This window comes from Hypanus sabinus, chromosome 6, assembly GCF_030144855.1.
Source record: "Hypanus sabinus isolate sHypSab1 chromosome 6, sHypSab1.hap1, whole genome shotgun sequence".
NCBI lineage: Eukaryota > Metazoa > Chordata > Chondrichthyes > Myliobatiformes > Dasyatidae > Hypanus > Hypanus sabinus.
In genome coordinates this window covers 109,841,771-109,985,949 of record NC_082711.1, presented here as the reverse complement: position 1 = coordinate 109,985,949, position 144,179 = coordinate 109,841,771, and the positions used below count along the sequence as shown (strand labels likewise).

General features: G+C 45.1%; 1 protein-coding gene across 2 annotated transcripts; it reads left to right on the top strand.

The window, feature by feature from the left end:
- The first annotated feature begins 43,504 nt into the window (after positions 1-43,504).
- Positions 43,505-92,801, top strand: LOC132395746 (ligand-dependent nuclear receptor-interacting factor 1-like). 2 transcript variants are annotated; one of them, XM_059972718.1, is made up of 6 exons: positions 43,517-43,709; positions 43,823-44,190; positions 69,525-71,094; positions 78,607-78,903; positions 84,556-85,053; positions 92,053-92,801. In XM_059972718.1, the coding sequence occupies exons 2-6, from the start codon at positions 44,132-44,134 to the stop codon at positions 92,482-92,484; spliced, it is 2,856 nt and encodes a 951-aa protein (XP_059828701.1). In that variant the 5' UTR covers positions 43,517-43,709; positions 43,823-44,131; the 3' UTR covers positions 92,485-92,801. The 2 variants fall into 2 exon arrangements, with proteins under 2 accessions (XP_059828702.1, XP_059828701.1); XM_059972719.1 differs by lacking the exon at positions 84,556-85,053 and having other exon boundaries at positions 43,505-43,709.
- Positions 92,802-144,179: the final 51,378 nt, after the last annotated feature.

The window sequence follows — 144,179 nt, the reverse complement described above, 5'->3', positions numbered from 1 at the left end:
ACCCGAGAGGTGGTAGGATTAGGAGACTGACCTCCCTCTTCTGGACGGCCCTTGGAGTTTCCTGACATATCTGGATAGCTAAGTCAATTATTTTATCGAGGATCTTCAGCGGTTCACGGACCGCGAATTCGTCTTTGAGCTTTTCATTCGGTCCACGGTAGAACATAGCAACCACTCTCAAGTCCCAGTGTCCGGAACACGATGTACTCGGCCACACTGCACGACCCTGGACGCTTACGGATAAGTCCGCCAGCCGACCCCCTCGTTCCAATGGTCGAATATTTCGGAGCATCTCTCTTCCACAGTGCCGGGGCTCATGCCACAGCCTTCCCGACCGGGGGAAGATCATGTATGCTACGTTCAGTGGGAGACGCTTGAAAGGCAGCAGCTCGAAGACCAGGGACCATTGGGTTAGGAACCCATGACAAGACTCGGTGTTCCCAAGAAAGCACTCGGGATTGGCCAGGTTGGGTGACCTTTCGACTGATGTTCCTGACTGCCTGGCTCCGTGGCTCTCTGGAAGGACACGACTAGTTCTTACAGCATCTCTTCGTGCCGACCGACTGTCATATCTTGCAATGCCAGAGCTGACTGAAAGTCGAATCCTGCTTGATCCGGGAATGGTTCGGCGGTATTGTCTGTCACGCTGCATCGTCTGACCCAAGCGCAGGATCATACAGAGAAGGGTTACACAAATCTGAAAATTTTAATAAGAAAAGAGTAGAATTTACAAAACCAATGGCAACTCGGAATAACCCAGCCAGAGCTTTACTAAGCAAGGATCAGGGTGACCGACACCCTGAAGGATTAGCACTGCCCCTTTAAATAATCTCCAGAGCACGAAAGAATGCGTGCCCAGCTAATTAAAATCTCAGACTCGAAACAAGCTTACAAGTAACCATTCTGATAAGAGCCAAAAGACCAAGGATAGTTAATTGGGCACGTGCAAAGGCTCGTGGAGAATTAATTGGCAGTTTCAAGGACAATTGCAACTTTAGTGTAAACTGGAGACGACCTAACCACGAAATAACCCGAAGCGCAACTACACGTAATTATAATGATCTGTAATACAAAATTCAGAGCAAAGCTCAGAGCAATTAGAAGACTTTACCATCGTCCCGAGGTTGTGGCAAACGGCTCTTAATGGTGATTTTGTTGCGTCCTCTGGAGTCGAAGCACGGACACTCCCATTTTTGTTTGAGACGAAGGAGAATCCTGAACCGGCTGAGGATCAGGATGGCCGAATAAAGCCGAGCTGTAACGCTTCGGCGATGTAGTCGTTCATGGCTTGGATCTCCGGAGGGGTAAGGGAGAACAGACGACCTTAGGGAGTGGTGGAGGAGGTCATATGGGCTGTGAGGTGGCAGAGTGCTGGCGTCCATTTGACTGAAGGCGATAGCTCAGTCGTGCCATTCCTGAGTGTTCAATCCATCGGGTGTCTGTAATGCGACATCCCGGGGCTGGTTGATTTCTCGGTCCTGTCCATCTGCCAATTCACGTTTGAACTATTAATTAGACCGTAAGACATAGGAACAGAATTAGGCTGTTCAGCTCATCGAGGTTGCTCCGCCAATCTGTCCTGGCTGATCTCGGATCTCACTCAACCCCATATACCGTCCCTCTCAGCATATCCATTGATGCCCTGACCGATCAGGAAACTATCAACTTCCGCCTTGTATACCCACGGACTTGGTTTCCACCGCAGTCTGTGGCAGAGCATTCCACAACATTCTCTCGCTAAAAATATCTTCCTTTCCTCTGTTCTAGAAGGTCGCACCTCAATTTTGAAACTATGACCTCTAGTTCTGAATACTCTCAGCGTAGGAAACATTCCCCCCACCCACTTTATCGGCATTCTTCTAAATTGAAGTGATCATGGACCCAAGGCTGCCAAACGCACCTCATATGTTAACCTCTTCATTCCTGAAATCATCTTCGTGAACATCTTTGGAGTCTTGCACGAGGATTCCTAAGTCCCTCTGCACCTCTGATGTTTCAACCTTCTCCCCATTTATATAATAGTCCGCACTACTGTTCCTTTTACCAAAATGCATGATCGTACATTTCCCAACACTGTACTCCATTTGCTACTTTTTTGCCCATTCTTCCAATTTGTCTCAGTCCTGCTGCAATCGCATTGCTTCCTCAGTATGACATATCTGTCCACCTACCTTCATATCACCCGCAAACGTTGCCACAACACCATCAATTCCATTATCCAGTAGTTACAGGCAGCCATCCAGAAAAAAAGGCCCCCTTTACTCCCAGTCGCTGCCTCCTGCTTGTCAGCCATTCCTCTATGAATAACATTATCTTTCCTGTAACCCCCCCCCCCCCAGGAGTTTTAAGCAGCCTCACGAGTGGCACCTTATCAAATGCCTTCTGAAAATCCGAGTCCATGACATCCACTGCCTCTCTGTTGACCACCCTGCTTGTTAGTTCCTCGAATAACTCTAATAAATTTGTCAGGCAACATTTCCCTTGAAAGAAACAATGCTGAATTTGACTTTTTTCGTCATTAGTCTCCAAGTACTAACGGAAACCTTATCCTTAATAAGAGACTGCGACTTTCCCAGCCACTGTGGTTAGGCTAAATGGCCTATAATTTCATTTATTTTACTTTCCTCCCTTCGTAAAGAGTGAATGACCTTTGAAATCTTCCAGTCCTTCGGTACCATGCCCGAATCAAGTGATTCTTGCAAGATCATGACCAATTCATCTGTTCTTTCTTCAGTAACATCTCAGGACTCTAGAATATCGTCCATCTGGCCCAGATGACTTATTCACCTTAAGACCTCTGAGTTTGCCTAGCAGTATATCCTTTGTAATAGCAATGGTACTCACTTCTGCTCTCTGACTCTCACGAACCTCTCGCACACTGCTAGTATCTTCCACAGGAAAGACTGATGCAAGGTACTTAACTCACCACAGCATTGTCAGTCGACCAATATCAACTATCGCCTCCGATTTACTCTTTACATAACTGAAAAAAACTTTTAGTATCCTGCTTTATATTATTGGCTAGTTTGCCCTCATATTTCATCTTTTCCCTTCTTCTTGATATTTAGTTACCTTTTGTCGGATTTTAAAAGCTTTCCTGTCATCCAACTTCCAGCTCCCCCTTTCCTTGGCTTTAATGCAGTCCATAATTTCCGTTGTCAGCCACGGTTGCCTACCCCTGCCATTTGAGAACTTCCGTGGGACATATCTACCCCGCACCTTGTGAACTATTCCCAGAAACTTCAGCCATCTCTGCTTTTCCGTCACCCCGTAAGTATCCTCCCCCAATCCACTCATTAAGCCCAATAAAAAAAAGCCATGCATCCTGCTCAGTGTATGCGGTCGGAAAACATACTACATCATCCAAAGTTTGGTAAATCCGGATTTGCTTTTTCGAAATTTTTTGAGATTAATTGGTTCTTATTACAATCCTAAATCATCGGTTATTTTGCGACGCTTTAGTTTCGACACGCGTATTCAATTAGAAAATCAGTCAGTACGTTTGTTGCTGAATTAAGAAAACGGACTACGCTTTGTGATTTTGGAGCTGTTCGAGAAGATATAATACGCAATCTCTTGGTCGTCGGCATGCGTGGTTTGCGTTCAACGTCGCCTATTGGCACAATCAGAGCTCAAGATAAAGAATACAGTTTTGTTGTAACAGTGCAAAGTACAAGGAGAGACGACGTCCCCATCACCTGCAACTGCATCAGATTATATTGGGATAACAATGCGTCCCTAGCTGAGAAATAAAGGAATTATACTCCGGATTTCCGATATTATCATTGCGGTGAATTTCTCCTGAAGCTTACTGTCTGTCGGCACCGGCATTCTGGCTGTTATGCTTGCCAAACGAAAGGACACTTGGCAAGAGTTGCCGATCTGAGTCTCCATTCAAACCAGTATGTTCCACAGCAGCAGTGCATGCGGTTACGGAACCGGAGGCGTTCGTAATGCACTCAGATGGTCTCGGGCTTGTTCCGCCTATACGGATTGTTTTAAAGGTGAACCCAAGACCCATTCCCTTTGAACTTGCCCTGTTATTCTGTGCAGTGAAAAGACATGGGTAGATAGGTTTGGCTCTGACTCTTTAAGGCACTTACCATTACAGACTGAAGACTGAAACGCGGGAGCAGTTACAGTTGCTTGGTTGAGATGGGGTTGTTATTGAGCATGAACGTCGATATCTACCAGTGCATATAACCAAAGAAAAAACAATGAATTTACTCGGACGCAAGTGCCTGTCCAAGGTGTGTATCACATGTCAGCCGAGAGCATACTGTGGCGGTATAAACATCTTTTCAACAATGCTGGTGAAGGTAAGCTCAAAGGTTCCGAAATACGTCTTCTAGAATCAGGTACAGTCAAAGCAAAGCTCTTGGATGCAAGTTCCCTGCCACGGAACCTGTGCGATCCCTATCTTGCGATGGGAGTCACGAGCAATGGGAGCGGAACAATGTGTGGAGATTACAAGCTGACTGTGAATTCATACCTACACACCGAGACATATCCGATTCCAAAGATACATCTCCGCAACCGTCATTAAACTTGTCCTCGCACATGTTGTACCAACAGCTGGAGCTAGAACAGTTTAAGACCCTCACAGCTATTACAACGCACAAAGGCTTGTTCTGGGAAGGCTCCAGTTCGGTGTAAATTTGTACTGCGATGCCCTCCCGTATGGTGTTAGTGGCGTGCTGACCCAGATGGATACTGACGGTGATTAAAAAGCCTGCCGCTTTCGCATCACGCACCCTTAACCCGGCCGAACGCAACTATGCACTGTTTGTCAAGGAAGCACTGGCGGTTGTTTTGAGGGTCATGCGTTTTCACCATTACCTGCACGGCCAATGCTTCGAGATTCATACGGACAACAAGCCATTGCGGGGTTGCTTGGTGAGAGCAAGGCCGTGCCGCAGATAGCATCACCAAGGCTGTAACAGTGGGCCCTACAACTGTCAACTCACTGTACACGATATCTCACGCTCCCGGTAGAAACAATTACACTACAGAAGTCTTTAGCCGTCCACCGTTACGTGAATGTCCACGTGACTCAGGACTTCCAGAGGAACTGGTGCTACTGATGGACTGGGCCAACGCATCTTCGATCATTGCTTCTCAGGTAAAGGAAGAAACTGCGCAACGTGTAACATTGGCACAAGTAAAACGGTGGGTAGACGATGCGTGGCCAACTAGTGTTTCCGAAACTATGCCAGACGTCAGAACGAGCTTAGCATCTACGACGTTCGCCTACTGGGAAGAAGTCGTGTTGTAATATCTAGACGATTACAGTACCCTGTCCTGGAAGAATTACGTTGTACGTATGAAGGCGTAGTCCGGAACTACTTTCGGTGGCTGAAGATTGATGAGCATTGTTAGGGCATGCAAACCATGCCAGCAGTCTCGACATTTAAACGCTCCCGTACCAATGGCTCCATGGCACTGGTCCTCTAAACCCTAGTGAGGGCCACACGCTGTCGGTAGAGGTCGCCGCGTATTCTGAATGGATCGAGGCCAAAGCGATGACGACTTCGACCAGCCAGATGCCGATAAACACTTTGCGCACACTATTTTGTGGTGGATGAAAGGAGAAATAGTGGTGAAAGAGAGCCAACAAGTTACTTCAGCACTGGAGGATGGTACTGTATGCCGCCGGCATCCAGTTCGCGGCGGGAAACGGCCAAGTTCCAGAACGAGCTAGTGAACAAGATGGGTTAGCCCCGCAACTTATCGCAGTCGAATCCCCAGTTCAGAGCCCTGAATCCAGACCAACACGCGATCCTGGGGGGTTCTGGATTGTACCGATCAGAACGGACCAGAAAAACCGGTGGGATATGATCAAGCTGGTTTGGCGTAAATCCTAACAGATGGAGAGATATTCGATCCACCGTGTAACTGGTTATTGGCCTGTCATGTGACGTCAGGGGATTGGTTGATTTCGCAGTCTTGTCCATTCATTATTTCCGACTGAGTACAAGTGGATTGTCACCTTGTCGTGGTGGAGAAGCTTGTGTGGTCCTGAGATTCCGAGAGCAATGCCGTCTGGAGCTATGCTCCTGGTAGGGTCACCCATGGCGGTAAGGTCGAGGGTGAGGTCCCTGACAAAGAACAATCCAACCAAGACCTCAACGGTGGAACAGGCGGACCAAGTTACTTCAAACTCAATGGATGAAGGCTGCATCAAATCCATCAGCTCCAGTCGTCATTGGAATCAGTTGGTTGATTTGTGAAGTATCGTGTGCTTCTTGGAGTGCAACATCAAGTACACATTAAACAAATACACGCATAGGCGTCTTCGCTCTGTGGTAACAGAACGAAGACCATCATCCTGGGCCTCGAGGGATAGCCACGACAAGACAAGCAGACTTATTTGGGTGCACCAGACATGATTAAGGTTCTTTAATTATAACCCTGGGGGAATTTGTTGAGGTCGGGGGCGTACCCCGTCTCCACAGATTTCTGGGGTGGTCAGTGTCAATTGAGGTTGCAGGCAGGTGGGTTTCCAACGCAGCAGCGAACTGGACGAACAGGTAACGAGGGCCGTGTGTGGAGAACCCGGCATAACCCAAGGTGAGAGAAGTGTTGGTCGAGTCAATGAGGAGGAATTGGATGGATTCGCACTGCTCTCCGTGCTCCTGAGCACGGGCCCTGTGCGCTCTCTAGCCATCCCAGACTCCGTCAATGCCGAACGGATGTAGAACGGGTGAGAGATGGGCTCTGTAGGAAGTACCAGCTGCATACACAGAGTCCAGTCCAGAACGTTGTCTGCGGATCCGTCAGAGCCGTCTGAGCATGGAGAAGGACAGAGGAAATGAGCTGGGTTATGGTGCTGGAACCAGGTGGGGGGAGCTTAACAAGTAGTACCCTCTCTACCTTGTGGCGCCGTTTTCCAGGACGCAATGGGCATTTGATGTCTGGGTGATCAGCGGCACTGAAATAGGCGCATAAGTTGTTTCTCCACGCACGCTCAGGTCCTTGGGTGGTTAAGGAAGCTCTCCCTGCTTGCATGGGTTTGTTCTGGAGACCTGCAGCCCAAAATGGATCTGGGACAGGGACTGGGGTTCTGGCTCATGATATCAGAGGGCTAGAGTGACAAGTTCTGCGAGGTCGGTGGGCACTGGGTAGACAGCTCGGCCAAGCCCTCGGAGAGGCCGTGACAGTAATGGAGCAGCAGCACTCCGCCACGAGGGTCCTGCAGTCCTACACTCTGAGACGTCCCGCAGGTAAGGAGTCCGATCCGCTGCCTCCTCCCATTTCCCGGTCGGTCGCATCTTATCGGCGAATTCCTCGTAGCCCAAGTGTCCCAGTTCGCGGCGGCCCAGGTCGGAGCTCGTCCAGTCAGAAGAGAGATGACGAAGGCAATTTTGCCTCGGTCCGTAGAAGACAATCGAGGCTGGAGTTCCGAGTGTAAGACGCACTGAGACAGATGGTTGCGGCATCGGTTTGGGGATCTCGAAGCGTCTGGTCACGGGAATCCGGAGCACTAAGGGAGGACGTGACTGACGCGGAGTTGCTGTATCGAAACGGACAGTGGCGAGCAGAAAGTCAATGGTTTGCTGATGCTTCTGGCTCCTGTGCTCCTGCCGACGGACGACTACCTTTAGAAGGGCGTATTCTGCTGGGTCAATCGTTGGTTTCCCCCGTTCTGTCAGGAAATGACCCAAAAGCAGAGCAGCGGAGACGGTTTAGCAATAAACATTTACTAATCAACTGCAAAATAATAAGCCAGGATTGGGCCTGCATTTAACTTGTTGCCTTGTCGTTTTCAGAACAGATACTGAACACGACAAGGCAACAAGTTAAATGAAGGCCAAACCTACTGCTTGAGGCTGGCTGGTTCAATGGGTGAACTGTGGAGGAGAGTTTGGTTTAAACAGGTTGCAGGTGATGAGTTGGAAACGAGTGGGAGATGACTCACGTTAGCTGGGTGGGGAATGGCTGGTCCTGAAACCATAATCTCAAAATCTACTCCATCTAGGCCTTTCAATGAGATGAGATGTTTCCATGAGATCCCGCCTCATTCTTCTGAACTCCAGAGAGTAAAGGCTCAAAGCCATAAAATGGCTTCATCTAGCTAACTATCTGTCTGCCCGCCTGTCTATTTACCTATCTAAATGTCTATCTATCTAATATATATCTATCCATATCTTTCTGTCTTTGCATGTCTATCTATCTGTATCAGAATCAGACTTTAATCGCCAAGTACCTGTGCACATACAAGGAATTTACTTCCGGCAGATGCTGTCTCTCTGCTCATAACAATAATAATGATAAATATAAATGACAATATAGATTATACATGCAAGTAGTGCAATCCAAGTAATAGTTAGCCGACAGTTAACTGTTCATCAAAGTGACCGCAGTAGGGAAAAACCTTCTCCAGTGGCTATTAGTCTTAGTCTGGAGGGATCTGAAGCGCCTACCAGACAGGAGCAGTTCAAACAGTCCGTGCGCAGGATGGAAGGGGTCCTTTATGATGTTCCCCGTCCTCTTCTTCAACCTGGAAGAGTACAGGTCCACAATAGAGGGCAGGGAGGCTCCAATAATGCGTTCGGCAGTCCTCACTGTGCGCTGTAGTCTGGTTCTATCCTGCTTATATATAAAATCTATTTATCATTGCCAGAAGCATAGATAAGGTAAATAATCTCTGTTTTCCGTGGTATGCTGCCACTCTAAGGACAGCCGGGCACGAATGTCACCCCCGAGAGCGGCAGACAATCGGCTTGAGATGAGAGCTCGACTGCCCGCTGTCTGGATCGCTTAATGCACATCCTGGCCAGGCACACGGGCAAGCCAACCAGGAGATCCCCGGAGAGTCACATCCCCTCTCTACTCGACATATCAGAAGCGCGGGGTTGGAGATCAGTCATTCTTTAAAGGAGCAGCCCCTTCAGATACTCAAACAGGGGCTGCAACTTCTCGCATTCCATCTAAACATTGACTCCTCCCACACACAAGAAGGGCGGATGGATGGAGCGTCAGTAAACAGGCCCAAAAATCGGTTGCGCGGGACTGCCCAAAGTAACACCTTACACCCACGACAGAGAAAGGATACCTACATAAGGAAACTTCACTGGGGTCCTCCCCCACCGTCGGATGGTAAAACAAACCGGCACCACGTGTCCGGGCGGCAGTCGCGGCACGGAAGTGTAAAGTGTGCAGGAGACGCCTTGGCCGGTCGCAAAATGGCTCGATAGACATTCTCACAAGGCGAATCTCCTCCAGATTATTAATGTACATAGCAAACAACACTGGACCCGAGGCCAATCCCCGTGGCATACCGCTGGTCACAGGTCTCTAATCTGACAAGCAACCTTTAACTACTACCATCTCTCCTATCATGAAGCCGATTTTGTATTCAGGTTTCTAACTAGTTCTGCTTCCCATGTGTTGGAGACTTCTGAAGCAGGCTTCCCACGCGGAATCCTCTCAAAGGCCTTGCTGAAATCCCTATAGGTAACATCTAGTACACTACCCTCCATAACCCACTTGTCCAACTTCAACGTGATTTCTCACAGGGAAAAGAAAGAAAGAAAGAAAGAAAGAAAGAAAGAAAGAAAGAAAGAAAGAAAGAAAGAAAGAAAGAAAGAAAGAAAGAAAGAAAGAAAGAAAGAAAGAAAGAAAGAAAGAAAGAAAGAAAGAAAGAAAGAAAGAAAGAAGGAAGGAAGGAAGGAAAGAAAGAAAGAAAGAAAGAAAGAAAGAAAGAAAGAAAGAAAGAAAGAAAGAAAGAAAGAAAAGCTTTATTTGTCATGTGTACAGCTAAACATACAGTGAAAGCGTCGTTTGCGTCAAATCAAATCCGCGAGGATACGCCGGGGGCCGCCACGGCGAGCATGTCCGTACTCACTCTGACCCGTACGTCTTAGGAATGTGGGTTCGCGCACCTGCAGGAAACGTACGCGGTCACGGAGCGGGGTGATTAACTCCTTAGCCTCCGACCGCAGCAGGGATCCGAACCCCGATCGGGCACTGCAGAGCGTTGCGCTAATCGTTACGTCACCGTGCCAGCTCCAAAGCTTTGCTGACTATCCCTAGTCAGCCCTTGACTTTTCAAATACAAATAAATCCTTCTAACTCCACATAATTCCTTCTAATAACTTTGCCACCAGCGATGTAAGGCTCACCAGTCTGTTGTTCATTTATCCCTGCTATCTTCCTTAATTAAATAAAGACACTGCGTTAGCTACCCACCAGTTTTCCAGTACCTAACCTGTGGCTAAAGAGGAAATCAGTGAAAAAAGCTGTCAAGGTCATAGCGAACTCCTAATTTGTTTTCCATACTATCTTAGGATACATCTGGCCAGACCCTGAGAATGTGTCCAACTGTAGGCATTTCAAGATCTCCAGTAGCAGCTCCTACAGGATGTTGATATGTTCCGGGATTATGTATCCCGTCAGCTCACTGGCTTGTCAGTGAATTGTGGGCATGCTACGCTGGCGCCGGAAATGTGGCGCCTCTTTCGAACTGCCCGGCAGTCCGGCAGCCTTACATCGTTGGTTCTTTACAGAACCGATTGGACGCACAAAGACACTTTTCCTAGTATGTTTTCCCCAACTCGTTGAAATTTGCGTCCTTGGGTCACCGATGACCCCTCGCTTAAGCCCCATTCTCCTACGTTCCTTTCATTATCTAAGGCTTTCTAGATCACGAAGGTGATAGGCGGAGGCGTCAAAAGACTTCTGACACTATTTCCAATATTCCTTCCCCCGTCTGCCGACCAACACCCACTTCCTTCGATCCAACTGTCGCCTGGTGGTACATTTCCTTCTAGCTACACAGGAGAGGCAACTGAAAACTCCAGAATAAAATAAAACAAAACAAAGTTCAGGAAGGGATAAGAATTTAACCACAGACACTGTGCTGTCATTAAAGAGCGTCCAGATGAGGTTTACGAGAGTGATCTCTGGACGAAAGGGTTAACGTATAAGCACTGTTCGCTGGCTCCAGATCTGTACTCGCTCAGGTTTAGAAGAATGGGGGGGGGGGGTGGTTCTCAATATTTCGAATATTGAAGCAGAGGCTGCTAGGTACTGAACTAATAAGGCCATCAAAACTTGTGAGGGGAAGACAGGAGAATGGGGTTGAAGGGGAAAAGGAAATGACGCCAGCAGACAACGTTTCCATGAGCGATAGTCTCCAGATGGTCCACTGTTCTTTTCACTTCTTTCACGCCTTCTCTTTCTTTTAAATGTGGTCCTGGTAGTGTTGGATCCTGTGATCACCAGTGTGTTTTCGGGCCGATTGAGCGATCTCCTGGACGCAAAGAAGCCTAGAAACGGGACGCGCCCCCACGAACAACTCCAGTTCTCGCCGATCTCGCTGATGAAAGCGTCAAGGAAGATTGGAGCATGGAAGGGATTGCGAAAGGTGAGCTAGTGTTCCTCGCCGTCTATCAGCCTCTCGCTCGTTGCTGCAGGAGGAAGTTCCCTGCGAATGAGGGTCTCGCTCGCTGCTCCCGAAGACAAGGCCTCTGTCTTCATCGATGCTGTTCGAGGATGGTACAGAAGGTCTGACCCTCCGGTGGATGGGTTAGACCAATGAATACTGGGCAGAACTGAACAGGGATTATTTAATTTGCTCTGTTAGCGCTCGCGGCGCGTTTCAGACACCCATCAGTACAAAAACTAATCTGTCTGAGTATGTCTTCTTTGAACGTACCCCTTCTCAACAAGTACATGTCTTGTACTAGACGTTATGATGCTGGGAGAAAGATACCAGTTGTCTCATTTATCTATGCCTGTCATAAATTTATAGACCTCGATTAGATATCCCCTCGGGTTCCGCCGCTCCACTGAAACCAATCTAACTTTATTTAACCTATCCTAATGGCATATGACCTATAATCCAGGCAGCATCTTCGTCCACCTCTTCTGCACCCCTCCGAAAGCATAAACCCATAAGTCATTGGAACAACATCACGCCATTCTGCCGATCGAGTCTGCTTCCCAATCATAGCTGATTTATTATCTCTCTGTTCAATTCTCCTGCCTTCTCCCCATACTCATTGACGCGCTTACTGATCAGGAACTTAATGAGCCTCCGTTTTAAATATCTCCAATGCCGTGCTCCCACAGCCGACTGTGGCAATTGTTACGGGAACACGAGCTTCGCTTACCGTGGGCATCACTTTAAACGCTTGGACGAGGCGGGAGTATAACGTCATTACAACAAAATGCGGACAAACTCCTGGGACATTCCAGAGAGCGAGGGAGAGAGCGGGAGAGAGCGAGGAAGAAAGAAAGAGGGAGGGAGAGAGAGAGAGAGAGTGAGAGAGAGCTAAGACTTCGGACTGCAAGCAGGAGCTCGCTACAGTATTGGATGAGGTTTGATCACAAAGGATTGGGTGAATGAGCGGCACGCAGTGCATATTGGATATGTGACTGTCACTTCTTATGATCCATACGTGGATTTTTTGGAGTATTCTGTGGCGACCACTTTCATTAACCCTTACATGGATTCACGTGTGTTATGTGGTGACCACTTGTGCTAAGGAATATTCCGTAACTGTCACCTTTGTGATGTTTGTACGTGGATTTCGGAGTACAACTCGTTGGCTGAGATCTTCTGTGACGGTTACCTTGTTTTCCCAGCGTGGAACCTGTGGAATTCTTCGTGATCGCCTCCTCGTTGCATTTTAATGTGGATTTACAAGTTTCTGCTCTCACCTATTCTGTGGATTACTGGAACTTTCTAGCTTGCCATCTGAAACCTTTAAGAACTGTTTCAAAGCTTGACAGTTTGGGAGACACAAGTACATAACACCGTTAACTTCTGTTTAGAAGAATAGTTTGTTTAATCTTCTTTATCTTGAGTAGATATTAGTAAATATAGTTGTTTAACATTAAACCCTGATTCTGTTTGTGGTTTATTGCTGCTGGCACATAACATAAAATTGGGGGCTCGTTCGGGATTTTGAACAAATTGGAGCTTATTGATTGATCGATTATCGATTTCATTGATTAGTTCCCTTTTTGATTGACTTGTGTTTGAAAAGCAGCAGCAACGGATATTAATAAATTCCTGGCATCGCCAACCTCAGAGGAATTACAGAAAGCCAAAAAAGGAGTTGTTGGTCATTGCTAGTTAAAACTTGTTACGGTAAAGCTGGCTATGAAAAAGGCAGAGATTCAAAGGAGAATAGTTGTGCACTATGTAATTGAAGGTGTATTTACAACCGAGGTGTTAGTATTGCTTCCTGAAAGTAAACCAGATAACCCTGAGCTCTAGTTATGGCTGGAACAACCAAAGTTAGAGAGTTTAAAAGGTGCGTCCATATAAAAACATATTTAGATGAGAAGGATGCTGCAACTTTGCAAGAATCTGCTAAGTTAGCAGATGAGGTTGCTCTAACCCACAAGTCTAAGCTTGTCCCAAGTAAGACCTTCCAAAAGAATAGCATGGATGGTTAGGGTAAACCAGAAATCAAATCTGGGTTGAGTGACAAAGGTAAGAATGAAGGGAAGCAGTTAAAGGAGAAACCTTCTGGTCCTACCTGTCACTATTATAAGAAACCTGGTTATGTTATGGCTAATTCTTTCCTCCTGAAGAAGAAGAAGGAAAAGGAGGCAGTACCAGATGCCTGTATTCAGTGTTTTGAAACACTGGTTAACCCACAGGGTTCCGGATATTCTGATGAAGCTCTGTCAAACGCTGAGACGTCGGACCTAGTTAGGAAAGAATTCGTTCCTTTTATGTCAGAGGGATTTGTTTCAGTGAATGAAGGGTCACCCCAGGTGCCAATGAAAATTCTTCGAGATACTGGGGCTTCTCAGTCACTCTTGTTAGACAATGTTCTAGAGTTTAGTGATGAGACTGACACTGGTGAAGTAAATCTGATTCAAGCCATTGGGGGCGACATTGTTTCTGTGCCTCTGCACAACATAATTTTGAAGTCAGAGTTCGTTACAGGACCAGTTAAAATAAGACTACGGCCCAATTTACCGGTAAAAGATGTTTCTTTGTTGTTAGGGAATGGTCTAGCCGGTGTCAGAGTTGTCCCTGCAGTGCAGTTGACGACTAAGCCAATCACTGATGACCCAAAGATAGATTCTAATGTTTTTCCATCCTGCGCCGTAACTCGAGCTATGGCTAAGAAGCTTGCCTGTGCAGAACGGTTCTGCTACCCACGATAGCCCAAATCAGGACTCTGGTTTTGATGACCTGTCAGTGACTTTCCTTCCTTCACTGTTGGACCAGGATCCTTGTATTAGGTCTGACTATAAAAATTTGTCCTTGTCCAGGAAGGAGTTTATAGCGGAACAGACTAGAGACCCTGAGATTGTTGCATTGAGAGATAGCGCTCTCTCAGGTGATGAGATTGAGATGGTGCCAGTTGGGTACTATTTCAAGGATGGAGTGTTAATGAGTAAGTGGAGACCACCTGATATTCCTGCAAGTCAGGAATGGGCAATTGTTCACCAGGTTGTAGTTCCTAAAGTCTATAGGAATGAGATTTTATTCTTGGCCCATAGTATGCCCTTGAGCGGCCATCTTGGTGTGAATAGAACTGTGGACAATGTTTTGAAACAATTCTTCTGGCCTGGTTTGAAGAAAGATGTTGGGACATTTTGCCGGACGTGTCACACTTGTCAGGTCGTGGGTAAATCTATTCAGGTCACCCCCGTGGCCTCACTGCAGTCCATTCCTGCATTTGGTGAACCCTTTTCTAAAGTTATTGTGGATTGTGTTGCCCCATTGCCAAAGACTAGAGCTGGCCATCAGTATTTGTTAACAATGATGTGTACAGCATTTAGATTTCCAGAAGCAATACCTCTCAGGAGTATCAAAGCTCCAACTGTGTCGAAGGCTCTCATAATTTTTTTTACCTTATTTGGTTTGCCTAAAGAAATCCAGTCCGATCAAGGGAAGTAATTTTATGTCAGGGTTATTTCAGCAGGTAGTTTATGAACTGGGCGCCAAACAGATTACCATCCAGAATCCCAAGGGGCCTTAGAAAGATTCCACTCTACCCTCAAAACCAAGATTAGGACATTCTGTATTGAAAGTGAGAAAGATTGGGATGAGGGACTTCACTTGCTTTTATTTGCAGTAAGAGAATCTGTGCAAGAGTCCCTAGGGGTTAGCCCCCTTGAGATTCTATTTGGACACCAGCTCCGAGGTCCTTCGGAATTGTTAAGAGAGCAGTGGATTAACAATGACCTGCATATAAATTTGTTGGACTATGTTTTAAAATTGAAAGGTAAATTGAAAAGGGTTTGCAACCTGGCAAGGGAAAATTTTAAATCTGCTCAGAGAAAAATAAAAACCTGGTATAATAAGAAAGGAAGAATTAGATCATTTAAGCCAGGAGATACTTGTTCTTTTCCCTGTGCAAACAAATCCTCTGCAGGCGAGGTTCCACAGTCTCTGTGAAATTATGTCTCAAGTCAATGATGTGTATTATGTAGTGAAAATAACAGATAGAAAAAGGCCAACGCAGTTTTGTCAAGTAAACATGCTTAAGCCGTATCAGGAAAAGGAGGCTGCAGCTGTGGCAGTTGTTGTAAATAAAGACGGGCCTGAGCTCTCTGGAAATTTATTGATTGAACCTTATGAGGCCCATTTTAAACCAAACATTATTCCGGCCAGATTGACAAATTCGACTATTTTGGAAAGTCTTGATGAGAACCTGGCTCAGTTACAGCCACAGCAGCGGCAGCAGATGAAGAAGTTGATCATGAAATTTCAGGATTTGTTCCCTGATGCTCCGAAAAGAACAACAGTAGCCTCACATGATGTAGATGTTGATTATGCCAAACCTATAAAACAACACCTGTATCAAATGAATATTGAAAAATGTCGACTTGCTGATCAAGAATTTGAGTATATGTTCGAAAATGGTATTGTTAGGCATTCTACTTCAAATTGGAGCTCATCTTGTGTTATGGTACCTAAACCAGACGGTAGTATCAGGTTTTGCACTGATTACAGAAGAAATGCTATAACAAAGACAGATGCTTACCCAATCCCTAGAGTGGATGACTGTGTAGACAATGTTGGAAAAGCAAACTTTCTCACAAAACTCGATCTTTTAAAAGGGTATTGGTGTGTTCCATTAACGGATGGAGATAGAGAAATTTCTGCATTTGTAACGCCTTCTGGTTTGTATGACTATAATGTTCTGCTATTTGGAATGATTAATGCTCCAGGAACATTTCAGAGAATGATTAATTCTGTAATTCAAGGGTTAGAACACACAGATGCCTATGTTGATTATTTGATTATTAGGTCACAGAGAATGACACCTGGGAAGCCACATATCTCTGCAGTGGAAAGGCTGTTTGACAGGCTCTCAAAGGCCATTCTTACAGTTAACTTAGCTAAGAGCGAGTTTGGCCATGCCACTGTGACCTATCTTGGGTATGGTATAGGTCAAGGCAGGTTGGCTCCTGTTCAGGCAAAAGTTCGGGCAATTTATGAGTTCCCATTCCAACTGGTAAAAAGGCTTTTAGAAGAATCTTGGGAATGGTCAGATATTATTGCAAGATCTGTATTGAAATTGCCCTCCCATTGACAGACATCTTAAAGAAGGGTGAAAACTTTGTTTGGATCGAGCCTTGCCAGGAGGCATTTGTTAAATTGAAGGCCATCTTATGTCACCACCCTGTGCTCAGGTCACCTGACTTTGCAAAGTCTCTAGCTGTGGATGCCAGTGACGAAGTTGCAGGAGCAATGTTACTACAAAGGGAGAACTATGATGATATTGACCATCCTGTGGCTTACTTTTCAAAGAAATTCAATGAGCATCAAAGAGATTATTCCACCATAGAAAATGAATTATTGTCACTTATTTTGGCTTTGCAGCATTTTCATGTTTATGTTTGCACAGATCAGAAACCACTTGTTTTTACAGATCATAATCCACTGGTGTTTTACAGTAAGCTGAAAAACAAAAATAGAAGGCTGTTGAATTGGAGTTTGATTTTGCAGGAGTACGATCTCATGATAACTCTCATTAAAGGCAGGGATAATATAATTGCCGGCTGTCTTTCCAGATGTTAAGCTGGGGTGGAATTTACTATTTGTATACGCTCCTGCAATATGCTGTATTAGTCTGTAGTGTGTTATATGGTAATTGTATATGTATTGTTTCACATACTGTAGTTTGTAGTTAAAATTTTGCTCTGACAGATTAAAATTTTACCTTCTTGGAGGGAGGTGTTACGTGACCACGGGCTTCGTTTACTGTGGGCGTCACTTTAAACACCTGGAGGAGGTGGGAGTATGACGTCAGTATAACAAAATGCGAACAGACTGCTGGGACATTCAGTAGGGAGAGAGAGAGAGAGAGAGAGAGAGAGAGAGAGAGAGAGAGAGAGAGAGAGAGAGAGAGAGAGAGAGAGAGAGAGAGAGAGAGAGAGTTAAGACTTCGGACTGCGAGCAGGAGCTCGCTACAGTAATGGGTGAAGTTTGATACTTTCCCATGCCCAAATGATTGGGTGAATGAGCGGCACGCAGTGCATGTTGGATATGTGACTGTCACTTCTTATGATCCATACCTGGATTTTTGGAGTATTCTGCGGTGACCACCTTACATGGATTCGGGTGGGTTATGTGGTGACCGCTTGTGCTAAGGAATATTCCGTGACTGTCACCTTGTGATGTCTGTTCGTGGATTTCGGAGTACAACTCGTTGGCTGAGATCTTCTGTGACAGTTACCTTGTTTTCCAGCGTGGAACCTGTGGAATTCTTCGTGATCGCCTCCTCGTTGCATTTTAATGTAGATTTACAAGTTTCTCCTCTCACCTATTCCGTGGATTACTGGAACGTTCTAGCTTGGCATCTTAAACCTTTAAGAACTGTTCCTAAACTTGACAGTTCGGGAGCCACAAACGCATAACACTGTTAGCTTCTGTTTAGAAGAGTAGTTTGTTTAATCATCTGTATTCTGAGTAGAATCTAATAGATATAGTTGTTTAACATTAAACCCTGACTCAGTTTATGGTCTATTGCTGCTGGCACATAACACAATGAATTCCAGCACCCTCTGGCTAACGATATTCCTCCACCATTCTGTTCCAAGGAAAGGATGCTGCTTTCCTGCGATGAAGCTTCGTATAGATATGCATTTTGTACGATTTTCTATTCAATGGCATTGGTGTTTCCATACCAGGCTATGATGCAGTTGGTCAATATAGTCCCTACCACGCATCTCTAGAAGTTTGTCAAAGTTTTGGATGTCATGCAAACTTCTAAGAAGTAAAGGCGCTGCCTTGATTTTTTGTAACAGATCCTCCAAAATAATAACATCGGGAAATTTAAAGTTGCTGTCCCTCTCCACTTCGGATCCTCTGATGACGACGAGCACGTGGAACTCTAGTTTTATCCTCCTGAAGTCGATAATGAGCTCGTTGGTCGTTCTGACATCGAGTAAGAGGTTGACATTATGCACCACATCGCCAGATTTTAAGTATCCATCCTGTACGCTGATTCGTCCTCAGATAATGGTGGACCCAAATGTTGGATCCTGCTTTCCTGTAACAACGCTCCGTGTAGATGTGCTCAACGGTGGTTGGGGGGGGGGGCGTGGCTTGAGGCTTACCCGTGATGGACTGGGCCGTATCCACTACGTTTTGTAAGCTTTTCCGTTCAAGTGCATAACTCTTTCCATGCCAGGTCGTGATGCTACCAGATAATACACTCTCCAACACACATCTATAGAAGTTTCGCAAAGTTTTAGATGCCAAAGCAAATCTTCACAAACTTCTAAGGAAGAAGTTGATGCGCTGTGCTTTCTCCGTAATGGCAGCTACGTCCTGAACCCAGGACCCAGAAATTATAACACTGAGCAATTTAAAGTTGCTGACATTGTCTAAGTCTTTTTCCCCGATCAGAACTGGCTCACGGACTTCCGACTTCCTCCTAAAGTCAATATCAGCTCCTTTGTGCCGCTAACATTGCCTGACAGGTTGTTGTCATGGCATCATTTAACCAGACGTTTAATCGCCCTCCTATGTGCTGATTCGTCACCACCTTTGGCGAAAACAACGGTATCGCCAGCAAACTTAAATATGGCATTAGAGGTATGATTAGCCTCATAGTGATGTATAAAGCGAGCAGAGCAGGGGGCGAAAACGTAGCCTTGTGATGCCGAGGTGCTGATGAAGATCGTGAAGGAGATGTTGTTGCCAATCCGAACTTACTGGGGCCTGCAAGTGTGAAAATCGAGAATCCATTTGCAGAAGGAGGTATTGAGGCCGAGGTATTGGAGCTTATCGATTACTTTTGAGGGGTTGATAGTGTTGATTGCCGAACAGCAGTGGATAAAGGTGGGTACTCCTTTGCTGGCCATGTTTCAGGGTTGATTGAAGAGCCAACGTCATCCCATCTGCTGTTGACCTGTTGTGACGGTAGGCAAACTGAAGAGAATCCAAGTCGTTTTTGAGGTAGGAGTTGATAACTTCATCGCTAAACTCTCAAAGTGGAGGTAAGTGTGTCTGCAATATAGTCATTGAAGCAGGCTACCGCGTTCTCCTTAGGGACCTTCTTGAAGAAGCCTTCCTGAGGCGGGTGGGTAACTCCGGATGCCGAAGCAAGTGGTTAAAGATATCGTTGAAGCCTACAGCCAATTGGTCAGCACAGGTCTTCACTATTTTGCCAGGCATCCCGTCTAGGCTGAATGCTTTTCGTGGGTTCACCCTCCTGAAGACCGCTTGCAGAGTGGCCACAGAGAATGAAATCACAGGGTCATTGGGGGCTGTGGGAGTTCGTGATGGTTCCTCCATGTTTTGACATCAAAGCGACCACAGAAGCCACTCACCTCACCCAGAAGCGGAGCCCTGCTGTCGCTTCTGTCGATTGATTTAGCTTTATCATTCAAGCCCTGCCACAACTGCCGAGCATCCTTCGTTAATTCAGGTTTACTTCGGAATTGACACTTCGTGCGTGAGATGGTTTTCCGGAGATTGTACCTGAACCTTTTGCAGCTTTCTCGGCCAACAGGCTTGAATGCCTCTGATCTGGTCTCAGTAGATTGCGGGTCTCATGGTTCATCCAGGGCTTCTAGTTGGGAAAGAATCTGAATACTGTTGTTGTGGCCTGACTAGATTTCTATAGAGCGGCAACGTAACATCCCGACTCTACAGCTTAATGACTCGCAGAGTAAGTGCAAGGATGCCGTACGTAGTTCTTCCTGTACTTTACCCATACATCAGTAAACATAAAATAGAGAACATTTAAAGACTTTTTAACCTACAGCTTTATTTGTAAATTGTAACGTTAATACCGAGGTGTCCCAGCTGAGAAATCATTAGGCCACGTTTCTAGTCAGTGTGCTGACCGTATGCAGGAAAGAAGAACGGAGGCCTTGGTCCCAGATTAGCCATGGAAAGACTGCAGCCGTCGCAACTGGCTGGATAGCGTAAGGTTTGCATCATTGTTTACTTCCAAGGAGAAGCTAGTCGTAAGTGCCGTACGAAAACGAAAACTATGGAAGGGTTAGTTACTACTTCCGTTAATTGAAAATTCAAAGTAAATGTTTTAACAAAGCATTAATATGTCACTGTATACTCCCTTGAGATTCAGTTTCTTCCGGACATTCACAATAAGTGTAAGAAACAACGAAAGACCGCACCCAACAGGACGGACAAACAACCAATGTGGAAAAGACAGCAAACTGGGAAAACTTTTTAAAAAAGTGTTAAAAGGGAATAATAAATAAAAAGCTAGATAGATAAATAAGTAAACAAACAGATAGATAAATGAATCAATGAATGCATGAATAAGGAAATAATATAAAGAACATGAGATGAAGTATCCTCGAAAGTGATTCCAGAGGTTGTGGAAACAGTTCGGTAACGGGGTGAGAGAAGTCGAGTGAAGTTATCCCCTTTGGTTCATGAGCCTGATGGTTGAGGGGTAATAACTGTTACTGAACCTGATGATGTGGGTCCTGATACCCCTGTACCTTCTTTCTAGTAGCTCAGCTAGAGGAGAGCAAGGTCTGGTTAGTGGGGGTCCTTGACGATGGATGCTGCTTATCTCTGACAGCGCTTCGTGTAGAGCTGCACAATGGTAGGGAGTGTATTTGGAGAGACGGGGGAGCTGGCTTTAGGCTTTAGTCGAGATGGAATGGGCCGTATCCACTACCTTTTGTAGGCTTTTCCCTTGAAAGGTGTTGTTGTTTCCATACCAGGTCATGATGCAACCGGTTATTATACTCTCCATCAGATATCTGTTGAAATTTGGCAAAGTTTTAGATTCATGCTGTATGTTCGCAAACTTAGCTTGTAAATTGTAACGTTAATGCTGAGGTGTCCCAGCTGAGATATCATTAGGCCGTGTTTCTAGTCAGTGTGCTGACCGTTTGCAGGGAGGAAGAACAGAGGCCTTGGTCCTGGATGTCCAAGAAATTGAAGTCTCTGCTGTGCTCTCGTCATGATAGCACTTACATTCTGGACCTGGGTCGTCTGAAATGATAACACCAACGAATTTAAAATTGCTGATCCTCTCCACCTCTGTTTCCCCATTGAGATCTGGCTCTTAGAACTCCAGATTTCCTCCTGCTGAGGTCGAGAACCAGTGCTTCTTGTCTGGCTACCATTGAGTGAGAGGTTGTTGGTTTGGCAATCTCCCTCCTGAATGCTGATTCGTCACTACCTTTGACGAAATCAATGCTGCCATCAGCAAACTTAAGTAGGGCATTGGAGCTGCGTTTAGTCTCACAATGATAGGTGTAAAGCGAGTGGAGCAAGAGGCTGAGAACACAGGCTTGTAATTGCACCTGTGCTGCAGAAGATTGTGAAGGAGATGTCTTTGCTAATCCGAAATGACTGGGATCTGTAAACGAGGAGATTGAGAAGCCAGACGAAAAAGGAGGTATTGAGGCCTAGGTCTTGGAGATTATCTATTAGTTTTGAGGAGATAATAATATTGATGGCCAAGTTGTAGTGGATAAAAAAAAGCATCCTGATGTACACATCTTCGCTGTCCAGATGGTCCGCTGTTGAGTGAAGAGCATCTGCTATGGACCTGTTATGATGGTAGGCAATTTGAAGTGAATCCAAGTCAGTTCTGATGTCGGATTTGATAGTTTGATTGCCAACCTCTCAAAACACTTTATCACAGTGGATGTAAGTGCTACTGGATGATAGTCAATGAAGCAGGTCACCACGTCCTTCTTAGGCACTAGTATAATTGAAGCCTGCTTCAATCAGGTGGTCACATCAGACAGCCGAAGTGGGAGGTTAAAGATATTGGCGAATACTCCAGAGGTTGATCAGCACAACTCTATAGTACTTAGCTAAGCACCTGATGCTTTTTGTGGGTTCACCCTCCTGAACTCACAGGGTCATCGGGGGCTGTGGGTGGGAAAGACTCTGAATGATTTTGTTGTGGCCTGACTAGAGATTTATAGAGCTGAAACATAACATCCCGACTCTTCAGCTTAATGACTCGCAGAGTAAGTGCAAGGATGCCGTACGCAGTTCTTCCTGTACTTTACCCATACATCAGTAAACATAAAATGGAGAACATTTAACGATTTTTTAAGCTGCATCTTCATTTGTAAATTGTAACGTTAATACCGAGGTGTCCCAGCTGAGAAATCATTAGGCCACGTTTCTAGTCAGTGTGCTGACCGTATGCAGGAAGGAAGAACGGAGGCCTTGGTCCCAGATTAGCCACGAAAAGACTGCAGCCGTCGCAACTGGCTGGATAGCGTAAGGTTTGCATCATTGTTTACTTCCAAGGAGAAGCTAGTCGTAAGTGCCGTACGAAAACGAAAACTATGGAAGGGTTAGTTACTACTTCCGTTAATTGAAAATTCAAAGTAAGTGTTTTAACAAAGCATGTATATGTCACTGTATACTCCCTTGAGATTCAGTTTCTTCCGGACATTCACAATAAGTGTAAGAAACACAATAGAGTCAACCAAAGACCGCATCCAACAGGACGGACAAACAAACAATGTGGAAAAGACAGCAGACTGGACAAATATACAAAGAAAGGAAAGAAAAGAAAATTGGTAATATAATAATAATAACAAATTAATAAATAAGCAATAAATTGAGAGAACATGAGGTGCAGAATCCTTGAAAGTGAGTCTGTAGTTTGTGAGAACAGTTCAATGAAGGGGTGAGTGGTTTCACCCTGATTTAAGATGACTGTTCCTGAACCTGGTGGTGTGGGTCCTTTCTTTCTGATGGCAGGAGCGAGATGAGTGCAAGGCCTAGGTGGTGAGGGCCCTTGATGATGGATGCTGCTTTCCTGTGACAGCTCTGCATGTAGCTGTGCTCAATAGTGGGGGCGGGGGAGTCAGGGCTCCAGGCTTTACCCATGATGGACTGGGCTGAATCCACTAATTTTGGAGGCTTTTCCGTTCAAGAGCATTGTAGTTTCCATACCATGTTGTGAAGCTACTGGATAACATACTCTCCACCATACATATATGGAAGTTTGAAATAACATGCAGAAACTCGGCAAACTTTAAGGAAGTCGAGAAGCTGCTGTGTTTTCCTCGTCATGGTATCTATGTGCTGAACGCGGGACACATCATCTGAAATGATAACACCTGGGAAGTTAATGCTGCTTTCCCGATCAGGACTGGCTCATGATCCCCTTTTTCCTCCTCCTGAAGTCAATCATCAGCTTCTTTGCTTTGCTCATGTTGGGTGGGTGGTGGTTGTTGTAGCACCATTCAGCCAACTTTTCAATCTGCCTCCTACATGTTGATTTGTCACCATCTTTGAAGACAACTGTGGTGTAGTTAGCAAACTTAAATAGGGCATAGGAACTGTGCTTAGCCTCACAGTGACAAGTATAAAACTAGTAGAGCAGGAACCTCAGCTGAAGGTGGTAGGGTGGGTCCTGGGGCTCCGGTATCTTCTTTCTGATAGTAGCAGAGAGGAGAGAACAAGGCCTGCAAGGTTGGAGCTCCAGATAATGGGTGCTGCTTTCCTGCAATAGTGCTTTGCATAGACGTGCTCAATGGTGGGTTGCCAGGCACCCGGTCTAGGCTGAATGATTTTCTTTTCCATTCGCCCTTCTGAAGGCTGCTCGCCCATCAGCCTCAAAGTCTTAAAGCACAGTGTAATCGTGAAGGTTCCTCCAATATTTGACGGTCAAAATGTACATAAAAGACTTTGAGCTCATTTGCAAGCTTAACCTTGTTGTCACTTAGGTCACTTGATTACACTTTGTAGGAGGTCACAGTCTTCAATCCCTGCAACAGTTATTGAACATGCTTCAATGATTCAAGTTTGGCCTGAATGACTACACCAGGGTCATTACTGACTTTATTAAAGCAGCTGTAGATGAGAGGGTCCCTCCAAAATCATTCAGGGTTTTCCTCAATCAGAAGCCCTGGTCGAACAATGAAACCCGGAACCTGCTGAGAGCCAGATCAGAAGCATTCAAGTCTGGAGAATAAGAGTGCTACAAGGGGCCCAGGTATGTCTCTGGAAAGCCCCCTCTCTGGCGAAGTGGGGCTCTGGACTAGACTGGAATCAACAAGGAATGCTCGACAGCTGTGGCAGGGTTTGAATGCTTTAACCTCCTACAAGGAGGACAGCAGAGCTTCGCGTCCATATGAGCCCAATGTCTTCTATGCTCGCTTTGACCATCAGAGCAGGGAGGAACCGTCGCACACCCTCAATCCTCCCAAAGATCATTTGGTCTCAGTATCTGAAGGTGACATGGGGGCTGCTTTCAAGAGAGTGAATCCAAAGAAAGCGTCCAGTCCGGACGGAGTACCTGGTCGAGTACTGATGACCTATGCTGGTGCATTCACGGATATCTTCAACCTCGCGCTCCGACAGTGTGTGGTACCCTCCTGCTTCACACAGGCTTTAATCAGACTGGTGCCTTAGAAGAGCATGTGTCGCCCAGTAGCACTCACATCCACAGCGATGAAGTGTTTTGAGAGATTGGTGTTGAAGTATAACCACTCCTGCCTGAGTGGCGACTTTGATGCACTCCAATTCGCCTACGGAAGCAACACGTCTACAGGAGATGGTATCTCGTTGGCTGTTCACACAACCCTAGAACATCTGGACAGCAAAGATGCATTCATCAGGATGCTCTCTATCAACTACAGCTCGGCATTTAACACCATCATCCCCTCAAAACTAATCAGTAAACTCCAAGACCTGGGCCTCAATACCCCTTTATGCAATTGGATCCTGGATTCCCTTACTTGTACACCCCAGTCAGTTTGGATTGGCAAGAGCATCTTCTCCACAATGTCCATCAACACAGGAGCACACCAGTGATGTGTAGTTAGCCCCTGCTCTACTCACTTTACACCTATGACTGTCTGGCTATATGCAACTCCAACACCACATACAAGTTTGCTGATGACCCCACTGTTGTGGGATGTATCAAAATGGGTGAATCACTATATAGGAAGGAGACTGAACACTTGGCTGAGTGATGTAATAACAACAACCTCTCACTCAATGTCAGCAAGACCAAGGAACTGACTGTAGACTTCAGGAGAGAGAAACCAAAGGTTATGAGCCAATAATCATCAGAGGATCAGAGGTGGAGAGGGTCAGTAACTTTAAATTCCTGGGTTTCACTATCTCAAAGAACAGTCCTCTGATAACGATAACAGTCTCATCTTATATATATTATTGCGAAGCAAGACAGCACCTTTACTTCCTCATGAATCTGTGGAGGTTCGGGATGTCATCGAAAACCTTGGCAAACTTTTATGGTGGAATGTATGCTGACTGGCCGCATTACGGACTAGTATTGGAACACCAATGTCCTTCAAAAGGGACTGGATTCGGCCGAGTGCATCACGTGCAAAACCCTCCCAACCATTGAGCTCATCTACATGAAACATTGCCGTAGAAAAGCAACAGCCATCACCAAATATCCTCCCCACCCAGACCAGGCTCTCTTCTCACTAACAGGAGACAATCTTCTGGTGCTAGAAATCCGAGCAACTCACACAAAATGCTAAAGGAACTCAGCAGACCAGGCAGCATCTATGGAAAAAGTACTGTCGACGTTTCGGGCCGAGACCCTTCGGCAGGACTGGAGAAAATAAAGCTGAGGGGTAGATTTGAAAGGAGCAGGGACGGGAAAGAGAAACGCCAGGTGGAACTGGGAGGGGAGGGATGAAGCAAAGAGCTAGGAATTTGATTGGTGAATTTCTCACTGCTATTTCAGGTAGGATGCGGAAACTGTAGAAAGGGTGCAGAGGAGATTTACAAGGACGTTGCCTGGATTGGGGAGCATGCCTTATGACAATAGGTTGAGTGAACTCGGCCTTTTCTCCTTGGAGCGACGGAGGATGAGAGGTGACCTGATAGAGGTGTATAAGATGATGAGAGGAATTGTCATGAGGATAGTCAGAGGCTTTTTCCCAGGGTTGAAATGGCTAGTACGTGAGGGTACAGTTTTAAGCTGCTCAGAAGTAGGTACAGAGGAGATGTCAGGGGTAAGTTTTTAACTCAGAGAGTGGTGAATGCATGGAATGGGCTGCCGGCAACGGTGGTGGAGGCGGATACGATAGGGACTTTTCAGAGACTGCTAGACAGGTACATGGAGCTTAGAAAAATAGAGGGCTATGGGTAACCCTACGTAATTTCTAAAGAAAGTACATATTCTGCACAATATTGTGAATGAAGGGCCTGTATTGTGCTGTGGGTTTCCTATGTTTCTACGGGTGCCTCAGGACTCGCACCGACAGGTTCAAGAACAGTTACTACCCCTCTTGAAGAAGAGGGGATAGCTACACTCATTTAAAGACTGTTATAGTTTATTTCATGCTGTTATTTATTACTATTTATTTATATCTGCATTTGCACAGTTTGTGTACATATTACCGTTCCTAATGATTACAGTTTATAGTTACTATTCTATACATTTGTTAAGTATGCCCACAGAAGAAGTATCTCAAGGTTGTACGTGTGGGCACGTTTGTACCCTGATAATAAATTTTACTTGGAATTTTGAGGTTTGGTATGGAATTGGCAATTCGCACGTGAGATGGTTTTCTGGAGGTTGTACCTGGACCTTCCGTACTTAACCTCATCGCCCGACCTGAACAGCGCTGCCCTGGCCCCTGTGACCTCATTTCACGGTCTCTACAACTCATATTTCAAGTCCTGTTTATTTACAATTTATTCATTACTATTCGCTTTTTTATTTGCACAATTTGCATTCTTCTGCAGATTGGTTAATTCTCCGTCTTGCTGTGTTGTGAATGTTTGCAAGAGGATGAATCAGAGTAGTATATGGTGATATATTCGCACTTTGATAATTAATTTAATTTGAACTTTGAAAAATGAAACAGGGATGTAACCAGAACACGAAAATAAGAAAGCTGATTAGAAATCGGCCCATCGGCCCCTTGAGCCTGGTCAGTATGAGCACCTTTGATCCTCTCTTGGGTTCCACATCAATTCCTTGCGCACTCTCCATAGCCCTGGAATTCCTCGTCGTTCAAACGTGGTGCTCCAAAGGGCCAGCGATCACCGATCACAGTTCGATCTTCTCGTTCGTCTGTTAGGAGTTTGTGGATTTCCTCCGAGTGTTCCGGTTTCCTCCCGTGCACGGGTTGAGTTGTGGGTATGCTATGTTGGTGCCGGTAGCGTGGCGACGCTTAAGGGCTGTCCCTAGCACTATCCTCGCTGATTTGATCTGAGGCAAAATGACGCATTTCATGTCAATGTGACAAAAAATGTTGATGTTAATTAAATCTCTTGTTTAATTTCTAGCTTTAGTTCCACAGATTCTGGCTCAGTTTCTTCCTCTGAGTGTCTACCAACTGATCGCTATTGTTTCTTGGGGTAGAGGATTCCAAACATCCACATCGCTTCTATAGAAGAATTTTCTCCGCTTGGATTCCCTTAGTTCTAAATATCCTCACTAAATAACCCCCTTCTGGTACCCGCTCCTTTCAAACCCCTCCCCATGAATATTACTTCTTTCTTCCAACCACCGATGTGTACAGGCCCAAGCTGAAAACTGAAGGACGGCACCTGCTCGCGAGCCTTATCTACCTTCAATATTCACCCGATCAATTGAAACTCTTTTCTGATTTAAAAAAAGGTTCTGTGTCTCTGTGAGCCTTTACCCACAAGTCTGTTTTGATTTACTGGAATTAGTCCTCACCAGGTAGTAGGGTGTGGAAATCAGAAATATCTAACTGGTATTTATCAGCAATATCGAACAGCCCTAACCAGGAGACGTGTAGAAAACACTGCAACAGAATATAAATGCTGAAAATTTGAAAGAGAAAAAAATATTGGAACGTCCTGGAAGCTCCCAACACTCGGAAAAGCCGAGTTATCACGGACACTGAAAACCGCTCAGTCTGAACTCCCGGACGGCTCCATTCACGGTGGGAAGATGGTGTACAGAATTTCGTCTCCCAGTGCAATCCATAAGACCATAAGATACAGAAGCAGAAGTTGGCCATTCGGCCCATCGAGTCTGTTCCGCCATTCAATCGTGGACTGGTCCAATTTTTCCAGTCATCCCCACTCCCCTGCTTTCACTCCATACTCTTTGATGCCCTTGCTAATCAAGAACCTATCTGTCTCTGCCTGAAATATACCCAATGACTTGGTCTCCACAGCCACTCGGGGCAACAAATTCCACAGATCTACCCCACTCTGACTAAAGTAATTTCTCTGCATCTCTGTTCTAAAAGGACGTCCTTCAATCCTGAAGTCGCGCCCTCTTGTCCTGGACTCCCCTACCATGGGAAATAACTGTGCTATATCTAATCTGTTCAGGCCTTTTAACATTCGGAATGTTTCAATGAGATCCCCCCTCATTCTCCTGAACGCCAGGTAATAAAGACGTTCCTCATACGGTAACCCTTTCATTCCTGGGATCATTCTCGTGAATCTTCTCTGAACACTCTCCAATGTCAGTGTATCCTTTCTAAAATAAGGAGCCCAAAACTGCACACAATACCCCAAGTGTGGTCCCACGAGTGCCTTATAGAACTTCTACCTCTAGAAATGAATGCCAACATTGCATTCGCCTTCTTCAACACCGAATCAACCTAGAGGTTAACCTTCAGGGTATCTTGCACAAGAACTCCCAAGTGACTTTACATCTCTGCATTTTGAATTCTCTCCCCATCTAAATAATAGTCTGCCCGTTTACTTCTATCACCAAAGTGCATGACCATACACTTTCCAACATTGTATTTCATTTGTCACTTCTTTGCCCTTCCTTTAAACTATCTAAGTCTCTCTGCAAGCTCTCTATTTTCTCAACACTACACGCTCCTCCACCTATCTTTGTATCATCGGCAAATCTGGCCATAAATGTATTAATCCCATAGTCCAAGTCATTGATATATATTGTAAAAAGCAGCAGTCCCAACACCGACCGCTGTGGAACTCCACTGGTAACCGGCAGCCAACCAGAATAGGATCGCTTTATTCCCACTCTCTGTTTTCTGCCGATCAGCCAAAGCTCCACCCATGCTAGTAACTTCCCTGTAATTCCATGGGCTCTTATCTTGCTAAACAGCCTCAAGTGCGGCACCTTGTCAAAGGCCTTCTGAAAATCCAAGTACACAAGGTCTACAGGATCTCCTTTGTCTACCCTGGTTGTAATTTCCTCAAAAAATTGCAGTAGGCTTGTCAGGTAGGATCTTCCTTTCAGGAAACCATTCAATTAACAATTGCATTAACAATTGACTCCTACATCTTCCCAACCACTGAGGTCAGGCTAACTGGTCTATAATTTCCTTTCTGTTGCCTTCCTCCTTTCTTAAAGAGTGGAATAATATTTGCAATTTTCCAGTCATCTGGCATTATGCCAGAGTCCAATGATTTTTGAAAGATCATTACTAATGCCGCCACAATCGCTGTCTGTTTCAGAACTCTAGGGTGTCAGTTCATCTGGTCCGGGTGACATGTACTTTTAGGTCTTTCAGCTTTTTGAGCACCTTCTCCCTTGTAATGGTAACTACACTCGCTTCTCTTCCCTCACACCCTTCAACGTCTGACGCACTGCTAGTGTCCTCCACTGTGAAGACTGATGCAAAACTCTCAATTATTTCACCCGCCTTGTCCCCTGTTATTATTTTTCTGGGGTCCTGTAATGGACCTGTCCGCTACTTCATCCTCCGCCCGATCCACGCTTTCTATCACCCGTTCTTTGACATTCTCGTGTCCTGCAAAAAAGATCGACCGATTAGAGACCACGGAACCTGCAGGCCCGGAGGTCTCCAGACCGCGATCTCTGCTACCGACCTCAACAGCTCTAACGAACCAGAGCAGATTCAAAACCCCGACTCTATCGCCACCAATGAGGGTTCCAACGGACACCTCCAAAGTGCCAATTGCGCAACTTCCAACTCTGACTCCAGCCTTGACCTCCAGGCCGATCTTCACGCTCTGCCGCAGGGACCCCCTCTCTCCTTCTTGCACCCCCACTTCCCGTTTCTACTTCCTACCTAAGATTCACAAACCCGCTTGTCCATTGTTTCAGCTTGTACTTGCCCCTCTGAAATCATGTTAGCACACTTCGACTCTGTATTATCCCCCCAAGTTTAGCCCCTTCCTACCTACATCCGTGACACTTCACACGCTCTAGATCTTTTCAATGATTTCAAGTTCCCTGGCCCCCACCATCTTACTTTTATTGTGGACGTACATCTCCTGTACACCTTCATCCCCCACCAGCAAGGCCCCAAAGCTCTCCATTACTTTCTGGACACCAGACCTAACCAGTTTCTATCCACCACTATTCTCCTCCGCCCAGCAGAACTTGTGTCCTTACTCTAAATAATTTCTCCTTTGGCCCGTCCCATTTCCTTCAAACAAAAGGTGCAGCTAACTGCACTCGCATGGGTCCCAGCTATGGCTGTCCTTTCGTCGGCCACGTGGGACAGTCTATGTTCCAAGCCTACACTGGTAACCGTCCCCCATTTTCCTACTCTACATCGATGACTGCTTTGGCGCTGCTTCCTGCACCCGTGCACAACTCTTCGACCTCATCCACTTTGCCTCCAACTGCCACCGTCCTCAAGTTTACCTGGACCATTTCCGGTACCTCAGTCTCCTTCTCGGTCTCTCTGTCTCTATCTCTGGAGACGGCTTAACTACTGGTGTCTATTGTAAACCCACAGACTCTCACAGCTACCTGGACTATGCCTCTTCCCACTCTGTTACTTGTAAAAACGCCGCCCCTTCTCTCAATTCTTCCGTCTCTGCCGCATCTGCTCTCAGGATGAGGCTTTTCATGCTGGAACGAGAGTAGTCCTCCTTTTTCAAAGAAAGGGGTTTCCCTTCCTCCACCATCCATGCTGCCCTCTATCACATCTCTTCCATTTCACGCACTCCGGCTCTCACGCCATCTTCTCGCCATCCTCCCAAGGATAGGGTTCCTCCTGTCCTCGACTACCACCCCATTTCTCGCATGTCGCCGGCGGTTATTTAAAAAGGGAAGTTCGAGGACGTTTGTCCATCGCACGTGGCCTATCAGCGGCGTCAACAGAGCTCTACGAACTAAATAAAGGTACAGAAGGGATAAGCGGTGCAGCCATTGACGGCAGTTGGTCAGTGGCGAGAGTAGAAGCAACAGGATTTGGTCCAAAAGAGGCTTCGGCTAGGAAGAGGCGTCTGCTCTGTGTAAAGCGTCTAAGATTTCCTTTTTGATATTTTCTCCTCTCTTACTATACCATTTAAATGGCTGTTGTGTGCTCTTCGCGCCGGGTGATAGAGAATTGGACACGTACCACGCGCCAGTGAGAGTAGAAACAGGATTACTTGGCAGATAAATGCGTGTCTGAGAAGCTGGTGCAGGAGACAGAGCTTCAAGTTTTTGGATCATTAGGATCTCTTTTGCGGGAGGTGTGACATGTTCAAAAGTGAAGGGTCGCATCTGAACCTGAGGGGGAGGTTTGTTAGTTGTGGGGAAGATTTAAACTAATTTGGCGGGGGGTGGGAACCGGAGGAGACTCAGGGTAGAACGGTTGGTAAAAAAGTAAAGATAGTATTCAGTCAGATTCTCAGGAAGGGCAGGCAGCTGATGAAACTCAATTGCAGCCAAAAGGCCGAGTATCAACTCATTAGGGGTGCAGAATTAGAAAGAATGTGAAATACGGTACTCAAGGTGTTACATCTGAATGTGCGTAGTATGAGCAATAGGGTGGATGATCTTGCTGCATTACTACATAGTGCCAGGTATGATGTTGTGCCCGTCACTGAATCGTGACTGAAGGATGGTTCTAGTTGAGAGCTGAATGTCCAAGGTTGCATTTTGTATTGGAGAGATAGGAAGGTAGGCAGAGGGGGTGGTGTGGCTCTACTGGTAACGAATGGAATCAAATCAGTAGAAAGATGTGACATAGGATTGGAAGATATTGTGGGTTGAGTTAAAAAACTGCAAAGTTAAAAGGGCCCCGATGGCAGTTATATACAGGCCTTCCAACAGAGGCTGGGAGGTGGACCACAGGCTGCAACAGGAAATAGAAAAGGCGAGTCAAAAGGGCAATGTTATGGTAGTCATGGGAGGTTTTAACATGCAGGTCGATTGGGAAAATTAGGTTGGTAATGGATCTCAAGTGAGTGAGTTTGTTGAATGCCTCCGAGATGGCTTGTTACAGCAGTTTGTCAATCAGCCTACGAGAGGGTTTGCTATACTGGATTCAGTGTTATGTAATGAACCAGAGGTGATTAGGGAGCAGAAGGTAATGGAACCATTAGGAACCAGTGATCACAATATGATTGTGTTCAACTTGAAATTTGATAGGGACAAAGTAAAATCTGATGCAGCAGTATTTTAGTGGAGTAAGGGAAATTATGAGAGAGGAATTGGCCATAGTAATATGGAAGGAGCTTCTGGTAGGGATGTCAGTAGAGAAGTAATGGTGTGCGTTTCTGGGAACAATGAGAAAGATGCAGGACATGTATTTTCCCAAAATGAGTAAGTACTCTAAAATAGTACAACCGTGGCTGACAAAGGAAGTTAAAGCTATTGTAAAATCAAAAGAAAGGGTTTACAACAAACCAAAAACTAGTGGGTAGATATAGAATTGGGAATTTATTAAAATCCTACAGAGAGTAACTAAAAATATCTAGAAGGGAAAGGATGAAATATGAAAGCAAACTAGTAACAATATCAAAGTGGATAGTAAAAGTTTCTTTCCAAGTATTTTAAAAATAAAAGAGAGACAAGAGTGGATATAGGACCGCTAGAAAACGAGACAGGAGAAATAATAACGGGGGACAGGGAGATGGATGATGAACTAAACGAAAATTTTGCGTCAGTCTTCACCGTGGAGGACATTAGCGGTATGCCTGAAGTTGTATGTATGTGATGGAAGAGCAGTGTGTGCAGTTACTGTTACAAGAGAGAAGGTGCTCAAAAAGCTGAAAGACCTAAAGTGACATAAGTCATCCGGACCAAAGGAACTGCACCCTATGGTTCTGAAAGAGGCAACGTTAGAAATTGTGGTGGCATTAGAAATGATCTTTCGACAATCATTGTACTCTGACATGGTGCCAAAGGACTGGAAAATTGCAAATGACACGCCACTCTTTAAGAAAGAAGGAAGGCAGCAGAAAGGAAATTATAGACCTGAGTATTTGGGAAGATGTTACAGTCAATTGTTGAGGTGATAGACAATAGACAATAGGTGCAGAAATACACCATTCGGCCCTTCGAGCCTGACCGCCATTCTGAGATCATGGCTGATCATCTACTATCAATATCCGGTTCCTGCCTTGTCCCTATATCTCTTGATTCCCTATCCATAAGATACCTATCTAGCTCCTTCTTGAAAGCATCCAGAGAATTGGCCTCCACTGCCTTCTGGGGCAGTGCATTCCACACCCCCACAACTCTCTGGGAGAAGAAGTTTTTCCTTAACTCTGTCCTAAATGACCTACCCCTTATTCTTAAACCATGCCCTCTGGTACTGGACTCTCCCAGCATCTGGAACATATTTCCTACCTCTAACTTGTCCAATCCCTTAATAATCTTATATGTTGCAATCAGATCCCCTCTCAATCTCCTCAATTCCAGCGTGTACAAGCCCAGTCTCTCTAACCTCTCTGCGTATGATAGTCCGGACATCCCAGGAATTAACCTTGTGAATCTACACTGCACTTCCTCTACAGCCAGGATGTCCTTCCTTAACCCTGGAGACCAAAACTGTATGGAATACTCCAGGTGTGGTCTCACCAGGGCCCTGTACAAATGCAAGAGGATTTCCTTGCTCTTGTACTCAATTCCCTTTGTAATAAAGGCCAACATTCCATTAGCCTTCTTCACAGCCTGCTGCACTTGTTCATTCACCTTCAGTAACTGATGAACAAGGACTCCTAGATCTCTTTGTATTTCTCCCTTACCTAACTCTACACCGTTCAGATATTAATCTGCCTTCCTGTTCTTACTCCCAAAGTGGATAGCCTCACACTTATTCACATTAAACGTCATATTCCTGCCCACTCACCCAGCCTATCCAAGTCACCCTGAATTCTCCTAACATCCTCATCACATGTCACACTGCCACCCAGCTTAGTGTCATCAGCAAACTTGCTGATGTTATTCTCAATGCCTTCATCTAAATCGTTGATGTAAATCGTAAATAGCTGTGGTCCCAATACCGAGCCCTGTGGCACCCCACTAGTCACCACCTGCCATTCCGAGAAACACCCATTCACCGTTACCCTTTGCTTTCTATCTGCCAAACAGTTTTCTATCCATGTCAATATCTTCCCCCCAATGCCATGAGCTCTGATTTTACCCACCAATCTCCTATGTGGACCTTATCAAATGCCTTCTGAAAATCGAGGTACACTACATCCACAGGATCTCCCTTGTCTAACTTCCCGGTTACATCCTCGAAAAACTCCAATAGATTAGTCAAGCATGATTTGCCCATGGTAAATCCATGCTGGCTCGGCCCAATCCTATCACTGCTATCTAGATATGCCACTATTTCATCTTTAATAATGGACTCTAGCATCTTCCCAACTACGGACGTTAGGGAGACAGGACGATAGTTCTCTGTTTTCTCCCTCCCTCCTTTCTTAAAAAGTGAGATAACATTAGCCATTCTCCAATCCTCAGGAACTGATCCTGAATCTAAGGAACATTGGAAAATGATTACTAATGCATCCGCAATTTCCAGAGCCACCTCCTTTGGTACCCTAGGATGCAGACCATTTGGACCTGGGGATTTATTAGCCTTCAGTCCCATCAGTCCACTCATCACCGTTTCTTTCCTAATGTCAATGTGTTTCATTCCCTCTGTTACCCTATGTCCTTGGCCCATTCATACAGCTGGTAGATTGCTTGTGTCTTCCCTAGTGAAGACAGATCTAAAGTACTTATTAAATTCTTCTGCCATTTCTCTGTTTCCCATAACAATTTTACCCAATTCATTCTTCAAGGGCCCAACATTATTCTTAACTATCTTCTTTCTCTTCACATACCTAACAAGCTTTTGCTATTCTCCTTTATATTCCTGGCTAGCTTGCGTTCGTACCTCATTTTTTTCTCCCCGTATTGCCTTTTAGTTAAGTTCTGTTGTTCCTTAAAAATTTCCCAATCATCTGTCCTCCCACTCACCTTAGCTCTGTCATACTTCTTTTTTTTAATGCTATGCAATCTCTGACTTCCTTTGTCAACCACTGTGGCCCCTTTCCCCCCCTTTGAATCCTTCCTTCTCTGGGGGATGAACTGATTTTGCACCTTGTGCATTATTCCCAAGAATACCTGCCATTGCTGTTCCACTGTCTTTTCTGCTAGGATATCCGTCCAGTCAACTTTGGCCAGCTCCTCCCTCATGGCTCCATAGTCTCCTTTGTTCAACTGCAACAATGACACCTCCGATCTGCCCTTATCCTTCTCAAATTGCAGATAAAAACTTATCATATTATGGTCACTACCTCCTAATGGCCCCTTTACTTCAAGATTGCTTATCAAATCCTGTTCATTACACAACACTAAATCCAGAATAGTCTTGTCCCTGGACGGCTCTGGTACAAGCTGTTCCAAGAATGCATCCCATAGGCACTCTACAAACTCCCTATCCTGGTGTCCAGCACCAACCTGATTCTCCCAGTTCACCTGCATGTTGAAATCCCCCGTAACTACTGCGACATTACCTTTGCCACATGCCAATGTTAACTCCCTATTCAACTTGCACCCAGTATCCATGCTACTGTTTGGGGACCTGTAGATGACACCCATTCGGTTCTTTTTGCCCTTACTGTTCCTCAGTTCTATCCACACAGACTCTAATTCTCCTGATCCTATGTCCCCCTTTGCAAAGGACTGAATCTCATTCCAAACCAACAGGGCCACCCCACCCCCTCTGCCCACATTTCTGTCCCTACGATAGCATGTATACCCTTGTACATTCATTTTCCGGGTCTGATCTCCCTGCAGCCATGTCTCCGTTATCCCAACAACATCATAGTTACCCATTTGCACCTGAGCTTCAAGCTCATCCGCCTTATTTCTGACACTTTGTGCATTCTGATACAGAATTTTTGTCCCATTTCTCCTCTCTCTGTTTAAATCGCTGCCTATTGTGCTTAACCCAGCTCCCCGAACTCCCATCGGGCTATAAACCCCTTGAATTTTGTTGTCCTTCCTAAATTTACTTATTCTTTCTCCACATTTAACTCCATTTTCCGTCAGACTATCCCTCTGTACATGTGTCCTCCTTATCACTTGTTCCACCTCACCTTTCTGTACTACACACTTAATATTCTGGAACCGTGTGATGGAGTACTTGGTGACACAGGAAAAGATGATACAAAGACAGTATGGTTTCCTTCAGGAAAATTACTGTCTGACGAGCCTACTGGAATTCTTCGACAAGATTGCAAGTAAGATAGATAAGGGGGATGAAGTGGATGTTATACATTTGGTCTTTCAGAAGGCCTTTTCAGAAGACCCCTCACGAGCGGCTATTTTCTTTTCCCAGGAAGTCTGCCACACATGAGGCTGTTTACCAAGTTAAGAGCCCATGGTATTACAGGAAAGTTACTAACATGGTTAGAGCATTGGCTGATTGGTAGGAGGCAACGAGTGGGAATAAAAGGATCTTTTTCTGGTTGGCTGCCAGTGACTAGTGGTGTTCTGCAGGGGTCAGTGCTGGGACCACTTCTTTTTCTACTGTATATCAATGATTTAGATGATGGAATAGATGGCTTTGTTGCCAAGTTTGCAGGTAGTGTTGAGGAAACCGGTAGGATGCAGAAGGACGTAGACAAATTAGGAGAATGGGCAAGAAAGTGGCAAATGAAATCCAATGTTGTAAAATGCATGGTCATGCAATTTGGTAGTAGAAATAAATGTGCAGACTATTTTCTGAAAGGGGTGAAAATACCAGAAATCTGAGATGCAGCGGGATTTGACAGTGCTTGTGCAGAACACAAAGTACACTGCAGATGCTGTAGTCAAATCAAGACATACAAACAAGCTGTATGAACTCAGCAGGTCCGGCAGCATCCGTTGAAAGAAGCAGTCAACATTTCGGGCCGAGACCCTTCGTCAGGACTAAAGAAGGAGGGGGAAGGGGCCCTATAAAGAAGGTGGGGGAGGGTGGGATGTGCCAGGTGAAAAACCGATCAGCGGAAAGATCAAGGGGTGGGGGAGGGGAAGCAGGGAGGGGATAGGCAGGAAAGATGAAGAAGAAATGTAAGGGGAAAGCACTATGGGTAGTAGAAGAAGGCAGAGTCATGAGAGATTTGGCTTTGGAGGAGGTTCACAGGGATGATTCCAGGAATGAAAGGGTTATCATATGAGGAACATTTGATGGCTCTGGGTCTGTATTCGCTGGAATTCAGAAGGATGAAGGGGGATCTCATTGAAACCTTTCGATTTTTGAAAAGCCTAGACGGAGTGGATATAGAAAGGACGTTTAGAACAACTGTGGGACAATTTTAGAACAAGACGGAAGAGACGGTGGATAGAGAGGCATCCTTTCAAAACAGAGAGGAGGAGAACTTTCTTTAGCTAAAGGGTGGTGAATTTGTGGAATTTCTTGCCACATGCAGCTGTGGAGGCCAGGTCGTTGGGTTATTTAAAGCAGAGATTGATAGGTTCTTGATTGGACATGGCATCAGGGATATTGGGGAAGATGCCGGGCACTGGGGTTGAGGAGGAGATTAAAAAAAGGATCAGCCAGATTTGAATGGCGGAGCCGACTCGATGGGCCTAATTATCTCCTATGTCTGTTCTGCATATTTGCTGCCTGGCATGCTGAGTTCCGCCAGCATTTTGTGTGCGTTGCTCAAATATATAAAGCGGAGTTTCATAGGTTTTTGATTTGTAAGGCTGCCAAAGTTTACGGGGAAAAGGCAGCAGAATTGGGTTGACAGAGAAATTAAATCAACAATGACCGAATGATGGAGGAGACTCGACGGGCCGAATGGCATAATTCTGCTCCTATATCTTGTGGTCAAGGTTTGGAGTCAACGACTCACTCCACTGTCGTGAAGCCCTCGGTTCTCTAGCGAACGCCGCCTGGTCTTATCGTCGTGAACCACTCCACCCAGCGGCAATCTGCGTTCGTCATGCCTATCCCAGCTGTTCAACCAGGTGCCTTGTCTGAGTCAGTATTCGCCAGGTGGTCGACCAGTTTGAGCCAGTGCTCAGTGGATGCTACGGAAATGGGCCAGGGTTTACCCGCAAACTTTACATCCCGGCAAGAAATAATGCGAGGGTAGGAGAGAGGTTCGCTTAGTTGCTCTGAACCCGCCATGGCACGAATCAGTCTGGTCGTTCGCCCTTCTATATTTATCTTGTAAAATGACGATCACTTTAAGATGACCTTATTCCCTAGAATGTAGGTGTTTCCGCCGAGACTTTTGTTAGAGGGATACACAACAATGGGGGTGCAGAGACGGAAAATACAAGTGGACTTTTCCTATTGCCAATTGGGTGACACTAGAACCAGATGCCGTGGATGAAGATTGAAAGGAGAAACGTTTAAGGAGAACTTCTTCACTCAGCAGCTTCCAGAGGGAGTGGTGGAGGCGGGTTCGATTGCAACACTTAAGAGCGGTTTGGATAAGTGCATGGCTGAGCGAGTGCGGGTCCATGGGACCAGGCAGGAATAGAGTTCAGCGCGGACTAGCTAGGCCGAAGAGCGTGTTCCTTTGATGCAGGGCTCTGTGACTTTGATGAGCTCCCCGGGATACGATCATAAGACTACGTCTGTGGTCCGGGTGTTAATCGATGGGCTAGGCAGATTAATGGTACACCCTGATTAGATGAGCCGAAGTACCAGTTTCCGTGCTGAGGTGACTCTTTGACTCTGTGTTCTCAATGCTTACATCTTTGTTTTAGTCAGTTGGAGCGGCCGTAAGCGTATAGTGCCGCGGTCACTCTCGTCGACTGTGACTCCCTTAATGCAGAGCGCCTGTGCGTGAGTTTGTTTAACGTGAGGTGAAGCACGGGCTGCTACCACACAGTTCCTGACAGATCGGGGTCAGGGTCCAGTGGCATGGAATGTAAGAAGTCTGGGGACCCTTCGCTGCGGCAGCCTTCATCCGCCTTCACAGCCGTTGTGATGTGGCGTCACCGTCCACCAGCTCCGCCATTGAGGCCTCGGTTGGATCGCTCTTTGTCCGGAACCTCCCTCTTGATCTTACCGCCATCTGCCACCCACCCAAGAGCTAAGCTCCAGGCGGCATCGCTCTCGGGATCCGCGGAACTCGCAAGCTTCTACACCCCGACAAGGCGACGATCCTCGGAGAAGCCTTCAGGATGAGAAGCCGGAGACAGTAACAAAACATTCAAGTTACCTTACAGCAGGACAGGCGGCATCTCTGGAAACGACTAAACATTCGACGTTTCCGGCCGAGACCCCTCATCACGAACGGAAAAAAATGTTAGAGCAAGACGGTGGGGGAGGGGAGGGGGAGCTGAGTTTCTCCAGCATTTTGTGTGTGTTGTTTGGATTCCCAGCAACCGCAGATTTTCTCATCTTTGGGTTATCTCAATCCTTTATTTCTTGCCAACAGCTCGCCCCGAATCTTGCTCACTTCCGCAATGAAGCCGAATAAAAACTGAAAGAACTGGAAAACACTCGAACATTTTCTGTTTATTTCCGATTTCAAGCACCTGCAATTTTCGTTTACCACGAAGCCTTGCAATAATGAACTTCAATCGATGTTATTTTTGGCTCACAACATAATGTAGCAGCTTCAAAAGGAAGGAATCTTCAGTTCTCATTCTAAAACTGGGTTTCCGCTTTCTACACACAATGTGCGTGTTTATTGAAGAGATTCCATTAACCCCGCCCCATCCACTTTCCCCCTTACATGACTTCATCTATCATCTTCCAAAACGTACTGCCTCTCTACACCTCCCCCCCACTTTTGTATTCTGGTTTGCGCCCCCGTCTTTTCCGGTCCCGTTGAAGAGTCTCGGCCCGTAGTTTTGACTGTTTACTCTCCTCCCTGGACGGCACTGATCTGCTGAACCCCTCCTTAAATTATGACCCGCCTTTTTGCCATGAACCTGACTGAAACTATATTCCAAGTGGCTGTATACAACAGATTTGGTTGGTGACAATTTTTCTGCTTCGAACAGAAGAAAATATAGACAGACGGGGTTGTACTGGCGACTGAACCCAGGTGCGGAGGAACGACAGATTACCATGTAAAGACGGAAACAAAAGGTGATACATGGGAGTTTCAACACAACATGGGTGGCACGACCGACTCTACGAGACAGATCATTCTTAACGTGAGGGCCCTGCATTCAGCGCTAATTGCAAATCTGCTTTCAATAATCACCTAATGCCGAAAAAAAACATGCCACTCACAATTAACTTGACAAGATTAAACAAAAAGGGCGAAGGCTTAACGCCTCTCGTACAATTAGTACATACGGGTGCTCGAGAAATCAAGAAGCACAATGCTTTACAGCACGTCACAAAGGCCTGCAGGCCCCACGAGTGTCATACTCTCAAGGGCTCTTAACTCTTAACGGTGCAGGGAGTCCGGGGAACTGGAAACAAGACAGACCGGGTGTTCTCCAGACAGGGCTGCAGAAATTCGAAAACAAGCCTAATGCTCTCGAAACAGGGCTGGAAGCCTCGGGAGCATACAATGCGGTGGGGATACCCAAATAACCTCGTCGGCCCAGACAGCCTTGAAAAAAAATATCGGGTGCTCGAGAAACTAAGACGTCCACCGCTCTATAGCTCACCGCAGAGACCCGCAGGACGTACGACGTTGTGCAGTGAAGTAACATGATTTGTTCTCAGTGACTACATCATTCTGTAACTTCTGTATCTAATAAAGTGGCCAGTGAGACCAGCAGTTTCTGAGATACTCAAACCACCCCATCTGGCACCAACAATCATTCCACCATCAAAGTCACTCAGATCACATTTCTTTCCCTATTCTGATATTTGGTCTGAACAACAAGTAAACCTTTTGACCATGTCTGTATTATTGGATGTATTTAGATGCATCCACATGATTGGCTGATTAGATATTTGCATTAATGAGTAGGTGTACAGGTGCACCTAATAACGTGGCCACTGGTTGTATTTGTTGACACAAGAGATGCTGGAATCTAGAGCAAGCAAAACACCCCAAAATCCTGGAAGAACTCAGCAGTTCAGGCAGTATATGTGGAAGGAAATGGATGGTCGATGCTTTGGGGTGAGAACTTTCATCTGGACTGATTTATTTGTTATTAATTACTCGACCCACCTCATTCATAACCATTGTGTTGGTCGCTTGAGGGTGCATAGGAACAAACCAAAATGGCTCCTAGGCCCATTTTGATCAGAGAGCAGTCTCAGCTACTTATTGAAAAGGTCATAACTTACACACACACACACACTCTCACTCACTCACTCACATACACACACACGTGCGCACACACACACACTCTCACTCACTCACATACATTCAAAGAAATTCAAATTCAGGATTGTTTAATGTCACTTCCAGCACTCAAGTGTAAAGGAGAACAAAACAAATGTTACTCCAGATCTGATGCAGCACTAAAAACACAATAAAATTACACAAAAATAAAACACAATAAATATAAATATATAAGATAATTTATATACATAGATTGACAATAAAGAGACGCCAGGCAGTAGATAAGGTGACTGACGGGAAGTAATAAAAAGTGTTGGTGGATTTAGTCGTTGGTGGTGTTGATCAGCCTTACTGCTATTGTGGTTCTTTGTATTTCTGCGAATGCCCACAGGAAGTTGAGCCTCAGGGTGACGTTATGTACTTCGAAAATTTTGAAAAAAACACACGCAGTGGGTAAGGGACAGATACATACTAAATTAATGTATCGATGTAAAGCAGCCATCTTCAATGGGCTCCTACCATCAAACACATCTTTACCCCCCCCCCCCCACCCCCTACCGGCTTTCCACAGGGATCTCGCCCTCCGTGATTCCTTTGTCCTTTAATCCCCACTAATTGCCCTCCTGGCATTTATCCCAGCAAGCGAGAGAAATGCTTCACGTACACATTCACCTCCGTTCCAGGCCCCAGACAGTTCTTCCAGGCCAGGGAACACTTCACCAGCACATCTGCTGGGGTCGCTGGTGCTCCCGGGCGGCCTGTACATTTTGTTGAAAATCATACCAGCCCCCCCCGTGAGGGAATTGGATAGACATTTCATCTTCTGACCTTTCAAATGAAGTCCATAGCAATGGCAAGGCCACTTGTGTCGTGCCGACAGATGGTGGGAGTTCAGCTAAACACCCGGAAATATATAAACCTACCGAGCTAAAGTAAGCCGAGCTCTCAGTGTAAAAACCTTGCATTTCATATATAGTACAGGATGTGGGCTTTTCAGCTATAGACGTGATAAAGACGACCGCAACACCCACACATGAGGCGAGGGAGGAGAGCTCCGAGAATTAAGGCGCCATGAAGCTTTTTAAGTAACTAGAACCTAGAAAAGTACAGAAATCGGTAATGGCAATTAGCGTGTTTGGTAAATGTTCGCAATTGCTCATTTTCCGTCAATCCGGTTAATCTTCCGGTTAACGTTAACAGATCTATAGGCGATCAGAAAATGTCACACCGTGGCTGTGCAATCCGATTTTGAAATACAGGACACTGTGTACTGAAAACAAATAACTGAGCCTAATATCTTACAGACTATTAGAGACGAACGCAGTATTTCTTCCATCCCAAATATGACAAAATGTGTTTTCAAATAAATTAAAATCAGATTTTGTTTATCTACGGGTTAGGAAACTGATCACGACTACTTTCATGGGCGGTCCTTATGTTAAATCTAACTTTTGTTACGTCACTGAAAGCCGTTACGCATTCTTTAAAACAGTTTTAAAGTAAAACGCACGGAAAATCAATAAGTAAAACTTGGATATGCAACTAAAGTACTAAGTGCATTGAAATCAGCGATGCTTGCAACCTATTTAAAATTAAAAGCTTCGATAAACGTTCGGTTACCGTGGCGAGTGGCCGTTAAGAAGGGTGGGCGCTTGTGTTTGATTGACAGGTGGTGACAGAGGGGAAAAAAAGGAGACCGCGGCAGTTGACGCTCTCGCCGAGCGGTGGCGCGAGGGAATGGGGCCACTGCCGATTGGTGGTGGCCGGCGGGTGAGGGTTCAGGCACGGGCCAATCGCAGCCGGTGGATGGCGCGAGCGTCAGTGCGTGCTGCCCGTCTGGCTGTTGCGTGAAGCCGCTGGCCGTTGGGGTGGACACTGGGAAACTACAAGGCGGCGCGACTTCCGTCAGAGGGGCGCTTTATTCCACCTACCAGACCTTTATTGACTTAAACGTCACCTCCTGCTGCTTTTAGAGGTTAAATCAATTAAGTTTGCTTTCTTTTAAAGAGCACAAGGCGGCTAAGAGTTTAAGGGCGTCCATTTTGTTGGCTCGCCGGCCTGTTAACCCGTTGTGTTTCTCCTCTCTAGGGCGAAGAGCCGCAAGTCTGTTAGGGAGTTGAGCTCTTGGTGTTGTCAAAGGGAGGGAGCTGTCTCAACCTGCCACCATTTTGTGCCGGCTACCGAGGATTGTGGGAGCGAGGCGTCAATCCGGCCGCCGCCGCGGGGTGGCGCTTGCGGGCCGATTTCTGGCGACGGGAAGCATTGGGCAACGAGTCAAAAACTCCGGCTTCATTCGGCTGGGTTGTGTAGGGGGACACAGAAAGAATCACAAACGCCTCTGCCCCTCCGGAGAAACAAGATTGTCTATCGGAGGGCTCGGGAGAGGCACCTTTCAACATGAACAACGTCCAACCCATTTTATTACAGAGTACAGACACTTCGGGCAATAGTCAGTGGTAAGTACGTTAGAATAATTCCAGTCTATTTAAAAACTGCCAAACTGGTCTGTTTCGAGGCTCTTTTTCTTCCTCTGATAGTTTCATTTGCGACTTGAAAAGCATCCTTAGTCTAAAATAACGTATTTCCAAATGGCAAATCGTCGACTCTGATATACTACCGGAAAACCTTTGTTCCAAAGGTGTACACTGGAAGCCGAATCCTTCCTAGAGTGATGTCGACATCGTGAATCAGGAGTGTGCTGGGCGTAGATAATCGTGTATCTTTCCCAGCCTCTTTAAAAAGTTGCGAGTCACATAAATGAGTTAAAATTCGTGGTTTCTTTTGAATTTGAAAATTTAAAATTGTTGGGGTTTGGGGGCGATAATGAAATGTAAAAATGTCTAATCTTTTCTGATACAATTATCCCTGGAGTGATTAGGAAAGGTTACCGGGAGTGAAGTATGCTCGTAGAGCTCTTTAAATCGGCGATGTGAGCTTTTGCGCCTAATCAAGTTAAAGATGTGTAAGGATTACTAGGCAACGTGACGTGAAGGTCTTGTATTGTGAGCAATACAGTTGAGGGGTCTATGCAGCGGTCAGTGCCAATGCGTGACCCTCCGAACCAGTTGTCAACAGCGTCATTTGACGGCGAGGCACAATCCTGTAACGGCACGATGGCGCAGTGCCTGTACTTTCCCGAGTCGCCTGTTCGCCACTCCGCCCCGCCACGGGCTGCGAGGAGGTCGGTGAACGGAGCGGCTCGGTGTGGGCCGAGCGAGGATCAGTTCGATTCCGTGACCCGTGCTGCCTGCTGAACGTGGCACGGAGGGAGCTGCAACTGAAGCGTGAATGTGGTACGGATTTCTGACGGTCTTGTCCTGAAACCCTGCCAGTCCGAGTCTTTGGCCGGCGATGGCGCTGTAGCGGGTTATTCGATAGTAACACGGTGACTTCATCACGTTGCCATGCAATCATTGGCTCCTTCTATGTGCCCTGCGTTCCGCTCAGCAGGCTCGTCCAATTGCATAATACCGAGCAAGCGTAGATAGGAGGGCCGATTGGTGACCTGGTTGGCACGGTCTTCCCTCTCAGCGAGTGAAGTCGGAGGTAAAAGCCTTCCACAGATATGCTGACACAACGTAACCATCAAAGTTCCCCGAACAAACTTGTGCTGTCGGAAACTGCAGATAGAAAATGTGACCCACAACACCCCTCTTGAAACGAGGAGGGATAACTTCACTCACCCCATCTCTAAACTATTCCCATAAGCTACGCACTCACTTTCAAGTACTTTTCATCTCATGTTCTCGATATTTATTGCTTGTTTATTTGTTATACTGTATTTGCAGTTTGACTTTTGCGCATCGTTGTGTGACCATCTTGCTGGGTGCGGACTTTCCATTGATCCTGTTGTTTCTTGTATTTCTCGTGAATACCCGCAAGAAAATGAATGTCATGGGTTGGATATGCTGACATATATGTACTTTGACAATAAATTTACTTTGACTTTTGAAATTGGTCGCGTGTTCCGAGATACAATAAAAAAGCTTGTCTTGCATACTTTCAATACATATCATTCTGACCGTGGTACGAGGGTAGAAGACAGCAGTACAGAAGAAGGTGGAATGCACGGAGGATGTAAGGTGGAAGGCCATCCCGCGGTTGATTGTGAAGTCAAGAATCCATTTTACGTAGCAGGGGACTTTCCAGCTGCGGTGTAACAGCGGGGTGGAAGGTGCCTCTGAACGCGATGCTGCTTTTCGGCCCTCTGTAACTTCTGCCCCTTGGGAGGGGTGGGGGGGAGGAGGTCTGAGATGATAACTGTTTTACTGAGGCAGAGAGAAGTTTCCATTGATCAAATCAGACTACATTTGGTAATGGTGCATGATTGGCATCCAGGTATCCACTCACTGGACGCAATACCTTTTGCTGATCGCTGTGATCGATCCTTCACTCCAATTACATCCTCAGTGAGATTGGATTAAAGAACCATCGGGCGGGGCATCAGAATTTTCTGCTAATTTGAAACAACACCCGGGGCTAGTTGTAGTTCTGTCTAACTTGTTTGCCTCTGTTTAGTGCGGTTGGTCATTGAAACTATTGTGTTTTGTAGTGCTGTAAAGGAAATTAATCTCGATTGCATATTGTAACATATATGTACTATGATATTAAATTTGCTTTGAACTTTGTAAATGTAACAATTAACAATTTCTTTGAAGTATTGTTGTAGAAAAATGAACGAGAAGTGCACCTGATGATTTATAATGTGTTTGAAAAATAACTCCTTAAGACTGTTTCTGCGGTCTGATAGTGGGGCCTTGGGGATGAGCGAACTGCGTGGTGTTGCATGCAGCAGAGAGGGGAGATTTAAATTTTGAGTAACTCAAGGGAAAATGGGTTGATACGTTGTGCTAATGGCAGGTGACATGGGCGGTGGGATTCACCTGGTCCTCTGGCCATCGATTTACTCCATACAGGTGCCTGGGAGCCGGTGGGTGCAGAGTGGGAGCGAGCAGACGAGGCTGTGGGGAAAGTACAGTCAGAGAAGGGCTGAATGGCCTGATTCTGCTCCTGTAAGACCTTGAGGCAAAGCAGAAACTATTTGGTGCATGTGTCTAAAGGTCTACAGTCAGTGTGTCGGGCTTATTTCTACTCCTGACGCTGATAGTCAGAGCACTATAGCCACAGAAACGGGCCGTTTGGCCTATCTACTCCGTGCCAAACTGTTAATCTGCCTAGTCGCATCGACCTGCAGCCGGATCATAGACCTCCATGCTCTCCATCCAAGAGTTTCTTAAATGCTGAAACTGGACCTGCAACAGCTTTTGCAAGATGATCATATCAGGACTACGGTAGGTTGTTTGGAGAGCTGATCTCTCTCGTTACTGTTCATAGTCCTCTCCACCTCGAATGTCGATCAAAAGCTTACTTCAACTAAAGGTAGGCACATAATTAAACCAATTACCCGAAGTGTCAACAACTTAGGAAATCAGCATATATCACCTTCAACTTTAAGCGGGAGATGGAGATTTTTGTTTTTGGTTTGTCTGAGGAAGCTTACTTTCGATTTAGGCTGAGTTAACAAGTACTGCTTAGCCCACGGCCCTGACTTCTACAGCGTTTGGAGAGCGGACGAGACGGGGCCCGGGTTGGTTCATAAGCTGGATGGACATTAGTGTTAAACTGAGCTGTGCCTGACGTTGAGACCCTTTTTTGTGGGCCTTGGAAAGGTTAAACATCCACTTGTCACCCAAGGATAGCCATATGGGGCAATGGCTCCGTCACTTTTATAGACCAGCGGACATTCTGAAATTTAAAGGCGGTGTCTGGGTCTCATACCAAATGGCAACACGGAATACTCACCAAGAAATATACACTTAAATACGTCATTCTTATTGCCATTCTCAGTATCTCATGTAATCTCCAACCTAGATATAATTTATAAATAAGAGAACTATGTTCCAAAATAAAACATGCAATGTATGGCCTGGCCAGGCACTTCATGAAGGTAGAAGGTGGAGGAAGAGTCTTGTGGGAGTATCAGGCCTAAGCAATGATAACTTTTCCTCCAACCCTTGATCTTTTGATGTGGGACTTTACCCTGAGGAGTTGCAATTCTTTCCTACACACAGGATACTCTACAGATGCTGGAAATCCAGGCTGTCTCTCACACTCATTGGAGGAACTCAGCAGGGCAGGAGCCTCTATGGAAATGCTAAACAGTCATTTCCCGCTGAGAATCCTTTTTGTAACCTTTGGCATGCATTTATCAATCCAACACCCCTCTATCTTATCGCCCGAAACGTCGAACGCCCACCTGCTTCACGGATGCAGGACCTGATGAGTTCCCGCCACACCTTGTCTTGCTCCGGATTTCAGCATCTGCAGCCTTTGTCTTTATAATTGCAGTCAATACCTGGGCACCCAAATTTGCCACCGACAGACACAGAATCAGGTCTAATATCACTAGCATATGTCGTGAGATTTGGCAGCTGTAGTGTGCCGATGCATAATAAAAACTATAAATTACTTGTGTATATCAAAAAGAGGAATAAATAATTCTAAAAGCAAAATGTGGTCCTCCAGGGTAGTAAACTCTAGATTGCTGCCCATGCCACATGCCAGTAAGTGTGAGAATAGGACGATTTGGCTGAAGAACAGATGCAGGGAAATCAAGTTCAGATCTGTGGATCATTGGGATCTCTTCTGGGCAAGGTACGGACTGCACAAAATGGAGGAGTTACACCTGAACCCAAGGGGGTTCAATATCCTCACAGGCAGCTTTGCTAGAGTTGCTTGGGACAGTTTCAGCTAATTTGGCCAGGGGGTGGGAACCAGAGTGAAAGTGCTGAGGATGAGATAGTTGGTTTGCAAGCAGAGACAATGTGTAGTGAGACTCCCAGCAAGGAGAAGCTGATGATAGGGCGGAATTGTAGTTAGTGGGATGAGTTGCAATGTAAAAGCAGACAAAATTGGAAAAGATGAACTTGAAGGTGTTATATTTGAATGTGCGCAGTACATGGAAAAAGGTAGATGAACTTGCAACACTGTCACAGATGGGATGTGTGATGCTATGGGCATCATGGAATCATAGCTGGGAGCTTAAAGTCCAAGGAGATATGTTGAAAGGACAGGCAGGTAGGCAGAGAATGTGGAGTGGCTCTGTTGGTTTCAAAAAAATGAAACCAAATAATTAGAAAGAGGTGATATGAGGTTGGAATGTGTTAAGTCATTGTGGGTACAGCTAAGAAAACTGCAAGGTTAAAATGACCATGATGGGAATTACAATATATACAGACACCCCCCCCCCCAACCCCCAAAAACAGTAGTAAAGATGTGGTCTACAAATTACAACAGAAGTTGGAAAACACGTGTCAAAAAGGAAATGTCACAATAGTTATGGTGGATTTCAACATGCAGATAGATAGGAAAAATCAGATTGGTGCTGGATCCTAAGAGGGGGACTTCCAGAGCAGTTTGTCGTTGAGCCCTATAGGGGATCAGCTATTCTGGATTGGGTATTGTGCAATGAACCAGAATTGATTAGAGACCTTAAGGTAATAGAACCCTTTGGGGCAAGTGATCATAATATGATCAAATTCACCCTGAAATTTGGAACAAAGAAGCTAAAGTCGGATGTATCAGTATTACAGTGAAGTAAAGGGAATTACAGAGGCATGAGAGAGGAGTTGGCCAGAATGTTTGGAAAGGAACACTGACAGGGATGACAGCAGAGCAGCGATGGCTGGAATTTCTGGAAGGAGTTTGGAAAACACAGGATATATACATCCAAAAGAGGAAGTATATACATTCTAAAGGCAAGATGACACAACCATGGCTAACAAGAGAAGTCAAAGTCAACATAAAAGCCAAAGAGAAGGCATATAATAGAGCAAAAATTAGTGGGAAGCTTTTAAAAATCAACAGAAAGCAACTAAAAGTCATTAAGAAGAAAAAGATGGAATATGAAAGTAAGCTAGTCAATAATATTAAAGAGGACACCAAAGGTCTCTTCAGATCCATCAAGTAAAAGACGAGAATGGATATTGGACCACTGGAAAACGATGCAGAGGTAGTAACATGGGACATGGTGGTTGAACTGATCAAGTATTTTGCAACAGTCTTCACTGTGGAACATACAAGCAGTATGGTACAAAGTTTCAGAGTGTCAGGAGTCAGAGGTGTGTGAAATTCCCATGACTACAGAAAGGTTCTTGGGGAAACTGGAAAGTCTTAAGGTAGATAAGTCAACTGGACCAGATGGTGTACACTCCGGGGTTCTGAAAGAGGTGGCTGAAGAAATTGTGGAGGTGTTAGAAATGATCGTTCAAGAATCACTGGATTCTGGAATGGTTCTGGAAGACTGGAAAATTGCAAATGCCAGAAGAAAGGAAACTATAGGCCAGTTAGTCTGACCTCAGTGGTTGGGAAGATGTTGGAGTCAATTGTTAAGGATGTGGTTTTGGGGTACTTTGGGGTACATGATAAAATGGGCCAAAATCAGTATGGTTTCCTTGGGAAAATCCTCCCTGACAAATCTATTGGAATTATTTGAAGTAAGAACAAGTAGGATAGATAAAAGTGAATCAGTTGATGTTGTGTACTGCAAAGTTTGCAGGTGATCTGAAGATAGGTGAGGGGCAGGTAGTTTTGATGAAGTAGAGAGGCTGCAGAAGGACTTGCACTTTGGTAGAAGAAATCTTAGGGTAGACTATTTTCCAAATTGAGAGAAAATTCAGAAATTTGAGATGCAAAGGGACTTGGGAGTCCTTGTGTAGGATTCCCTAAAAGTTCAATGGCAAGTTGAATCTGTGGTGAGGAAGGTAAATGTGAGGTTAGCATTCATTTCAAGAGGACTAGAATATAAAAGTAAGGATGTAATGTTGAAACTTTATAAAGCACTGGTGAAGACTCACGTGAAGCATTGGAGGCAGTTCTGACCCTTTATCTTAAAAAGGATGTGCTGACACTGGAAAACATTTAAAGGAGGTTCATGAAAATGTTTCCAGGATTGAATGGCTTGTCATATGAAGAGTGCTTGATGGCTCTGGGCCTGTATTCACTAGAATTCAGAAGAATGAAGGGTGACCTAATTGAAACCTGTTGAATGTTGAAAGGCTTTGCTAGAGTGGATGTGGAAGGGATGTTTCCTATGGTGGGGGAGTCTGAGTCCTGATGACACAGCCTCAGAATAGAGGGGCATCCTTTTAGAATAGAGACGAGGAGGAATTTCTTTAGCCAGAATGTGATGAATCTGTGGAATTCATTGCCACAATCGGCTGTGGTGGCCATGTCTTGATGTATATTTAAAACAGAATTTGATAAATTCTTGCTTGATCAGGGCATGAAAGGGTATGGAGAGAAGGCAGGAGACTGGGGCTGTGAGGAAAAATGGATCAGCCATGATGAAATGGCGGAGCAGACTCATTAGGCAAAATGTCCTAATTCTGCTCCTTGTGCGAAATTCTGGGCAGTACATTCAAATTGCTGGAGGAACTTAGTAGGTTGGGCAGCCTCTGAGGAGAGGAATAAACAGTCAACGTTTCAGGCTAAGACCCTTCATCGAGACCTTTGTTCCTCTCCATAGATGCTGACTGACCTGCTGGATTTTGTGCATGTTGCTCTGGATTTCCTGCATCTGCAGAAACTCTTGTGTTTATGATTCATTAACCTCAATACTGAACTGATTCCAAAGTTATAGACTCACTTTCAAGTATTTTACAACACATGTTCTCAGCATTTTCTTATTTATTGGCACAGTTTGTCCAATGTACGGTAGTTGCATGTCAGTGTTTGTGTGCAATTTTCATTGCTTCTATTGTATTTCTTTGTTCTACTGTGAAGACCTGCAAGGAAATGATTCTCAGGGTAGTATATGTGACATATACGTACTTTGATAATAAATTTACATTGAACTTTGAATATCAGAAAACGCTAAGTCTGGTTTCACCTGTTGGGTTAACTTTGTTTCTCACTTCCCAACCTGCTGTGTGTTTCTTGCTATTTTCTATATTTCAGCTTTCAGACACCTGCAGTATTCCTGTTTGATTTTTCTTTCTGAAGTTAATTAATTGGAGCATGCCCAGTTTTAAAAAGGACTATACAAGCCTTTGTACATTACTACAATCTTTTTTCTTGTGATATGGAGGCTGCCTACTGAAGGGGCTCAGCCTAAAATGTCACTGTTTATTCCCTTCTATAGTTACTGCCTGACCTGCTGAGCTCCTCTGGCATTTTGCAAGTGTGTTATTCTGGATTTCCAGCACCTGCATAATCTCCTGTGTTAATAATGGTTGGTAGATGGGGAATCAAATACCCTCGGACACAGCAGAAGTCCTTCTGTGCATTATTAGTGTTACAGGCGTCCCCCACTTTACACCACTTCGCTTTTACAAAAGACCTAAATTAGTAACCTGTTTTGGCATTACAAAGTGGATGTTCGCTTTTATGCAAATTTTTTCTATATAAATTAATAGTTCTTCACTTTATGCATTTCGGCTTAAGGAAGTTTTCATAGGAACGCTCTACCTTTGTAATGGGGGGGGGGGAGACACCTGTACTTAAATTATTCCTAATTTAAAGATGAACAATGGAGTGAAGCTAGGCAATAATATAATAGAGGATGCCAAAAGTTTTTATTCAAATATAAGAGTAAAAGAGAGGTGAGAGTGGATATCTGACTACTGGAAAATGATACTGGAGAGGCAGTAATGTGAGACAGAAATGGTGGAAGAATTTAATAAATATTTTACATTTGTCTGCACTGTGGAAGATGCTAGCCGTATGCCAAACTGCAAATGTGTCAGGGAACAGAAATTAGTACAGTTGCTGTTACTAAGGAGAAGATGCTTAGGAAGCTGAAATATCTGAAAGTATTGCAGATACCTCTGCTGGACCAGATAGACAACTCCCTAGGTTTCTGAAAGAGGTGGCTGAAGAGATTGTGGAGGTATTAGTAATGATCTTTCAAGAATTGTTGGATCTTGGAATGGTTCCAGAGGTTCTAGAGAATTACAAATATTATTCCACTCTAAAAAAGGAAGGGAGGCAGAAGAAAGGAAATTGTAAATCAAATAGCCTGACTTCAGCAGTTGGGAAGATGTTGAAGTCTATTACTAAGGATGAGGGTTGGGTTACTTAGAGGCACATGACAAAATGGGCCAAAATCGGCATGGTTTCCTTAGGGAGAAATCTTGCCTGACAAATCTATTGGAATTCTTTGAGGAAATACCAGGCAAGATAGAAAAAGGTTACTACTTGCTTGGATTTTCAGAAGGCCTTTAACAGGGTGCCACACCTGAGGCTGCTTAACAAGGTAAGAGCCCATGGTATTACAGGAAATAAATTAGAATGGATAGAAGATTAGATGACTGACAGAAGACTAAGAGTTGGAAATGAGAGGAGTCTCTTCTGGTTGGCTACAGATGACTATTGGTGTTCCACAGGGGTTGGTGATGGGACTGCATCTTTTTGTGTTATATGTAAATAATTTGGATGATGGAAATGATGGCTTCGTGGACAATAGATGAAGAACAAATGGTGCTGACAAAACTGTGCAGAAGGACTTAAACAGATTGGGAGAATGGGCAAAGAAATGGCAGATAGCAAAATAGTGCTTTATGGTCATGCACTTTGATAGAAGAAATAAAGGCATAAGCTATTTTCTAAACTGATAGAAACATCAAAACTGTAAATTGCAGAGGAACTTGGGAGTTAACTTGTAGTTGAGTCAGTGCTGAGGGAAGCAAGTGTAATGTTGGCATTTATTTTGAGGAGACTAGAATATATGAGCAGGAATGTGATGTGAAGGCTTTATAAGGCATTGGTCAGACCACACTGTATAAGCCATTGGTCAGTATTATGAGCAGTTTGGACCCCTTATTTATTGGATTTTGAGAGGGTCCAAAGGAGGTTCACGAGAATGATAGCACTAATGTATAAGGAGAGTTTAATTGCTATGGGCCTGTACTGACTGCAGTTTAGAAGAATTGGGGAGGTGGGGGGGTCTCATTGAAGCCTACTGAATATTGAAAGGTATGGATAGAGTGGATGTAGGGAGGTTGTTTCATGCAGTGGGTGAGTCCAGGACCAGAACTTGAGCCTCAGACTTGAGGGACATTCACTTAGAACAGAGAGTAAGAGGAATCTCTTCGGCTGGAAGATAGTGAATCTGTGGAGCTTGTTACCACAGGCAGAGTATATTTGAAGCAGAGGTTGGTAGGGTTCTTGATTTGTCATGGTATCAAAGATTACAGGGAGAAGACAGGAGAATGGAGTTGAGAGGGATAATAAATCAGCCATGATAGGATGGCAGAGCAGACTTGATGGGCTAAATGGCCTAATTCTCCCATGTCTTGTGGTCTAGAGATAAACTCAGTGGCCAATTTATTAGTACCTTTTGTATCTAATAAAGTGGCCACTGAGGGTAGGTTCATGGGCTTCTGCTGCAGTAGCGCATTCACTTCAAGGTTCAGTGAATGAGATGCTTTTGTATATGTCACTGTTGTAACGCGTGATTATTTGCGCTACTGTCACCTTCCTGTCAGATTAACTAGTTTGGCCATTCTTCTCTGATTGCTGTCATAACAGGGCATTTTCACTGACAGAACTGCCGCTCACTTGATGTTTTTTGTTTTTATCATTCTCCATAATGATACTTCCACCACCCCATCTGGCACCAACAAACATTCCATGGTCTAAGTCACTTAGATCGCATTTCTTCCCCACTCTGATGTTTGGTCTGAACCTCATGACCAAGTCTGCATGCTCTTATGTGTTGATTTGCTGCAACATGATTGGCCGATTAGATATTTGCATTAATGAGCAGGTGTACCTAAGTGGACACTGAGGAGAACATAGAAAATCTACAGCACATTCCAGACCCTTCGGCCCACAATGTTGTGCCAACCAGGTAACCTATTCTAGAAGCTTCCTAGGATTTCCCTACTGCATAGCCCTCTATTTTTCGAAGCTCCATGCACCTATCTAAGAGCCTCTTAAGAGTGTGTAAGGTTTTTTGTTTTAAATTTTAGTTGTGTGATTTCCCATTTCATCTGCTTACAAATGATCTACTGTAATATGTCATGTGAACATCTTGAAATTCTGTCATTCTCCAAATTAGTGATGTGTGTCAGAAGTTATCCTGACACCAACCTCTGGGGATTACCACCACTAGTTTCCCTCCAGTCTAATAAACTGTTCACTTCTACTTTCCATTTCTTTATCCTTTAACTACTTTTTACCCTTTTAATCCCATGTGATGTTTCTCCAGTGCCTGCAAAGGGAGTCTGCAAGGGAGGTACTGTAGCATAGCCGATAGCGCAACACTACAGCCCCAATGGTCTGGATTGAATTCCTCCCATTGTCTATAAAGAGCTTGTACATTCTTTCCATGACCATGGGGGTTTCCCCTAGTGCCCCCACATTCAAAAGTCAGGATTGGGTTATTAAATTGTGGGGATTCTATGTTGGCGCCAGAGGCACGGTGACACTTGCAGGCAGCAGACACATCATTGGACTGTGGTTGCTGGTGCAAATGATGCATTTCACTATGTTCTAATGTACTTGTGACAAGGATAATCGAAGATAATGTGCCTTAACTTGGAACTGTCTCAGGCTTTATTTAAATATCAAGGTATTTGGTTAATTTAGAAAAACTGTGATTTCCTTTTAACTAACCCTTGCTGACTTCAGTATACCAGTCTATTTTTTTCATAATCAGGTTAAATATCACTGGCATATGTCATGAAATTTGTTGTTTTTGGTGGCAGTACTTTGCAATAAATAACAATAAAAACTAGATTACAGAAGTATAAACAAAGATTAAATTAAATAAGCAATGCAAAAAGAATGGGGAAAACACTGAGCTAGTATACATTGATTCAGAAATCTGATGGCAGAGGGGAAGAAACTGTTCCTGAAACATTGAGTGTGTGCTTTCAGGCTCCTGTACCTCCCCCCTGATGGTAGCAATGTCATGGGTGATGGGGGCCCTTAATGATGAATGCCACCGTTTTGAGGCATGACCTTTTGAAGTTGTTCTCCATGCTGGGAAGGCTGGTGCCCATGATGGAGCTGGTTGAATGTACAACTCTGCAGCTTTTTCTGATCCTGTGTGGTGGCCCCTCCATACCAGACTGTGAAGCAACCAGCCAGAATTCTCTCCAGGGTACATCTGTAAAAATTTGAGGTTCCACTGTCAAGGTTGTTTATTGCCATTCTTTAGTACATGAATGTAATCAAGAAAGAAATGATTGTTACTTCGGATCCAACACAACATTGAGAATAGAATAAGTATCCAAAACATGATAAAAACACAATAAATATTAGTGCAGAAGTTTGTCTTTAATATAGATTAAATGTGTACATAAAGTGGCACTAATCAGTCTGAAGAAGTAATTGCTTTTCAGGCTGGTGGTCCTGGCCTGCAGGAACCTGTGGTGAATTTTTATGTGGAGTTGAGAAATTTGTAACATCACCCACAGTAGATACAGCATGACTGGGATCCAGGGCAACATTACAATGCGTTGACAGTGCCCCTGATGAAAACCTAACACTTTATTTGATATTGTGAAAACCTGTGATGCATTTCAAAGTTAACTTAATATCACTGTATACAAAATGAGATTCATTTTCTTGTGGGCATTCATAGTAAATACGTGAACCGGAATAGAATCAATGGAGGGCCACACCCATCAAACAAGTTATGTGCAAAAGACAGAAACTGTGTAAATATAAAAATAACTAATAATAAATAAGGAATAAATATGGAGAACACGAAATGAGGAGTAGTTGTGGGGACATTTCAGTGATGGGGCGGGTGAAGTTATCCCGTTTGGTTCCAGTGGTTGAGGGGTATTATCAGTTCCCGAACCTGGCGGCGTGGGTCCGGAGGCTCTTGTACCAAATTCCTGATGGCAGCGGCAAGAAGAGAGCATATGGCCTGGGTGGTGGAGTCCCCTGATAATGGAACGGAACAGCTTGTTAACGTATTTTTTTACGCGAACTGGAACACTCGTATTGACTGCAGACTCTCTTGGTTCCGATTGACGAATACTGTGTCAATATCACACTTTATACAGTCAGTGTTTTCTTAGTGCACGGCCTGGATAACGGATGATTCATATCAGTGTCCATTTGGTAGCAGCCTCTGGTTTAAAGTTGGGTGAGGCTGTCGGGAGAACATGTTTTCCCAGACAAAATGGGAGCGCCTGCCTTAGCCCGCGGGTGGCGGGCGGGTCTGGGTGACGTCATACGGAGGGCGGGGCTGTGGGCGGGGCTTTTGACGTGGCTGGAAGCCGCCGTGGTTGGAGGACCGAGAAAGAGGGTGGGGGTGAAACGACAGGATGACGCAGACGGTTATGGCTGCGGTTGAGTGGAGGGGATGACGTAGCCCCTGACGCCCGGTTTCAAATCCCCTGGGCGGGCGGGCGGGCGGAACGGAGAGTCGAGGGTTCAAGTTGGGTGGAGCGAGAGACGTTGGAGGCTTGTACACTAGGCCCAACATTTCAATGGAATCAGAATCACCGCATATGTAGTGAATTTTGTTAACTTTATGGCAGCAGTACAATACAACACAAAAATATAGAGATAAAACTGAATTACAGTATCTGTACGTCTGTTAAGTAGTTAAGTTAAATAAGTAGTGCAAGAACATAGAAAGTAGTGAGGTAGTGTTCAAGGGTTCAAAGTCCATTTAGAAATTGGATGTCAGAGGGGATGAAGCTGTTCCTGAATTGCTGAGTGCGTGCCTTCAGGCTTCTATAATCACCTTCTCAACAGTAACAATGAGAAAAGGGCATGTCTTGGGTGGTGGAGGTCCTTAATGATGGACACGGCCTTCCTAAGGCACCACTCCTGTACCCATGATGGAGCTGGCTTAATTTTACAAGTTTCTGCAACTTACTTTGATCTTGTGCAATAGTCCCAACCCACCTGCCCCCCTCCATACCAGATGGTGATACAACCAGTCAGAATGCTCTCTGCTGTATATTTGTAGAAGCTTTCAGTTGACAAACCAAATCTTCTCAAACTCCTAATGAAATATAGCAGCAGTCTTGCCTTCTTTGTGGTTGCACCAATATGTTGTGTCCAGGTTAGGTCCCCAGAGATATTGACACCCAGGAACTTGAAATTCCTCACTCTCTCCACTTCTGATCCCTCTATGAGGATTGGTTTGTGTTCCCTTGTCTTACCTTTTCCGAAGTCCACATTCAGCTCTCTGGTATTGCTGACGTTGAATGCAGAGTTGTTGCTACAGCACCACTCAACTAACTAGTATATCACATTCCTGTCCATGCTTTCGTCACCATCTGAAATTCTTACAGCAATAGTTGCATCATCAGCAATTTCACAGAGCTGTGCCTAGCCACACAGTCATGAGTGTAGTGAGTGTAGAGCAGTGGACTAAGCACATGGTGTGCCCATGTTGATTGTCAGCGAAGTGGAGGTGTTAATTCCAATCTGCACTAATTGCAGTCTTAAGGTTAGGAAGTCAAGGATCAAGTTGCAGAGGGAGGTACAGAGGCCCAGGTTCAATCAGATCTGTGGGAATGATGGTGTTAAGTGCCGAGCTGTAGTCAATAAACAGCATCTTGACATAGATATTTGCATTGTCCAGGTGATCCAAGGCCAAGTGGAGAGCCACTGAGATTGTGTCTGCTGTAGATCTATTGTGGTGATAGGCAAATTGCAGTGAGTGCAAGTCCTTTCTGAGGCAGGAGTTGGTTCTAGCCATGACTAACTTCTCCAAGCATTTCATCACAGTAGACGTGAGTGCTACAGGACAATAGTAAGGCAACTCATGCAGCTCTTCTTGGGCACTGGTATAATTGTTGCCCTTTTGAAGCGGGGGGAGCTTCTGAATCTAGCAGTGAGAGACTGAAAGTGTCTTCGAACACTGCTGCCAGTTGGTTGGCACAGGTTTTCAGAGCCTTACCAGGTATTCCATTGGACCCTGCTGCTTTGTGAGGGTTCACCCTCTTGAAAGACAGCCTGACGTTGGCCTCCGAGACAGAGAATAGAGGGTCACTGGATGCTGTAGGAATCCTCATAGCTGTAGTTTTATTCTCCCTTCAAAGCCAGCATAAAAGGCTTTGAGTTTGTCTGGTAGTGAAGCATTGCGCCATTCATCATGTTGGGTTTTGCTTTGTAGGAAGTAATGGCCTGCAAACCCTGCCAGAGTTGACATGCATCCAATGATACCACCAACCACTCTCAGAATTATTCCTTGGTCACTGCACAGGATCAGGAAAAGCAGCAGAAAGTTGTAAACTCAGCCAGCTCCATCAATGACACTAGCCTCCCCAGTATCCAGGGCATCCTCAATAAGCAAAACCTCAAAGAGGCAGTGTCTATCGTTAAGGGACCCCATCACCTAGTACATGCCCCCTTCTCATTGTTATCATCAGGGAGGAGGCTACAGGGGCCTGAAGGCACATATTCAATGATTCAGGAACAGCTTCTTCCCTTCTAACAACAGATTTCCGAATGGACAATGAGCCCATGCACATTACCTCAATACTTTGTCTTTTTGTACTAATTCAATTTTTAAAGTATATACTAATTATAATTTGCAGTTTTTAAAATTTTACATTGCAATCTACTGCAGCTGCAAAACAAAAGATCTCATGACATCTGCCAGTCATGTTAAATCTGATTCTGACAGTGACGCAGCTCTTTGTAGGCGGGGGGGTGGGGGGGATTGATGAGGTTTGCTAATGGGGTTCAGCTGATGAGGGCATAAGATGTGCGAGATGGTAAGAGATCTCAGGTCTTCGGGCCCACAGTGAAAGATTTTCCAGCCTCCCCGAAGACACGTGAGTCTCCTGCCGCGACATTGACCCTCGATCCGCCCGTATTCAGAGCCCTGAGATCCCAGGCTGCCAGACACTAGACCGCCTCTCAGGCCGACCACTTGGCGTGCTGAACAGTGGCCGGTCCTGAAACCCTGAGAACAGGTCCCATTCCCGCAAAGAACCGAAGTCTGCAAAGTCATGTAACAAACCAGCAATAGTTTCTAGTAACGCATCCTGTGTAGGATGTTTTGAATCTCCATTTGTTTGCTATCTTTTATGATTTGCATGATTTGTTCTATTTTACACATGTTGGTCTTCGTTATATACAGTATGTTTTTTTAAAATAGATTTTGTGATGTTTCTTTACTTTTCTGTGGGGGGCTGTATGTGGTAGAAATACTTTGATAGCCACCACAGTAGGTTAGCAGCTAGTGCAAACGCTATTACAGCTCGGAGTGCTGGAGTTTGGAGTTTAATTCCATCTCTGCTGAGTTTTTACGTTCTACCCATGAGTACGTGGGTTTCCTCCAGGTGCTCCACAGTTGAAAGACATACTAGGTAGTAGGATAACTGGTCATTGTAAATTGTCCTTTGGACCAGTGTTATGAGGTGGGGTGTTGGTCCGGAAGGGCCTGTATCACGCTGTATCTATAACTGATTAATTAACTTTAAACTTTGAGGTAGAAAAGTTGAGGCTTTCCCTTTAGCGTGTGGATAGTCAGAGGCTTTTTCCCAGAACTGAAATGGCTAACACAAGAGTGCACAATTTTCAGGTGCTTGGAAGTAGGTACAGAGGAGGTGTCAGTGTTTTTTACGCAAAGAGTGGTGAGTGTGTGGAATGGGCTGCCGGCAACGGTGGTGGAGGCGGATACAATAGGGTCTTTTAAGAGACCTTTGGATAGGTACAGGGAGCTTAGAAAAATAGAGTGCTATGGGTAACCTTAAGTAATTTCTAAGTAAGTACATGTTTGGCACAGCATTGTGGACCGAAGGGCCTATATTGTGCTGCCAGTTTTCTATGTTTCTATGTTTAACAACTAACTCGATGATTTTCTTTCTCATTTTCTCTTTTACCCAGGTTCATGGACTTTAGTTAAGCCATGGTTGGGTGCTAGTGCCTTTGAGTACTTGTAAAGACTGAATGTCTGTGGAACGGTGGGGGGGGGTGGGGGGGGGGAGGGGGAGGGGAGTGGAAATCTCATTGCAACCTATTGAATATTGAAAGGCCTTGATAGAGTCCATGTGGAGAGGGTGTTTCCTGTATGGGGACATCTAGGACCAGAGGACACAGTCTCAGAATAGAGGAAAGTCCATTTCAAACAGAGATGAGGAGGAATTTCTTTAGCCAGAGGATGGTGAATCTGTGAAATTTGTTGTCACAGGTGGCTGTGGAGGCAAATTCACTGGTATATTTAAAGTGGAGGTTTGATAGGCTCTTGATTAGTCAGTGCATCAAAAGTTACATGAGAAGGCAAGAGAACGGGGTGGAGAGGAACAATAAGGACTCCGCTCTGAATATTATTTTTGGTTTTTATTAGTATGTGCACAGTTCGTTTTTTTTACACTTTGGTTGTTTTTCCGTCTTTGTGGTTTTTCATTGATTCTATCGTGTTTCTTTGGATCTACTGTGAATGCTGGTAAGCAAATTAATCTTGGTTGTACATGTTGACATGTGAGGGGTGATTGATAAGTTTGTGGCCTAAGGTGGAAGGAGTCAGTTTTAGAAAACCTAGCACATTTGTTTTTCAATATAGTCCCCTCCTACATTTACGCACTTAGTCCAGTGGTCGTGGAGCATACGGATCTTGGACCTCCAGAAGTGGTCCACAGCATCGGTGATTGATAAGTTCATGGTGTAAGGTAGAAGGAGATGAGTTATACAGCTCTCGTTACATGCACATGCATTTCAACTCTTTGAGTGATTTTGCAGAAAGTTTGAAGTTAGTAACTCATCTCCTTCTACCTTAGCCACAAACTTATCAATCACCCCTGCTGTGGACCACTTCCGGAGCCCAAGATCCGTATGTTCCACGACAGCTTGACTAAGTGTGTAAATGTAGGCGGGGACTATGTTGAAAAATAAATATGCTAAATTTTCTAAAATTGACTCCTTCTACCTCAGGCCACGAACTTACCAATCACCCCTTGTATATAACCTGATAATAAATTTATGTTGAAGTTTGAAAACTGAGTGGAGCTGAGTGGGATAATACATTGTCCTCGATGAAATTGCAGAGCAGGTCTGATGGGCCGAATGTCTAACTCTACTCCTGTGTCTTCTTGTCTTATGAATTTTATTTGGGCACCAAAGTGATTCTAATAGAGACAAATGCAAGGTGGAAATCCAAAGCAACACACACACAGTGCTGGGGGTTCTCAGCAAGTCAGGGAGGGGGATAAATAGTTGATGTTTTGTGCTGAAACCCTTCTTCAGAGATAAAGCTACTATGTGCTTTTCATCAAATCTGCAGCCCTTTCTATTGTTGGAAAACACAAAATTCAAAGTAAATTTATTATCAAAATGCATATTTAAGGCTTTAGTTGCTCTTGGTTGGGGGCAATACGATATGGAGAGCAAGTTGCTGTCCATGCAGCAGGCTCCCCCTCTCCAAGCAGCTGATTAATTGAAAGGAACAGCAGAGACTGGTACAGTTTAACATCGGCGGTGTCACAGGAGTTGCCAGTCAGCATTGAGCTCAATGTAGGACTGCCTTTGGGACTCCAGCTCCGGATTTTTCCTTGGGAATTTACTCCTGAAACCTTCCCAATGAGTGGATATAGCTGTAAGGCAGCAGAGGTTTGAGCTCAGCATTTGCCAACCATGGCTGATGAGCCCCAGCTCCCCAGAGGACCTTGCCTGTTCTCCTGTCAATAGAAACTGTTTTGCTTGCTTAGCTAAACCACACGTAAAGGCCAGGCAATGGACTTGGTTGACAAGGACTCTTTGAGATGCATGCCATTAGGAGCATTTAGTAGGCATTGGGAGCCTAACACCACTATTCCAGCACCCCACCTCACCCTTCAGTTATGACAACTTCAAGGTACCAAGGTACTTCTATGTTACCATGTAATACTCTGAGATTCATGTTCTTGTAGAAATACAATAGTATCAATGAGGAACTACACACATAGATTGGTGAACAGCCAACATGCTAAAGAAGACGAGGTGTTTAAAAAAAAATAGCAAATAAGGAGGGAAAATTCAAAAACCTTAGCAACAAAGAGACTTGGGAGGCCTCGTGTAGGATTCCCTAAAGGTTAATTTGTAGGTTGAGTGGGTGGTGAGCATTCATTTCAAAAGGATCAGAATATAAAAGCAAGGATGTAATGTTGAGGCTTTATAAAGCTCTGCTGAGGCCTCACTTGTAGTATTGTGAGCAGTTTTGTGTCCTTTATCTAAGAAAGGATATGCTGACATTGGAGAGACTTCAGAAGTTGTTGACAAAAGTGATTCTGGGATCGAAAGGCTTGTTATATGAGGAACATTTGATGGCTCTGGGTGTCTACCCACTGGAATTCATAAGAATTTGATGCAACCAGTCAGGATACTCTCCCTTGTGCCTCCATAAAAGTTTGGCAATACTTTAAATGACAGGCCACCTCTATGCAAATTTCTAAGAAGTAAAGTCTCTGTCATGCCTTCTTGAGTGCTGGACCCAGGACGGATCCTTTGAAATGACAATACCAATGGTTTTGTTTAACTCAGTTCCGTTGTCATCAGTTAAGCCATGTTTGGATGCAAGTGCCCAGAGATGTGGAATTTCTTTAGTTAGAAGGTGGTGAATCTGTGGAATTCATTGCTTCAGATGGCTGTAGATGCCAAATCATTGGGTATACTTAAAGTGGAGGTTGACAGGTTCTTGATTAGTGGGCGTGTCAAAGGTTATGTGGAGAAGGTGAGAAAATGGGGTGAGAGGGATAATAAATCAGCTATGTTGGAATGGCAGAGCAGACCTGATGGGCCAAATGGCCTAATTCTGCTCCTATGTCTTATTAAAACTCAGTCCTCCAACTAATAAAGGCTAGCACTCTATGTGCCTTCTTAATAACCTTGTCAACATGCTCAGCAGCTATGAGGAATCTATTGATATAGATCGGAAGATCTTTCTCATGGCTCCTTCTAAGCTATACTTGTGCACGTCTGCACAGTAACCAAAATGCTCGTGCGCATAGGTTTTGTTGCCAATAGCTGGAATTTTATTTTATATAATGTTAATATAATTTTGAAATCTATGCTAGCATAATAGTCAAATACCCTGTAACTGTGTTAATGAATATAATCCATACATTTTCTAAATAATATACCACAGCCTTTACTTTGAAACATTTTAAAGCTTCAATGTATTTATATTGTCAGTGTTTCAAGTTAGAATACATTTACAAATTGTAACAATAAACACAGAATGGAAGTCAGTAGCTCATTGCTCTGGACCACAAATATTTTCAAAAGTGTTGCTTCCTCAGAATTTTTTTTGTTTATGATTGACTGAAGATGAACATAAATATAATTTCAGAATACTTTTATCACGTAGGAATTTGGAGAAATGACTGATTAACTTTTATTGAATGAAATGTGTTTAATTGCATAATGGTGCTGATGCTTTGCAATAGTTCAACTAAGTTAAAAATATTATGTTAATGATTTTCATTTGTACTCGGTGTCTGAGGCTTCTTGCTTAAGTGCCCAACAATAATTTGCCAGTATTGATGGCTTCTGGTTGCCCTGGTATCTTTTTTTCGTGACTGCAGTGTCCTGGTGAAACCTTTCATCATGCTCGTCACTAATTTGCAGGGAAGAAGTCTAAATGGGAATGCAGAAAATGAATCTTTATTGACATGTTGCATTTCATGGTTTTATATGCTTGAAGCATGCTTTCAACCAGCTGCATGTAGTTTGGTGCTCTGTAGATGCCGAGAACAATTTCAGCAACTTTCTTGAATGCCTTCCATGTGATTTTCTCTGGTCCCACTAGAAACTCTTCAAGTTGCCTGTCATTGGTGACCTGTTTGATTTGTGGACCAACAAAATTGCTTTCCTTAATCATGGCATCAGTTATTCTGGGAAGCATCTGTCTCAAATATCAAAATCCTTCATAGAAATTTTTGTGCCTGGTGATAGCAAATTCCATCCTTACAGTCCTGAACCCAATAATTATTACTAAACCTGTCCTGCCATGCAGCAGCCACACTGCCTAAGCATGCCTGGACAAGACAGGAAACTTTCCAGCTGACAATGTAGGCAACATTTAAATTGACTTGAATTATGAATTGAAATAATAAACATAAGTTTATTAAAATATGGTGTGTGATGGGGAAATTTCATGGTGATTTTCATGATCAGTAGCCCAAAATTCATAAGATACACCTAAAGGTATTCAGGAAGCAAAATCTTTGTTGTCCAGTGTTGTTAATAAACTCCCAGTATGCTGAACACCAATGCTGTCCAGTCAAAATATTTTACTTTTGCCATTTTGCCTCTCTTGTTGTAACATCTTGACATTATTTACTTGTGTTGTGATTTGTGTTTGTGTGATAAGATAGTGGATTTGTAATAAGCACTGATGTAAAAGAGTTTGTGAAGCGTGAAGGAGTTTCTTGGTACTGGATTTCATTAAATATTTCAATGAATCTATAAAATCTAAAGAATGAGAGTTTCCAATTTTCATTCTAAATATTCATGGTATGCATAATTATAAAAAAGTACTGTGCAACATCGAAGCTTTTTTTAGAAAAAATTAATATTTCTGCTCAGAGCAATGGTTGGTCTGCGTACTATAAAAAAATAATTAGAGGGAACATAGATGACTCTGGTCCACCACACTGCTAAGAATCCTGCCATTAACCCTGTATTCTGCCGTGAAATTTGACCTTCCAAAGTGAATCACTTCACGCTCTTCCAGGTTGAACTCCATCTGTCATTTCTGATCCTGGCTCTGCATCCTGTCAATGTCCCATCATAGCTGACAGCAGCCCTCTGCTCTACCCGCAGTTCGTATAGGTCAGCATGATTTGTGATCCGAGGTTTATTTCGAGGTGCTGCATGTTAACAGACACTTCTGGCCCAACAAACCCATATACCCCCCCCCCCCCCCATTCCACCCATGTGACTACTAACCTGTATGTCTTTGGAATGTGGGAGGAAACCCACACAGTCACAGGGAAACAGGGCAGGAATTGAACTTGGGTCACGAGTGTTCTTGATTAGTGGGGGTTCTTGATTAGCCCTCACAGGGCATTACACTGGTTGCTACACTACTGTGCCTCCCCCATATCACAGAATCAGGTTTAATATCACCAGGAAGTCTAACCAAACTTGTTGTTCTGTGACAGTAATACATTGCAATATAAAAACCATAAATTGCAATAAGTGTGTAGGTGTGTGTATATGAGTTGAGTGTGTGTCTCCAGGCTCCTGTACCACCTCCCTGATGGTAGTAATGAGAAGAGGGCATGTCCTGGGTGATGAGGGTCCTTACTGATGAATGTTGCCATTTTGAGGCATCGCCTTTTGAAGGTGCCCTTGATGCTGGGGAGACTCGTGCCCGTGATGGAGCTGGCTAAGTTTACAACCCCTGCAGCTTTTTCTGATCTTGTGCAGTGGCCCCTGCGCACTAGATGGTCATGCTATCAGTTGGAAAGCTTGCCACGATCCATCGGCAGAAAGTTTCAAGTTTCCTTGGTGACATACCAGCTTTCCTCAGACTCTTAATGCACTATAGCTGCTGTTGTGTCCTTGGAATTGCATCAATGTGTTGGGGCCATATTGAATTTGCTTCAGGGCCTAAGTGGGTTGCATTTGAAGCTTTCCTGGATGGTGTCAACACACTAGTTATCGACAAAGGCCACTGATTTGTCTGAGAAAGTAGAGAGCAGCATCATTTTTTTGAGCCCTTCTGCTCCATCTGCCAAAAGCGTAATTCTCTGGTGGCTAACTATGTTAATTCCTCTCTCCATTCCTGTTCTGACATGTTCCCTCCTCTTCCATTCCTCACTCTGGCCTCTTCCCTCTTCTCCCCACCTGCCCATCACTTCTCCAGGAGCCCTCCTTTATTCCATCGTCCATTCTCCTCTCCTATCAGAGTCCTCCTTCAGTCCTTTTATCTTTCCCCTCCACTCCTCTTCTTCCCCTTCCCCCACCATGTTATTCTGGCACCCTCCCCCTTCCTTTCCAGTCCTGATGAAAGGCTTCGGCCCGAAACATTGAGCGCTTATTCCTCTCCATGGCTGCTGCTTGACCTGCTGAGTTCCTCCAGCATCTTGTGTGTGTGCATCTCGTGATTTTCAGTAATCGGGATTGTTTTGGGTTAGGCTGGAGTAAGGGCGATGCTGAAGCAGGCTGAGTTATCTAAACAGGCATCAGTCTCGGTGATATGTATGCTGTTAACTTATTCTGGGCTCTTGCTTTTACTTACAAGGTCATTTGTTTCAGCAGCTCTCAGATTTTCAGAGCATGTGTTTTAGTCCTTAAAACTCAAAGTACATATACTCTGTCACCATATATGACTCTGAGATTTGTTTTCTTGCAGGATTTAGAAGTTTTTTGTAAGCTGCCTGTAATACCATGAATATAAGAATGAAAAGGCGTCTTGCGGTTTATTTGACAATTTATTTATTCAGTGATAGAGCGTGGAGTAGGCCCTTCCAGCTCTTTGAGCTACACCGCCTCAGCAACCTTCAACAAACCTAATTAACCCGAACCTAATCACAGGACAATTTACAGTGACCAGTGTGACCTACCTGGTATGTCTTTGGTCTGTGGGGGGAACTGGAGCACTTGGGGAAATCCCATACATACAATGGGGGAGGGGAGTACGGACTTACTCCTTACAGAGTAGTGCTAGAATTATACTCCGGAATGCCCCAGGCTGCAACACTGACATGCTAACTGCTAACTGCTATTGTGGTTCACCAGCGCCAGCTTGCCCTAATTCTAATTCAAAGTTCCTGTACTTCCCTTCTGGTTGTGAATTCAAAGATGGAAATCAAATCTAATTATGTGGGTTCCTCAATAAGACATAACAGTAGAATAATCCCATTTGGCCCATTGAGACTGTTCACCATTCCATCATGAGGCTGGAACTAGGAGACATTGCCTCAAGATTCAGGGGAGAAGATTTAGGACGGAGATGAAGAGAAATTGTTTTTCCCAGAGAGTGGTGAATCTGTGGAATTCTCTGCCCAGGGAAGCAGTTGAGGCTTCTTCACTAAATATATTTAAGAAACAGTTAGATAGGTTTTTACATAGTAAGGGAATTAAGGGTTATGGGGAAAAGGCAGATAGATGGAGCTGAGTTTACGGACAGATCAACCATGATCTTATTGAATGGCGGGGCAGGCTCGATGGGCCAGATGGCCTACTCCTGCTCCTATATATTGTGTTCATCATGGCTGATTGATTTTTGCCTCTCAGCCCCATTCTCCTCCCTATAATCTTTGAGGCCCTGACTAATGAAGAACCCATCGACTGCCACCTCCGCTTTAAATATACCAATGACTCAGCCTCCTTAACTGTCTTTGATTATGAATTCCACAGATCAGTCACCTTTTGGCTAAAGACATTCAGCCTTATCTCTGTTCTTAAGAAATATCGTTGTGTTCTGAGTTTGACCCTTATGGTCCTAGTCTCCCTAGGCTATAGGAAACATCCTTTCCCATCTTCACTCTGTCTCAGCCTTTCAATATTCAATAGGTTTCAATGAGATTACTCCCCCCCCCCCCCCCCCCCACCATTCTTCTAAATTCCAGTGAATTCAGGCCAGGAGCCATTAAATGCTCCACGTATGTTAACACTTTAATTTCCAATATAATTCTTGTGAACTCCTCTGGACCCTCTACAATGCCAGCACATCCTTTCTTACATGCGTTGCCCAAAACTGCTCACAATACTGCAAGTACAGTCTGACTGGTGCCTTATAAAGCCTCAGCTTTTCTATTCTCGTCCTCAAAATGGATGATAACATTGCATTTGCCTTCCTTACCACAGTCTCAACCTGCAAGCTTACCTTCAGGAAATCCTTCATTAGGACTCCAAAGTCCTTTTGCATCTCCCAATTTCTGAACTTGCTCACTATTTAGAAAATAGTCTGTGCCTTTATTCCTGCTACCAAAGTGCATGAACATACACTCCCCGACATTCTAGTCCACCTGCCACATCTTTGCCCATTCTTAATATCAGTCCTTCTGCAGACATGAAATATCTAAACTGTGAACCACCTTATCTAAGCAATGTTTTCTTCCTTTCAGACTGGGAGAGCTTAAATTTGGTTCTTCCTAATTCTTCCTTTTTTCCCCCCTCTGTTTGGTGTTTTATCTGTTTTAAACCATGTCTGGGAAATGATGCAATAATTTATTGATTATATTAATGTTCATTTAATTTTCATTGAACCATACACATGTATACAGCTAAATGAAACAGCGTTCCTCCAGTACACAGTATATACAGGCACATGCAGTGCTTATAGTTACAATAGTACATTCAATCACAAAATAATAAAGCTCAAATTGCATGCATGCCACCACATACAATCCTGGGATTTATTTTCTTGCAGGCATATACAGTAAATACAAGCAACACATTAGAATCAGTGAAAGACAGCATGCAACAGAATGGACAAATTATCCATGTGCAGAAGACAACATGTAAATACAAAAAGAAGAAGAGAAATAATAAATAAGCAACAAATATTGAGAATATGTGATGAGGAGTCCTTGAAAGTGAGTCCGTTGGTTTGGGAACAGTTGAGGCGAGTGGAGTTACACGCTCGGGTTTAAGAGCCCGATTGTAGAGCCTGGTGGTGTGGCTCCTGAGGCTGCTGTACCACCTTTCCCAATGGCAGCAACGAGAAGAATGGGTGGTGGGGTTTCCTGTGACAGCATTCCAGATAGGTTTGCTCAGTGGCGAGGAAGGCTTCAACTTGAGAATCATCAACTTGTGCGGACTTTCTATTATCAATTGGGAATGCGTTGCGTAGCTTAGTTAAGATCGTGATGTCTTATTTTATAACGCAAGTGGATATGTTCATATTGCCTAAAACTTTTTTTAATGTCTCTCCTAGCACTTCGGGATGCATCTATAAGATTGTGCAGAGCACAGCTCTGGATGGAAAGAACATCCTGAAGCTAATTCCAGTCTCCAATAGCGCAATACGTTATATTCCAACAGTTCCTCTCCCAATTGCCACCGGCAGCGCCTCTACTAAATTGAACATGTTCTCTGTTGCAACAACAAACTGCAATGTCCAGACATGTCTTTCAATACTGCCGCCTACCAGTGGGGGTGGTTTACTGATAACGTCAGTTGACGCGCCTGTTGGCATCAGTAACGTCCCTCCAGTCAACTGTTCACCAGCAAAGATACCTACAGCAGCAAATGTTGCCCCTTTGCAATGTCCTCTGACAACAGTCACTTTCTCCGGGAAGCCAGTGCAGACCCTGCCAACTGCTACCCCATATCCAGACAAAGAGTTACGCAGTATAAAAACAGCTACGGTGAAAAGTCTGGCCATACAGAAATCCCAGCCTCCTTCTGCTTTGCCATTGGAACAACCAATCTATAAAGATGCTTTGTCAAGTCCATCAGTGAAAAATGCTCAGGCTTCTGTCACTTTGGCTCAAGATAAAATGAGTTGTAAAGTAACAACAGTTAGTGTGCAGGCTGCAGCTCCAACCCAAGCATCACTAACATTACCCAAGGACGTACAGAGTGATAAGCATTCTTGTCCTTTGGCGCAGAAATGTCAAGCATCTCCTTTATCACCGGACCACAAGACATACATGTTTTTAAAATCTCCAATACTGCCTTCTGGCCATCACCTTCTGATCCCCGCACATGCAGAAGTCAAGTCTATTCCAGCATCTCTACTGCCTCTTGCTATCCAGCAGAAGATTTTGCCTACTGCAGCCTCCAACCGTGTTGGTGGGCAACAATCCTCAAATTCATCTCCTATTGTCATTTATGTTTGCCCAGTCCGTACTGTGAAGACGATTCAGAAGCATCCTCCAAGCAATCGTCCCAAAAACATTGTTGAGGTCCCCACGGTTGTCATTAACAGGGCTGGTCCTGGGCCCAGCATAGCATTGCCCAGTGGTAGTGCAGCAACCTTTAATGCTGGGCAGCTGGCTTCTCTGAAATCGGCTATGCAGAACAAGCAACAGTTCCTACCACGCTGCCTTATTCCAGTTAAATCTTCCAATAATTTAGCCTCGAAGATCCTGAAGAACCTGGCTGATCACAAATATGTGGAAGAAAAGTTGTTAGACTTAATTACACCAGTGGGAGTTTCGCACAAAGATACCCAGGAAGACTTATTTTCTCCAGCGAAGGAGAATGCGCTGGTTATGTACAACAGCAAAGTCTACCTTGTTATTCAGAAGGGCAACGACTCTTCCAGTCCAGATCCTGAGACTCTTTCAGCTTCAGAAAGTCCTGGAGTAAAGGAAAGCACCTTGTCTCCAAACTTGCCACAGACCAATTCACAGGTTAAAATCAAGGAAGAGCCAGAGGACCCTGGCTTCAAACCAGTCCAGCTGGAAGGGAAGCAGCTTGAAGGCTCATCCACAAAAGTTTGCAATGTCCAAAATCCCAACAACGTGCACAAGACTCAGTGTGTGCCTGTCAAGTGCAAGGTGAGTCTTTCCATAATCTTTTTGCTAACAATTTAATCAACTGCTAATTGTTTTATCTAATAGTCTTAATTTCCAATGCAAGATAAAGTACAAAAGAGATTTGGTTGTATAAAATGCTAAAGCAATTGGTAGTAACAGCAACACATACAAAATGCTGGAGAAACTCAGCAGGTCTGGCCATAGTAAACAGTTGATGTTTTGGGCTAAGGCTCTTCATTAGTACTGGAAAGGAAGTGAGAGTGGGAAGGAGGACAAGTTAGAAAGTGATAGGTGAAGTTGGGTGGGTGGGGATTGAGAGATGAAGAAAGATGCTGAGAGGTAATAGGTGGAAGAGGTAAAGGGATTGATAGGAGAGGAGAGGAGAGTGGACCTTGGGAGAAAGGGACAAAGGACGGGCATCAGAGAGAGTTGACAGGCAGGTGAAGAGCAGAGGTGTAAGAAACCAGAGTGAGGAATAGAAAGATAGAAGAAAGAGAAGGAAAAATTACTGGAAGGAAATATTGATGTTCATGCCATCAGGTTGGAGGGATCCTAGATGGAATACGAGGTGATGCTCCTCCGCCCTGAGAATGGCTTCACATAGACAGAATATGAAGTATCATATTTTAGTTCTAACAAGTGTTTTATGCTGTTAAGAGCTTCCCTTCCAACTGTAACCTTTGCATATTCTAATTGTGTTCATAACTTTTTACATGATGTACGGTACCTTGTTTCCCTACTTAATATAAATGCTGGGAGGAGTGGAATGACCTTCATTAAATCAGAATCAGATTTAATATCACTGTCGTATGTCGTGAAATTTGTTGTTTTGCAGCAGTAGTACAGTGAAATGCATAGAAACTAATAATATGTCCACAGGAGTGGAACCCATTGTGGTCTTCTGCTGCTGGAGCCTGTCTGTTTCAAGGTTCAGCATGTTATTCATTCAGAAACACAAGTGCTAAGTAATGCTATCCAGTGAGTAAATCCAGCTCTGACCTCTCACCCCTAACATTATCTTCATAGAACATTACACACAAAATGCTGGTCAGGCAGTATTTATGGAGGGGAATAAACTGCCAACATTTCAGACTGAGACCCTTCGTCGGGGTTGGAAAGAAAGGGAGAAGTTGCCAGAATAAGAAGCTGGAGTGTTAGGGAGGTGGGAAGCACAAGGTAGCAGATGATAGGTGAAACCAGGTGATGGGAGGGTAATGAAATATGAAACTGGGAGGGGATAGGTAGGAATGGTAAAGGGCTGAAGAAGAAGGAATCTGATAGGAAAGGAGAGAAGATTATTGGAGAAATAGGAGGAGGAGGGGCATCAGAGGGAGGTGATGGGTGGATAGGGAAAAGAAGGGAGATGATAGGGAATGGTATTGGAGAGGAATAAACTGTCGATGACTTGCGTTGCAAATTGTCAACTGTTTAGCGCTCTTCATAGATGCTGCTTGGCCAGTTGAGATCCTCCAGCATTTTGTGTGTGTTGCTCTACATTTCGAGCAGCTGCAGAATTTCTTGTGTTGGTTACCTTACCGTCACTGTCAACATATCACTGGTTTCTATTGAGCAGAAACTGAGCTGGAGTAGATATATATAAGAATCAGTCAGAGGCCAGGAATTCACCTCACAATTCCACAATGCCTGCTCACCATTTACATGGCTGAAGTCAGGAACATAATAGAACACTCTCCTGTTGCCTGGATGAGTGCAACTTCAAGAGGTTGAACTCCACACAGGGTAGGCACCCACTCACTCACCACACCACTGACCGGTGGCCACAGCGGTACTATAAATGCAGCAATCAACAAGACCTTGTCAACTTTCAAAACTCACCACCTTTACAAGGGTAGGAAAGCACCTGACCACCAAGTTCTGAGAGTTGCCCTCCAGGCCACACATCATCTTGACTTATTCAGATTCAAATTCTTTAAATCACATATGTTGAAACATTCTTAGGGCTACTCAGGTCTTCATCAGGGAGTCCAGCCTGTGACCTGGTTCTGGGCTCTGCTGACAGGAGAAGCATCCTCATTTCATCCAGATTCTCAAGCCCTGTGAGAATACTGAGGGATTTGATGAGATCTCCTCTTTCTTAACTCTGGAGAACAGAGTTCTTGTCCACGCAGTATCCTCAAAATGCGAAGTATCCATTACTGTCACCAGTCTAGCAAGTCTTTGTTGCACTCCTTTCAGCCTGAATGGAGACAGGCCTCCTCTAGCCCATATCATTAAACCCGCTTTCTTCAGCCAGCTCCAATGAGGTCCCACCACCAACCACACCTTGTACTCCATACCACTTTTCATCTTTATTCCCTCCATGACTACTTGGTCCACTCATCCCTCCCCATTCCGTTCCATCTTCCTGCTCTCCACGAATACCTGGTTCATTCATCCCTCCCCAATCCGTTCCATCTTCCTTCTCTCCATGAATACGTGCTTCAGTCATCCCTCCCCAATCCGTTCCATCTTCCTGCTCTCCATGACTATCTGGTCCACTCATCATTCCGTTGTCCTCCCCATCCTATCCACCTTCATCCCCTCCATGGCTACCTGCTGCACTCTTTCCTCTTTCTTTACAGCTGCTCCTCCCATTCTATAATGCATTTTGTCCACTGTTCTTTCTGCCCTGCCATCCTTTCTGTTCCACTTGCCACTCACTTGTCCCCTCCAAGTTCCTATTATCACCTACATATACTCAGTGGTCACTTTATCAGTTTATTTAGATGAACCCATCTGCACCTTCTCTAAAGCTTCCACATCCTTCCTATAATTAGGTGACCAGAACTGAACACATTTCTTCAAGAATGGTCTAATCATGGTTTTGGAGATGCTGCAACATTACCTTTTGGTCTTGAACTAAAGCCCCTGACTAATAAAGGCCAACACACCATATGCTCTCTTAATCAACCTGCCAACTTGCACAGCAATTTTGAGGGAACTGTGAATGTGGACCCTACCAAGAATCCTGCTTCTTCTCTCTTCCTTCAAGTAGCATCACAGAGAAATGAAATACATGGGCATGCTATGTTGGTGCTAGATGTGTGGTGACATTTGTAGGCTGCACCCAGCACTATCCTTGCTGATTTGATTTGACACAAATGACGCATTTCACAGTTTTGATGTACTTGTGATAAATAAACATGTCTTTAATCTGATGGATAATCTGGGAGTGCTTTTCTGAAACAGTGTCATAAGGCTGGACCCTTTTCTGTGCACCATCTGTCAGCTAAGCTTGTTTGTACCACTTGAGATGTTGAGATGTTGGGATTTAAGAAAAAGTGTAACACACAAAAATTGCTGGAGGAACTCAGTAGGTCAGGCAGCATCTATGGAAATGAACAAACAGTCGCCATTTTGGACCGAGACCCTTTAGCAGGACTGGAAAGGAATGGAGTTGAAGCCAGAATAAGTAGGGGATGGGGGTAGTGAGCGAAATGAGCAGGTAATAGGTGTGATCAGGTGGGGAGGAGGAAGGGTGGGTGAGGGGGATAACGAAGTGAGAAGCTGGAAGGTGATCGGTGAAACGGACAAAGGGCTGGAGAAGGAAAGATCTGGTAGGAGGGGAGATTGGGAGAAAAGAGGAGGAGGGGCATCAGGGTGATAATCGGGTGAGGAGAAGGGAAAAGGTAAGAAAGAAAGCATGAGTTAACTGTGTGGTTTGCATGTTTCTTTTAAAGTGCCTCACATTTTGTTTCAACCTTTGCACGTCCTAGTGGAATATGCCACCGGGGTAGTGGGGGAGGCGGATACGTTGTTTTTTCTCATTACGTGCCATGCCTATGACTTGGACATTTGTGGCTTTTCCCTTGTCCTTGCTTTGCCATTCAAGACGGGTGACCCCAGACATGATCAAAACCCTTCAGAGTTCGTCTGCCTGGTCGCACTGGCTGCTCCCATGGCTTCACTTGACCCTGTTCAGTGGGGGGGAGTGGGTGCTAAGCAGGCACTACACCTTGCCCAAAGGTGGCCTGCAGGCTAGTGGAGGGAATGAGCACCATATACCTCCTTTGCTAGAGGCATATCTCCATATTGCCACTCATGCAGATGGATCAGAGACTTCTCAAAGGATCTCAGATAGGCACATGGATGATAGAAAGATGAAGGGCTTTGTGCGAGGTAAGGATTAGACTGATCTAGGAGTAGGTTAGAAGGTTGGCACAGAATCGGGGGTCAAAGGGCCCATACTGTGCTATAGCATTCTGTGTTCAAAATTTAACCTTATATAGTGATTGGCTTGCATAGAACTTTGAACAGCACAGTGCAGAGATAGGCCCTTTCTCCACAACGTCTGTCCAAAAATAACATCAAATTAAACTAAAACTCTTCTACCTGCATATGATCCATTCCTTGCATATTCATGTTTGTAAGAAGTAGCCTCTTACACACCACTTTGGGGTAATGAAATCAAACTTGCCTCGCGAATTTCCTTTATGTCAGAGGTAGGCTTTTTTTATACAGAGTGGTGGGTGTGTGGGATGCCCTGCCAGAGGTGGTGGTAGGGGCATTTAAGAAATTCTTAGCTAGGCACGTGAATGATAGAAAAATGGACGGCAGTTAGGAGCAAAGGGATAGATTGATCCTGGAGAAAGTTATGGGCTGAAGGGCCTGTGGGGTTCATTTGAACTCTGTGCCTGGCCACGACTTGTGCTTAGCATTTCTTCCTGGTATCAAGGATTTCTTGTGCAGAAATCTAGAGATGAGAACCTTCCCTCCTCCCCCCATCTGTACTTGAGGCATAAATATCAAGCAAGACGTAAACACACAATACTCCGCAGGTGCTGGGGTCAGAGCAACACGCACAACACACTGGAGGAACTCAGCAGGTCGGGCAGCATCCGTGGAAACGAGCAGACAACGTTTCGGGCTGAGACCCTTCATCAGGACTGAAGAGGGAGGGGGCAGAGCCCTATAAAGAAGGTGGGGAGAGGGTGGAAGGTGCAAGGTGTAAAACCAGTAAGGGGAAAAATCAAGGGGTGGGGAGGGGATAGGCAGGAAAGATGAAGAAGGAATGTAAAGGGATAGCACTATGGGTAGTAGAAGGAGGTAGAATCATGAGAGAGGTGATAGGCAGCTAGAGGAGGAGGCAGAGTGAAACTGGGATGGGGGAAGGGAGCGGGAGGGAATTACCAGAAGTTGGAGAATTCAGTGTTCATACCAAGGGGCTGGAGACTACCCAAATGGTATATGAAGTGTTGCTTCTCCATCCTGAGTTTGGACTCATCATTTCAGTAGAGGAGGCCATGTATGGACATATCTGAATGGGAATGTGAAGCAGAGTTGAAGTGGGTGGTCCTTCTGCCATCATCAATGATGCCCACACCCACATCTCCATTTCCTGCACTTCAGCCCACACCCCACCGTCCCGTCACCACAACAGGGACCAAGTTCCCCTTATCCTCACCTACCACTCCACTGGCCTCCGGATTAAGCATATTATCCTCCGCAACTTCCGCCACCTTCAACAGGACCCCACCACTAATCACATCTTTCCCTCTCTACCCCTCTTTGCTTTCCGCAGGGATCATTCCTTCCACGACTTCCACACGTCCCTCCCCACAGATCTCCTACCTGGCACTTATCCCTGCAAGCGTAAGTGCTATACCTGTCCCTACATCTCCTCTCTTACCACCATTCAGGGCCCCAAACACTCCTTCCAGGTGAGTCAACACTTCACTCGTTAGTCTATTGGGGTCATCTATTGCGTCTGGTGCTCCTGATGCGGCCTCCTCTGCTTCGGTGAGACCTGATGCAGATTGAGGGACCACTTCGTCGAGCACCTCCGCTCCATCTGCCAGAACAGACAGGATCTCCCGGTTGCCACCCACTTCAACTCTGCTTCACATTCCCATTCGGATATGTCCATACATGGCCTCCTCTACTGCCATGATGAGGCCAAACTCAGGTTGGAGGAGCAACACTTAATATACCATCTGAGTAGTCTCCAGCCCCTTGGCATGAACATTGAATTATCCAGCTTCCAGTAATTCCATCCCTCTCCCTTACCTCATCCCAGTCTCACTCTGCCTCCTCCTCCAGCTGCCTATCACCTCCCTCAAGATTCCACCTCAAGGTTCCACCACCCATAGTGCTTTCCCTTACATTCCTTCTTTACCTTTCCTGCCTATCCCCTCCCTGCTTCCCCTCCCCCTACTCCTTGATTTTTTCCCTTACTGGTTTTTCACCTGACACCTACCAGCCTTTTCCTTCCCACCCTCCCCCCACCTTCTTTATAGGGCCCCTGCCCCCTCCCTCTTCAGTCTTGACGAAGGGTCTCGGCCTGAAACGTTGACTGATTCATTTCCACGGATGCTGCCTAATCTTCTGAGTTCTCCAGCATGTTGTACAATATCAAGCAAGAGTTGGAAGATATTTTTATCACCCAGCAACTCACCAACCTAGATGATCAGGTAATTCAAGTTTTCTCTGCTAGGATGTGTTCATTTTTACATACCACTCCAAGTAACAATTTTTGAGACCAAGCCATGACTGGAGGATATACACTCAGTGGCTCCTTTATTAGGTACACCTCCACATCTGATTGTTAATGCAAATATCTAATCAGCCAATCATCTGGCAGCAACTCAATACAAAAAAGCATGTGGATATGATCAAGAGGCTCAGTTGTTGTTCAGACCAACATCAGAACGGGGAAGGAATCTGAGCGAAGTGACTTTGACCATTGTTGGTGCCAAATGTGATGGTCTGAGAATCTTATAAACAGCTGACCTCCTGGGATTTTCACCCAGTACCGTCTCTAGGAGTTTACAGAGAATGGTGCAAAAATCAAAAAAACAGTGAGTGGCAGTTCCGTGGGCAAAAAATTCTTTGTAAATGAGAGAGATCAGAGGAGAATGGCAAGACTGAACCAATCTGACAGGGGAGGTGACAGTAACTCAAGTACCCATGCAGTACAACAGTGGTGTGCAGAGGGCTATATCTGAATGTACATCATGTCGAACCTTGACATACAACACACTGGAGGAACTCAGCAGGTTGGGCAGCATCCGCGGAAACGAGCAGTCAACGTTTCAGGCCAAGACCCTTCATCAGGACTGAAGACAGCGGGGGCACAGGCCCTGTAAAGAAGGTGGCGGATGCATACCGACCTGCTGAGTTCCTCCAGCATGTTGTACATGTTGCTTTGACCCCAGCATCTGCAGTGTACTTTGTGTAAGTCGAACCTTGAAGCGGATGGGCCACAGCAGAAGACCATGGACATACACTTAGTGGCCTCTTTATAGGCACAGGAGGTATATAATAATAACGTGGCCACCAAGTGTATAATGATCAAAACTGTTATTTGTTGTCATTTCTTGACATTTGTAATCAATATTTTTTGTGTAATTTATACAGGGACAATGATAGTCAAAATCACAGAACCTCGTCATATTAGCAAGTGAAAATGTAATATTTTTAATTATGTGTTGCTTGTATCACACTGTGATTCTGCTTGTGAGCAGTTTAATGCATTTTAAACAAAATTTCTGTATTTTCCGAAAAGCTAAACATCTTGTCCTCTTCTCCCAACAGTGCATGGAGCCAGCTAGTACGACGGTTGAAGAGGAAATGGATAAGCAGTTACAGAAGAACGCAGGAATTTGCTTGGATCTCCGAGTCTGCCTCACCAGAATCTCCCCTGAGGAGATTGAACGATGGGTGAGGACTGATTCCCCTGCAACATCTGAATCCCTACAGTCATCCAGAGAGCAGAGCAAGAAAGTCGATGATGCCACCAGCAGTGAATCTCAAGTGAATTTGATGCTTCCGATTAAGAAGGAGGAGCCTATAGAGCCAACATACTGTGCACATCATACAAGGGAGATTGAGGTACATAACTAATCTGGCAACAGTTAATTATTTAAAGGCTGTCAAATAATTGTAACACTGGCAATGTACACTGGCGTCTGAGTTCAGAATCAGGTTTATTCTCACTTGTTTCAGTGGCAGCAGTACAGTGCAAGACATAAAAAATTACTGTACGCTATAATAGGTAGATAAATACATCACCATTTTAAGGTTAGCTCAAAATTGTGAGCATCATGGAAGCGGAGCTGTTAGTGTGATGCTATGAAAGCACAGGGGGTCGGAGTTCGGAGCTCTGTTCCAATGCCTTCTGTAAGTAGTTTGTACATCCACCCTGTAAGTGCATGGGTTTCCTCTTGGTGCACGGGTTTCCTTCCACTGTCCAGAGTCTTGCTGGTTAGGTTAATTGGTCATTGTAAATTGTCCTGTGATTAGGCTAGAGTTAAATAGGTGGGTTACTAGGCAGTGCATCTTGTTGGGCTGGGAAGGCCACTCCTGCTCTGTCTCTCGAATGAAAATAAATATAGCAAAGAGGGAACTGGCAGACGTTATTATTACTAATGTACTGTACGTTGTGAAATTTGCTGTTTTGTGGCAGCTGAACACTGCAATACAAAAAAATTGTAAGTTATAATAGATAACAATGAATTGTGATAGATGAAGTTTCCTGGATTGGAGCATTCATTAGAAAGGAAGGTTGGTTCTTTCCTCTGGAGGCTGAAATAATAGAAGTTCATAAAATTACAAGAGACTTAAGTAGATATAGACACTCACACACAGACACACATAATTCTACAGCTGCTGGAAATCCAGAGCAACAAGCACAAAATGCTGAGGAGCTCTTTGGAAAGAAATAAACAGTCAATGTTTTGGGTTGAGTCCCTTCACCAGGTCTGGAAAGGAAAGAGGGAAGATGCCAGAATAAACGGGGGGGGGGGGGGGCGTTGGGGGCGGGGGAGAGGAAGAAGGACAAACTAGAAGGTGACAGGTGAAGTCAGGTGGGTGGGAAAGGTAAAGGGCTGGAGAAGAAGGACTTTTGGCATGGCAGAAAAGGAAGGGGAGGGGCACCAGGTGATAGAAGAGGTAAGACGCCAGAAGGGGGAATAGAAAAGGAGGGGAGGGGGAGGGAATTGTTTTTTAATGGGAAGGAGAAATTGATATTCATGCCATGATGTTGGAGGCTATCCAGATGGATTGTGAGGTGTTACTCCTCCAACCTGAGAGTGGCCTGATCTGGTCAGAAGAGGGGGCAATGGATCACCATGTTGGAACAGGAATGGGGAGAAGAATTAAAATAGTTGGCCACTGGATACTCCACTTTTGGTGGATGAAGCACTCCCCAGATTTACATCAGGCAGGTCTCACTAATGTACAGGACGCCACGTCAGGAACACTGGATAAAATAGATGACCCAAACAGATTCACAGATTGTTGTTTCACCTGAAAGGACTATTTGGGTCCCTGAATGGAGATGAGGGAGGAGATGAATGGGCAGGTGTAACATTTCTATTGCTTGCAGTTATAAGTGCCCAGGATAGAGATTAGTGAGGAGGGATGAATGGACAAGGGAATGGTGGAGAGAGCAATCCCCATAGAAAGCAGAGTGTGGGAGAGGTAAAGACGTGTGGTGGTAGGATTGCAGAGTCTTGAGATAGTCACAGTTACTTTCCTCGGGGAAGACAGACAGACATAGTTTATTGATCTCGAGGGAAACTGGGTTTCATTACAGTCACACTAACCAAGAATAGTGTAGAAATATAGCAATATAAGGCCATAAATAATTAAATAATAAGTAAATTATGCCGTGGAAATAAGTCCGGAACCAGCCTATTGGCTCAGGGTGTCTGACACTCTGAGGGAGGAGTTATAAAGTTTGATGGCCACAGGCAGGAATGACTTCCGATGACACTCAGTGTTGCATCTTGGTGGAATGAGTCTCTGGCTGAATGTACTCCTGTGCCTAACCAGTACATTATGGAGTGGATGGGAGACATTGTCCAAGATGGCATGCAACTTGGACAGCATCCTCTTTTCAGACACCACCATCAGAGAGTCCAGTTCCACCTCCACAACATCACTGGCCTTTACGAATGAGATTGTTGATTCTGTTGGTGTCTGCTACCCTCAGCCTGCTGCCCCAGCACACAACAGCAAACATGATAGCACTGGCCACCACAGCCTTGTAGAACATCCACAGCATTGTCCGGCAGATGTTAAAAGACCTCAGTCTCCTCAGGAAATAGAGACAGCTCTGACCCTTCTTGTAGACAGCCCCAGTGTTCTTTGACCAGAAATGACAAATACTGGAGGACATAACTTTAAGGTGAAAAGGGAAAGATCAAAGTAGATTTGTAGAGCAAACTTTTTATTTACACAGAATTGTTAGTGCATGGAACATGCTATGGGAGGTGATTAAAAACAGATATGATAGTAATGTTGAAGTTGTGTTTACAGAGACGGATTAACAGGCTGGAAATAGAGAAACATGGATTATGTCCAGGCAGATGGGATTAGATAGATTGGCATGGTGGCTCACACAAACATTGTGCTTCTGTGCTGTACTGTTCTATACTCTACTTTGCAATGAAATATTTAAATATGAATAATAAGAGCAAAGTAGTGAGGTAATGTTTATGGATTGATGGACCATTCAGAAATCTGATGGTGGGCCTGAAGAGAGAGAAAGAGAGAGAGAGTGATCCTGTACCTTTCCCCTGCTGGTCGCAATGAGAGGAGGACATACCGTGCATGTTGGGGGGGGAGGGGTTTCACGTTTTTGGGTGTCAAAATCTCTGAAGACTCATTGATGAGTTTTGATGCCATTATGAAGAAGGCATGGCAACAGCTACATTTCATTGGGAGTTTGAGATTTGATTTGTCACCAAAGACTCTAGCGAAGTACCGTGGAAAGCATTCTGACTGGTTGTGTCGTAGTCTGGTGTGGATTGCACCAGTGCACAAGATCGGAGAAAGCTGTAGAGGGTTGTAGACTGAGCCAGCTCTGTCAGTAACACTAGTCTCCCCAACATCGAGAATGCTTTTAAAAGGTGATGCCTCAGGAAGGCAGCATCCATCATTAAGTTCATTATTGTAGATACCAACTATCATGCCTAAGAAGCGAGGGATTGGATAATATACATTTCCACCTTCCTGCCTGACCAGACTTTTCCTTGCAAATTATTAAACTTAGATTTCTTTAAGCATGAGCTGGTATTTAGTCAGTTGTGAAATAATCCTTTGTAAGATATCTGTGTTTCACATGGACGAAACATAGTGAGTATTAGGTCATTGTATATGTTTGACAGTAACAACATCAGAGCAGGGTTAAATACTATTCACCCCCCCAATCACCCGTCTGGAATTTATAATATGTATGACTGAATATCTATCTGAAACGTAAGTCCAACTTCAAGTATTTCTCCATCATCATTAAAAGTGTTTGATGGCTCTGGGACTGTACTTGGCCAGAGTTCAGAAGAATGAGGGGGTATCTCATTGAAACTTATTGAATATTGAAAGGCCTTGATTGAGTGAACATGGAAATATATTGGGGCAGTCTGGGACCTGAGAGCACAGCCTCAGAATTAAAGGATGCCCCTTTAGAAGAGAGGTTTGTTTCTCTTTATTTATTTAGAGATACAGTACAGAGTAGGCCCCTCTGGCCCTTCGAGCCTTGTCACGCCAGCAATCCCTGATTCAACCCTAGCCCAGTCACAATGACAAATTAACCTCATAACTGGTACTTCTTTGGATAGTGGGAGGAGATCAGGGCACCCAGAGAAAATCCACGCATTCCAAAAGGAGGACGTACAGACTGCTTAAAGATGATGCTGGAATTGAGAAAGGGTTACCGGGAGAAGGCAGGAGAATGGGGTTAAGAGGGAAAATTAATCAGCCATGATGGAATGGTGGAGCAGACTTGGTGGGTTGAATGGGCTAATCCTGCTGCTATGTCTCATGGTCTTCTGGGAAATGAATATTGGATTCGGTTATAGTGTCCTCCCTGTTTTCAAACTGTACAATTTACCGTCTTCTAAAGCTAACACTAAAATGTAATGCAACACTGTACACTTGAACGTAAAGATTATTGTCAATAAGCAAAGTTCAAAGTACATGTATGTCACCATATGCTACCCTGAGATTCATTTTCTTGTGGGCATTCACAATAGATACAAAGAAATACAATAGAATCAATGAAAATCTGCACACAAAGATTGACAAACAATCAATGTGCAAAATACAAAAAAAGTAATAACAATTAAATAATAATATTTAGAGTCAAGAGTCCTTGAAAGTGACTCATTCCTTGGGTTGTGGAATGAGTTCAGTGCTGAGTTGAATGAGGTTATCCACATCTGTTCAGGAGGCTGATAGTTGTTCCTGAACCTGGTGCTGCAGATCCGGAGGCTCTTCGACCTCCTTCCCGATGGTAGCAGCGAGAAGAGGACATGGCCTGGATGGTGGGGACTCTTGATGGTGGATGCTGCTTTCTTGTGGCAACTGTCCATGTAGACGTGCTCAATTGTGGAGTGGGCTTTACTGTGATGGACATACCACAAAGACAGAAAAGCAAATGAGTATTTATTTTAGACGTTGATTAAGCAATGAATATTGACTCAGGCCTACGGTAAGCAGACCTCTGTCCAAATAGTGTTCTGATGAAAGGTCTTGGCCCAAAACATCGACTTTTTATTCCCCGCCACAGATGCTGCCTGACCTGCTGAGTTCCTCTACCATTTTGTGTGTGTTGCTCTGGATTTCCAGCATCTGGAGAATTTCTTGGTTCAAAATAGTGTCCTGCTTGGAACAAACAGGGCATCTTTTTAATGTCACATGGAAGACTTCATCCCAAGCAATGCTGTCACTAAAAGGTCAGCCTAAATAATATACCCAAGTATCTGCATTTGACTTTTCACTTGAGGTTTCTATACTTAGACTCAGCTAATGTTAATGCAAAAGGTATCATAATCCTTCCTACACATGTTAAAAGTAAATTCAAAAATACGGTGGCTACTTCATTAGATACATGTGTAAATCTATACATTAATGCAAATAATTAGCCAATCATGTGGCAGCAACTAAGTGCATAAAAGCATGCAGACATGGTCAAGTGGTTCAGGTCAAATGTCGGAATGGGTAGGAAATGCGATCTAAATGTTGTTGACCGTGGAGTGATTGTTGTTGCCAGATGGGGTGGCTTGAGCTTCTCAGAAATTGCTGATACCTGGGATCTTCACAACAGTCTGTAGAGTTTACAGAGAATTGAGTGAAAAACAGAAAACATGTAGTGAGTGGCAGCTCTATGTGTGAGAAGCCCATGTTAATGAGGTCGGAGGAGAACGGCCACACTGGTTCAAGCTGACCAGAAGGTGACAGTAATTCAGATAACCACACATTGCAACAGTAGTGTGCAGAAGAGCATCTCTGAATGCACAACCTGTTGAACCTTTCAGCGGAAGACTATGAACATGCACTCAGTGGCCATTTTATTAGGTACAGGAGGTAACTGATGAAGTGACTACTGAGTGTAGTGCCTTGCAAAATCTAGCGGATTTAAAATGTGTTCCAATAGTTTTAATTACAACTTCTGTGGTCGTTTCTCAAGAAGTCATGGAATTTATGGAAATCTTTAATGAGTGTATGCTAATCTTCTGAAGTTTTATTTTTCTATTTTAGATTAAACGTGAGCCTCAGTCACCAGTAAAAAGAAAAATGGAAAATGTTGATAATTCAACGGAAGTTAAGAAACAGTGTGTGAAAAGTTTGAGCTCAAATTGGGAATCAGAGCATGCCTACAGCTCTCTTCCTAAGAACTGTACTGAAATGCCTACTCCCATTAAAGATGAACCCTCCCAAACTGACTCTCACTGTGAACAAGAGGCACTTATCAGCACAACTGAGCCCCACTCAGTACCAGAGAAGCCCTCAGAAGTGGAATCCTCTCCCACTGCAACTGATAATGCCCGTGGCCTCCATGTGGCTGCCTCCGTTGTTCCTGCACCCAGCATCTCACCTCCTTCAGGACACTCCTGTGCAGCTGAGATCAGCAGAGCATACCCTTACACTCCTCTTCCGTTGAGTGTTGACGAAACCATACGTGATGAGAAAATCAAGCGACTGAAAGAGATACTGAAAGAGAAGGAGGCTGCGCTGGAAGCAATACGGAAGAAAATGGTTTCAGCTCCTTTATAAAGTTTTTTCTCAAATTTATTAGTTTGTGTTTTACGGTGCTGGTCCTAGAAGATATAAATATTTGTTCAATGTGATCTGTCTCTTCAGTGCTTAAAATGGCAAATACAGTGGATTCTGGTTAATTGGGACACATTGGGACCAGTACATTTTGGCCCAATTAAGTGGCAGCTCCAATTAGTCGAAGTTTCATGGAAATAGTTAAAAAGATATAAAAAAAGTAATAAACCGAGTAATAAATTATGTATTTAAATGAAATACAGAACAAATTAGAACACTACCAAAATTACTACAGTACCATAAAACTGTAATAGTTCCTAGTACTTATCGACAGAGGAATTCATCTGTGTCTTGTGTACTTTTAATGTAAATTAACAAAATCAGCAGAGACACCTAGTGCAGATAATGGACTGCCTTCATACTATGCTGTCGACGATTGCATCCTTCAAATCTTCATTTTCATTGTAACATTCAAGATTATTGTTGATACCATCAAGTTCTTCATAGTCCTAACTTGAAGTAGTGAAATCAATCCATTTGCATTCCTAGCCATTTCTGGCATCTCCAGGCCTGAATGCTCGAAATCACAGTGAGCAAAACAATTCTGAATTATGTTACTGCTTATTTCTCGCCAACTATCAGTGACAAGAATCACTGTTTTTTGAACATGCAATTGATGCTATTTAAAAACTGATCACTCTAAGCACAGTGTAGTGTCCAACAGTCACACAAATGCATGTGACCGACGCTAGTTAGAAACTGTTCATCAATAGTCTCTTGCCCCTGTTAAGCGGCATAGTGTCCCAAATAAGCAAAGGGAATCCCAGCTATTGATTGTTTTTCCCTCTGTAAAAATGGTCCCAAATCAACTGCTGCCCTGATTAAGAAATGGCCTAATTAACTGGAATCCTCTGTACTTACAATTTCTTAGAAATTAAAGAATTAGTTCAGCAGTCACATTTAATTTTAATATTTGCAATTTGAAATTGTAGAAAAACTATAATCATCCTGATAGCTGCACTTTGTTGTACAATATTTTGTCCTTCAGTTAAATTGGGTGTGCTCTGTTTAACTGCGTGCTTCATGTTCTTTGAACCTAAAAATGCATTTTATTCTTATGTGTATTTCTGGGTTCACATTGTACTCTTTGTGTTGCAAATGAACCCAAGTCCTGTCCAGTAGTTTCTTTGTTTTACGGTCTATTCCATTCACCACTATGACATCTTCTTGCAGACACCATGGACTTTCAGTTTGGTACGTTTAGCACGAACTAACATCCATTCAGAGTTTATTCAAAGAAAAGGCTTTAAAACTTTGACACCTTCCTTTCTTTTACTCTTCTAGTGGCACATTCTATGACTGTCTTTCAGTCGCTTTTAGCAAGGCCAGGCATGTTGGTCTTTCTAACTCCATGTGCAGCCAGTGCTTACACTTGTAGTGAAATCTCTCAGTATCCCACTGTTTTACATATTTGTCTTTTTCTGTTCAGTTTTTTTTAAATGTTTCTATCAATTGTCCATTTAGTCAGGTTCTAAATAATACTTCTCGGGCAAGCAGAGTTTTTATGGATCACTCTAACTGATTCCACTTTTATTTATTACTGACTGTTTAGAACACTTTTGACCACCAATTAGTGGTCCAATCAGCAGTTTTGTTTGGGATTTGGCAGGTCTTTGTTGGGTCAGCTCATACTCTTGTATCCAGAAGAATAGCATTAAGCTTTTATTTATTCAGTTCACCATTCTTTAAATCTCAGAACCTTCCTAAACATTCCTGAGACAGTCCTGTTACCTTAGCAGCCCAAGATTAATGCACCTGGTATGGAAGATATTTACTTGTTCACATTGCTTAGATTGCCCACCTGTCTTGGTGAGTTCTTTGGTAGAACATTGGAAAAGAATGCTTCATGTCAAATTACTCCAAAAGCCAAACAGATAGTCCTTCCTTGTGACGTCAATTTAGCATAGAACCTGAGGTGTGGATGTACAAATTTTTTAGTCTTTATTCTGGTGGCTAGTGTGTGCCAAGGCATTGTAGTACCATTTGGTGGCCTTCCCTGGCTTCATGTTCCCTCTCCACATCCACTGTCGTATTGTGTCAATGGCACTTTATTGGGTACACCTGTACATCTTATCAATGCAAGTATCTACCCAGCCAATCATGTGGCAGCAACTTGATGCATGCAAACTTGCAGATATGGTCAAGGGATTCAGTTGTTGTTCAGTCCAAATGCGATCTAAGTAACTTTGACCCTGGAATAATTGTTGATGCCAGAGTGGTTTGAGTATCTCTGAAGGTGTTGATCTGGGATTTTCATGCATAAAAGTCTTTAGTTTACATGGAATGGTGCAAGAAACATCAAAAAAAATCCAGTGAGCTGCAGTTTTGTGGGTGAAAACACCTTGTTCATGAGAGACTTCAGAGAGAAAAGGCAGGACTAGGAATGCACCAGTAACTCAAATATGTCACATGTTATTTGCAGATGATATAAAGGTGGAGGGACCGGTAGTATTGACGAAGCATAGAGACTGCAGAAGGGCTTGGACAGATTAGGAAAATAGGCAAAGAAGTGGCAGATGGAATACAGTGTCAGGAAATCTATGGTCATGCACTTTGGTTGAAGAAATACAACTACACATAATTTTCTAAATAGTGAGAAAATTCAAAATCTGAGGTGCAAAGGGACTGGGAGTCCTTGTGGAGGATTCCCTAAGGCTTTATTTGCATATATATCTGCCACAAAACAAGTTTCACAGCATTTGCCGATGGTACTAAAACTGATTGATTCAGCTGAAGCTTTTTAAAATAAATAATGTGTTTTGTTGGGGACCCATAATGCATAAAATGGCAGATCCAAATAACCAATGAATTAAGTGGAAAGTGTAATTTCCAGAGGCGGTGCACACGGCATAGGAGCAGAATTCGGCCATTCGGCCCATCTAGTCTGCTCCACCATTTCATCATGAATTATCCATTTTATAACCTATTCTCCTGCTTTTTCCCTATAACCTTTCATGCCCTGACTAGTCAAGAACCTTTACTTAAGTACACCCATGAGCTAGCCTCCAAAGCTGCCTGTGGCAGCCTGGTCCACAGATTCACCAACCACTGGTTAATGAAATTCCTCCTCATCTCCATTCTAAACGTTCTATTCTGAAGCTGTGTCCTTTGGTGCTAGACTCCTCCACTATAGGAAACATCCTTTTCACATCCACTCTGTCTAGACCTTTGAATATTCAATAGGTTACAATACTATCTTTCTCTCTTGTTTCTAAATTCCAGCGAGTACAGGCCAGAGCTATCCTCATACGTTAACACTTTCATTCCTGGAATAATTCTCGTGAACCTCCTCTGAATACTCTCCAATGTCAGTACATCCTTCCTTAGATAAGGGGTCCAGAACTGTTCACAATATTCCAATTGAGAGCTCACCAGTGCCTTATAAAGCCAAAGTTACGGGGAAAGATTAGAACGATGATTGATAAACCAAAGTCAGTACTGGTCGGCCAGTATACTGGTGATGTATAATTGAAGGAAGATGTGAAGGAAGACTCCTTAAACTTGAGGAACACAGGTAGCATGTTGCAGGAACTTAGCAGGTCAGGCAGCATAGCATCTATGGAAAGGAATATTTCCCGGTGGCTAACCGTTTTAATTCCGATGCTCGTTCCTGTTCTAAAGTGTCGGTTCATGGTCGTCTCTACAGCCACTCTGAGGCAACTCTCGGAGTGGAGGAGCGACTCCTCATATTCCGTCTGATTTCTCCTTCCGGTATTTCCGGATCTCTTACCTCTCCTCACCACATTCCCCTGGTGCACTGTCATTTTCCCTTTCTCCCATGTTCCACTCAACTCTCCTATCAGATTCCTTCTCCAGCCTTCGCCTTTCCCACCCACCTGGCTTCACCTCTCAGGTATCGACCTCCGCTTTAAGTGTACTCAAAGCCGTCCGTGGCAAGGAATTGCACAGGCTCACCACCCTGTGGAATGAGCTGCCCGCGGAAGTGATGAATGCGAGTTCGATTTGGATCGGTACGTGGATGGGAGGGGTACGGGCCCAGAGCAGGTCGTTGGGACGAAGCAGGTTATTACTTGCGGCACGGATGGACTAGATGGCCGAATGGCTTGTTTTCTGCACTGTCGCGCTTTATGACTCCGTGTCCAATTATTACGAGCTGGAGGGAACTTCGCTGGCTTGTAGGTCAACGGGATAGTTTATGAACTTAGAAGGCAAAAGCGGAAAATATTTTGCCTCTGAATGAACATCATACTACTTTCTAGCGTGCATGTGTAATCGGAACTGCTGCAGATTGCAATTGGGCTCACCGTTCCCGGTGTGAGCCCAGCTAGTTCAGGCGGTAGGGCATGAGACTCTTAACCTCATAGTTGTGGTTCGAGCGCACATCGGACGCTTCACTCAGACTTTAGGCCAAGTGATTGAGTATATTTAAAATAGAGGTTGATAGGTTCTTGATTAGTCAGAGCATCGAGTTACGGAGAGAGGGCAACTGAACGGGATCGAAAAGGATAGTAAGAGCCTTGACGGAACGACGGAGCATACTCGATGGGCCAAATGGCGCAATTCTGGTGTACAGGCTTCCTAACACTATGTTCGTCAGCTGCCCGCATATGCAGAAGGACTGGCTTTCACGCTGTAGTAGCATGGTTACCTTAGAAAGAGAATTGCATGCCTTCTGTAACGATAAAGTGCAAGCCAGTTACCCCAAACACTGGCTAGGGTCCTAAGGCTGCAAAATCGGGCTTTCGCCTCCCTCCCGATCGCTACTGCACAGACGAAATGGCGAGATGAAACTGTTTACACCTAAACAGAATTCTGGCGATGTAGGAAACCCAGAGAAGCGCATAAAATGCTGGAGGAACTCAGGATGTCAAGTAGCATCTATGGACAGAAATGAACTGACTTTCCGAGCTATTTGAATCTATCCACTTTAGGGCAACGATGGCTTGTTAGGTTTCGTTGCTCTCTATACGTGTAGTTCCTTTTTCTGTACCAAAGGACATAGTCCTTGTGAACCTTTTTGCAAAGAGGAAGTCCTGAGTAAAATGGCTCTGCCGCCTGAGATGCTGTGAAATAGTTAATTAGAACACCGAATGTAATATTGTACTTGGTGAAATTTGTAATTTCGTGGAAGCAGTGCAGTGCCCGTCTCACGCGCCACTGAAATAACCCCTTCACCGATCCTTTTTATGTCGCGAATAGCCAACTTCCTTAATTTTCTTTGTAACTAATCTTGAGCCTCCGTGCTGAGTACTATAAACGTGGTCTTGTCATAGTCTGGCTTCACCAGCATTTTATGTTGGGTAAAATGTTCAGCAGACTGCTTGCGTAATGATCGCTCCTCTGGCGTCTGGAAAGTGTCCAGAGGACAATGATTCCGGGGATGACAGGGTTAACGTTTGAAGAGCGTTTGATGGCTCTGGGACTGTGTTAGAGTATAAAAGGATTGGGGGCGGGGGATTTCGTTAAAACTTATTGAATGTCGAAAGGACTTGGCAGAGTGGATGTGGAGAGGATGCTTTCTATAATGGGGAGACTAGGACCAGAGGGCACAGCCAAAAAATAGAAGGATGAGCAGGAATTTAGAACAGAGATGAGGAGAAATTTCTTTCGCCAGAGGATTGCCACCGACGACTGTGGAGGCCAAGACACACTCTAAAGAGGAGCTTGATAGGTTCTTGATTAGTAAAGCTGTCAAAGATTACGGGAAGAACGCAGGAGAATGGGATTAAGAGCGATAAAAGTCAGCCGTGATGGAATGGTGGAGCAAACTCGCTGAACTGTAAGGCCTAATTCTGCTTCAATATCATATGGTCATTGCGGCTGTTAATGCTAATTCCACTATAACCCATTGTAGTTTTTCTCTGGTGTAGGAAAGAGCATGTAGGCTATTAAATGCTCTTCGCACTGCCTCGTGCCTCGAAATAAGTTGACAATATCACTCCCGTATTGTATCTTTCCTCATTGCAAACAACCATACGTTGTATGGGATACTTTTCCAGCTGTTTTTTCCCCTCTCGCACAGGTAATGTTAAATCCGAACCGTTGAATTTTCAGGAAGACCTCAGCGAGCGCTGGATTAGTCCGCATCTTCTTCTAGTTGGCGTTCCTGGTAACCGTGCGGGTGGTCCTTTAGGTTTCTTCGCTCGCACTTAACATCACGCTACGTCCGCCCATACAACACAGCGAATTCTTCGCCGGAGGGTGCACTAGCCGTCCTGGGCGTCCGAGTAACTCTTGGATGGAGAATGGATAGAGACTTTGCATCATTAGGTCTTTGTGAATGAAGGAGAAGGGTGTGTTGCCAATATTGGACACCTACCTAGAAAGAAGAAAAAGAGTTTGCGTATCTGCGCAATTTACTTTTGTGGGGCTATCGATCTTCCTGGCAGCCAATACTTTATCTGGCGATAGTTAGAGGGCTTGATGTCCATTGTTGTTCACGTTTATTGTAATTCAGCCGAAATTAGATTACCAAGGATTCTATACTTGTGAACTGAAGTGGTTATTTAACGTTTACAACCAAACGAAACAACGTCCCTCCGGACCAAGGTGCACAACAGTACCTATGATTCACACAAAGCGATAAAGTAATATCGCTACCAATAACTTTACAAATAATAAGGCGCATTTACGGAAGTAAACAGCATAATGTAATTGGCGCTTCGTACGTGGTGAGACCTGGGTGGGAGCAGGGAGTTGGGTAGTCTTTCGGCCTGGAGGAAGAAGCGATTTCTTATCTTAACAATTCTTGTCCTGGCGCTAAGGTACCTCCTGCCTGATAGTTGGGAGTCAAAAATTCACTTGGGAACCGACCACACAGAGTAAAATGCATTGACTGGGTTATCTTAGAGAAGATGAACGCGCAGTATAACCAAGATGTTTCTGTAAGGTTAGGACTCATTTTTTTCGATATTACAGATGCAGTATTGGAAATTATGCTAATATCTGATTCGTTCATTGTAGATCGAGGCTAAATCGTCCGCGAAGAATAAAAGAAAACGCGAGAAAAACCAGCGCTTAATTGAGAAGCTGCGTGACGAGAAAGCGGATCTAGACAGAAGATCGGAGCTCACGTACAGTTGCCTCCCAGGGAGAAATACCGAGGGAACGGCCTGCGGTAGTCCTCCCAGCAGTGAAAGAATTTTGGCCGACTCACCGAGCAGCAACTCGGGGCCGCATGTAACCGTACCTTCCAATGAGACGACACGATGCGCAGCGGCGGATGAAGTGTCCGGCATCTCGACTGTGACCAAGAGTCACTCCCCAACCATCCCGCCACCTTCCAGGGTAAATAAGACCAGCAGAGACGAGAAAATCAGGCGGCTAAAAGAAATTCTGAAGGAAAAGGAAGCCGCACTGGAGACCATTAGAAAGAAGAAGCTGTCGGCCAGTTAAAATAAGGGGTCGTTATTTCGAAGCTTAAAAACTTATTGTTCAAAGTACATGAATTTGAAATGTTTGTCTTTCAAAGATTATTTATACTATACAGTTGAGCATTTTAAAATATTTCGAAATCGGGGTCAGATTGTAGAAGAGCTAAGAATTTATAGCTAAACTAACAATTCTATTACATCGTATGCAGTGTAAAAGAGGAGTTTAATTCATGTTTTCTTAGTTGTGTTTATATGCATTGTATTTGAAGGTTGTATATTTTCACGGAAAATCTGACATTAGGATTTGCGTACATTTTTAAACATTAAATCCAATTAATTAGTTTATTTTCGATGTTCTGGGATCATTCCGTTCCATCACTGTGAAAAAGGAGCAACTGTTGTACACCTTAGGTTCAGAAGCCAACCCACACGTGTGTTTTCAAGTTCAAGTTTATCGTTATTCACCTCTCCGCATTTTGACCGCCAAATGAAACAATGTTCCCCCGGACACAGTGCATACGACTCGCACGCAACATGCATAGAGTAATATTACTACAAAAAAAATTAATGGATAAGGTGCAATTGCAACTCAAGTTAAAAAGTAATAATATAATACTATTGGTGCATCCTACCCAATGAGATCTTGGTGATGGCAGGGAGTTCAGTTGCTTTACAGCTTGGGGGAAGAAGTTCTTTCCTATCCTAACAGTTCTTGTCCTAATGCTACAGTACCTCCTGCCTGATGGTAGTGCGTAAAAAAGATTGCTGGGCGGATGGGAGTGGCCATTGCCAATGCCTAGGGCCCTGCGTACGCAGCGGTCTTGATTAATATCTTGGATGGGTGGAAGAGAGACCGGATGATCCTCTCGGCGTCTACACAATCATTTGTGGGGACCTGCAGTATTATGCCGTGTAATTCCCGTACTAGACAGTGATGCAGCTGGTCAGGACACTCTCAACGGTGCTCCTGTAGAAGTTGGACAGAATGGGTGGGCAGCCTCAATCTCTGCAGGAGCTGGAGACGCTGGTGTGTTTTCATGACCAAAGTGGTGGTGTTCAGGAAGAACACACCCCCACATCCCGCCAAGACTAATGTTATCCTGTCTCTCCCTTGCCAGGTAAGATGGATTTTCTTTGGATCCATTGCAAGCTGTTGCCACCAGCTTCTGAAGTAATAAAATCTAGAAGGAAATTGGTGGTCACGAAAGGCCGTAATTGCTGTCTGGATCCTGGATACAGTGACTCGTTCTCCGATTCAATGAATCGTTTTTGGAAAAAGTCCACATCGAGACAGCATATTTTGGGTAGAGGATGGAATAAAGATTTTTTTTGCATTTCTCTCCTGTAAGCACGGTTTGCTCACGATCGACACGGTGACCACTTTATTAGGTACAGTTGTTCACCTGCTCTTTAATACAATTATCTGTACAGCCAATCATGTGGCAGCAACTCATACATAAGATCATAGAGATGGTCAAGTGGTCTAATTGGTGTTCAGATCAAACGTCAGAATGGGGAAGAAGTATGATTTGTAACTTTGAATCTCAGAAACTGTTGATCTCCTGGGATTTTCACACACCGGCTGGTTTAAACTGACAGGAAGATGACTGAAACTCAAACAACCACATGCTACAACAGTGGCGTGCAGAAGAGCATCTCTGAAGGCACAAAATGTCGAACTTTGAAGTAGTTGGCCTCTCTAGGCACAGGAGGGAGGAAGTGCAATGGACACTGAATGATATGCCCCCAGCGGTCCTCTTCACGGCCTACTTTCCAACATGTCTCGTGTCATCTGGTGAGTGAACAGGCAACTGGGAGGAAACAGGACTTGATCTTCTGCCTGTCAAGTCGAGCGTGGGCTACGTACGCAAATCAGTCAGAAAAGCTGCACCCTTCAGCCGATCACCTGCTGCCACCACCTACCACAGAGTTGGGCGCCGGGGTAGCGTAGCGGTTAGCGCGAAACTATTACAGCTGGTGGGGCTCTGGCACTCCAAGTTCCATTCCGGCGCCATCTGTAGGGATTCTGTACGTGAGCCGGGTGGGTTTCCTCTGGGCACTCCGGTTTTCTCCTACAGCCCATGACGTATCGGTTAGCAGGTTAATTGGTCATTGTGGTTGGGCAAGTGTTATAAGAGGTGGCTTGTTGGGCCGTAAGCGCCTGTTCGGCACTGTATCTCTCAATATATTTTTAAAAAATCACGGCTTGGTGCATCTACTTTCTTTGAAGTTTACGCAGATTTGGCATGACATCTAAAACTGAGAAACTTCTACAGATTCTACAGACAGTGGAGAACATTCTGACTGGTTGTATCACGGCCTGGTATGGAAGCACCGATGCCCGAGAATAGAAACCCGACAGAAAGTAGTGAGTGCGGCTCAATCCGTTACAGGCAAAGCCTGCTCCACCATTGAACCCATCGACAAGGAGCGCTACTGCAGGAAAGCAGCGCCTATCAGCAAGTATCCATACCATCCATGCCATGCTCCCTTCTCAATACTACCATAGGGAAGGAGGTTCAAGAGCATTCGGTCCCACAGCAACAGGTTCGAGAATACTTAAGACTCTTCAACCATCAGGCTCCTGAACAGGCATGGATAACTTCACTCGCCTCAACACTGGGCTGTTCTAACAACCCATGGACTCACTTTAAAGGACTCAAACCACGAGGAAATCTGCAGATGCTGGAAATTCAAGCAACACACACAAAATGCTGGTGGAACGCAGCAGGCCAGGCAGCATCTATAGGGAGAAGCGCTGTCGACGTTTCGGGCCGAGACCCTTCGTCAGGACTAACTGATAGTAAGAGATTTGAAAGTAAGAGGGGGAGGGGGAAATCGGAAATGATAGGAGAAGACTGGAGGGGGTGGAGTGAAGCTGAGAGCCGGAAAGGTGATTGGCAAAAGGGATACAGAGCGGGAGAAGGGACAGGATCATGGGACGGGAGGCCTAGGGAGAAAGAAAGGGGGAGGGGAGCACCAGAGGCAGATGGAGAACAGGCAAAGAGTGATGGGCAGAGAGAGAGGAAAAAAAGGAGGGGTGAAATAAATAAATCAGGGATGGGGTAAGAAGTGGAGGAGGGTATTAACGGAAGTTAGAGAAATCAATGTTCATGCCGTCAGTTTGGAGGCTACCCAGACGGTATATAAGGTGTTGTTCCTCCAACCTGAGTGTGGCTTCATCTTGACAATAAAGGAGGCCATGGATAGACATATCAGAATGGGAAAGGATTGTGGAATTAAAATGTGCGACCACTGGGAGATCCTGCTTTCTCTGGCGGACAGAGCGTAGGTGTTCTGTGAAACAGTTTCCCGGTCTGCGTCCGGAGCTCCCGGTGCGGCCTTCCCTTCCCACTGATCTCCCTCCTGGCACTTATCCTTGTAAACGGAACAAGTGCTACACCTGCCCTTACACTTCCCCCCTCACCACCATTCAGGGCCCCAGACAGTCCTTCCAGGTGAGGCGACCCTTCACCTGTGAGTCGGCTGGTGTGGTATGCAGCATCCGGTGCTCCCGGTGCGGCCTTTTATATATTGGTGAGACCCGGCGCAGACTGGGAGATCGTTTCGCTACACGTTGTGCGCCAGAGAAAGCAGGATCTCCCAGGGGCCGCACATTTTAATTTCATGTCCCATTCCCATTCTGATATGTCTAATCATGGCCTCCTCTTCTGTCAAGATGAAGCCACACTCAGGTTGGAGGAACAACACCTTATATACCGGCTGCGTAGCCTCCAACCCGATAGCACGAACATTGATTTCTCTAACTTCCATTAATGCCCTTCCTCCCCTTCTTACCCCATCCCTGATTTACTTATTCCCCCCTTCCTTTTTCCCCCTCTCTCTGCCCATCACTCTTTGCCTGTTCTCCACCTGCCTCTGGTGCTCCCCTCCCCCTTTCTTTCTCCCTAGGCCTTCCGTCCCCTGATCCTTTCCCTCCTCCAGCTCTGTATCACTTTCGCCAATCACCTTCCCGGCTCTCAGCTCACCCCACACCCTCCGGTCTTCTCCTATCATTTTTGATTTCCCCCTCCCCTTCCTACTTTCAAATCTCTCACTTAACTTTTCTTTCAGTTAGTCCTGACGAAGGGTCTCGGCCCGAAACGTCGACAGCGTTTCTTCCTATAGAAGCTGCCATTAAAGGACTCAAGTTCTTAGTATTAATCACTTGCAATTGTCCTCTCTATCATTCTAGGTATTTGTCTGCCTATCTATCTGTATATATATATCTACCTCTCTGTTTCTCTATATATTTACCTACCCGTCAGTCTGCCTCTCTGTCTGCCCGTCTGTCAATCTATCTATTTATGTATTTGCAGAATTTTTCTTATCGCACTTTCGTTGTTTGTTAGTCTTTGTTCGTGTTCAGTTTTTCGTTGATTCCTTGGCATTTCTCTGTTCTGCTGTGAATGCCCGCAGGAAAATGAATTTCCAGGTGGAATGTTGTCTATACGTACATTGATAAGAAATTTACTTTGAACTTTGGCCTCTGGCGCACCAACTGTTCTGCCCGAGACCGCAGGGAACTGCAGAGAAGTGTGGACAGATCTCAATACATCAAGGAAACCAACCTCCCCTCCACGGACTCTGTCTGCACTTGCCACTGCTTCACTAGGGCAGCCAGCATAACCAAAGACCCCACCCACCCCGGACGTCCTCTCTTCTTCCTACTCCCATCGGACAGAAGATACAGAAGCCTGAGAGAACGCACCACCAATCTCAAGGACAGCTTCTGCCCCGCTGTCGTAAGACAATTAATTCCCTAGCAGAATACCATGGAGTCACCTTCATGATCCTCCTCGTTGTGACCTTGCAGCTTGAGTCTGCCTGCACTACTCACACCGTACCGTAACACGTGAAATGGGAGCTATACTCTGCTATTGCCTAACCTTATGCTACTTCTATGCGCTTTTATAATTTGATCAGCATCCACATAATGAAAAACAATTTTGTCCATTGTACACACGAGAAAGTCTGCAGATGCTGGAAATTCAAAACAACACACTTTTTCCATTGTACCTCAGTATACACTCAGTGGTCACTTTATTATGTACCCGTACTCCTACTAGTTAATGCAAATATCTAATCAGCCAATCGTGTGGCAGCAACGCAATGCATAAAAGGCATGCAGACGTGGTCAGGAGGTTCAGTCGTTCAGACCAAATATCAGAATGGGGGGAACAGGTGATCCAAGTGACTTTGACCGTGGAATGATTCTTGGTGCCAGAGAGGGTGGTTTGGATATTTCAGAGATAGCTGATCTGCTGAGATTTTTACAGTCTCTAGAGTTTACTGAGAATAGGGCAAAAACAAAACATCCCACGAGAAGCAGTGATGTGAGAGTAAGGAAGGAAGTCAGAGGAGAATGGCCAGACTGGTTCAAACTGACAGGGAGGCGACGGTATCTCCAACAACCGCGCGTTACATCAGTGCGACTTCTGAATGCAGAACATGTTGAACTTTCAAGTGGATGGGCTGCAGCAGCAGAAGACCACTCGGTGGCCGCTTTATCAGGTACCTCCTGGGGCAAGTGACTAATTGCTCAAAATGAAGAGAAACAGGTAGTTACTTCCGGAGTTCGGAAGAGCGACTCGAGTTTATTTAGGTTCTGGGATCTCGATCGTAAGTAGGGTTCAGGCATTCTTAGCCCGGGAAAGGCTGGTACTTGGCTTACAATACAAGGAGTGCATTCCTCCCGTTCTTAACGTTATATAGACACGGCCGTACGTAACAGAGCAGAGAAACCATTAATATTTATCTGGCGGCCACACTCACAAAGTACTGGGCCTTGAGCAGACCAGCCACCATCTATGGAAACGAATAAAGAGTCGACGTTTTGGGCCGAGACCCTTTATCAAGTCCAGGGTGGCATGTGATAGGTGAGAACAGGTGACGGAGGAGATGGGTGGGTGGAGGAGGGAGGCGTGGGTTGAAGTAAGAAGCTGGGGGGGGGGGGGGGGTGGGTGCGGAGACGTGGAAAAGGTAAAGGGCTGAAGAAGAAGGAATGTGAGGGAGAGAATTGTGGACCATGGGCGAAAGGGAAGGAGGAGGGGCAGCAAGGGGAGTTGACGGGCGGGTGAGGAGAAGAGAAGGGCTGGGAGCAAAATCAGAGAGGACAATGGGAAAATGATAGCAGGCAGGTGTTGGGGGAAGGAAGACATTACCGAAGGTTTGAGAAATCGATGCTCATGCCTTCAGGTTGGAGACTACCCAGAAGAAGATGAGCCATTGATCGCTGAGGGTAGTCTCGTCGTGAGGCCGAGGAACCAGAAACTGGGATATCGAAATGAAATGGGTAGCCAACGGGAGACCGTGCCTTTTCGAGCAGACGAAGTGGAGGTGCTCGACAATCTGCGTCGTGTCTCATGGATGGAGAGGAGAGCGCAGCGGGAGCACCGAAGACAACAGATGGCCCCCAGAGACTGACAGGTGGAGTGCTGCCTCACCTGGAAGGACTGCTCGGAGCCCTGCTTGGTGGTGAGTACGGTAACAGTCGAAACGCGTTACTGAGGAGAGTGGAAAACTCCGGGGACCAGGAAGCATCTGTGGAGCGACGAACAGGCAACATTATAACATGTTACATCAATAAGATTGATAGAGTACGGGGTAAAGTTATAGCGAAAAGTTGAGTGTAGGAAAATGAGGGGGATTTGACTGAGATATACAGAATTATGAATGGTATACTATTGATGGGGTAAATACCAGCAGGGACTTTTTTGTCCGCCGAAGTTTGGTGAGACTAGAAAGAGAGCTCATGGGTTAAGGATGAGAAGTGAGCTATATAAGGGGAACGTGAGGGGTATCGTATTCGCTGTGAGGCTGGTGAGAGTGTAGAATGAACTGCCAGCTGAAGTAGAGCGTGTGAGTCTGCAACATTCAGGAGAAGTTCGGGTAAGTACGTGTCTGCGGTCCAGATGGGTTGAGGAAGAATAATTGTTTGGCAGGGGCGAGATGTTTCTGTGTTGCGATCTTCTGACTATGAGTCAATGGCATAGATGATGGCAGAGCTGGCTGTTGAAACGTCGGTTACAATCGATATCTGTACCTGGCTGGAAGCCTGAGTAGAGTTTCTTCGTCATGCGCACCCGGAAAGCTACATCCTTTGTGACTCTAAGTTTCTGACTTTCCATGAGAACTACCCAGTTCCAACATTATCCGGATGGGCTGGGCGTCTGAAATTGGTGAATTTAGTGGCAACTTCCGAGACCTAACAAAACGCTTTTTGATTAATTATTGTGGAGTGTTAGCACAGAGGTAGAGCAAGAAATTAAGAGAGTGTTTCAGGGAAATAAAGGGTTAACGTACGCTGGCGTTTGATAGCTCCAGGCCAGAACTCGCTAAGGTTTGAAAGAAAGCGGGTAATCGCATTGAAACCTTACGCATTTTGAAAGGCCAGGGTAAAGTAGATGTAGAGAGGATGTTTCCAATAGTGGGGGAGACGAGGACCAGAGAGCACAGGTTTTGAATGGAAGGACGTCCCTTTAGAACAGAATCTCTTTAGCCAGAGGGTGGTGAATCTATAGAAGGCCAAGTCATTGGGTACTTTTAAAGCAAAGGTTGAGTGGTTATTGATTAGGCATGGTGTCAAAGGTTACAGGGCTAAGGCAGAAAAATAGGATTGAGAGGGATAATAAATCAGCCATGATGGAATGGGGGAGCAGACTTGGTGGGCCGAATGACCTGATTCTGCTCCTTTGCCTAATAGTCTTTAGTTCCCAAAACAAAGAATAGAAACCATGAATAGAACTATCATTGAACACCGCAAGGGACCCTCCACTGTCCTACGGCATGGAACTTCCCGAAGATTTTCAGTGAATGAAGAATATTTCCCCAGCTCTGTTCTGAATGTTCCAGCCCTTACTTGGAGATGTGGCCACTTATTCGGAACAGCCCATTGAGAAGAAGCATCATCCCAGTCAGCCCCTAAAGAGTTTTGCACATTTCAGTGTGACTACTTTTTCGGTGCACGGATGGTCGTGTAGGACTTGCACGGTGAACGGCAGTGCGCTGAGGAGTGCAGGAGAACAGGGGAACGTGGGAATACAGATCCATAATTACTTGGAAGTGGCGTCACGGGTAGCTAGGTTCGTAAAGAGAGCCTTTGGCACATTGGCCTTGGTACGGGAGTTGGGATGTTATGTTGAAGTTGTTGGTGGGGCTTGATTTGGAGCATTGTACGCGGTTCTGGTCACCTACCTACAGGAAAGATATCAGCAAGAATGGAAAAAGTGAAGAGAAAATTTACAAGGATGCAGCCGGGTCTTAAGGGAGAATGGTGAAGCTGAATGAAAATGTTCTCTTTGATTCAAGAGTTTGATGGTGAGGAGTAATAGCTGTTCCTGAACGCTGTGGCTGAATCCTAAAGCCTCTATACCTTCTCCCTGATGGCAGCAGCGAGAAGACAGCATGACCTGTGTGGTAGTGGGGGTGGGGGTGGGGGATGATGATGAATGCTGCTTTCCTGCAACAACGCTTCATGTAGGTGTTCTCAGTAGTGGGAAAGGTTTCAACCTTGATGACCTGGGCCGTGTCCAGAAATTTTTGTAGGATTTTCCATTCAAGGGCATTGGTGTTTCCACGCCAGGCTGTGATTCAGCCAGTCAGTTGACTCTCTACACTACCACAGGCAGATGAGCAGGCCAAGTCATTGGGTAGATTTAAAGCGTATCAAAGCACATATTTAAGGTATATTGGGTATATTTTACCTTGATAAATTGGGGTGTCAAAGGTTACGGGGTGAGGACAGGAAAATGGGGTGGAGCGTGGCGGTGCAAACTCGATATAGTCCGTGAGCCAGTAGGGTTGGTCGGTACCATCTGAGGGGAATAATGCTCATAGTGATTTTTGACAAGAAATACATCTCTAGAGTTAGAAAATATGTGATAGCATTGCACCAGTGGTAGCTTTTTGCTGGTCAGAAGTTTTAGGGCACTTGTCTTCGCTCTGCCTGCAAAAACGCTTACAGTGTCACATCCTGTACATGCGTGCAACCTGATGAGAGACCTACAAACCTCTATGCCAACAGTGGCAGCAACCTTTCTGATGTCTACAAGCTTTGTACGGGTTCTAGTGCCACACTTCCGGAACAATGGATCCTCAATCTTGTCACAAAATGCTAGAGGCATGATAAAGACATCTCTGTCATCTGAGCAGATCACTACAGATTGGTATCCCTCTCTTGTGGCATTGGCAGCATGGAGAAGTAGGCAGCCATCTGCTTCTTCTTGTTGACACTGAAGAGCTGACACCTCCTCACTGTTTTGAGATGTGATTCTGTACAATTTGTCATTCACAGATGCGTACAGAATCTTCTCCTATAGCTTTGCTCTGTACTCCACCATCCTCCATTCATGGACTATGAAGCTAATGAGACTATTTTTGTTACTGACTTTGGTCAGGAAGCTCCTCCATTGCCTCACCACCTGTGATACCTTGCAACTCATGACCAGTCTTTTCACCCCGTAGAGACCTTTCACTACTCTTGATAGGGTTCTCCTTGTATGTGTCGAACACAACATCTATTCTGCTACTCTGACTGCTTTCCCTCAGAGCCATACCCAGAATCGTTGAGGCAACATCTCTGAAAGTAACTTGATCACCTTTCACTCTTTGGACCAAGTTCATTCCATCAACCACTGTAGCAGAGTTTCCTGGGAGTTGCTCTTCTAATGCTACGTTTTTCAAGTCAAGTCAAGTCAACTTTTATTGTCATTTCGACCATAACTGCTGGTACAGTGCATAGTAAAAATGAGACAACGTTTTTCAGGACCTGCAAGGTTGTGGCTAACGTAGCTTTATTTGTCTTTCTCAGTAATCCTTCTGGTGTAGACAGGGCCCAGGGCAATGGTCCAAGGGGATGAGAAAGGATATCCTCCAAACGTAGACTATACCCTTGTGTCATCACTATGATGCAACCAAACAAAGACCTGTCTGCTTTCAAGATGATCACCCTCCCATTTGATTTCACTTCTCTCTTCTTATACATATCACTGAATGTTTTCAGCTGGTTGGTTTTCATTGGGTCATGGAATTTCTTTGCTGGTGGGTCTCCCTCTAGTCTCTCATCCTTGCAGGTTGCATAGCATTGCTCATCAATCTCATAAACCTTCATCAGGTCGGAGGCAATGTCCTTGGGGGCTGCCTTTGCCGTAGAGATGCTAATAAGGTCCTGCTTCTCTGCAAATGAGTTGACCCTTTCATGTATGAGGCTAACCACTGCTGAAACCACTTCCTCATCTCTCTGGATTCTTGGCCACTGTAGATCCGCATGATGAAGCTCTGATTTGTTGCCTTGCACCATCTCCCTTAACTGTCCCAGGAATGCACTGCGGTGCTCAGCTGTTATGTAGTAACACTTGATAGCTCCAGCATTCTGGCTGAACCGTGATGTGCCTCCAGGAGTCTGTGTGTCTTTGTTCACTGTGGCTTCAATAGCCTGGTCCACCGGGATCTGCCCAAAGGGGTTGTTACTTGACAGCTGCACTGAGAATTGGCCTGTCTTGAAGGTCTCATACACAGAAGGATTCTTCTCTGGGAGGTTCATCATCTGAGCAAAGTAAGGGGACAGGTACCTGGCATAATTCATCTTATCATAGACAAAGCAGAATGGGATCATGGTTCTTAGAGCATGAAGGTGCAACTCCCAGTCGCCTCACAAGAGCTGCGCAGAAGCCTAAGTACTACATTCTCTACCATGTCAATGTATGATATTTGGAATGCGGATAGCTCTCCATTGTTGTGATGGAGGTGTTCCAGAAAGTCTGTCCACAGAGTTATCAGCTCAGCTAAGAGTGGACTTTGCTGCAGATTGTTCAACTTCTGTTGGTTCAAGTCACTGGCCATGTTGTTCACATGGTCTAACAATGATGTGATCATCCCACTCCTCTCTGGAACGTTGACGTCAACCCACGGTGTGAACTCTGCCCATGCGAGTCTCATCAGTGCTTCGTAGATGTACTTGTGGGCCCTGACAGCATGATTGTAGTGTTTACCATCAAGGGCTCCATTGATGGACCCCTCTGCGACAACATACCTCCTTTAGACCAGCATCCTGAAATCGCTTTCCTAGGATGGCTAATGCATGGTATGGAATGTCCCCATCCTGAGAAGGATGTTGGAGAAGTGCTCTTTGTGCTTCCAGGCAATTTCAGAGGCTTTTGCACAGAGTGCTTGATCCATGACTACCACAGTTGTTTCTAGATGAAGTTCCTTCCTGATTAGCTCTGATTGGTTCAGAATTTCAAATACTGTGGTCAACTCTGTGGCTGGTGAACTGATGGTTGGCCAGATACACAACAATATCTTGTGAGATTGGTTCTTGGTCCCTGGTGCTGATATTAAAACCAGTCCATTTTGGGATTGTCTGAAAGCTACCACCGCTGCAGTGCTATCATATATTTTCTAGCTCTAGGGGTGTATACCTTGCCAAAATCACTATAAGAGTTACTCCCCCCAGATGGTACCGCTGACCCACATTGTACCCTGGCTCACGGACTAATAGGCCGGTCAGCGTTATGTGCCGTGTCCTATGACTTGTACGATCATGATCTTTCCATGATCATGGTTGTTCTCGGCAATTTTTTCAACAGAAGTGGTTTGCCATTGCCTTCCCCTGGACAGTGTACTTACAAGAGGGGTGACCCCAGCCATTACCAATACTCGTCAGAGATTGGCTGCCTGGCGTCAGTGGTCACATAACCTGGACTTGTGATAGGCACCATCTGCTCATACGACCATCCCCCACCTGCCCCCATGGCTTCACATGACCCTGATTGGGGGCTAAGCAGGTGCTGCACTTTACCCGAGGGTGACCCGCAGGTTAGCGGAGGAAAGTAGCGCCTTTGGCAGAGACGTATCTCCACCCCACCGCCCAGGAGCCTAATGGTCTTTTTGTAGCGAACCAGGATTCCCGGCTGTACATATAACATACTGTTCAAGGTTTTCACGTAGTGCACAATTATTTAAAGCCGGCATTCCCTACAGAATAACATGTAAACCTTCCCTGTCCTGACAGCACAGGAATTATAGAACGCGGGGTAGTTCCTTCTGGCCCTTAGTGCCGCTTAGCCTAACAACTCCCGACAAACTCCGCTTCAGTCCTAACCTCATCATGGTACAACTTACAATGAACAATTATCCTACCAACCTGTGCGTCTTTAGACTGGGGGGAAACCGGAGCACCCGGGGTGGGGGGGGGGTGCGGAATCCACGGATTCCACGGGGAGGACACACAGACACCTTACAGAGGACGCCGGGATTGCATTCCGAATTCCTACGCCCCGAGCCGTAATAGGCCTAATACCGTGGCGTCCATTACAATTCGGCTACAGCTACACTATTCCATAATGGCACAATTATTCCCTTCTCATCTCCCAATCTCCTGCCTTTTACCTGTAGCCGTAACCTTTGACGTTCTTACTAATAAAGAACCTATCAAACTCTGATTATACTCAATGAGTTGGCTTAAAGTTAAAGATAGTAGCACCTGACGTGGGGCTCGAACGCAGACCCTGAAATTAAGAGCCTCATGCTCTACCGACTGAGTTAGCCGGGCTGTAATACGCTCCTTGGCCCGGCAGTCTTGAAAGTATTGGTACACGGCATGTGTTGGCGCAGAGCAAAAACAGCTCCGAATGCCCAGAACCAATGTGATGTCCTCCTTCTTGAAAGAAATGGGCTTCCCTTCCTCCACCATCAACGCTGCCCTCAACCGCATCTCTTCCATTTCACGCACGTCTGCCCTCACCCCATTCTCCCTCTACCCCACCTGGGAAAGGGGTCCTCTGGTCCTTCCCTCACCCCGCCACCTCCGCGTCCAGCACATGATTTTCCGTAACTTTTGCCACCTCTAACGGGATCCCATCACATCTCCCCCACCCCTCAACTTTCTGCTTTCCGCAGGGATCGCTTCCTACGCGACTCCCTTGTCCATTTCTCCTTCTCCACCGATCTCCCTCCTGGCACTTATCCTTGCAAGTCGAACAAGTGCTACACCTGGCCCTACACCTCCTTCCTCACTACCATTTAGGGCCCCAAACAGTTCTTCCAGGTGAGGTGACACTTCGCTTGTGAGCCTGTTGCAGTCATATACTGTATTGGGTGCTCCCGGTGTGGCCTCCAGTATATCGGTGAGACCCGACGATGGGGAGACGGCTTCGCCGACCACCTAAGCTCTGTCCGCCAGACAACAACGCGATCTTCTAGTGGCCACCCATTTTAATTCCACTTCCCATTCCCATTCCGAAATGCCAGGCCAATGCCTCCTCTACTGTCGCAATGAGATCACACTCAGGGTGGAGGAACACCACCTTAAATTCCATCTGGTTAAGACTCCAACATGATGGCATGAACACCGATTCCCAAATTGCTGGCAATGCGCCCACCCACACCCCCCCACCCCCCCACTGCCTCTCCTTTAACACTCCCCATTCCCGTTTTCCTCTCTATCTCCTTACCTGCCTATCACCTCCCTCTGGTTCTCCTCCGCCTTTTCTTTCTTCCATGGCCTTCTGTCCTCTCCTATCAGGTATTTCCTTCTCCAGGCCTGTATCTCTTTCACCAATCAACTTCCCTGCTCTTTCCTTCACACCCCCCCCCCCTCCCGGTTTCACCCATCCCCTTGAGTTTCTTCCTTCCCCCCCTTCCCACCTTCTTACTCTGACTCGCATCTTTTCTTTTCTTCTCCAGTCCTGAAGAAGGGTCTCGGCCCGAAACGTCAGCTGTTTACTCTTTTCCTAGATGCTGTCTGGCCTGCCGAGTTCCTCCAGCAGTGTGTGGCTCGGCTTTCCAGCAGCTGCAGATTTTCTCTTGTTGGTGAAGTCTCTGAATCCTCCCCCCCACCTTCCTTTTAAGAACGCTTCCTATGAAGTTCAGTGCACAGTGAGTGGGAGGAGAGGCGGAACCCAACCACTGAAAATAGAGGAGAATGTTCAGCTGCAAGATTGGAGCACAATTGCTGCATTCTATGAATTCTGTTTCGGGCGCTAACATAAAAGCAGTGACCTCGTTGTTTCCGACAAGAAAGGAGGGCTGAAAATGTCTGAGTTTTATTTTCCACAGGCTAACATATAGTAAATTTGAGTGTAGGGAGTAGTGGATTGGACGCAAACCAGTCCAGCTGTGTGGGAGGGGGAGGGGGCGGAGGAGTCTGTGACACTTCTTCAAAGAAATGTGCTGCAAAAATGATTTGATGTATTTAAAGCGAGTAAATTTGCGGCTGAGCGCGTTACAGATGTTTTTAATTACTGTTCCCCAACATGAGGATTGATTTATGGACGGGAATGAATTGCCAGCAATCATGGGCATGCAGGAAAGTGCCAGAAAAGGGTGAATCACATCAAGAAGGAAGCCACACCCCCTGTTCATGGATTGTTTGTCCCACTTCCATCAGGGAGGAGGCTACGTAACATTCCCGCCAGACTCAGCAGTCCCCAAGCAGTAAGGCTGATGAACGCGTCCACCACTAGCTCATCATTTCCTGTCAGTCACCTTATGTACAGACTGGAGTGCTGGAGGAACTAGGAGTGCCTAGTGTCACTTGATGGACATACAATCCGTTTATATATATAAACTATCTTAGATATTTATAATTATTGTGTGTGTAATTTTATTATTGTTATTTTGACCTTTATCTTTTGAGGTTTTTTTGTATCGGATCCAGGGCAAAATAATTTCATTCTCCTTACACTTGTGTGTAGGAAATGGCATTAAACAATCTTGAATCTTGATACCGAACCGGTATTTGATTTGAATTCCTCTTTCCAGCGAAAGGAGCAGTGTAATTCTCCCACTAACGGGGATTTTCCAGTGTTGAGTAACTGGTCTTGTGGTCGCGGTGCGTCTAACTGCACATTTCCGTTATTTGTGCTATTTTGGTGAAAGCGCTGCCTTTAACTTGACCTCCGTTTCCGGTGTGACTCGTTATGGCGCTTTGCAAATATCCGAATGTTGACTCTAGCAGAAATGACAAGCATGAGTCAGGCCACTCCGCCCCTCCAGCTGCCTTATGTGTTGTTTTAGGTTGCGGGGAGGTTAGATAGTACGTTCACTGTTAATTTTTAATAAAAATTTCCGTGTTACCATCAAAACTCAACGTCAGTTTATTATCAAAACATGTACAATATTAATTGAGGCCCTCCGTTGGTCGGGGTCAACCATGGACGTTGCGTCCTACCTGTCTACGTGATGTGCAAGCCCGGACAGTAGGATATAAAGAGCAAGCTGTTGCCATGCAGCAGGCTCCCCCTCGCCACGCAGCTGATACATCTAAAGGAACGGCAGAGACCGATACAGTTTGGCACCAGCTGAGACGCAGGAGCTGTCAGTCAGCGCCTTAGGGCCTTCAGCTCCGGGTTTTCCCCTCGCGGTTTACTCCCAAAGCTTTCCCCGTGAGTGGATATAGCCACAAGGCAACTGGGGTTTGAAATCAGAGTTTTCCTTCTCGACGGGGTGCCAGCGCTGACGAGCCCCATCTGCTCGAAGCAACTAGGCAACTTATTTTAAGGCGCCAGAGAATAGTCTTTGCCCCTTCTCCTGCCTGTATAAACGATTCCACCGGGCTTAGTAGCTAAACCACAGGTTTCCAGACTGGACATGGTTGTCAGAGGCTATTCGAGACCATGCCATCGAAACATCTAAGGCAAATTTAAGTTCAAGGTAAATTTATTATCACAGCACGTATGTTATCCCAGAGATCTATTTTCTTGCGCACTTTCCGACAAAATTTATTAAACGCCATACATTAACAAACACTGACAAACAACCTATGTGCACAAGGAGGTAAATTGTGCAAATAAAAATATATCAAGTCGAAGTTCAAGTTTAATTGTCATTCAACCAGACACACGGATGCGGCCAAAGGAAACCGCATTCATCTGGGACCAAATAGCAAAACACAGATCCAACAGTCACACGCAGCATACAACACATAGAACACCTACAATTACCATAGAGAAAAAGATGGCATACAAAAAATACCATGACCGGTCTCTGACTTCAGAGAGGCATTGAAAGTGACTCTGGAGGTAACAGTAACACACGTAGAATCCTGGCATAACTCACTAGGCCAGGCAGCGTCCATGGATGTAGGCCTTAAAATCATTTCAAAGTTAAGTTGAATGAAGTTATCCTCTCTAGTTCAGGAGTCTGATGGTTGAGGGGTAATAACTGCCCCTGAAACTGGTGGTGTGGCGCCTAAGGCTTCTGTAGCTGCGACTCGATGACGGTAACGAGCACTCAATTATCATAATAAGCACTCGTCCGATTAGATTTTGGGTAGAGAGAATTTTCTTGTCTACCAATGAGCCCAATCTTTGGTTCCTTGCCATTTTCCCTTCACGTGGGAGAGGAGTCGTCCTTGTTTGTCACCTTTTTAATTGTCTGTGCCGAGTCAAACTTTCCCGAGAATGGAAGTTCTCTAGCCACGTTAATATTCTGTGATATGTTCGAAACTGTGTTGGACTAGCCTAGTGGTAATCAATCTTTTTGACAGCCCTCCTCCGCACCCTACCCCTCCTTACCATCAGGCAGGAGGTACCATAGCATCACGACAAGAACTGTTTGGATGGGAAACAACTTCTTCCCCCGGGGGCCGTGCCACGACTGAACTCCCTGGCAGCTCCCAGGTCTTATCGCTTATGGAGCACCAGCAGCGTTATACTGTTTTCATTTTAACTTGTCTCCTAAATAAGCCCTATTATGTTATGAATTGTTTGTGGCAGTATTACGTTCTAAGTCGTGTGTGCGAGTTACATGTACGGTGTTGTTCACCTTGGGAGGGATGTTGTTTCCTTTGGCGGTATACATGGGTGTAGTTAAATGGCAATAAACTGAACTTGAACTTATTTAACATGTTGGTAAGGCCGAATATGTAGCAGTACGTAAAGTTCTGAACAGGCAGGAACGGTATCAATAAGACTGAAAGAACACAGAGAAGATTAACAAAGCTGTCGCTGGGACTTGATGACATGAGATATAGGGAAAGGTTGAATAGGTTAGGACTTCATTCACAGGACCGTAGGAGAATGAGGGCAGATATGATAGAAGTATATAGAATTGTGAGGGGCAAATGATAGCAGGCTTTTTTTTTGCTGAGTTTTGGTGAGACTTGAAGTGGAGGATGAAACATGAAATATTTAAACCTTGCTTTATGAAAGCAAGGATGTAATGTGGAGGCTTTCTAAGACACTGGTGAAAGGAGCAATGTTTCCTCTCACTTCCCAAAAGCGTATGGGTTAGTAAGTTGTGGGCAAGCTACGTTGCTGCCGGAAGCATGGCGACGCTTGCGGGCTACCCCCTGCAAATCCATGATCTATTGGTCGTCGACACACAACGACGCATACAAATAAAGTGAATCCTTAATCCTCCAAATGAGGCTAGTTAAGCTGTGTGGTAGAGGTATTCTTAGGGGTGATATTGGGCTTCGCTGGTTTGTGTGTGATTGGGGGCAGTTAAGGTTGAGAAATTAGGCAGGAGAATGCAGGGGACGCAAAACGCCGAGCTGGGGAACGTGCCCTATAGGTTAGGCTGGTGTCCTGCACTCAAAAGAAAATCAAAGGGGGGGGGGGTGGAATCTGAGCTTTCTCGGCACGAAGCCTTGACTGTTTATTCCCCCTTATAGCTGTTGCCTTACCTGCTGAGTTCATCCAACATTCTGAGAGTGTTGCTCTCAATTTCCAGCATCTGGACAATCTCTTGTTTTCATCACATATAGAGACTTAATAGTGAATTAGAACCCGTTTCCTGAAGTTCAGAAAGCTGCACTCCTCGGCCTTGGCTTAGACCTCACGATACCAGTGTAAGGGACCACAGATTGATAGATCAGAGGGTTTAATTGGCGGGCAACGAGATGCTCAGGCTCATCTTGCGGACCGGATGCGAGTGTCTGCAAAATGGTCCATTCAACCCTGTGTTTTGTCATGGAGGAGACCTCGCCATGAGGCCTGAGTGCGGTGGACTAGACTGAAGGAGATCCAGGAGAATCGCCGCTTTCACTGCAAGCACAAATGGCCAGCAGATTGGTGCGGTCACAAACAGGGCAACACCAGCAGCTGAACTTCTTTCGAACTTTGAGTGCGTTATCAAGACTGGCAAATTTCCATAGATGTACCGTGGAGAGCATTCTGACCGGGTGTAACACCATCTGGTTTGGGGGCTCCTAAGCACTTGATCGTAAGAAGTTGCAAAATATTGTAGGCTCAGCCATCTCCATCATGGACACTAGCTTCCCCACCAGCGAGGACATCTTCAATAGGCGGCATCCATCATGAAGGGCTCCCGCCAACCTAGCTACTCAAACTTTGCACTATTTATGAATAGTTTTATGTCTTGCACTGTACTACTGACACAAAACAACAAATATCGAAACTTATCTCAGTGATAATAACGTGATTCTGATTGTGAAGTACGGTGCGGGCCTCGGGAAGCTGGGAAAGGAGGAGGTGAAGATTATGGGTGGCAATGTCTAAGGTTACAAAGGAAAGTGGGTGTAGGGTTGAAGAATAGAACAGTGAACCAGGAATTCGCGGAGGCAACTGCGTTAGAGACAGGAAGGGTGGGGAAAAAGGGGAACTGTGACTAGAACTCTTTGAAGGTGGCAGAAGCTATCTGATTGCGGAAGCTGGCGGAGAGGAGGTTTCCAATAGCGAGGGTGTCTAGGACCAGAAGTCATAGCCTCAGAATACAGGAACATCCCTTTAGAACAGAGACGATGGGGAATTTCGTTAACCAGAGGCTGGTGAATCTGTGAAATTCATTGCCATGGACGGCAGTGGGTGTATTTAAAGCAGAGGTTGAAAGTTTCTTGATTAGTCGGGGCGTCAAAGGCTACGAGGAGAAGATAGAAGAAAAGCGGAGGGGTAAGAAATCAGCCATGATGAAATGGCGGAGCAGACTCGATGGGCTGAATGGCCCAATTCTCCTCCTACGCCTTATGCTCTTACGAGCGGAAGGTGTGGGCGGTTTAGTTATCTTTGATGGTCCCTGGAGGAGATCAGGAGGGAGTAGAGATGGGGAAAGGGATGAGATGTGGACTAGGGCTTTGCTAACACTGATAGGGTTGGGGACAATCCCACGTTTCTGGAAAGGCTAAGGCGCCTCAGATTGTTCAACAGGCGAAGGCGGTGTTTCTCGGGTTGGCCAGGACTGGTGAGTCACTGCCAGCGTCTGTGTCGGATTGACTGGCCCTGATTTCCAGAGTCCCGCTCCAGAGTTCCGCCTGGGAGAATGTAGGGGGAAGAGTCCTTCGCCATCGTTTGCGCGTCTCACTGAGACCAGATACACGGATCCGTCCTGTTCGGGAGGATCCGGCGTCGAGCCGCCATCATTAATACAGGCACAAACATCGGCTGGCGTATGGAAACAGGCAGAAGTGACGCACACACTGACGAAAACATCAAAGTTCAAAGTGAATTTGATATCAAAAGTAGGTATATGTCACGATATACTACCCTGACATTCATTTTTTGCAGGCATTCACAGTAGAACAAACAAATATAATAGAAGCAATGAAAAACTGCACACAAAGTCTCACAAGCGAAATATTTGCAACAGATGTCAAGCAGCAAATACAGGAATCAAGATTCAAGATTGTTTAATGTTATTTCCAGTATACGATTGTAAAGGACAATGAAATAACTGTTACTCCGGATCCGATGTAGCACAAAATAGAGCACAATAAGATAAAGAACGCAATAATAAAAACACAATAAATATAAATACATGAGAGCTTATGTACATAGATTGATTGTTTGTCCATAAAGTGACGCTAGGCACAGGAGTGTCTGTACATAAGGTGACTCTGACAGGAAAGGATAGTGGCGATTGGGGGTGTGGAGGGGTGGGTTAGTGGGTGGACTGCTGATAATAATACAAACAATCTTATGGAACCGGCTTTCACCACTGGCAGAAAATCTCTTGCCTGAGTCTCAGTGTGGCTTCTGTCCTGCCAGATGAACATCCGACATGATTTTTACAGCATGTCAATTGCAGGAGAAAGCCTGGGAACAACATATCTCACTTTATATGGCCTTCATAGCCTTTAAAAAAGCATTTGACTCTGTAAGTCGTCCAGCCCTTTGGCAGGTACTGTCCAAAATCGGGTGCCCGGAGAAATAGCTCAAGATCCCGTGGCTCTTACACAATGACAAGACTACAACAGCAGCTCTGAAAAGCTCCTTCTAAGGTTGAGACCAGGGTCAAAAGGGATGCATCATTGCCCCAACATTTGTTGCCGTTTTCACTGCAACCGTTGTTAACCTCACAGGTCAAGACGTCCCACGAGGAGACCAAATACTCTGCAGGACACATGGTTGTTATTTAGCCTTAACAGCTTCAAGGCAAAGAGCCAGGTATCAATTACTTCTATCATAAAGCTCCAAAATGCAGATGACAACGCCATCGTAGCTCACTCTGTGGAGGATCTACAGAGCATAGTGCATAATGGATGCTTTTGCCAAAGCATACAAGTCCCTGGGACTTGATCTAACCATGAAGAAAACCAAATTCCTGCACCAATCTGCTCCAGATCAAGCTCCTAAACCGCCAACCATCCAAGTTGACAACATCCTACAGATCATTTCCTGTCTCTTGGCAGCCTTCTTTCAAAAGCCAACATTGACCTTGAAATAAATTGCAGAATAAGGTGTGTGACTGGAGCTTTTTCCAGGCAGGGAAAGAGGCGTTTTGAAAATTGGGATAGCAAGACCATTACTAAGCTTCTGGTCCATAAAGCTATGGTCCTCCCCTCCTTGTTATATGGAGCGGAATCATTGACAACATACAGCAGGCACATAAAATCCCTAGAAACTTACCATCAAAGGTATTTCCGAAAATTCTGAGTGTTAGCTGGAAGAGTAGGCGTACCAACTCCAGCATCCCGGAGGAAGTTGACATTAACTCCGTAGCCATAATCATGATGAAATCCCAGTTGTGATGGGTCAGCCACATCGCCCATATGCCTGACTCCCGCCTCCCTAAACAACTCCTGTTCGACCAACTCAAATATGCAAAGTGCACTCTTGGAGGGCAGAAAAAATCGATTCAATATCAAGACCCACCTGAGGAAGTGCCACATCAACCTGAATGGATGGGAGAAGTTAGCACAGGATAGGGAAAGCCTTAGAAGGTCTATCTGTGAGGGGATTTCAATCTAAGGAGAGACTGGGAAAGCCCAACCAGCTACACTCACCACTTCAATGACCTACACCTGGCAACCCTTGTGGATCACGGATCGGCCTCTTCAATCATCTCAAGACCCACAAGTAACCAGATCAACCATCAGGAGGAGATTCATACTCGATTGATCACTGATGGTGATGCATGATGAGGAGTGGGTTAGTGGGTGGAGGTGTTCATTAGCCTTCCTACTGATAATAATGCGATTATTAATAATAGTGAATAAATTAACGAATGAATAAATGAACGATTAATTGATTGGTTAATGTGGAGAACATGAGGTGTAGAGTCACAGAGTAATAGAAAAGTACAGCACAAACACGGGCTCTTTGGCCCATCTAGTTCATACTGAAACATTTACACTGCCTATTCCCATCGATCTGCACTGGGACAGAAGTCCTCCATATCCCTGCCATCCACGTACGTTTCCAAGCTTCTCTTCAACATGAAATGGAGTGCAGATGCACCACTTGTGCTGGCTACTCATTCCACACTCTCAACGCCCTCTGAGTGAAGAGATTTCCCCTCATGGTCCCATTAAACTTTTCACATTTTGCCCTTAACCCATGGCTTCTGGTTGTAGTCCCACCCAACCCGAAAAAGCCAGCTTGAATTGACCCCATCTATACTACTCCTATCGAATCTCCTCTCAGTCTTCTATATTCCAAGGAATAAGGTCCTAACCTATTCAATCTTTCTCTATAACTCATGTCCTCCATTCCTGGCACCATCCTTGTAATATTTTGCTGCACTCTTTCAACCTTATTTACATCTTTCCTGTAGGTTGGTTGACCAAAACTTCACACAATACTCCAGATTGGGCCTCACCAATGTCTTACACAACTGAAACATAACATCCCATCTCCTGTACTCGGTACATTATGAAGGTCAATGTGCCAGAAGCATTCTTTATGACGCTATCGACCAATGCCCTCACTTTCCATGAATTATGGACCTGTATTATTAGATTTCTTTGTTCTACTGCACTCCTCAGTGCCCTACCGTTCACTGGGTAGCACCTACCCTGGTTGATCCTGCCAAAGCGCAACACTTCGCACTTGTCCGCATTAAATTCCATCTTACGTTTTTCCTGCTGGTTCAGATTTCCCTGCAAGCCACGATAGCCTTCTTCACTGCCCACTACACCCGCAACCTTGGTACCATCCGCACATTTGCTGATCCAGTTAACAGCATTATTATCCAGGTCGTTGACTAACAGCAACGGGCTCAGAACTCATCCCTGCAGCCTATAATTTCTGGGTTTATTCCTAGAAATTCTCTTAAACAGCGGATCAAAATTGACTGTCCTACAATCCCCTGGTTCTTCACTTGTCGCTAAAGATAATTTAAATATTTCTGCTAAGGCCCTGCAATGTCTGCACCTGCCTTCCTCAGGGTCTGAGGGAACACCTTGTCAGGCCCTGCGGATTTATCTCAGGAGAGCAAAACACCTCCTGCTCTGTAATCTGTATACTGTCCATTCCGTCGCTGCTGCGTTGCCTCACCTCTGTAGACTATGCACACAATCAAAAATATTCATTCAAGATTTCCCCATCTCTTTTGGCTCTACGCATGGTTTACCACCTTGATTTTCCAGAGGACCTTGCAATCCTTTTGCTATAAACATATCCATAGAATCCCTTAGGATTTTCATTCACCTTGCCTGCCTTCCTCATTTAATTAAGTGTTCTCTTGCATTTTTTTATATTCCTCAAGCACAGTATTTGGTCCTACCTGCTCATACCTGCTATGCACCTTGCTTTTTTGCATAATTCGTGACTCATTATCTCTTGGTAGCCAAGATTCCCTAAACCTGTTATCCTTATCTTTTATCCTGACAGGCACGTACACACTTTTAACTCTCAAAATTTCACTTTTGAAGGCCTCCCACTTACCAAGTACACGTTTTCCAGAAACAGTTGTTGAAAGTGAGTCCATAGGTTGTGGAATCAGTTCACATTTGGGGTGAGTAAAGTTGTCCCCTCTGGTTCAGGAGCCTTATGTTTGAGAGGTAATAAGTATTCCTGAACCTGGTAGTTTGAGAGCTGAGGATCCTGTAGCTCCTGCCCGATGTCAGCAGTGTTATGAGTGATGAACAGACCTGATGGACAATGGGGTGCAGAGTTAACCATTCCCAACCCCCTCCCTTTTGAGAACTACGAACTATTGCCGTCGTTATGCTGCTATTGAGAGAGAGAGATAAAGCCCAGGCAAGAACATTTGCTACAGACTGTTGATTTACTATATTATGACTCTTCCTGGATTATTTACCTTCCACTACAAGGACTTTACTTTGCTCGTTAACATTCCTCAGGAGACAGAAGGGTGGCCTGATTTGATGGACACAGTCATTCAGAGTTGATGGATAGCTGAGACCCCGTGAGTGGGGATAAAAGACAGGTCTGGAGAGACACCCTTGACACACACCAGTGGACACTGACTGAGTGTTGGGAACCCACAGAAATGTGGGGGTTTCGGAGACCGAACCAGGAGATCAGTCAGTAAAGCTCACAGTGTTACAGCAGGGCCGGTGGGGACTTGTGTGTGTGTCCACTCATGCCAGTGACGAGTCCACCACAGAAGAACGGTCTGGCTGAAGACCAGAGGGGTCATAACTGAATGGCCACAACGACACGACAGATTAAGAAAGCCACAAAAGGTTTGCCTGCCGCAACTGTTGCTGTTACCTCTCGCTCTCGCTCTCTCTCTCTCTCTCTCTCCAACGATTTCAATACAACAACCATAACTACTTCAGCATTTATGAACTGAACTCTATACTTTCCTATGACAATTCATTTACCTCTAGACATCGATAGAGCTTGTTTATTATTGATTATTCCTACACTTTTAGGTTTATTACTGCTAACTTGTTTTATATGTATATATGCATTTTTGATATTGTATTGTGTAGTTTACTAATAAACACCTTTAGTTTGGTACCACCAGACTTAAATGGATTCTTCTTTCTCTGCTGGTCAGACACCCAGTTACGGGATACGTAACAAATTGGGGCCTCGTCTCCGGGATTTGTTTACCAAATTGGGGGGCCAGTGAATCGGGATAAAAGTCCCTGATCTGATCTGGTTGTGTGTATAACCAGACGGGAAACCAGCAGAGATGGAAATTGACAAATTTTTAAAAGACCCGATTTCGGGAGCATTAGGGAATGCCAAGAAGGCGGAATTGTTGAGTGTTGCAAAACGACTAAAACTTTCAGCGGTGAAATCGTCAATGAGCAAGTTGGATATACAGAGAGCAATAGCTGTGCATTATGTATCCGAGGGTGTGTTCACGTCGGATGTATTGGACCTGTTCCCTGAGAAAAAACCAGTCGAGGGTGTGGTTCAGATACCGATAGAAAGATTAAGGCTTGTTGCGGAGAAGGAGAAAAGGGAGCATGAGCTCCAGATACTCCAGATAAAGATAGAAGCTGCAAGGCAGAGAGAAGAAGCTGATAGGCAGAGGGAGGACAGAGAGGAAGAGAGGCAGTTTGCGCTGGAAATGGAGAGGTTAAAGGCATCGCAGGGAAGAGACCAGGTTGCAAACCCAAATGAGGGGTTCAAGATTGGTCAGGAGATCCAGTTGGTACCTCCATTCGAGGAGATGGATGTCGATAAGTTCTTCCTTCATTTTGAGAAAGTGGCTGTGAATCAGAACTGGCCTAAAGGGGAAATGGGCTGTTCTGTTACAGAGCGTACTTAGGGGGAAGGCTCAGCAAGCGTATTCAGTATTGTCCATGGATGAGTCTAAGGATTACGAGGAAATAAAAAGGGCTGTATTGATGAGTTACGAGTTGGTGGCAGAGGCATACCGGCAGAAGTTCCGGAACTTGAAAAAGCCGTGGAACCACACGTATTTAGAGTTTGCCCGTGAGTTGCAAATATATTGTGAGCGTTGGTGCGCCTCAAAAGGGGTTGTTGGAGATTATGATAACCTGTTACAGTTAATACTGATGGAGCAGTTCAAAGGTTGTATCCCTGAGAGTATGAAGACGTACTTGGATGAGAAGGAGACAGTGACCCTGTCTGCGATTGCCAAGTTAGTAGACGAGTATACCTTAACCCACAAAACAAAGTTTTCCCTAAATAAGAGCTACCAGAAAGGCAGAGAAAGCCCACCGGCTAAGGCAGAGAATAAGCCGGGAGCTAGTGGAAAAGGTAAGGGGCAGGAAAAACAGGCTGGCAGGAAGGTTCCCAACTTTAAGTGTTATAATTGTGGGAAAGCTGGTCATATAGCATCTAAGTGTTTTGCTCTGACGAAGGAGACGGAAAAAGGGAAAACGGCAGTCCCGACTGGTTGCATTGAGTCTGTCAACAGATCGATGAGGAAGGTAAAGTTAGACAGAGCACAAGAGGGGCGTGAGAAGTTTATCTCGGAAGGGACGGTGTCTGTGAAGGAGGGTGAAACCCCAGTTTCAGTGCGGATCTGGAGAGATACTGGGGATGTGTATTCAGCGGTGAAGCTGACAAGTAAGCCTGTAAATGCTGAGGACCCGCCCATAGAGTCCAATCTCTCGCAGGATGTCTAGAAAGGCGGCTGAGAAATGAGACAGTTTAAATGAGTCCAATGTAGATATAGCAGAGACGTTTTTACCGATCTTGTACCGAGGGGTTAGAGGATGGTAAAACGGAGAATAGTGGAGCTAAGGAAAGTAAGGGAGACGAAGCAGATTTAGTGTTGTCAAGGAACGGAATTTTGAACTTGGCTCACAAGATACCCCTAGGTGCACACTTAGGAGTGAGGAAGGAGGTTATGGAGGCACAGAGTAAAGATGAGAAACAGATGAGATAGTTAGAAGGTCCAGGGTTGGACATGGATGATCTGTCGGGCTTGACAGAACTGTTTTCAGTTGAAGAAGTTAAGTGTGTTCCCGATGATGTGAGGGCAGTCCTAGATGAAAAGGATGCCGCTACCTTGGGGAAGTCTGCTGGATTAGCAGATGAAGTTGTCTTAACCCGCAAGGTTGAGTTTACTCCGAAGGGGAGTTGCCTAGAGAGTAACTGGGAGGATCAGGGGAACTTGGCATTTGAAAAAGGGACTGGTATTGAACGCCTAGGAGAGGCAGATGTCCCGTTTGCCTGTGTTCCGGATGTGAAGGATGTGGAGTCATACGGTACTGAAACTAGTGTTGAAGGTCAGGAAAAGTGTGAGGTATCTGATTTAGTTGAAAAGGAATGCAATCCTTTTGGGTCAAATAGACTTGGTTCAGTGACGAAACGGTTTACCGTGGCACCGGGAAAAAGTGAGAATTCTCAATCACTTGTGTTAAAAGTTAGTAATGAGATAAAAGCTGGTGATGTGAATATTATTGAAGGGAAAGGGAAAAGTATTGTTCCTAAACTTCTGAATAAAGAAAATTTAAAGTCGAGTTTGGTGTCAGAACTGTTGACAAAAGTGAAGGGACCGTTAATTAAACAATAGTTTGTTAACAAGGTGCTTGCGAATCAATTACAGTTTGTTTTGGAATTTAAGGATAAACAACTTGGTGATGTTGTTCAAGGATGTGAGTTGGAGAGGCAGAACTTAAAGTGTTGTTTTGACCAAGAGGGATCACCTGCAGATGTTAATCGAGAAACTAATAGAATTAAAGATCCTCAAGATGAAATTAATGACCTGCTTAAAATTAATGAGTGGTTTGGAAGTTCAGCAAATGGGCTTAGTTTGGAAAACATTGGTGATAAGATAGCTCCTGTGAAAGGAGTCTGTGAAGGCCTATTCCACACTGGTGAGCAAGCTAACCACGTGAGAGTTAAGTGGAAATGAGGCCAGGGTTGACCAAATGCCACTTTGAATAACAGGATCTGGTTTTGCGGGAATTTGATTTTTTTTTTAACACAGAATGTGAATAGTAAAGACAACATCATAGAAGATTGAATGTTAAGTTTAAAAGTAAAATAGAGATTAGTATTTGCACAAACTTCTGTAATGTACCACAATATAATCACACATGTATTGGTTCACAATTTGTAATATACACCTAAGCTAAGAACACAACCCATTGGTATTTTTGGCTATCATGAAAAATAAAAATAGGAGGTTATTAAGATGGAGTCTGTTGTTACAGGAATTCGATATTAAAATACAACATGTAAAGGGGAGTGACTGCTGATTGTTTATCCAGATATTAATTTGAAAGTGTATCTGTATTATTCTTGTAGTTAAGACCACTTCTGTATTCTGTTAAACTCTAATTCAGTAATATGCTTTATTAGTTAATTTTCACCCTGGTGAAAATTTCCAGAAGGATGGGGGTGTTATGAGTGATAAACAGACCTGATGGACAATGGGGTGCAGAGTTAACCATTCCCAACCCCCCTCCTGAGAACTACGAACTATTGCTGTTGTTATGCTGCTCATGAGAGAGAGAGAGAGAGAGAGAGAGAGAGAGAGAGAGAGAGAGAGAGAGAGAGAGAGAGAGAGAGAGAGAGAGAGAGAGAGAGAGAGAGAGAGAGAGAGAGAGAGAGAGAGAGAGAAAGCCCAGGCAAGAACATCTGCTACAGATAAGAGGGGAAGAGAGACTGTCGATTTACTGTATTATGACTCTTCCTGGATTATTTACCCTCCATTACAAGGACTGTACTTTGCTCGTTAACATGCCTCAGGAGACAGCAGGAGTGGCCTGATTTGATGGACACAGTCATTCAGAGTTGATGGACAGCTGAGACCCAGTGAGTGGGAATAAAAGACAGGTCTGGAGAGACACCCTTGACACACACCAGTGGACACTGACTGAGTGTTGGGAACCCACAGAAAGGTGGGGACTTCGGAGACCGAACCAGGAGATCAGTCAGTAAAGCTCACAGTGTTACAGCAGGGCCGGTGGGGACTTGCGTGTGTGTCCACTCATTCCAGAGTGACGAGTCCATCACAGAAGAACGGTCTAGCTGAAGAACAGAGGGGTCATAACTGAATGGCCACAACGATACGACGGATTAAGAAAGCCACAAAAGGTTTGCTTGCCGCAACTGTTGCTATTACATCTCTCTGTCCCTCCAACGATTTCAATATAACAACCATAACTACTTCAGCAGTTATGAACTGAACTCTATACTTTCCTATGACAATTCATTTACCCCTAGACATCGACAGAGAATGTTTATTATTTATTATTATTATTCCTACACTTTTAGGTTTATTACTGCTAACTTGTTTTATACGTATATTTGCATTTTGATATTGTATTGTGTAGTTTACTAATAAACACCTTTAGTTTGGTACCACCAGACTCCAACGGATTCTTCTTTCTCTGCTGGTCAGACACCCAGTTACGGGGTACGTAACAGCAGGAAGAATAGAGCTTGGTCTGGATGGTGGGGGTCCTTGATGATGGATGGACATTAATGACAGATCCATCAAAACACTAAACGTTGCACCAATTTTTAAAAACTGCTGTATTTTCATGGTTCCAGATGTTGAATTTCATGAATTTCGTGAAGCTTATTGTTTAAATGCAAACTGGGCGACAAATGTGGAACATTCTAATCGATTGTATCACTGTCTGTTATGGGGGGGGGGCGGGCTTACTGCACAGGATTGGAAAAAGCTGCAGGAAGAGATAAATTTTGTCTGCTCCTTTATGAGCACCAGCCTGCTCAACATATAGGATTCCTTCAAAAGACAATGTCTCAAAAATGTGATATCCATCTTAAGTGTCCGGTTACCCAGGACTTGCCCTTTACTCATCGCTACCATCAAGTCGGACTTAGAGGAGCCTGAAGACAGACACTCAAGGTTTCATGAACAGCCAATTCCCTGCTCCATATTTCTGAATGAATACTAACTCAGCATTTTACCCCTCTCTTTTGCCCTTATTTATTTTGAGATATTTTTCTATTATAATTTATTGATTGTATTATTATAATGTCTTGCTGCTGCCGGCAAACAACAGATTTTACAACACATGCCAGTGATATAACACCTGATTATGATTCTACGATATCGCAGTAACAGTGACTACGGATCCAGCAGCCAGTTCCTGGTCTGGGTGCGCCCGCCCCCGGGTCGGAATGCGTGTGCTGTGCTTCGCTCTACATTAAGCCGGAAACTAGGCCGAGCCACACACTGGATTGTACCATTAAAATACCATGCCTTTGGTCATAGGGTCTCGACTCCAAATGTCGTTGCCCAACCTTTGGCCACAGATTCGTGGCATCCAAGTTTGGCGGCCAAGTTAGATACCGGTTGTCCAGGCGTGAGAGGAAAGGAATCGAATTAATACCGAAAAGCAAATTGCTGGTGGAACTCAAAGAGTCAGGCAGTAGTTGTGGGAGGTCGAGGGATGCTCGGCTGGTTGGATCAAGCCGCTGCGTCAGGACTGCTCCCAGAGCAGCTGAGTTTCTTGCAGATTTCTTGTTTGCTCCAGATTCCAACATAAGACCATAAAAGATAAGAACAGAATTAGGTCATCCTGCCCATTGAGTCTGCTCCACCATTCCACCATGCTGATTTATTATCCCTCTCAAACCTATTCATCTGTCTTCAACCCGTAACCTTTGACACCTTTACTAATCAAGAAACTATCAACCTCCGCTTTACATATACCCTATAATATGGTCTTCTCAGCCGTCTGTGGCAATGAATTCCACAGATTCCCCACCCACTGGCTAAAGAAATTCTTCCTCATCTCTGTTCTCTGGTCCTTGACTGGCGCATTATATAGAACATCCTCTTCATATCCACTCTATCTCGGCCACTCAGTGTTCGATAGGTTTCAATGAAGCACCCTCCCCCATTCTTCTAAGCTCAAGCAAGTACAGTCCCAGAGCCGGCAAACACTCCACGTGCTTCAGCCCGTCCAGTTCCGGGATCAATCTCGAGAGCCGCTTCTGCATCCTTTCCAAGGCCAGCACAAATATTTCAAGTTGATTTAAAATACCGTTATCCAACGTAATATAAGGATATTATGCAGGAACTGCTTTTGCCTAGTGCAAACAGATATTTGGGCGAAGGGCTGGATGAGACCCAACACAAACCACAGGAACAACACTTCATATTCTGACTGAGCCTTCTGCTACCCAATGAATTAAATGGTTAATGAACCCAATGGTTAAAAAATGAATTCTCCAATTTCAGGTAACACTCACCTCAGTTCTTCCACCCCAAACCTCGCTCTCTCACTTCGGGTTGTAGGGAGGGTGGCAGGTTAGCTGAAGACCCTGTCCTGTTGCCCGGCAGTGATGCCGTGGGTCTCAGAACCAGAATCCGGTGTATTAACATTGGCAGAAAAAAAAATTACAAGATTAAAAATAGGTAAAATAGCGCAACGAGGAATTATAAGGGGATGTCCATGGGTCCGTGGACCGCTCTGACAGTAGGGGAAAGTAACTGTTTCTAAAACGTCGAGTGTGGGTCTCTGGCCCCTGTACCTCCCCGCTGATGTAATTCGAAGAGGGTATGTTCTGGGGTGGTGAGAGTCCTTCTTGAAGCGCTGCCTTTTGGAGATGTCCCCATTGATGTAGAGGGTTATGCCCGTGATGGAGCTGGCTGAGACTATAACCCACTGAAGCCTCCTGTGATCCTGTGCAATGGCTTCTCCGTTTTCTGGTGCGCCTCGAATCCAACCGGCATGGAACAGAATTAGATTCTTTGAGGAGCTCCGTTGGTTGGGGACGACTGTCGATGTTGCATCCTAGGTGATAATGCAAGCGGTTGTCCATGTAGCAGGCTTCTCCTCTCCGCGCAACTGATGAGTCCAAGAGAACGGCAGTGACTAATACAGTTTAACAGCAGCGGCGTCGCTAGAGCTGCCAGTCATCAACGAACTCAAAGGACAGCCTCAGGGAATCCAGCTCCGGGAATTTCCTCGGGGTTTATTCCCAACGCCTCCCCATGAGTGTGAACAGACGCAAGGCACTGGAAGTGTGACATCAGAGTATTCCCTCTCCTAGATGAGCCAACCACGGCTGACCAAGGGGACTGGTTTTAATGCGCCAGTAACCCGCTTTTGTCCCTTCTCCTTTCATTGGAAACGATTCTGCGGTCTTAGCAGCTACGCTACACGTGAAGGCCAAGAGCTGGGCTTCGTTATCAGAGGCCATTTGAGAGGTATGTCATTGGGACCGTTAAATAGGTAGTGGGTGCTTATTCCCATTAGAAGGCACCACTGGCTATGACAACCTTAATGAAACGGGTACATGGGTACATGAACGTTATAGGACCTGACTGATGTACTGTGGTTCGCCAGGTTGAGTCTGGGGGTGAGAGAGGGAACTTACAAGAAGATACTGAGACTTCTGGGACTATACTCTCTGGAGTTCAGAAGAATAAGAGGTGCTTTATGGAAACATATTCAATTCTGAAGGAATAGATAAGATAGAAGCAGGAAAGCTGTTTCCAATGGTAGATGAGACTAGAACTGGGGACGCAACCTCAAGCTTTGATGGAATAGATTTAGAATGGAGATGAGGGGAAATTTCTTTTGCTAGGGTGCGCGAATCTGTGGAATTCTCTGCCCAGGAAAACAGTAGTGTCGACCTCTAAATATACCTAAGACACAGTTAGATCGAGTTTTGCGGAGCGGGGGGATGAAAGGGTGACGGGGAAACGGTAGGCAGGTGGAGCTGAGTACATGATCAAATCTGTCATGATCGTATTGAATGGTGGAGGCGGCGGGATTGGCCGAATGGCCGACTCCTGCTTCTGATTCCCATGTTCTTATGTTTAGTTGCACCCTTTCTGTACTATGATGACTCGACTGCGCATAATGGTCCCAAGTGAAAATTTTCGCGTTCTCCACCGGAGGCGCGCCGCGGATCCTGTAATATTGACAACATCCTCTCTAGTTGCTTCTATGGGCTTCTCGAGCGGGCAACCCATATGTATGGACTTTTCAAACAGGCGTAGCGGACCCTCTAGTCCCGATTTGGAGAAAACCCCTGATCCTGCGTTGCCACTGGGTCGAGAATTCTCCTAGCCCACAACTCCAAAGATTGCTCTACAGAAAGTGATGGACACAGCCCAGGCAATCACAGACAAAGCCTTCTGCACCGTTGAGCACATTTACAAGGAACGATGTCAGGGCAAAACAGCAACCATTACCAAGGCCTTCACCATCCGGCCCATGCTCCCATAGCGCTGCTGCCCTCCCCACCCACACCACCAGGCTTAGGGACAGTTATTTCCCTTCAACCAACAGGCTCCAGAAACAGCGCGCATAACTTCACTTGTGGAAGGGATTCCACAACCGACAGGCTCACCTTCAACCCGTGTTCCTTGTATCATCTATTTACCCATCTACCTATCTATTAACAGTACCTATCTATCTGCAGTATATAGCAAAGTTTATATCTATCTGTCTGTCTGTTTGTCTATCTATCTATTTATTCATTTATTTGCCTACCTCGTCTCTCTTGCACATCGGTTGCTTATCAGTCTTCGTTTTTCATTGATTCTGTTCTAGTTCTTTGTTCTACTCTGAATGTCCGCAAAAAATGAATGGTGACATATACGTACTTTGATAATAAATTTACTCTGAACTTCTAACTTTCAGTAGAAGGACTACAGCATTGCAAGTCTGTGACTGGCCGGGCTTAGCCACTTGATATTAGCCTAGTCGACAATGCAGTAATGTAACTGTCACAGCCGCTGCGGAGGGTTAGTAGATCACCGCCTGGTATGGATCGAAAAAAAAGCTGCAGAGAATTGTAAACTCAGCCAGCTCCATCATGGGCACGAGCCTCCCCGGCATCGAGGACATCTTCAAATGGCAATGCCTCAACGTGGCGGCATCGCCATTAAGGACCCCTGTCACCCAGGACATACCCTCTTCTCGTTCCTACCATCAGGGAGGAGGCACGGGAGCCTGAAGGCACACGCTCAACGATTCAGGAAGAGCTTCTTCCCCTCTGCCTTCAGATTTCTTAATGGACATTGAACCCATGAACACTACCTCAGTAAGTTTTCCTCTTTTTTGCACTACTTATTTAATTCTGTCTAACTGTCTGTCTGTCTATCTATCTATCTATCTATCTATCTATCTATCTATCTATCTCCCTTCAGAACCTCTCTATCTACAGTATCTAAAATCTATCTGTGTGTGTGTGTCTATCTATCTATCTATCTATCTATCTATGTATCTACCTGCAGTATCTATCGATAGTATAATTACATATACGGATAATTATGTGTTGACTGTACTTACTATAATTTATGGCTTTATTATTATACATTGCAACGCACCGCTGCCACAAAACAACGGATTTGGCGACATGCGCCTCCTGTGATGTTAAGCCTGCTTCTGATTCCGACTCGCACCTTCGGGCGCCAGTCTCTCGAACCTCGCCTACAACTCCATTACTTCTTTACTGTTTGTAGATCTGCTTTGCTGCGTTTAACTGGGAAGATTCTTGGAGCTTCCGAGCGGATGAAAGGCGCCCTATTAACCCCAAGTCCTCACTTAATACCCCAGCCTAAACACTGATTTTAAGTCAGCATCTGCACGCCGCTTCCACCTGCATCCGGTGCATTTTGACTTTACATGCAGCTGCTTCAAGTTAGCTGTGGTTGACGTTGGGTGCGGACCTCTGTTACTGACACGCAGACTCCGACTTAAGAAAAACTGAGCTGTTAAAACATCTTGACTAATGTGACAGAGCGGGCCATTTGCATGGAAGGTTACTGCAACGTCCGATTCTAATTGTTGTTTCTAGGTGTTGGGACCGAAACCGTCCGGGCATTGAACAAAGATGTGGAAAAGCCGGCAGATTCAATATACTTAACGACTGGATTTGAGTGAAGACCGTTTGACCATAAAACACAGGAGCAGAATTAGGTCACTCGGCCCATCGAGTCTGCACCGCCACTCCATCATGTCTGATTTATTATCCTTCTCAACTCCGTTCACAGATCAAAGGAAGTTTATTATCACTATAAATATGTCATCATATACAACCCTGAGGGTCACATTCTTGCCGGCATTTATAGTAAAAATATGAAATCAATGAAAAGCCGCACACGGCGAAGACGGAAAAATAACCTATGTTAATGCTGTGAACGTTAAAATTCATAATAATGCACAAATAACTAATAAATATTCAGAACTTAACTTGTAGATCCCTTGAAATTGAGCCCATTCGATGTGGAAGCAGTTCAGTGCTTCAATGAGTGAAGCTGAGTGAAGTTATCCTCTCTATTTCAAGAGCTTGATATTTATGGGGTAATAACTGTTGCTGAACCCGGTGGTGTGGGACCACCATTCTCCTGCATTCTGACGGTAACCTTTCACGCCCGTACCAATCAAGAACCTATCAACCTCGGCGTCAAATGTACCCAGTGACTTAGCCTGCACAACGTCTCTGACAATGAATTCCATAGATTCACCAACCGCTTGCTAAAGAAAACCCTCCTCATCCCTGTTCTAAATGGACGTCCTCCGATTCGGAGGCTGTGCCTTCTAGTACCAGACTCACCCACTATTGGAAACATAGACGTGAAACGACGGAACCATTTGAAAGAATGAGAAGCTTGGACACGCACAGCGCGGTGGAGCACGTCATTCTGGTCACCTACCTACAGGAAAGAATCACTGAGGTTAAGCGAGTGCAGGAAAACATTTATAAAGCTTTTACCAGGACTTCGGGACCTGACTTATGGGGAAAGGTTGCATAGGTTAGGACTTTATTTCCCTAGCTCTGAGGAGAATGAGGGAGATTTGACAAAATTATGAGGAATACAGATAGTGGAAATGCAAGCGGGCTTTTTCCACTGAGGTTGGGTGAGGTTAAAGGTGAATGATGAAATATTTAAGGAGAACCACGCGACAGTGGAACGACCTATCAGCGAACGTAGTGGATTCGGGTTCGATTAGAAACATATAAAAACTACAGCACAATACAAACCCCTCGGCCCACAAAGTTGTGCCGAACATGTACTTTAGAAATTACCTAGGATTACCCATAGCCCTCTATTTTTCTAGGCTCCATGTACCTATTTAGGGCCGAGACCCGCATTCCTGATGAAATGTATCGTCCCGAAACGTTGACCGTTTACTCTTTTCTATACATGCTGGGTTCCTCCATCATTGTATGGGCGTTGCCTGGATTTCCAGCATCTGCAGATTTCTCGTCTTCCAGCAAGTACAAACCCAAACCCTGGAATTATTCTCGTGAACCTCCTTCGGACCCGCTCCATGCCAGCACATCTTTTCTAAGGATAGGAGTCCTACACTGTCCACAATATTCCACGTGCGGTCTAATCAATGCCCTTTAAAGCCTCGGGGTTGCAGTCTTGCTCTATATTCTATTCTTCTCGAGATAAATGCTAACATAGTATCAGCACCGACTCAGCCTGCATGTTATCCTTTAAAGGATCCTGTACTAGGATTCCCAAATGCTTTTGCACCTCTTATCTTTTTTATAATATTCTCCCGCTGTAGCACTTAGCCTACAACTTCGTTCCTTCTACAACATGCCGCCTTCGCTTGACTGGGCAAAAAAGCCGTCTGAAGCCTCATAGACCAACAGGCGTGCGAGGTCTAATGGAACTCTGTTGGAAAGGAGAAGGGTGGCTGGAAGCGAGAAAGGTGGAGAGAGGTAATGGCTGATTATGCAGAAGAGGTGGATGTTGGGAAGAGGGGGTTGGTAGGATGGGATGTGAAGGGGAAGATGAGGGAGAGAAGATGGTAGAGATGGAGGGAAAGGTAGAGGGAGGGTAGTTAGATCGGAGGGGTGGGCAGGGGTAATAGTGAGAGAAGGATCAGGGAAGAGAGTAGATGGAGGAGGAGGAGAAGGACAGATGCTAGAGAGGAGTGGATAGATGGTGGGGAGGGATTGCGGGGATGGCAAGGTGAAGGAGACTGGTGGAGGGTTGGGAGAAGCCGAGAGGATGGTGGAGAGGCGGGTTGAAGGTAAGTGGACGGGAGGTGCTGTTGGAATGGTGGAGAGGGGTATAGCTGTAGAGGGAAGATGGAGCGGACAGAGAGATAAGTGGGTGGAGGGAAATGTTTGGAAATGGAGGGGTGGGAATGGTGCGAAGATTGGGGCATCACTCCTGTTACTGTACTTAGTTGTTCTGATGTTCTGTAGCAGGCTACCTCCTTTGTGGAGCATCTTCACTCCATCCATCAAAAGCGGATTTTTTCTGTAGCTAACCATTTTTCCAATTCCTGTTCCTATTCCTGTTCCGACATGTCGGCCCATAGCCAGCACTTCTATCATAATAAGGCCTCTCTCAATGGCCACTCTCAAATTGGAGGAGCAACACATCATAGCCCATCTGGGTAGCCTTAATCGATTTCTCCTTCGGGTAATTATCATTTTTATTTTTATCTCTTTTTTCTTTTCCCTTCCCTCTTCTGCTATCCCCCACTCTGGCTTCTTACGTCTACTCACCTTCCTAATTTCTGGATTGCTGCCTGAGCCACGCGCCAGTGAGGGTAGAAACAGAATGATTTGGCAGATAAATGCGTGGCTGAGAAGCTGGTGGAGGGGGCAGGGCTTCAGGTTCTTGGATAATTGGATTCTCTTCTGGGGGAGCTATGACCTGTTCAAAAGTGACGGGTTGCAGCTGAATCCGAGGGGGACCAATATTCTCACGGGCAGGTTTGTTAGAGCTGTGGGGAGGGTTTAAACTAACTTGGCGGGGGGTGGGGGGTGGGAACCGAAGTGAAGGGGCTCAGGAAAGGACAGGTGGTAAAGAAGTAAAGATAGCGTGCAGTTAGACCGTCAGGAAGGGCAGGCAGATGATGGGACTTAGTTGCAGCCAATAGGCTGAGCATCCAATCATAAGGGATACAGATCCAGAAAGCACAGCAATACGGTACTCAAAGAGTTGTAGCTAAATGCACGTAGTATAAGAAATAAGGTGGATGATCTTGTTGCAATATTACAGATTGCCAGGTATGATGCTGTGCCCATCACTGAATCCTGGCTGAAGGATGGCTGTAGTTGGGAGCTGAAAGTCCAAGGCGGCACGTTAGATCAGAGGGATAGGAAGGTAGGCAGAGGGGGTGGTGTGGCTATACTGGTAAAGAATGGCATCAAATCAGTAGAAAGATGTGACATAGGATCGGAAGATGTTGAATCCTTGTGGGTTGAGTTAAGAAACTGCAAAGGTAAAATGACGTTGATGGCAGTTATATACAGGCCTCCTAACAGTGGCTGGGAGGTGGACCACAGGCTGCAACAGGGGATAGAAAAGGTGAGTCAAAAGGTAATGTCATGGTAGTCATGCGAGATTTTAACAAGCAGGTCAATTGGGAAAATTCGGTTGGTAATGGATCTCAAGAGAAGGAGTTTATTGAATGCCTAAGAGTTAGCTGTTTAGAGCTGTTTGTTATTGAGCCAGTTAGGGGATCAGCTATACTGGATTACAAAATGAACCAGAGGCGATTAGGGATCTTAAGGTAAAATAACCCTTAGGAATCAGTGATCAAGCTATGATTGCGTCCAACTTGAAACTTGATAGGGAGAAGGTAAAGTCTGATGAGGCAGTATTTCAATGGAGTAAGGGAAATTACAGTGGTATGAGAGAGGAGTTGGCCAAAGTAAATTGGTAGGAGCTGCTGGCGGAGATGTCAGCAGAGCAGCAATGGCGTGTGTTTCTGGGGAAATGAGGAAGGTGCAGGACATGTGTATTCCAAAAATGAAGAAATACTCAAATGGTAAAATAGTACAACTGTAGGTGACAAGGGAAGTCAAAGCTATTGTAAAAGCAAAAGCAAAAGAAAGGGCATACAACAAAGCAAAAATAAGTGGAAAGACCTACAGAGAGCAACTAAAAAAATCGTTAGAAGGGAAAAGATGAAATATGAAAGCTGGCAAATAACATTAAAGTGGATGGTAAAAGTTTTTTCAAATATAGAACATAGAACGATACAGCACAGTACAGGCCCTTCGGCCCACAATGTTGAGCCGACCCTTAAACCCTGCCTCCCTTATAACCCCCCACCTTAAATTCCTCCTCCTTTAACATACATTTTAAGTATGTTAAAAGTAAAAGAAAAATGACAGTGGATATAGGAGCGCTAGATAATGAGGCAGGAGAAATAATAACGGAAGATAAGTAGATGGCTGATGAACTAACTGAACATTTTGCGTCAGTCTTCACTGTGGAAGACACTAGCAGTATGCTTGATGTTGCAGTGTGTGAAGGAAGAGCAGTGGGTACAGTCACTATTACAAAGGAGAAGGTGCTCAAAAAGCTGAAAGACCTAAAGGTACACAAGTTACCGGGACCAGATGAACTGCACCATAGGGTTCTGAAAGAGGTAGCGTTAGAAATTGTGGTGGCATTAAAAATGATCTTTCAAAAATCATTGGTCTCTGGCATGGTGCCAGAGGACTGGAAAATAGCAAATGTTACTCCACTCTTTAAGAAAGGAGGAAGGCAAGAGAAAGGAAATTATAGACCAGTTAGTCTGACCTCAGTGGTTGGGAAGATGTTAGAATCAGTTGTTACGGATGAGGTGATGGAGTACTTGGTGACACAGGACAAGATAGTACAAAGTCAGCATGGTTTCCTTCAGGGAAAATCTTGCCTGACAAACCTGCTGGAATTATTTGAGGAGATTACAAGTGGGATAGATACAGGGAATGCAGTGGATGTTGTATATTTGGGCTTTTGGAAGGCCTTTGACAAGGTGCTACACGTGAGGCTGCTTACCAAGTTAAGAGCCCATGGTATTACTAACATTGTTACAGCATTGGCTAATTGGTAGAAGGCAATGAATGGGAAAAAAAGGATCTTCTTCTGGTTGGCTGCCAGTTTCTTGTGGTGGTCCGCAGGGGTTGGTGTTGAGACCACTTCTTTTTATGCCGTACTTAAATGATTTAGATGATGGAATAGATGGCTTTGTTGCCAAGTTTGCAGATGATACGAAGAAAGGTGGAGGGGCAGGTAGTGTTGAGGAAACAGGTAGGATGTCGAAGGACTTAGATTAGGAGAATGGGCAAGAAAGAGGTAAATGAAATATAATGTTGAAAAATGTATGGTCATGCACTTTGGTAGCAGAAATAAACGTGTGGACTACTTTCCAAACGGCGTGGAAATCCAGGAATCTGAGATGCAGAGGGACTTGGGAGTACTTGTACCGAATACCCTGAAGGTTAACTTTCAGGTTGAGTCGGTGCTAAGGAAGGCAGATGCAATGTTGGCACTCATTTCAAGAATTCTAGAATACAAGAGCAAGGATGTGATTCTGAGGCTTTATAAGGTACTGGTGCGGCCTCACCTTGAGAATTGTGAACAGCTTTGGGCTCCTCATCTTAGAATGATGTACTGGCATTGTGGAGGGCCAGAGGAGGTCCACAAGTATGATTCCAGGAATGAAAGGGTTCTCATACGAGGAATATTTGATGGTTCTGTGTTTGTACTCGCTGGAATTCAGAAGGATGGGATAGATCTCACTGAAAGTTTTCGAATGTTGAAAGGCCTAGACAGAGTAGATGTGGAAAGGATGCTTCCCATGGTGGGAGAGTCTAGGACAAGATGGCATTGCCTCTGGATAGAGGGGCGCCTTTCGAAACAGAGATGCAGAGATATTTCTTTTTCTCTGGAGGTGAATTTGTGGAATTTGTTGCTGTATGCAGCTGTGGAGGTCAGGTCGTTGGGTGCAGTTAAGGCAAGAGATTGGTAGGTTCTTGATTGGACGTGACATCAAAGGTTACGGGAAGAAGGCCGGGAACTGGGGTTGAGGAGGAGAGAAAAAAAGGATCAGCCATGATTGAATGGCGGAGCAGACTCGATGGACCAGATGGCCTAATTCTGCTCCTATGTCTTCTGGTCTTATGACCTCCCGCTGGTGAACCTCCTTCTTCCTTTTTTGCCATGGTCCACTTCCCACGTCTGTCAGATTCCTTCTTCTGCAGTCCTTTCCCTTTCCCACCCACCTGGCTTCACCTATCACCTAGCTTGTTTTCCTCCCCCTCCCCCCGCACCCACCATTTTTGTATATTCCGGCATCTCCCCCTTCCTTTCCAGTCCTGAAGAAAGGTCTCAGCCGGAAACGTCGACTGTTTATTGATTTCTTCCATCGTTTTGTGTGTGTGTGTTGCTCAGAATCTCAGGCAGCTGTAGAATCTCTTGTGTTTACATGTTACCTACCGACATGCACAGGGCGTTCAGTCAATGCTCTCCCGCAGAAGGGAATGAGAGCACTGGGCCTGAGTACTTTGCTTAGGAGGTCTCACTGGTCAGGGTCATACCGCACAGCAACTGGTTCTTCCGCCCACCGTGGCCAAACCAACAATCGAGTGCCTTAATTTAGGATTTGGTTTATTTTGATTACGCGAAGGCTGCGGACTACGTCAGCTCTCTGAGCAGCAGCTGGCCAAATGTTTTTGTTCTTTCCCATGTTAGCCTGCAATAACCAGACAAATCTGTTACTCATGGCCTGAAGCCATCCTTCGCCACCGCCCAGCAACGTTGAAAAGTGCCCAGCTAGCTTCTGCAGCGAATAGTCCGACAAGTATAATTATTACTTGTTATTATTATTAATTAATTTAATATTTTGAGATACAGCGCGGAATGGATCCTTTCGGCCTTCTAGGCGCGCCGCTCATCAACACTCCACGCCCCAATCTGCCAATGACCTTATCACAGGACATTTGCTATGATCAATATACCTACTTGGTACGTCTTTGGAGGAAATCGGAGCGCCCGGAGGAAATCCACGCATTCCATGAGGAGTGCATATAGAGCAGGCTCCTCTGAGGCGCTGGTATTGAAATGGGAACTCGGCCACCCCCAGCTGTCATAGCGTCGCTCTCACCGCCAGGGCACGGCGGCGCCCGGCTAGGTGACAGCAGGTGATTAGCCGCAGGCTGCAGCTTTATGGTCGAAACACTGTGTTGAGTGGTGCCACAGTTACAACCTCTCAGTCAACATCAGCAAAGAGCTGATTGTCGACTCCATGATAAAGAATTGCTCAGTGATATCATTTCAGATTACTGGTCCTGGGTCTGGCATGTAAGTGCCATTACAAAGAGAACACGGCAGCCCCTCTACTTTCTGAAAAGTTTGCGCTGATGCGGCATTTTATCTAAAACGTTAACAGACTTCTGTAGACGCACAGTGGCGAATATCCTTACTGGCTCCAATACGGACTGAAATGGAAACGACGCAGCCCAGGAGCGGAAAAGCGGACACAAAGTAGTGGATACAGCCTAGTCCATTAAAGGTAAGGCACTCCCCACCATTGAGCACACCGACACGGAGCGCCGCCGCAGGAAAGCAGCTTCCATCCTCGAGGGCCCCACCATCTAGGCCATGCTCTCCTCGCGCTGCTGGCATCGGGTAAGAAGTTCAGGAGGTTAGCGCCCAGACTACTAGGTTCAGGAACAGTTATTAGTTTCTCACCATCAGGCTCCTGAACCAGAGGCGATAACTTCACTCACCTTATCTCATTCCACAGCCCGTGGACTCACGAAGGACTCTACAGCGTGTTTTCAAGATTATATATGATTCATGTATTTATTATTACTTAGTTTTCTTATTGTATTGTACAGTGTGTCGTATTTTGCACATCACTCTTTTGTCCGTTTCTGTGTGTAGTTTTTCATTAATTCTGATGTGTTTCTTTGTTCTACTGTGAATGCCAAGAAAAAAAAATAAATCTCAGGGTAGTATTTGGTAACACTTTGTATACATACATTGACAATAAATTTACTCTGACATTGAAATCACGGATCAAAGAGTTGAATTCTAAATTCACTGCAGTTAAACTCCAAGCAGGATCTCTCTCAACGCGACAACATCACCCACCAGAGAGGACAGGAGAATGAGGCTGATTGAAACAAAACCTCATCAAACTCGCCCCACTGCAACATTGGGTTCCCACCTGTTTCAGAAGAGCAGAAGTTATAAGGGGACCACACAGCAGAAGAGTGGTTAGCACATCGCTTCCTATTGCCAGTGACTGGGGTCAATTTCTGCCACTGCGTGTAAGAAGTTTGTACGTTCGCCACCTGACTGCGCTGGTTTTCTCCCACAATCCACAGACGTGCGGGTTAGTAGGGTAATTGGTCACATAGGTGTAACTGGTCGGCTCAGTTGTGCCGGAAGGGGCTGTAACCATGCCGTATTTTGAAACTGAAATTATAATTAAAATTAAAGAACAACACCAGTTGCCTCTGTGATCATCGCCCGGAAGCACTTACATCTACTGGGATGAAGTGCTTTGAGATGTTGACGGAGGATCAGCTTTAAGTCTCAAATACATTTACATGTATTGGGAATTTGCTATGGTGTGTTGGCGTGATATGTAACAAAACCATATTCAATAAGTATACAGAATAAAGAATTATATAAAAGTAAAGGATTATATTTAAATTTAAAAAATCAAATTAGAGGTTAAAGGACCGATATGAAATAAAGTGTGTGTAAATAGATAGCGAATAAATAAATAAATCAATAGATGGATCGATAAGCAGATAATTAATTAATTAATTAATTAATTGAACAAAATGTATACTTACATGCATTCATAAAACATTCCGTATTGACAATGTACACAACATTATTAAAATAAGGAGAGTCTAGGACAAGAGGGCACAGGCTTAGGATAGAGGGGCGCCCTTTCGAAAGAGAGATGCGGAGAAATTTCTTTAGCCATAGAATAGTGGACTTTGTGGAATTTGTTGCCCTACGCAGCTGTCGAGGCCAGGTCGTTGGGTGTACTTAAGGCAGAGATTGATAGGTTCCTGATTGGACATGGCATGAAAGGTTACGGGACGAAGGCCGGGAACTGGGGTTGAGCAGGAGATAGATAAAAGGATCAGCCATGATTGAATGGCGGAGCAGATTCGATAGTCCGGGTGGAATGCAGGTATTTCTGCATTCAGAAATACCCTTCTGCACACCACTGTTGTATCGCACGGTCATTTGAATACAAGAAGTGGCCATTATTCTTTAAGGACTTTCACCGTCAAGAATATGCCCTCTTCTCGTTACTAGCATCAGAGAGGAGGTACAGAAGCCTGAACACCTACACTTAACGTTTTCATGAGCAGCCCGTCCCTCCCGGTACTCATGAATGCTGCCTCATTTTTTTCTCCCTTTCACTATTATTTTTTAACCTGCAGTGTATTTTCTGTCTGGAAATGTCAGTTGATATTTAACCTGATTCTCATTCTGAGACCCACGGCATCAGGACAGTGAATCAGCCCAACCCACCACTTCCTTTTCCAAACCGAAAGGGGAGCGCGATTTTTTTAAATGGAAGGAACCGAGGTGTGTGTGTGACCTGAAATTGGAGAATTCACCGTTATTACTATTTGGGTTGCAGACGGCTCAGTCGGAATATGATGCGTTGTTCCTTTGCTGTACGAGGGGCGATTGATAAGTTCGTAGCCTAAGGTAGAAGGAGTCAATTTTAGAAAACCTAGCACATTTATTTTTCAACATAATCCCCTCCTACATATACATACTTAGTCCAGCGGTCGTGGAGCATACGGATCTTGGACATCCAGAAAGTGTCCACAGCAGGGATGATTAATTTGTTCGTGGGCTAAGGTAGAAAGAGATGAGTTATATAGCTTCAAACTTTCTGCATAATCACTCAAAGAGTTGAACTGCATGTGCATGTACCGAGAGCTGTATTTCTTTAACCAGACAGTGGTGAATATGGGGAGTTCATTTCCACCAACGGCTGTGGAGGCCAAGTTATTGGGTAAACGTAAAATGGAAGTTGATAGGTTCTTTGTTCGAAACGGCGTCAAAGGTTATGGTGAGAAGCAGGTTGTGAGGTAAAGTAAATCAGCTGTGATAAAATGGCAGGGCAGACTCGATGGGCTGAATAGCCTCATTCTGCTCTTCACTCTTACGGCCTAATGATCGACGCGTCGTCAGAAAGGTAAGTCTTAGTGATTGACTTAATAAGGGGATTCGGGCACAGACGTGTACAAGGCTGAGGTCTGTGCAATCTGAACGCATATGTAAGATATATAAGGCGGTACACCCACAGGTATATCAGCGGACGACTACATAGCACGTTAGATGGGACAAGTATATCTGTGCATGGGTACATAGGACGTTATATGGACAGCTACGTCAGCGGGCCCTGCATAGGGCGCTAGAAGGACCAGCTATGTCAGCGGGCCCTGCACAGGGCGCTAGAAGGACCAGCTACGTCAGCGGGCCCTGCATAGGGCGCTAGAAGGACCAGCTACGTCAGCGGGCCCTGCATAGGGCGCTAGAAGGACCAGCTACGTCAGCGGGCCCTGCATAGGGCGCGAGAAGGACCAGCTACGTCAGCGGGCCCTGCATAGGACGTTATATGGACAGGTACGTCAGCGGGCCCTGCATAGGGCGCTAGAAGGACCAGCTACGTCAGCGGGCCCTGCATAGGGCGCTAGAAGGACCAGCTACGTCAGCGGGCCCTGCATAGGGCGCTAGAAGGACCAGCTACGTCAGCGGGCCCTGCATAGGGCGCTAGAAGGACCAGCTACGTCAGCGGGCCCTGCATAGGGCGCTAGAAGGACCAGCTACGTCAGCGGGCCCTGCATAGGGCGCGAGAAGGACCAGCTACGTCAGCGGGCCCTGCATAGGGCGCTAGAAGGACCTGCTACGTCAGCGGATAGGTACATAAGACGCTAGATGTGAATTATTAGTCTCCACGGACTCCGGGGGTTTCAGGGCTGGCAGGGTCGCCGAACGAATAGGGTGCCACGAAAACAAGGAGGAAAATTCGAGTTTAAACGAAGCCCTGTATTTACACCGTTATTTATGCTGAAGTGGTGGCTGCTTTGAAGGAGGGGGTACCGCTCTGGCCCACTGGACTTGCGTTTAAAATGGCAGCCACCCGAATTATGGTCATCCCTGGTGTTGCTGCAATACATCCGCAACTTTAGTTTAAGGAAAGGGATGGTGATTTGATCTTCGCTTGATATTCTTCAACCTCTTCTCATTGCTACTATCACGGAGGAAGTACAAGAGCCTGAAGAAACACACTCACAATTTCAGGAACAGTTTCAATTCCTCTACGTTTGCTTATTTATAGTTTTTAGTAAGTTCTACAACGTTTCTGCATTTTCTTATAAGTGCCCGTAAGATGATGAATCTCAAGTTAGTATATGCTATTATACATCCAGTGGCCACTTTATTAATTCACCTGCTCGTTAATGCGAATATCTAAGCAGCCAATCATGAGGCAACTCAATTCATTGAAGCATGCAGATGCGTTCCAGAGGTTCAGTTGTTGTTCAGACCAAACAACAGAATGGGGAAGAAACATGAACTAAATAACACTGACTATGGAATGATTGTTGGTGCCAGAAGGGGTGGTGTGAGTATTTCTGAAACGGATGATCTTCTGAGATTTCGATACATGACAGACTCTGGAGTTTAGACACAATGGTGCGGGGGGGGGGGGGGGACATCGAGCAAATGGCAGTTCTGTGGGTGAAAGCAGCTCGTTCATGAGAGAGGTCAGAGGAGAATGGCCAGACTGGTCAAGCTGGCGGGAAGGCGACAGGAACTCAAATAACCACACGTTACAACAGTGGTGTGCAGAAAAGTATCTCTGAATGCGCAACTCATCGAACTTTGAAGTGGATGGGCTACAGCAGCAGAAGACCACGGACATACACACTCAACCACTTTATTAGTTACAGGGGGTAACTAATAAAGTGGCCACTCAGAACATAAGCATTTTGATATTAAATTTACTTTGACTTTTCGATGCTGCCCGACCCACTGAGTTGCTCTAGCAGATTGCTGTTTGTTAGAAAGCAGAGCCACTGTTCGCTGCAGCACTGGAGCGTTATTGTTTTCCATTTCCGGATCTATTTCAGAGTTCAAAATAAACTTATTACCGAACTGCGTATATGTCACTACATACAACGCTGGGATTTATTTTCTTGCGGGCGTTCACATGGAGTACAAAGAAACGCAACAGATCAATGAAAGACCGCACCAACAGGACAGACAAACAGCCAATGTGCAAAAGACAACAAACTGTGCACCTGCAATGAAAATAATAACAACAATAAGCAGAAATGAATTTCGAGAACATGAGATGAAAAGTCATTGAAAGTGAGTCCATAGGTTGTGGGAACAGTTCAGTGATGGGGCAATTGAAGCTGAGAGAAGTTATCTTCTTTGGTTCGAGAACCTGATGGTTGAGGAGTAATAACGGTTTCTGAACCCGGTGGCGTGAGTCCTCAGGCCCCTGTTTTCCTCTTTGCTATGTTAGCAGCGAGAAGAGAGCATGTCCTAGGTGGGGTCCTTGATGAAGAATGCTGCTTTCCTCCGACGGACATCCGTGTAGATGTGCTCAGTGGTGGAGGGAAGGCTTTGCCCGTGACGGACTGGGCCGTATTCACTACTTTTTTGTAGGATTTCCCGATCGAGAGCATTGCTGTTTCTATAGCAGGACATGATGCAATCGACGTTTCGAGTCGAGACCCTTAATCAGGACTGGGAAGGAAGGGAAGGCATCGAAATTAAAAAGGTGAGGGAGGGAAGGAGGATAGCTAGAAGGTGATAGGTGAAGCCAGACGGATGGGAAAGGTAAAGGGTTCGAGAAGAAGGAACCCTATAGGAGAGGGAAGGACCATGGGAGAAAGGGAAGATGGAGTGGCACCTGGGGGAAACTGATAGGCACGTGAGGACAAAATGGTGGAAAAACCTGATTGAACTGTTGTATCCAGCGGTACTCTTTTGTTTTTATTTATGGTCGCTTTGCGCAAACCACTTGCCCTCTGCTCCGTCAGCCACAAGCAAACGCAGCCGCTGCTGTCTGTGGTGCTCCCGCTAATAGCTAACTACGGGAACGAAGGGGCGATTGCTATTGAGCGGGGTGGGGGTGGTGATGTTGCGGAATTGACCGCTCTTACGAGGACAAGTGTTTTTATTCTTCCCCGAAGTTGCCGGTCACACTTGTTTAGGAATAGTTAGCTGGGGGAACGGTAGAGAAATGCCCACCTTTCTTGGAAATGATCCCACGGATTAAGCCAAATTCTCCTTGAGCCTGTTTCGATACTATAACGAAAACGTTTCCAATGGTTTCACATCTGACTTGGCCAAAGTACAAAACCGACAGATCTGACTATTGACTGCAGGAGAAAGGAGCTCGAGATCTCTGAGGCCACGGTCCTTCGGAATTGGAAGGTGGAGAGGGTCGGCCACTTTAAGTTGTCATTTCAGAGGACCCGTCCTGGGACCAACATTACAGCGCCTCTACCGACTTGGACATTTGCATATTTTCGCCATGTCGTCTGAAACGTTGACAAACATTTATAGAACCACAGCGGAGCGTGCCCTGACTGGTTGTATCATGGCCTGGCATAAAAGCACCAATACCTTTGAACAGAGCAGCCAGCAAAAAGCAGTGGATACTGCTCACACCGTCACAGTTAAGCCCTCTTCCACTGAGCACATTTACAAGGAGCGCCATCGAGACCCCCACCACCCAGGCCGATCTCTTCGCTGCTGCGATAGACCAGGAAGTATGGGAGCGTCAGGGGTCACACCGCCAGGTTCAGAAACAGTAACTACCCTCCAACCATCACTCTCCATCTATCTATTTGTTTATTTACATTTGTATTTTCACAGTTCATGTTCCTTTGCATATTGGTTGTATTTCAGTCTTAGTATGCAGTTTCTCGTTTATTATATTACGGTGTTCCGTCGAGAATACCTGCAAAATATAAATCTTAGGATAGTAGATGGTGACAGTATGAACATTGATAATAAATTTACTTTGGACTTTGGAGGAACCCTTACGCCTGAGGTGTGATTGCAGAGGGGTCAACAATCCCAATGGGTTGTGTCAGTTTGTCTGTCTATCTATCTATCTATCTATCTATCTATCTATCTATCTATCTATCTATCTATCTATCTATCTATCTATCTATCTATCTATCTATCTATCTATCTATCTATCCATCTATCTATCTATCCGTCTATTAAATGATTGAGTTAGAGCTACGAAAGGTCCTTCCAGCCTTTCGAACCGCTCAGCCCAGCAACCTCCAATTAACTCTAGATTAATCACAGGAAAGTTTGCAAAGACTAAATTAACTTACAAAACGGTACGTCGTTGGACAGTGGGAGGAAACCCGGGCACCCGGAGAACACTCACGCATTCTACCCCGCACAAAGCTAAGGCTTGCGACAACAGGGACAGCAGAGTTTCGCTTCCTCCTGAACTCAATGCCCGCTTTGACCAGCAGAACAGGAAGAAACCATCGCGCACTCCCGTGTCATCCGATGATACTTTGGTTACAGTATCTGAAGATGACGCGCGGGCTGCCTTCAAGAGATTGAATCCAAGTAAAGCATCCGGTCTGGACGTGGTCCCTGGCCGAGTACTGAAGTCCTGTGCTGACTATCCGGCTGGTGTGTCCACGGTTATCTTCAGCCTCTCGCTCCGGCAGCATGTCGTACTTAACTGCTTCAAGTAGGCTTGAATCTTACCGGTGCCCAAGAAGAGCGTGGTAACCTGTCTAAATGACTCTCGCCCAGTGACACTCATTCACAGTGATGATGTGTTTTGAGACGCTGGTGGTGAAGCATATCAGCTCCTGTCTGAGTGGCGACTTGAATCCACTCCAATTCGCCTACTGAGGCAACAGGTCTACAGGAGATGGTATCTCACTGGCTCTTCACATAATCCTGGACACCAGGATGCTCTTTATCAATTACAGCTCGGCATTTAACACCATCATCCCCTCAAAACTCCAAGACGCAGGCCTCAATACCCTCCTTATGCAACTGAATCCTGGATTTCTTTACTTGTCAGTTCAGATCGGCAAAAACATCTGCTCCGCAATCTCTATCAGCCCAGGAGTACTGCAGTGACGTGTACTTAGCCCCTGCTCGACTCGCTTCACACCTATGACCATGAGGCTAAGCACAGCTCCAACACCATACGCAAGACGACACCACTGTTGTGGACTGTTTCAAAGGGGTGATAAATCAGCACATAGGAGGGAGTTTGATAACTTGGCTGAGTGGTTCTAATAACAACAATCTCTCACTCAACGTCAGTAAGAGCAAGGAACTGACTGTAGACTTCAGGAGAGGGAAACCAGAGGTCCATGCGGCAGTACTCATCGGAGGATCAGAGGTGGAGAGGGTCAATAATCTTAAATTCCTGGGGGTCATTATCTCAGAGGACTTGTCCTGAAAATACTTCCTCAGGGGTGTGTGGAGGTTCACCATGTCATCGAAAACATTGGCAAACTTATAGATCTGTGGTGGAGAGTGTGGTGACTGGCTGCATTATGTACACCAAAGCTTTTGAGAGGAAAATCCTACAAAAGGTCGTGGATTCGGCCCAATACATCTCATGTAAAACTCTCCCAGTTATTGAGGAGAACATCAAGGATCGTCACCACCAAGGCCACGTTCTTTTCTCGCTGCTGCCGTCAGGTGGAGGGTAACGGCGCCTTAGGACTCGCACCACCAGGTTCAAGAGCAGCTACTAGCCCTCAACCATCAGGCTCTTGAACAAAATGGGATAACTGCACTCATTTAAAGACTCTGTGTTATTACCATATTGATGGATGTTGTATTGTTATGTCATGGTCGTTATTTATTGCTATTTATTTATATCTGCATTTGCAGTTTGTTTACAGTTTACAGTTCCTGGTGCATACACTTTACAGTTACTGATCTTTTAATTTGCTAAACATGCCCGCAGAAAAATAATCTCAGGGTTGTATGTGGTGACATGTATGTATGTAGTTTGATAATAAATTTTACTTTGAACTTTGAAGCCGTACCAATTCCTTACAGATTATATCGGAAATGATCTCCGAACTGCAATAGCGTCCCGTGGACCGCTTCGTTACTACCGAGCCCAAGATCTCTGAGTTAAAGCGCCATGTTTATCTAATGCTTCCCGAGAACTGCTCTCTGCTCTTGCGGCATCCAATCAATTCAGCAGGCCTTCATTGAAACGGGCCATATGATCCTACAGGTCGATACCAGTGCTTGGTTCCTTTAGGTCGTCATAGCCGGAGCTGGAAGTGGGGACAAGCTCCCTCTACCTATTCGTGCGTCTCAAACAAAATCCAGCTCGTGGCCTTCACGTGTGGTTTAGCTACCGATCCTTTTCTACTGACAGGAGTAGGGACAAAGGCGAATTACTGGTGCCTTAAAACCAGACGCTTTGGGCAGGTGGGGCTCGTAAACCTTGGCTGGCAGGTCATCTCGGAGAAGTAACACTCTAATCTGAAACCTCCGCTAACACGCGGCTATACCCACTCATGGGAAAGACTTCGGGAGTAAACCCCGATGGAAAATTCCGGAGCTGGAGCCCCTAAGGCAGTCCTGCGTTGAGTTCAGCACTGACTGGCAACTCTTGCGATGCCGCTGCTGCCAAACTGAATCAGTCTCCGCCGTTCCTTTGGATTCTTCAAAGGGGTAGAGCGGGGGAGCCTGCTACACGGGCAACAGCTTGCTCTCCATATCGTACTGCCCTTGCTTGCGTATCACGAAGGCAGCTGGGACAGAGCATCGGTGGTCGACCTGGTAACGAGGGCATCATCCCAACGTTTGTACATTCCACGGGGTTCCACTGACTGCCAATGAGAACCGGATGTATTGTACCTGACATATGGAAACATCTGTTTTAGCGGAAGCAGTGAAGTGTAAGTGCATAAAATATACAAATTATGAAGGTAATGTAAAAGAGGTATTACTCTCAACCGAGGTGAATCACCGAATTGCTGTGGAGGCTCAGCCATTGATCGAATTTGGCACAGATCAGCGGACTTTGGACGTGAGGCCAGAACAGGAAAATTGTGTCGAGATGGATTATTAATCCGAATCAGAATCAGGTTTAATATTATCGACACATATCCTGACATTTGTTAATTTAGCAGCAGCAGTACAGTGCAGTACATAATTAAATAGAAATAAATTACAGTAATTATGCACATGTATATTAAATAGCTAAATTAAAAAAAAAGAAATAACAAAGAAGTGAAGTATGGACATGGTTCAATGTCCATTTAGGAATCGGATGGTAGAGGGGAAGGAGCGGTTCCTGAATCGCGGAGTGTGCGCCTTCAGGGTTTGTACCTCATTCCTGACAGTAACAATGAGAAGAAGCCATTAGTCGTGAACTTTATTTATTTTGGTTAAAGATACTGCGTGGAACAGGCCCTTTCGGCCGAACCAGCCACGCCGCTCAGCAAGCCACCTACTTAACCCTATCCTCATCACAGGACCATTTACAGTGATCAATTACCCTACCAACTGGGGTATGGAAGGAACCCGGGGCACTCGGAGGAAACCCACGCGCACGCGGGAAGCACGGCAAGTCCAAACTCTCTCAGAGAGGACGCCGGAATTGAACTTGGAAATCCGAAACCCCGAGGTTGGAATAGCGTTGCGCTGACCGCTACGCCATCGTGGTACCACTATAGACGTACGGGGCCATCTCAGGGGATCCACCTCTCTGTTACTGCTGCTACTTGCTTTTTTATGTCGGATTTTTACGCAGATTGATGAGTTCACCTTAGGCGATGCCAGGGATGGGGGTGGAGGCAGAGACACCCAATGCCCCTATATCAGGTACACCTATTCACCTGGTCGTCAATAGAAATATCTCATCAGCTAACTATAGGCAGTAAATCAATGCATGAAAGCATGCAGGCATGA

Bases quoted from the DNA above. Each gene is read 5' to 3' on its own strand.
- LOC132395746 (XM_059972718.1), top strand. From the start codon at position 44,132: ATGAACAACGTCCAACCCATTTTATTACAGAGTACAGACACTTCGGGC. The intron at 44,191-69,524 runs GTAAGTACGTTA...TGTCTCTCCTAG, and splicing joins ACTTCGGGCAATAGTCAGTG to CACTTCGGGATGCATCTATA. The intron at 71,095-78,606 runs GTGAGTCTTTCC...TTCTCCCAACAG, and splicing joins GTGTGCCTGTCAAGTGCAAG to TGCATGGAGCCAGCTAGTAC.